At 46.9% G+C, this 106,501-nt stretch overlaps 2 protein-coding genes across 2 annotated transcripts; both read left to right on the forward strand.

Annotated features, from left to right (window-relative positions):
* The first annotated feature begins 424 nt into the window (after window positions 1-424).
* Window positions 425-39,936, forward strand: ARR3 (arrestin 3). Its single transcript, XM_054996431.1, has 14 exons — window positions 425-482; window positions 4,943-4,987; window positions 6,812-7,011; window positions 9,025-9,084; window positions 11,246-11,313; window positions 12,822-12,957; window positions 14,279-14,363; window positions 18,609-18,681; window positions 19,739-19,876; window positions 19,994-20,077; window positions 27,834-27,857; window positions 29,187-29,239; window positions 32,080-32,092; window positions 38,708-39,936. The coding sequence occupies exons 1-14, from the start codon at window positions 425-427 to the stop codon at window positions 38,808-38,810; spliced, it is 1,140 nt and encodes a 379-aa protein (XP_054852406.1). The 3' UTR covers window positions 38,811-39,936.
* An 11,533-nt stretch (window positions 39,937-51,469) lies between these two features.
* LOC129341308 (relaxin receptor 1-like) lies at window positions 51,470-106,216 on the forward strand. Its single transcript, XM_054996432.1, has 15 exons — window positions 51,470-51,524; window positions 68,582-68,728; window positions 69,972-70,061; window positions 71,268-71,379; window positions 71,854-71,925; window positions 75,972-76,043; window positions 79,741-79,815; window positions 80,171-80,242; window positions 88,157-88,228; window positions 88,598-88,669; window positions 96,998-97,069; window positions 98,111-98,340; window positions 99,885-100,286; window positions 101,330-101,545; window positions 106,026-106,216. Exons 1-15 carry the CDS (start codon window positions 51,470-51,472, stop codon window positions 106,214-106,216), a joined length of 1,950 nt encoding a protein of 649 aa, XP_054852407.1.
* The last annotated feature ends 285 nt before the right edge of the window (window positions 106,217-106,501 follow it).

Here is a 106,501-nt window from a genome sequence, read left to right on the forward strand (position 1 = left end):
GGACCTGTACCTGATTCGAATCCACTGCCGTGGTCTCGGTTTCTGCATACTTCTGGGGAGGTTCCTCAGGGACTTGTGTAGTCTCTAAGTATTCTGCATAGGCTGCCCCAGGCCAAGGTCTTATTTCTCCCATGCCCTGGGCCCCGGTACCTTGCTCTTCATGCGATCTCCCCGCCAGGATTCCTTTCGCTAATCCTGTGACCGCCGAAATTCCGGCATCTACTGCTATGGTTCGGCTTTGTAATTGTATCCACGTGTGCTCACTCGAATCTTGTTGTCCCGTCCACGGAACAACTTCTGCATAGTCCCAACTCATCACATCGCGGCGGGACGTTTCCCATGTTTGGGTACTCTCCGAACCTCTTCGATCCCACTCCAACTGGTCAGCCTCACGGTTCCAATAATACCAAGGTTGGCTACTGGAATGCTCTGCGATCACACCCAAGCTCCGTTGGCCTTCCATCGGGGGCTGCGTGAACACAGTACTCGCTCTCCTTTCCCTCGCGTCTCTAGGCCTCGATCCCCACTGCGTCGGTGTCGGTAAGGATATCAGTGGGTCAGCTGCTGCTGTGGGCCGAGTATCCGTCCTGCTAGGAGCGAGGGTATATATCGTAGTAACGGAAGACCCTGTTCCCCCTTGAACGGGTCCTTGAGGTTCAGTCCTTCTGAACCGGGGGAGGCATAGGAATCGAACAAAGGGTCCCTGTCGGGAACTGCTTTGGTATCCGGCTGCCCCGGCTTAGGCATTGGAACAGATGTGATTCGTAACAAAATGTCATAACTGTGGCTAAATAATAGTTGTATCCAGACTACCTTCTGCAATCAGACAAGAGTCCGTTGTTTTCAAAAGATTTACTGAAAAAGGCAACCATTATAGTCCACGGGCCCAGATGCAATATTTGGGCTGGTACACGTGTATTGTTACGAATGAGAGGCAAAGAATACAGTACAAAGTATCAAGACTCAGTAGGCCCAGCCTCCCCCCATAGTTCTCAAAACAATCCCTTTGAAGCTGAGAAAGTGAAAGTTTCCCAGGGCTGGAAATGCTGTAGTCAAAACATTCCTCTTCTGTGAGATAGCTGCTAGGAAACATCTTGGCACCTGTGAAGAAAGCACTCAGAACACTAAAAGAATAAAATGGAGTCTCTTGGGTTATAGCATATAGGAACCTGACAGTATAGCATACTGAACCTGACATTGTCTAGGGTTAGTTTGATTAGAAGACGCAAGTCTAGGTCAGCTACTTAATTGGGGAAATTCCAAGATTTGCAGTTCCTTATCTTGTCCTTGTGCCTGTTCCTCTCAGAAGGACACCTTCTGCCTCCTCTTGCCCACCTCCCTTTTTGCCAATGTTACCTTCGACGGCGCCATGAAGTCTCATCTTGGCAACCTTGGGGCTTTCAGATAGCTGAGATCCGTGGGCAGAAAGGAATGTTCCCCCACTTCTGCACTTTCTCCCTTTCGCAGCCTTGAGAGAGATAATACTAAAAGTGGCTGACCTAGTTTGCTACATTAATCAGTTTTTACAAAAAGCTCTCTTGTATTGATTCCTATTAGAATCCTATAGGGTAATATAACATTTGTGTGACATTTCTACAGGTGCATCTCTACAAGCAGTATATTGTTTAGTTCTCAATTCTTACAGAGTTTTAACATGTTTTAACGTACATTCTTCTTTGGTCTTCTTGTTTCAAGTGTCATATTCTTGCAGGTTGCATTACAAATACTACAATGGCTCCTGAGCATAGAAAAGATGCAAGGCATATAATACTGAAATGGTAGATATAATACTGGTATATATAATACTGAAAGGCACAGAAATGGTATATAAAATCCCTTTCTTCAAATCCATATTCCTCACTGGCAGCCAGAAATCTGTCCAGTCTCCCTCTTTTACCAGTAGAAAATGGGGGGAAACAGGGCTGTCTTCTGTCTACTTCCCTTCCTGTGCAGGAAAAAACTGCATCTAGCCCTCCCTCTCTGGGCTCTTCTACGCACAAAGCCAGAACGGGCTGGCAGCGGGAAGTACTTTTGTGGATTTAAACAGGGAGTCTTGGGGTGCTTCAAAGGCTCATGATTAGGCAGCATAGGATGAGAATTTGCCCCTCGTGGGAACAAACCTAGAAGAAACAGTGAAACATGGGATAACAGCAGGACTCAAAGATAATAATTTATTGTCATTATCATTTTCATAAATGAGAATAAAAAAAAAATCTCTGTGTTGCAGTGGTTGGCAGTGGAGCGCTATCCTGCTTGTGCACCATGCCGCCACTTTGCCAATAAGTTTGATTTAATTTAATTTAATTTTTACCTTCCCTTTCCACAAGCGGGCTCAGAACTGCTTACATTACTGCAACAAAGAGACTCCCTCAGGGGAAAATGCTCAAGAGTCAGTTTGGTGTAGTGGTTAAGAGCGTAGGACTCTAATCTGGAGAACCGGGTTTGATTCCCCACTCCTCCACTTGAAGCCAGTTGGGTGACCTTGGGCTAGTCATAGCTCTCTGGAGCTCTCTCAGTCCCACCCACTTCACAAAGTGTTTGTTGTTGTGGGGATAATAATAACATACTTTGTAAACTGCTCTGAGTGGATGTTAAGTCATCCTGAAGGGCGGTATATAAATCAAATGTTATATTATTATTAACAGATAAACAACAATTCTCCCACCCAAAAAACAAATGCCAATTATTCTCGATATACTTCCAAAATTCTATTTAACAATTAATTAAACTGCATATAATAACTACAAGTATAAATCATAAATAGTTCATACAATCAATAAATATCCAATAAATGTCAGGGTCTTGGCATCCCCTGCCATACTTCAGGGGCTTGACAACCCCCTGACCTGCTTGGTAAGAGCCTGGGCCAAGGACTGGACTCTGATGGACATTGTGCTCTGATGTTAGAGGCAGCTGTGGCTGTCTCCTCGGTCGCTGTCCTGTGAAAGCGTGCAGAGGAGGGGGCCCCTCTCCTGAGCTTATCTGCCTGTCTCCTGAGAAGAAGAACCCTGGTCATGGATACGTAACCTTGGAACTCCTGAACTTTCTTTTCTCTCATCCTTAGTTGCTTTTTTTTGCTCGTCCTTACCTATTCACTGCAGCTATTGGGGAATGGGAACCTAGGCTAGGAGCTGGGGGGATGAGAACTGGGCTGTACTTAGTGGGGCCTCATGAACAGCTTGTTCGAGAACAGCAGATCAGGCTGTTCGTTGTTTTTTTCTGTTCGTAATGCTGTTCGTGCCCATGTCTAGTCTGTGTACGTGTGGCCAACACTCACCTTGCGTGCTATAAGCAGGCCAAAATTCCTGAAAACAAAAAACACAATTGGATCAGACCTGAGCCAGCACCAGCCAGCCCAGAGCAAACTAGTTAAGAGCCCCTGAGGTTGGGCAGTTTATAAGTCGAAATAAATAAATAAATAAACCTCTCACAACCAAAACTTAAATGGAAATGTTCTCAGTGCACATCCTTAGTCTGTACTGCTGTTCAGTATATGCATTATCTTTCTCTCACTACATTTTCTACTTTTGTAATTTCATTTTCTAAATTTTTTAGGGCATTGTATGTCCTATACTTTGTTTGTTTGTGTGCTTTTTTCCTAATTTTGTAATCTAAAACTGCAGTACTACAGCCCAAGCTCTGCTCATGACTGGAGTTCGATCCTGGCGGAAGCCGGGTTCAGGTAGCTGGCTCAAGGTTGACTCAGCCTTCCATCCTTCTGAGGTTGGTAAAATGAATACCCAGTTTCCATCTACCCAGTGTAGATGACTGGGAAAGGCAATGGCAAACCACCCCGTAAAAAGTCTGCCAAGAAAACGTTGTGATGTGATTCCCCCCATGGGTCAGTAATGACTTGGTGCTTGCACAGGGGACTACCTTTACCTTTAATCCTATAACATTGTTTATTAGGTGATTTATGCTGTTTGATTGCATTGTTTTATATTTTTTAATGTGGAGTCTGAGCAAGCAAGCAAGAAAAAATAGTGATAGACCAAAAGACTGATGGGTATAATGCAACTGCATGTGTTTGTATATTTTCATCTTAGTTTAAGCACATCTAGGCAGCAATTCTAAGAAGGGCTACTCAGAATTAAGTCTCATTTTATTCAATGGGGCTTCCTCCCAGGATTGCAACCCCATTGAGCTTCATGGTTGAGTTGGGATTTGAACACAGATCTCAGTAGTACAAATACAATACACATTATACAGGTTCTGTGTTTTCTTTCTTTATCTGTAACTCACTCTATGCTGGGCTACTCCTGGACCTGATCCGGAAACTACAACTGGTCCAGAATGCGGCGGTGTGAGTCCTGACTGGTATATCCTACCAGTCACTTATCACACCTGTCCTGTGCCAGCTGCACTGGCTTCTGGTTGAATTCTGAATCAGTTTCAAGGTGTGGGTTCTTACCTTTAAAGCCCTGAGTGGGTTGGGACCTGCATATCTTCAGGACTGCCTCTCCCTGTATGTTCCCTGGAGACCGCTTCGCTCAGCAGATAAATGTTTACTGGTGGTTCCTGGCCCTAAGGAAGCCCGCCTCCCTTCAACCAGGGCCAGGGCCTTTTCAGTCCTGGCCCCAGCCTGGTGGAACACTCTGTCAATGGAGACCCGGGCCCAGCGGGACAATTTATCGTTCCGCTGGGCCTGTAAGACAGAGCTGTTCTGCCAGGCGTTCGGTGGTTGAAGGGGACGGTGCCATGTCAGCCTCCCACCTTTGGGGTGGGGTGGGGGTTCTCCCCACCATTGTACCTTAATGTATTTGGTTAATTTATTTTATTATTGTTTATTGTATGTTGATTTTAGAATTATTGTTTTCTTGTTTTTATTGATTTTAACTGTTGTTCACCGCCCAGAGCCCCTGAGGATGGACGGTTTATAAATCATCATCATCATCATCATCATCATCATCATCATACCTGATTCTCTTATGTTTATTTGCAGATGGGGTTGTCTTGATTGATCCAGAGTACCTGAAGGACAGAAAAGGTTGGAAAATCAAACACACATCTTCATTAAGAAGAAGATGTGATCAATTTTTAAAAGAATCCTAAAAATGGTTGGATACTTTGTACTTAACCCAAACAGAAAAATCAAACCTACCACTTTTTCTCCTTCAATCCTTCTCTCATGATAAAGTAGAATCATATTGCATTTATTTTGGAATATAATAACAATAATAGTAGTGCTTTTTGCAAAGGGTCAAAACCTTCATATAGATTAATATCACTAACGCTTATTTTAAAATTATGCAAGCTAAACCAGGATTGCATGCAATTGTGTTTAATAATTGTGTATTGTATGTGATTGTGTTTGAATCCAAGACTGCTACCTCATTTTTGATTTGATTAATTTGATTTATTAGACTTTTAACCCACCAACCCCACAATTGGGTTCAGGGCGGGTTACAAATATGAGTGTACACCTGAAAAATATTTGGATTTCCCACTTCGGGTTTACCGAAAACAATTCATAATAACCCAAATCCCAAAACGGCAAGCTGATTTGGGATTTGGATGTTTAGATCACTTCGTTATGCTCCATAAAGATTTGGGAGTACACCGAAGCTTTAAACTCCCCCACCCTGCTGCTACACGGCTTCCCCCCCCAATGGGTGAAGAAAGTAGCAAGGCATTTGAAAGTGACCCTTTTTGAGCCACTTGCAAGTGGCACAAGAAGGGTGGCTATACGTTTCAAACCTCATGCTGCTTGCTTCAGCTGATGAGTGGGGGGAGGCTCCCTCACCTATCAGCTGAAGCAAGCAGCACAGGGTTTGAAAGCACCCCTTTCCATGTCACTTGCAAGCGGCATGAAAAGGGGTGCTTTAAGTTTCATGCCGCTTGCCTCAGCTGATGCAAGGGGGCTCCCCACCCATCAGCTGAAGCAAGCGGTGCAGGGTTTGAAAGTGCCCCTTTCTATATTGCTTGCAAGTGGCTCGAAAAGGGGTGCTTTAAGTTTTGTGCCACTTGCTTCAGCTGATGTGAGGGGGGCTCCCCCTCCTACCAGTTGAAGCAAGAGGTGTGGCATTTGAAAGCACCCCTTTTCATGCCACTTTCAAACTTCCTGCCCCGCCACTTTCTTCCCACGATGGAAGGAGAACCATACTCCCTCTCCCATCCGAGGGAAAAAAACAGCGGGGTGGGACGTTTGAAAGCAAGCAACACTTTTCTGGCTGTTTGCAAATGCAAACCAGAAAAGTGCCGAGGGCTGCTCCCATTTGAACCAAAGCTTTCAAAAGCAATCCAAATAGCTTCAGAAAGCTTTGATTCAGTATTTCCTAATCGGGCCAGCAATGCTGGGCCCAATTTGGAAATCCCAAATTTTTCTGAATTGAGCCTGATTCAGGTGTTTATCCCCAATCAGAATCTCGAATTGCACCCCCCTAGTCACAACATCAAATCCATAATTCAATAAAAGATAAAAGCATAAAAACATAAAAACATACAATAAATGTGAGTAAAACAGTCAAGTACAATACAAAACAATTAAAACCAAATCATTCCAAGATGTGGCTGTTGTTGCTTCCGACTCTTACGGAGCTATTTTAAGCAGAGTTACACCTTTCTAAGTACACTGAAGTTAATGGGGTCTGCATAGGATGAGTTTTTAACCAGTAGGTGCACTGTTGTTATAACAGTATTAATTTGATGTCTGAATTAAGAAACTTTTAATTCTGAACTCACGGATTTTTTCTTTATTTTCTCTACTCCATCCCTCTCGATCCACCTGCTTTCCAATATTCCCTCCTTCATTCTCTCTGCCTTCATCCTCCTCTCTGTTCTGTTGAATTCTTTCGATTCTGTGGTGGCCCAGTGTATGTGACTCTCACTTGTGCATTTCGCTATGGCCGTGATGACCTGGATGTCATCGGGCTGACCTACAGAAAGGACATCTATGTCCTCAGCACACAGATTTACCCTCCTGTACCAGACCAGGCATCCAAGAGTCTCACTTCCTTGCAAGTAAAGCTACTGAAAAAGTTAGGAGAGCATGCCTACCCCTTCACTTTTGAGGTACAGTATACTCACTATATGAGAACACACCTTGCTCAACTGTCTGCAACTTGTTCATTTCTTTTTAGGCACAAACGTTTGGATTCTGTTTTTTAAACAATATCTCCCATGGGATTATCCTATAACCTAAGACCACAGAGCTAAGACAAAGCTGCAAATTGTGATTTAATCAACAGAACAGCAATTCCAAGACTGTGGCAACCTGGGGACTGCAGTTTTGATTTAATTTTTTCATGAACACCCAGTCCCTTCCTTTCCTCTCTCACTGGCACCCATCATGTGCTGGGCAGCCCCTTTCCAAATACGCCGCAACCTGCGTGCTGCATAGGAGCCTCTATCCTCTAGCGTCTTCAAAATAGTACGGAGAAAGCCATGTCAGCAAGTTTAAGCAGAATGTTTTTTGTTATCTGCACATGGCCTACAATGTCAAGCCTCAGAGGGCAGCTGATTCTTTAGGGTCAGAACTCAAATTAGGCTCAGTCTCACCCCTTGATTGGAAGGGACTTTGCAACAGATACAGCAAGAAATCTCCTGTCCAGAGGTCAGCTGAAGAGGGTTCAGAAGGAACCTTGAAAAATTTCTGTTTCTACAAGTGGCTGTGAAAAACCAGAACTTACAGTATTCAACTGAAAACTGTCATTAGCAATAATAATACTGGAATAAACAGTTATAAACAATTTTATAACTGAAGTAACAATAACGTCTGTATTAGGACTATACCTCCTTGGTGCCATTCAACCAAATAGAAGTCCTAGGGCTGAGCTATTACATGCTAGCAATCAATCATTTCATTTTCTGGGTACTTCTCTGAAGTGATGTTGAAGTTAGATCACTATAAATGGTAGAAGCTTTAGAGGGTCTTCCTTTTTTCCTAGAATACTAGAAAGGGCTCAGTTTCCACATCAACTGCATTGGCAGTAGAAAGACTTGCCCATTGTCCTTACAAAGCACTTGGGGACCATCTGGCCTGTATTCATGGTCCCGCTGGGGATCCTAATACCCCAGTTCAACAAACACTGAAATAATTGTCTACAATCAATAAAGGTTAGATGCCCTAAACTAACCCCCAAGTCTTTACTTTGTTAGGAACTATTTTAGTATTAGTTTCTGTGAAATTTCATTTTATTTGAGTGTAATCAATTAAAAGTCACCAGATCAACTTAATAAGGAATCTTTGATTAGTCTACAGGCCAAAACTTGACATGCACAAAACCACGCAAAATTCAACCACAATAGTCATTGACACAAAATTAATCTATTGCAGGTTCCTTCTCAGTTATATCAGTATCAAAAATTCTCAAGAATGAAGCTTGTAATACCAAAAGCTTAGTGTCCTGTTAGAGATTCCCTTGTGATATGATGCAGCAACTCTAGCTGCTGCTCAATATGGACATAAGATACCATGAAATTCTTTAAGGGCTGTTGACATAGAGGGCCACTGTGGCTAGGAGCAGTCTGAGCCAAGCCCTAGCAATGTCACAAGGGCTACCTAGTTTAGACCAGGTTGGAGGTGATGCATGCCATGACAATAAGTGAGCCTACCCCTGTTGTCATTTGCTGACTGAGAGTCAAATAGCCCATGTAGTGCTGCTAGCCCCACGGGGGATGTTTGGCTGTTTTAGCTCCTGCAGTCCAGTGCAGTTTCTTATTGCATGAATTTTCCCCTCATTGTGCAGATGCAATTTATTGATCTGGAGTGGAAACTGGGCTAATATATCAGTATGTTCCAAATGTATTCCAGAGAATTCTGATATTCTTTGGAAGTTTATCACGGGGGAGAGTTTCAATTAAAAGCTTAACAGTACTGTATGTGTGCTGGCATCTACAGTACCTGAAGGAATGTACCTGAAGTATCCTCAGCTGACACATTGATATTGAACATTGCATGAAGGTAGGAAGTTTGCATTACAGTCATTGGGGTACTTAATCATAAAACCAGTTAGAGCCTGACTGAAGTTAGAAGATAGTTGGTTGTAATAAATTCTACTAAACTTCTGTCATATGTGTTCTTAGATGGCGACCAATTTGCCCTGTTCTATCACCCTCCAGCCAGGGCCAGATGATACTGGGAAGGTAAATATGGTCTATTCTGTCTAGGTCTTGTTTCTGTTTAAATCAGGGGTCTCCAACAGTTTTGAACATGTGGGCACCTTTGGAATTCTGACATAGGCTGGTAGGTGCAACCATAAAATGGCTGCTGCAGGAAGTAGAGCCAACCACAAAATGGCTGCCTCAGGAGGCTGAGCCACACACACAAGGCCCAAGTGCAGGAGAGGAGAGTAAATTAAAAAATTTACTGGGAAAAAGGAGTGAGAGAGAATATAACAAGCACTCTGGTTAGGTTTGCCAGGTCCAGGTTGGAAAATTCTTGGTGATTTTGGGGTGGAGCCTGAAAAGGGTGGGGTTGGGGAGAGGAGGGGCCTCAGTAGGGTAGAATGCCACCCTCCAAAGCAGCCATTTTCTCCAAGGAACCTGATTTTTGTCATTTGGAGATCACTAGTAATTCTGGGAGATCTCCAACCACCACCTGGAGGCTGGCAACACGAACTCAGGTGGCAGCTGCCACTGAAACAATGTTATTTCAATTTGCATAGCTAGTAAGATCTTTAGTGGCAAGACTCCACCTGGCTCCACCCACTTTCCAAAAACACTTGATGGGCACCAGGAGAGTTGTCGGTGGGCATTGTGACACCCATGAGCATCACATTGGGGATGCTTGATTTAAATGATGTTAACAATGTGATCGTCGTGAGACACAGGGCCTTGAAAAACACATCCGGAAAGGCGGATGCATCCTTTGGTTTCTCTGCTCTTGGTACCCCTGCCTGCAGAGATAAGGAAGATGAGAAGAGGGGCCCAGGATTTTTCAGTGATAGACCACACCTTTGGAATACCCTCCCCTTTGGGCAATATACCAAAATATTTTATGCTGTTTTACATCATTTTATACTGTTTTTACCTATCTTCTAACCAAAGGCCTGTTTTAGGACTATAATTTTAGGATGTTGCATGTTACTTTATTCTGTTTTTATGCTTCTTGTTTGTTTATATAACTAACTTTCCTATTCATAATTCTTAATGTTGTTGCTTTTGAAATTTCATTTTGTTTTTACTTGGTGCGCCACCTCAAAATAGGTGGCATAGACATTTTCTAAATAAATAAACAGCAAAACACAAGGGAATCATGCAGGAAGGATGGGAGTGGTAGCTTCTCCTTTATAGTCCTAGCCATTTCTGGAACACCTGGGATCATGCCTGAAGAGAACTTCACTGCCTAGTCATGCCCTGTGAGGAACTTATGCCACCCTGGGCTATACCAGTTGTTTCTAAACTATGTGCCAGGGAACAGAACTGTTGCCATGACGCCAACAATACATGGACGTAGGTCGTTCAAGGCTCATGTGCGCCAGACTGTGACCCCTGCCTCCTCTTTGCTTGATTCACTGCTCTGGTGTTTCTTCTGTTACAATGAATAAATCGGCAGCATCTTTTCATCAGCTATGGAACAGCAGAATTCCCTCCTCTCAGAAGTGGGTGCCAGCACTTCTTTGTGCTCCCATCCAATCAGAAGGTGTGATGAGATCACAAATGCAGGTCATGGACACTTATTTATACCAATTAACTGTGATGGTTTTCTACTCAGCCTCCAGAGGAGTTCGCCGTGTTCATCTGTAGTAGCAAAATAGTAAAGAGTCCAGTAGAACCTTTAAGACTAACCAACTTTATTGTAGCAGAAGCTTTCGAGAACCACCGCTCTCTTCATCAGATGAGAGAGCTGATTAAGAGAGCTGTTGCTCTCGAAAGCTTATACTACAATAAAGTTGGTTAGTCTTAAAGGTACTACTGGACTCTTTACTATTTTAGTCTCCAAATTCTATAAAGTGTAATTTGGTGAAGATACTGAGAATTCTTAGAGATCTCTGAAACACACATCGGCGCTTGCAATTCTCAGGGCTGACAGAGGAGGATTGTCTCTTAAATCAGTAAAGGTCAGTAGTCAATACAAGTTTTACTCCTTGCTTTCTGGACTGCTTTTCATGGAACAGATGGTGCATTAGAGAGAGTTGACTTTGCTGGTTATCTGGTTATCCAGGTTAATCTCTTTAGCTAATCCTGTCCATCTCTTCCCCAAGATTTGAAGTTATGCAATTGTAAGTTCTTAGGACCAGTTGTTAAATGGGAAACAATTTGTCTCTAGACATTTGTAACCTTTGTTCTTATATGTTTTCCTCAGCCTTGTGGTGTGGACTTCCAGGTTAAAACATTTTGTGCTGAAAATTTGGAAGAGAAAATTCATAAGAGGTAAACCTCAGTTCCTCATTTGGTCGCCCATGTGTTTCTGAATCAACACCAAAGACTATCTATTAACATTAAAATAATTGTGTTAATGTGTTACCCAAAACAGACCCCAGCTCAGGGAATGTACATAGCAGTATCCACACACAGTTCCAGAGGATCTTTTAATACTATTGTATACACAGTTTGGGCTATAGCTTAATAGTCTTCTGTGGGGAGGATTTATTTATTTATTTATAGTCCACCTTTCTCATAGAGACTCAAGGCAGATTACATAGTGTGAGATTAGTACAATCAGTATCAAGGACATTTCCATAAACAATGGCATAGGGTAAAAAAATGCAAGTTTACAAATACACAGCATTAGCAAGGATCCCATACAGAGTTGGAGAAATGCTGAAACGGAACATAGAGGAAGAGAAAGATACTTAAACAGAAAGTAAGTTTGTTGTCCTACCCCGCCCAGATACACAATAGTGTGGTGTGGTGCTTAGAGTGCCAGACTAGAGTCTGGGAGACGTTGGGTTGAACGCCCCCACTCTCCCCTGTGGGCACTTGCCGGCTGACCTGGGGCCCGTCGCACGCACTAGGCCTTCCGCACAGAGCTGCTGTGAGGATGAAATGGCAGACAGGAGAATATAAGCTGCTTTGGGCCCCACCGAGGAGAAAGGAAGGGTATAAATGATGCAAATAAATAAATAATAAAAAAATAAATAGCAATACAAAAACTGTTCAATTATAAAATTTACTTGGGACAAACTAATAAATAATCTACTTTGCAAGGTCCTCGTTTGTAATTATCATTACTGCCCAGTTACAGTTTAATCCTCAAATGGCTCCCTCATAGCTGGACTATGTGGCTGAGATTGAAGGAATGGAAAGATGTGGGAAGAGAGACAGAAAGCTAGAAGCAATAAGTTATATAATACACTGCCTACTCTTGAAGAAAATATGGAAAAGTCACTAATTGGCTATAAAGGCGCATATAAGATAAGAAGTCAATGGTGTTTCGAACTACATTCATTTATTTTTATTTATTTTATTTCTTTGGATTTCTATTCTGCCCTCCCCATGAAGGGATTACAACAGTTTAGAAACATATTAAAATTAATTTATTAATTTATACAGTTAATACCATAAATAGATCTAAAAGAAAATTTAAAAGAGAAAATCACATAAAATATACACTAATTACAGTCAGGTGGTGGCAATCAATAGGCAGCAAGCTTGGCTTGACAAGATAAGGTGGTGGACAGCCCTAGCAGGGAGGGATTCAGGCTTTATATTCTTCTCCATTTTTTTCAGCTCTTCCAGTGCAAAAGCAGTTACAAAACTAATCTTCAGAATGCAACTGTCAACACTTTGGATTCATTAACTCATTGGGAAAAATATGTCTTTGTACCATTACTGATAATATTGTTTGAAGAGCCAAAGAATCTCTCATAGTATCAACCACTTTGGATCATCTTCATCTGCGCAAATAGGGCATGCTCAGCTGCTTCTTTTCTCTGTAGGAATTCAGTGCGGTTGGTGATAAGAAAGGTTCAGTTTGCACCCACAAACCCTGGCCCCGCACCGAAGTCTGAGACTACAAAGCAATTCATGTTGTCTGACAAGCCCCTGCACCTTGAGGCATCTCTGGACAAGGAGGTCTGTTGTGTGGCTAGCCATTTTTTTCTAGAGGCCACTGATGTGTCCAACTCATTGCTATGCTTCACCTCTTCCTTTGGCTGTACTGCAGATTGCGCGATTCTGCTTTAAATGTATGCTTCCGCTTTTCCTGCAAGCTATTGCTTTCCTCCTTCTGCTTAGGGACAATCTTTGGTTTTGATCGACAGAAGCTGCAAAACAAAGGGGCGCTGTGAGAGGGGGGCTGTGGGGAGCCCAAAGTCAGCTTGGGGGCCCTGAGCTGGAGGTCTCCATCAGCCAATACAGTAGAGTTTAGCTTCCCTGGATTGCCTCTGCTCGCCTCTGTCCTTTTGGCTGCTGCCAGTGCTCTGTAATTAAACAGAGAGAAAGAGGGAGGGATGCGGGGGGGCGGGGCTTAGCTCGACTTCCGCTGCCTGCCACCACCCTGCACCTGCGTAGCCTGCCAGCCTCTCCTGTCGGGCTGTGTGGGAGAAGAGCAGAGCTGTCAATTATCTCATGACCCAGAGAAGAATATGATGGAGAGGGCGGGGCTGGGAACCCGAACATGGTGATGCTGGAGGGCCAAAATGTTTCCTGGCAGCTGCTCAGAAAGAGCATCAGGGCCAAGGAAATACAGACCAGTGTCTTTAAAGTAGTGGCAGTTCCATAGTGTTGCCAGCTGGCCAAGAAAGAGGCTTGGCTTGCTCCTCTGCCTTTAACGGAAGCCTCATGTACAGAAATCAGCAAGGGGAACTTTTGACAAAACTGAGCAGACCTTTACTACTGGCTCATTCCTGCAGTTCAGGCTGCTGTGCAAGGCACAGTGGGAGCCAGTAAGAAAAATGTTGGCAACCTCTAGATCTAGTTTGGGATGACCGTAGGGGAGCATTTGGTGCTGGTAAATGGAAAGAGGATGGTATGCAGAATGGATTTTGGGGTGGGGTAGCTGTGAAGAAGCATATTTGCATGTTTATGTGCAAGTAAGCCCAACCCTCCTCATTAATATTGTGAGTAAACAAGGACACGATCAGGCTAGTTGGAGCAAGGCCTGAGAACAGGGAATGCCCTTGATTTTAAAAATTCAGAAACTTCACAGTCTCTAACTGGGAAGAAGAGGATTGGGGTGGGGGTCTTTGTGCTCTCCTCTGTTCCTTTCTGTTTAAAGAGGCAGCAGCAGAAAGGAAGGGGAAAGGGAAGAACAAGGATTACTGTTTGGGGTAACATGGACCCATGGTGACTCAGCAGCCCTGGCAAAACACTCTGACCTTGTGCAGAAATGGTACAACTGGACTATTTGGTTCCTATATTGTCATCTTTTGACAATAATCTCCTATTATTTCAGATTTATTACCATGGAGATCCAATTGGAGTTAATGTCAAAATTAACAATACCACCAACAAAGTTGTGAAGAAAATTAAAATAACAGGTGAGGGAACAAGAACAAAAACCCTGGCAATACCAATAACTAACCTTTATATGGTGGGTAAAAGTAATCCCTTTTGCTTGTTCTGTATTCCATATATCATTTCTTCTTGCTATTTCACCTTGTCCTTCAAGTCACCTTCCACTACATACTGTTCTCATGACTCACACCCAGGACCCATTTTGAGGGAGAACGCACAGGAACACAGTTCCGGCAGTTCCCCAAAAAGATCACATGTAGAGATGGGCATGAACCACATTACAAACATCAAAACCCCACGAAAATGGCAATTGCGCGATCGCGATCTGGCAGTTCGTGATTGGCCACGGCCAATGAATCAGCGGTTGGCAAAAGTCCGGTTCGGTGCGTTTGGCCGCGGTTCAGGAAGCCAGACACACAGGTGCCAGCAATCAATTACCCTGGCAACGGAGCCGGGGGAATGCCAGAACTCTGTCTGCACTCCTTCTGTCACCCTGGAAACCCGAATGGAAGCCCAGCTTACCTTGATCGGCAAGTCTTCCTTCCAACCACGGAGCTGCAAAGCGGTTAAAAGTTGGGAGAAGACACCCAGGGGAGGGAGGGGGAAGGGGGTGTCCTGTAGCCACGGGCACTCCAATCTTATCCCTGCAAACCCTGATAGGCAGCTCTGATGGCCAAACACAGACCTCCTGTGTTGCTCAATGGGACCCTTGCTTATAAATAGCCGTGGGCTCCCAGGCTGGGTTTCACTTTCAGCGAGCAGTGGAGTGGGACAGAGCTCTTGCTTGCCACTTGCTAGCCTTTGGGGAGAAAGACTAATTCCGCTTGGATTTGGAGGATAGGGATCTATCTCCTCTGGTTCCAGGGCTGCTGCCTGGATCTGGGGCCAAGCTCAGTGGGCACCTCGGCTGAGGGCTCACATTGATTATTGATCAATGCCTGATTGGGTCAGGTCTGTGGGAGTATTGGGCTAGGGCTCTAGTCCCTCCTTCCCTTTGGTGCCAGGGCTGCTGCCAGGCCCTGTTGCCAAGCTCGGTGGGCACGTTGGCTGAGGGCTCACATAAGTGCCTGATCTGTTCAGGTCTGTGGGAGTGGTGGGCTAGGGCTCTAGTCCCTCCCTCCGTCCAGTGCCAGGGCTGCTGCCAGGCCCTGGGGCCAAGCTCAGTGGGTACCTCGGCTGAGGGCTCACATTGATTATTATTAATCAGTGCCTGATCTGTTCAGGTCTGTGGGAGTGGTGGGCTAGGGCTCTAGTCCCTCCCTCCCTCCCTCTGGTTCCAGTTCTGCTGCCAGGCCCTGGGGTCGAGCTCAGTGGGCACCGCGGCGGAGGGCACACAGAATCATCTCCTTTCCTGTCCTCCTTAATTCTAGTTTGGTGGCACAATGAGTCTTCATCTTGTGTTGTCTGCCAAGGGTGGTTGTGGGGTGAAGTGCGATGGCAGTCCTCCTGGTTCAGTTGTGGAAAGCAATATTGGGTGTGGCTCGGGGGCCACAGAGAGTCCTCCTGCTCCCTCCAATTCACCTATGTGGGCTGTGGAGGCCCAAGAGGTCTTTGCGCAGGAGGGAGAGAAACTCTCTCAACATTTTGAGGAGGGGCGGGCGGGCGATGGATCCCTGGAGGAATGGTATGTGTGTTATGAAAGATCCCTCCTGTCCCCATCCCAAACTCTCAGTGGTGTCCCCTCCCGCAGTCCACCCCTCACCCCGTCGTCCGTGTCCAGCCCCGCAGCACAGCCTATAACCGTTCGTCCTCCTTCCCCTGGGACAGTTAGCGGTCAACGTTACAACGCCTCCATATGGAGGCACTTTTGGGCCCTTCCTGATGACCCCTGTGTGGTGCGGTGCCGTGCCTGTGATGTCCTGGTGCGCAGAGGCAAAAACCCAAAGCACCTGTTTTCAACGGCACCTGAAGAGGCACCACCCGAGCCTGTCTCCCTCCTCACCCAGGGAAACATCCATTGGGGGGAGAAAAGGGGCCACCAGCTCTTCTGAGCGGGGGTCAGTGGGAGGATCACTTTGCCCTGAGGGTGAAGCTGGTGACAGCAGAGCACTCTGGCAGGCCACGCTGGCGGAGGTTGTCCCCTCGGGGTCTGGGACAGCACCACTTACAACCTCGAGGCTGATGGCTCAGGAGGCAGCTGCCACCGCACTGTTCCTCAGTGGGACCCTCGGGTGAGGACCCGCGGTGGCTGGGGAATCAGGCCCCCCGTCCAAATGACATGTCCTCTCCCTCCCACGCCGGGAATACCAGTGTGCTCCTCTTTGGCCTGGCGGTTGCAGGGGGATCTTCCCACTTACCCCCCACATGACAGGTCCTCTTCCTCCCATCCTTTCCGGCAAGGCAGGAAGGTGGGTGATGCTGCTGATGGCAGCCTCCTTTGGGCTCTTGCGCAGCAGCTCAGGAACTGTTGCACATATAGTTCAGCCGCGCGGTGCCCCCATCCATCGCAAACACAGAGCCCTCTGAGCAGGGGGGAATGGGTCGCTCGACTGATGTCCTTCCCGCAAAGGCAGGAAGGTGGCCAATGTCAGCTGCTGCTGCTGCTGTCACGTTTCCGTCTCCCCCTCTCAGGAACCACTCTGACCCATCCAAGCAATGCCTCCTGTTCTGCCCATCCCCTACTTTCCTCAAAGGCAGGATGGCGGATCAGGTCAGCCCCTGCTTCACGAGGGACTATCCTGTTACTGCTCCCTCCTTGGGTACACAGCTCGGTTGTGCCAGTACCCGCCTTCTTACATAGCTGCGAATACCAGTGCACTCCTTTTTGGCCTGGCAGGCGGGCACATAGGGGGTGCCTCCAGCGAGTGGCCAGACCCCCCACCCCCTGAGGGGAGGCGGCTCGACGATGCCTCCCCGGGCCTGCGAGGCCCGGCGGCCGCCCCCAGTACACACCTTCCGGCCTGCACCGGGAATACCAGCATGCTCCTTTTTGGCCTGGCAGGCGGGCACATGGAGGGTGCCACCGGTGAGCTGCCCGAACCCCTGACCCCTGAGGGGAGGTGGCTTATTACCGTTGACACCCACCTTCTGTACACTGGGCCAACGTTAACCGGTGGCTCTAATTGTATCAAGTGGGAGTTTCCTGGGGCCTTGGATTGGAGAGGGTAAAACTCCAAGATCCCTTTTGCAATCTTGTCCAAACTTTGGTATGGCTGTAGGAGAGCCTGCAAAAGACTCCCCGGGAATATGGGCTGTGTAAGAGACATGGGGGCTATTCCACGCTCAACGAACCGCGAACCAGTTCAGCAATGGAAAATGTTTGTTGCTGTTCTCAATCTCACTGTTCCTCAGTGGGACCCTCGGGTGAGGACCCGCGGTGGCTGGGGGATCAGGCCCCCGGTCCGAATGACACATCCTCTCCCTCCCACGCCAGGAATACCTGCGCGCTCCTCTTCGGCCTGGCGGTTGCGGGGGGATCTTCCCACTTACCCCCCACATGACAGGTCCTCTCCCTCCCATCCTTTCTGGCAAGGCAGGAAGGTGGGTGATGCTGCTGATGGCAGCCTCCTTTGGGCTCTTGCGCAGCAGCTCAGGAACTGTTGCACATATAGTTCAGCCGCGTGGTGCCCCCATCCATTGCAAACGCAGAGTCCTCTGAGCAGGGGGGAATGGGCAGCTCGACTGATGTCCTTCCCACAAAGGCAGGAAGGTGGCCGATGTCAGCTGCTGCTGCTGCTGCTGCTGTCACGTTTCCGTCTGCCCCTCTCCTGGGTCTAAAACAGCCATGATAGGCGATGTCAGGAGGCGTGGCATATGCAAATGTGTTATGCCAATGACACATTTCCAGTGCTGGCAAGGGGTGTGGTTATGCTAATGAGTTATGCTAATGAGTTCCTCCAGCTCTTTTTCTACGAAATGACCTCTGCTCACACCTACCTTCATATTCTTGATAAGGTGTCTGGCTCATACAATTCTTGTTGTTTTCCATGCTGTTTGCATCTGAATTGGTGATAGTCTTCATCTAGTTCTGAATTAATTCTGAATTCCAAATCTACTGTCCGTCAGCATCTTCCAATGCTTGTAATTTGAAATAGGTTCTAGTACTTATTTGAGAAGGAACACTTCCTTCTGGTGCTGGAGAAAAATTAGAAGTTTGTCTCTGGTGGATGAGATGGGAAAAAAGCTGCCTTAAGAGGCAGAAGGAACACAGCAGGTCCCCATTCCTGAACAGCAGGGGGCGCTGTGGACCTAGAGACAGTCGCTGTTGCATAATATCCTCTGGACATCCTGAGTCATTGCTGTTCCCCCCCCCCCTTTTCTTTGTTTAGTTGAGCAAACAACAGATGTGGTTCTGTATTCTCTGGACAAATATACGAAGACGATATGTTTTGAGGAGATAACGTAAGTGGGAGATGTATGACCAGAGTTAGAAGGGAAGAAAGGAAATAATGAAAGAACTGAATATAGTGGGTGGGGGAGGTCTTTACAGGGACAAAGGAAGCCAATCTCGGGCTCTTTCATATTTGAGACTGTTAGAAGACCAAGGTAAACATTTTCCAAATGCAGCTATAGCTGGGTCCAAACAGGCATTTTTAAAATATCTTTTCAGTTTTGGTCCCTCACTGATTTGTATCCCAAGGTAGTTTCTTGTAGTACAGGACTTTTTTTTAAAATCCCTTTGCCTTGAGCCCCCAAATTTTGTTCCTGGGGGGGTGAGCACAGGAATATACAGGTAGGGGGAACTGGCTGAAAACACCTGAAGCTGAGAGTCGCTCTTCCAGAACAAATGTTCAGCTTTCTCAAACTTGCACACTTCTTTTAGAACTCAAAGTTCCCTTTTTACAAAATGTACTATTGCATATGTACAGAACAGCTCATACTCTTGTTCCATTTTGTAGAAGGAAATAAAGAGGGGACTGTGGTTTGAAATGCAAAGCAGCCATATGTCCTTATTTGATATTTTATGTTAGACATTTATTCCCTACCTTTCCCCTGAAAGGGTGGCTTGCAAAACACACGTATCTGACCACGTGCATAAAAACAATTCATCAATTGACAATTCATCAAATGATACCACATAACTACACAGCTCTAAACATCTGGCAGAAAAAATTCAAAACATTATCAAAAGATCCTAGAAAATTAAACAGATTTGCACCTCTTCTACAAATCAGCATTGAAAGATCTTTCAATTACTCTGGTAGAATTCGGAATTTTGAAGAGCTTCAGACCAGGTAGATTCTTAGATGAGTTCAGAAAGGTCATCATGGCCACTTAGGATTGCTCGTGTGAAGTCTACATGCAGGATTCATGCTATTTTCTTCACTGAAGCTATTTCCAAGTTGGAAATGATCATAGGTGATGAGTCTTTTAAAAAAATCCAAATATTTAAATCAGAATGTTTTGATGTCTACTATCCCACTAGCATCAGGATTTAGCAGGTTGTTTTCCTTTTAAGTGAGAATGTGGCTGCCAACTCTACTCTCTCCAAAAGCTACTCTGTGACCCCCTCATTAACCAACAACCGTAAAAAGCGTGGCCTCGCACTGGACGGCAAACTCAAGCACGAGGACACAAATCTGGCTTCCAGCACCATGTAAGAGAAATCACTTCCCTCTCTAGCATTGTCTAATTTCTATTCTCTATGTTATGTTCACTTTTCCTTCTCTTCAAATATGTCCACTTTTCCTTCTCTTTTCCTGCCCCCCTTTAGTTTAAGACCTGGAATGGACAAGGAAGTACTTGGGATTCTGGTGTCCTATAAAATCAGAGTCAACTTGATGGTATCTAGAGGAGGGTAAGTATCTTTATATATGTACTAGCTTGATACTTGTGTTTCGCTACAGTATTTAACTACTTTAAATCCAGTTATAATACTTATATTTTTACCTCATAACACAGTTCCGTATCTGACCCATCAGAGAGAGGGGGGTGCAAGCAGGCTAGAGCCTGCCAGCCACACAGGAAAGCCAGGCCCCACAGGGAAACTGGCAACCCTAGAGAACTTTGAGGGGAAGGCTGGGAGGTGCATTTGACTTCAGGACACATTCAATGACTCCCAATAGCAACTGCAGAATGTTTAGAATGTGGGAGGTGAGAACCAACCAGGCTGCATATGCAAATGTACTCTGTACAGCCCGGAAAACCCACAACAACCAAATGTACTCTGTGTTCCAACTGTCTCTGAGGGGGATGAGGTGTGGAATGTTGTGAGGCCCAACCAGGCCGCATATGCAAATGGCCTTGAAAGGTTGGCCCAATCAAGGAAGAGTGGCCAAGCTGGCAGTGGGCGGGGGCCAAGCAGGCAGCAGCCTGCTATCCACACGGGGAAGCTGTATCCCTTTGGGAAAACACATGTTATCCCTTTTTACCCCCCTAGGGGGTGAATTTTTTAAAATCCCTTCTTAGTTGTTGTTTACATCATGAAAGCAATATTCTCCCCAAATTTCATGTTTCTAGGTACAGGGTTTGGGCTGGGCTGGGCATTGATGAGTGAGTCAGGACACACACACACACACACACTATACATACAGAGAGAGAAAGAGTGTGTGTATGACATGACAGACAGGACAAGAAAGGACAATAATTTCCTGAGAGTAACATTCTGCCTTGCTTTATAAAAGAGTAGACAAATGATTCATTATCTTTCATCTAGGGGTGTTTTTGGTAAATTCTATTCATTAATACTGAACTAGAGGAAAAAAATGGTAATCCCTGATTACTGAATTGATTTTTTAGTTCACTTCAGTAATACAGAGCAAATTTGGTCAAACTTGGCCATTGTTTCCTATGGGAAACTCAATTTGGGGCATTCTGGTGGTCTGGGGGTGGTCATATTTTGACTAAACATCACCAATTTTTCAGGAAACCTATTACTAACTGTCTTATAAAGACCTCCCAAGTTTCATAAAGACTGGACCCCAGGGGCCAAATTTATAGGCCCCCCAAAGAAGGTGTCTCCAGCCACTCTCCATTATTCCTTAAGGGGAAAATTATTTGGGAGCTATCCAGAGGGCTGGGGGTGGCATGTTGGAAGAAAAATCAACCACATTTGCAGGAGACCTACTTCTGACTGTCCTCTGAAGGCTTCCCAAGTTTCAGGAAGATTGGACCATGGAGTCCAATTCTGTGGGCCCCTCAACAAGCTGCCATGGCCAGCTCCTCCATTTGTTCCTATTCAGGGGGGCCCTGGGGGAGGCATTTTCCCACTGAATCAAGCCAAAATTGGTGGGGGCATTTCTATAACTCCCCTCTAACAACCCCCCAAGTATCAGACCGATTGGACTTTGGGGGGCCATGTTATGGCCCTCCAAACCAGGTCCCCCTATCCTCGCCTATAAAAGGGCATAGCTTTAGGTTGCTGCTGCTAATCTCCTATTTTGTGCTTGCTGCTGCTGATCTCCATTATTTCCTATGGGGGGAAAATGAAGAGGCAGGCTTCCTTTGCCAGGGGTGGCATTTTGCATGCAAAATGCCCCCCAACCCTCAGGGGCCCTTCTCCCACCTTACCTCCCACCCCCCACCAAGGCTTAGCCTGCTCCCATTTGGGGGGGGGCATTTCATGGCCTCCCCAAGTAGGTGCTCTTTTCTCTACTACTTATAGCTGGGGGAGGCTTGTCTTGCCAGGAGTGGCATTTTGCATGCAAAATGCCCCCCAACACTCAGGGGTCCTTCTCCCACCTTTCCTCCCACCCCCACCAAGGCTCAGCCAGCTCCCACTTGGGGGGGCATTTCATGGCCTCCCCAAGTAGGTGCTCTCAGCCCCCAAAGTCCACCCCCTACAGCCCCACACATACCCAATACCCCCCCAGCTGCCACACAGACCCAAATTCCCACATTAGCCCCTCACAGACCCAAATCCACCCCCACCTGCCCCTCACCCATAACCCCAGGAACAGACTTGCCAGCCCTCTCCCTTTGTTCCCTATGCTGGGAACTTCTAAACTCTCTTTCACTGGGCAATTCTGCACAGCCCAGGGGTGCCACAATGGTGGGCACACTTCTGAGTGCCAGCTTGTCCCTGGGAAAGAGCACCTGAACCACAGACACCCTCCCTCAAATTCCCCCACCACCTACAGAGATGGCTGGCCAGCCAGCCCTATTGTTCCCTATGATGGGAACCAACTGCACAACAAAGAATAAAACACGAACAACACAAAATAAAGTTTTTAAAAAATTATTTTCTCCCTTTCAAAGTACAAGTAGGCAAAGCATTATGACACATTACACCAGCAGTCCCCCACACAGAAAAATTAACACAACTCACTTAACATCAGAGAATCACAAAAACACAATTCCTATCAAAAACACTTTATTTCTTGAACAGCTTTGGCCCCCCAAAGTCCAATCGGTCTGAAACTTGGGGGGTTGTTAGAGGGGAGTTAGAGGAAGGCCCCCACCAATTTTGGCTTGATTTGGTGGGAAAATGCCTCCCACTTTCCCATGGGCTTTTTCCCATTGAAAAGCAAGCAAAATGCTGTCCCGGATCGCCCCAAATCGCCCCAAATCGATTCGGGGCATGCCGATTTGGGTTCCCCAAATCACCCCAATCAGGGTGATTCGGGATTTTTTTGGGTTTCATTAACCCGAACTGCACACCCCTAGTAGCCAGCCTGGTGGTACCCCATGTGGCCCTGCCTAATGCAGGGCGTCCCACCACATCCTGAAGGTCATTAGGTGGTCACGAGTGCACAATAAGTGAGAGGTATACATGCTGTGACAGAGAGCTGGTCCAGATGTCTGACATAAAGTGCACAATTCTCCCAGCGGCGTGAGACAACTGTGTCCTTGACAACTGTGTAAAGTGAGTGCACTAGGGTCATGCTCAGTGTGGTGCAAGCAAGGGGTGTGTACCAAGGACAGACTACTTGGAGCAGCCCACAGATGTCGAAATCCTCAACTGTAGAAAAAAGCTGTCCCTCTATGGCGATCATCTCTGCAGTCGTCCAAGTGATGAGGCTCAATGCCGTCTGGATCCCGCCTCTTGGCAAACTAGTGCCACGCTCACCAAATATCTCAGGCAGAGATGCTTCGGGTCGCTTCTCTACAGGAAACCTGGAGTGGAGAGCACGAGAGAGAGTAATGGGACAGCCACCCTGCTTGCTTGCTGGTGGCTGTGCACTGCCAGTCTCTCTCTGTTCCTGATGAAGCTCCTGGTGGTGTTTCTTCATGTACTTCCTGAGGCTGGACGTCAAGAGATAAGCCACATCTTTCCCTTGACTAATCCATCAGTTCACTGGAAATGCTGCCAGGTGTTGAAGGAGAAGAGGTGCCTGTGCTTCCCGGCAGCTGCAGGCATCCAAGGTGGCGCCTCCTGTGAGGTGCTTGGGCAAGATACACTGTCTCTAGGATGGGCAGGAAAAGACTGCTGAAGGCAAAGGGGTTGAGACGTAGGGGTCACCACTTCCACAATTTCTACTTCTTCCTTCACCATTATCTCCTTCTGCCTTGCCCTGAAAGGCCTGTTGCTGGTCTCAGAGGAAACTGGGGAAGGCTCGCTGACGATGGGCCTCTTCTGCCAGGTCCTCCAACATCCTCTGGGTCTGTAGGGTGAGCACAAGGGATGGAAAACCCATGTCAACCCAAGCCCACTGCAAAAGACACCTGCTGCTCCTGATGCTTCTTGGTCTCAACAGCTGGAGATGGAGGATCCTCAGCAGCAGGCCCCTGTGCAGGGCCAGCTCCTGCCTCAGGCACCTGTGGAGGTGGCGATTCAGCAGCCACCTCAGCAAACAGGGCCTTGCAGACCCTTTTGCTGCCATCAGAAGCCAGGCAGGTGAATGGCAGCTGCGCTGGTGAGGGCCTCCTCTACACAGGTAGGGGGAGAACCACAGCCTTCCCCCTCGCCTCCACCACTCTGGTATTAGCCCTTACCTTTCTCCAGTGGTCCAGGGAGTGGGGCAGTCCTGGGAATGTAGCTCCTGCTTTCTGATGCAGGGTCAGCTGACTTTTTTGATCACGGAGTGGAGGGGCTCATTTCTGTGCTCCCCAGTCTTTCTGGCCCTGCCTGCAAGCAGGACAGCTCCAACTGTGCTCTGCAAAGAGTGGCAATCCCAGCAGCAGAGAAAGATGGCAACAAGTGGCTGAGCCACCAGGAGGCTAGCTCCAGGGAAGGACAGGAGGGCTGGTGTTTTTTACCCTCTGCCCCCCTTTCCTCAAGCCATGGGGCTAAGGCACAGAGCATTCCAGCTGATGGTCCTAGGCATGACCTAGGCCTAAGGCTGCTAGTTCCCCCCTGGTGAGGCAATGGTGGGATACGGAGCTGACTGTGCTAGATATCTCTGGTACCCCAGCACAGCGCAGACTCCCAACAAGGGCCATAACCACTCAGTTTAGTGCTCCCCCCACCGCCCGTTGAAATGCCTGGGGTGTGGCTGCGTCTGCGCAGCCCAGCATGGAGCAGGAAAGGGACAAGTGAGACTACATCCAACTCCACAGGCTCAACTGGAGCAGGCCGCAAGCCAGAACCTGATTGGACATCTTGAATCTAGTAAGGTTATATAGACAAAAAACAGGGGCAGAGAAGCCTGGAGTAGGGGATCCCTACTTCCTTCTAACTTTAACTTTCATTTTCCCTTCTTTTAGTTTTGGCAGGAAGGAACAGCCTTCAGCAGATGTGGCGGCCAAAGCAGGCCTTGCTGCCCCAAGAGGCACTGGGAGCGCTGCATGTGACTTGGAGCTGCCTCACTCTCCGGCCTCCACCTCTTCCCAGGTGTCCCTAAGGGCCGAAGGGGAGAAAGCCCAGGATTTAGACTTGACAGGCGAAGAAGCGAAAGCAAATTTAATAGCACGGCTTGGAAGAGAAATTAAGAGAGAATTTAGGAAAGTTTTGAGAGAGCATTCCGAGGGTACCACAGCCTGTGGATCCTCAGATAGCCAGGAAAGGCACCCTAAAAGGAGGGTAACCTCTAAAGGGGAAAAGAGGGCTGATGTATCACATTCTCCCTCGCGGTCTAAGAGGAGGAGGATGGAGGAGAGCAAGGCCCGCAGAAACCACAGCCCACTCTTAGACTCTCAGAGGTCAGACTCCTCCTCAGATAGAGAAGAAAGTGAATTGTCAGAGGAGGAGGAGGAGGAGGAAACTATCCCTACGATGCATACCAGGCTCTTCTCAGGAACTTTATAACAGATTGCTCCCTAAAGTATTAAGAGTTCTGGAGATAACACACAAACCCAAAGGGAAGGAGGAACTGGAACCGGATCCGTACCTCAGAGGGATCAAAGAGAGCTCTTCCCAAGTCGGGGATGGCACCCTCAGTTATTCCCCTTCCAGCAGCCTTTTATAACTTAATAAAGGCAGAATGGGAAGCTCCAGCCAAGCCAAAATCCACCTATGCAATCTTTAATAAATTCTACTCATTGGTGCCAGAGGCGGCTAGAAAGATAAAACTGCCTCTGGTTGATGACCCAGTGGCCAGCCTGGAGTCTACTTCAGTGTTTTTGGTGGATGCAGAAGGCCTACCCAAGGATCCCTGTGAGAGGAAGATCGAACGAGCCCTTCACGGGGACTTTGAAGTGTCCGCCACTCCACTCGGAACACCAGTGGCAGGTTCACTCTTCACAAGGGCGGCATTTTCTTGGGCCTTGGATTTGGCCATAGCAGATAGTACTATCCCTAAAGAGGTAAAGGATGAGGTCAAGAAAATTGCCCTGCTGATGGCGTTTCACAGCAGACACTTCACTAGGGACACTGCAACCGTCTTCAAGGGCTACGGCCTTCAATGTGGCAGCTAGGTGTAATACGTGGCTCAGGAACTGGGAGGTCAATCCCTTGGCACAAACCAAGGTGGCAATACATAAATCAAATATTATTATTACTATTGCTATTATTAAGATAGAGAGAAGAAAAAGGTCCATTCCATCAAGAAAGAAGGATGGCAAACCAAAGAGGAGGTCCCAGCTGTTGGCAGGCCACAGTGATCGCTTGCCTCCAATGCTTCACCAGCTTGCCCGCCACACTGGGATGGAGAGGGGTGTCCATGAGAATATGGTGGAAATATGGTGTCCTGAAGGGCCTGAGAATCACCCTGTGAGGTCGGTGGGGCTGAGAGAGCTCCGAGAAGCTGTGACTGACCCAAAGTCACCCAGCTGGCTTCAAGCGGAGGACTGGGGAAACAAACTTGGTTCTCTGGCTCTCCAGATTACAGTCCAACCATTCTTAACCACTACACCAAACTCGCGTGCCCATGAAGCTGGCTTCCATGACTGGCCCATCCCTCGGGCTGACCCCCTTGCAGTTTCTTTAGTTCCCAGCCCTGTTGAAGGTGACTAGTAGAGTGGCAAGTATTAGTGAGTCTGGGCAGTTGGGTGAGGGCCCCGATTCTGATAAGCCTAAAGCCTCTCAGCATCTGGAACCAGAGGCTCTGGGAGGGGCCTTTCCACAGCAGAGAAGGGTCTTGCTGTGCTTAGTCTGTTGACCATGGCAAGGTCAGCTGCCCCAGCCTCATTTCCATTCTTTGTCAAGGCCAGCCAGGAGGAGACGGGGGTGGTGGTGGGTCCACATCTGTGATGGTGACTATCAAGGGGCATGGGAATGGGTTTGGCAAGGAAGGGCAGTGTGGCTATGTGGGGTGCTTGGCATGTGGTAGCTGGACCCTTGAACAGCTCCTATTTTGCTTCATGTTCTTTCCCCCCTCAGAGGCAATCTCTGTGACATTTCCAGTCATCCTTGAGCACCTGCATCTTCTGAGCCCGGAGGGGGTGGGCTGTCCTGGAGGGCCTGGGAATCTTCCGTTCCCCTGCACATATTGTGGCAAAGGGGCCCTCGCAACCAGCAGGCTCCATTTCTTCTGAGGTGGGGCAGGGAGGGACATTCACATCGGTGGTCTGGGGTCATCATGGCTCCTGCCACTGACCAGGTGGTGGTTGTGGCACTACTGCCCTAGCTCAGGAAGGCATGATCTCCTGTTGACTGTGGGGGGCAAGGAGGGGTGCCCAGGCCCCAAGCAGCGGGGCCTGCATCCCACACAGTGACTCCTGCTGACACTCCTGTTGTTCTATCTAGGTGGCAGCCATACTGATAGGGTCTGATAGCCATACTGATAGGCACCAGGGCGTTTACGAGCTTGCTAACAAGCTGCTGGCCACTGTGGGTAGGATAGAGTGGATCAAAGGTGGGCATCCCTTCTCAGCTCTCCTGATATCTGCATGGGAGCATCTCACTCCCTTAGACTTGCCATCAAAGTGAGATGACATCTCTTGCCCACAACAGTATAGTTGCTGGGGTCTCCAGTGGGGTCTCTGAAACCCCAGCCCTGTTGCTGGTAATGCTGGACCCTCGGTGGCAACTGGTGGTTCTCCTTAGGATAACAGCTGGCAGCGCTGCCATTTCACCAACAGTCCACGGTTGTTGCTGCCACTGGCTAAAGGATTGGGTTGCCCATGCTGGATTGTTTCCACACTAGTTGTTGAGTCTGCAGTTGCCAGACAACATTCCTGTCCATGAAGTATGAGTGCCCTTACATCAGAGGATCCTTTATGGTCAAGATGGACTGTTTCTGTTCTTTTGCTGTCTACTGTTTTCCAATTTGAGTGTTTTTGCTTTTATTCACTAGCATCCTGGGAGATCTCACTTCAAGGTAATGAATGATTGGTTGAGGCCTGCTGTATTTTATATGGAGAGCTGCAGAGCCTCACACATGAAATATATGTATTATATATTTATGGAAATATTCATTTATTAAAAATATTTGCTAACTTACTGTACTCTGCATAGAAATTTTTCAGCAGTTTTTCAATAAGCACTATAACAATCAATAAAAAACAATATAAAAGTTGAAACTGTTAACCCAATAGGGGACCCTCGTATGTACAAAAAAGGACTGATTCTGGAAAGAAAAGCTTCAATGCAGTGAAGTGGGGAGTAACATTACAAGTTTCCCCCAAAATAACTGGGTTGCACGCAAAGATTATATACTATTTAAGGCTATGTTGGAGGGTTACAGAAGAGGTAATAATTTTATGGTAATGGTTATGCACTCCTACACATTTCATTTCAATATAGGAGTTATACATAAACTACAAAGTCTTATTTTGTGTGTTTAATGCATCAACAGCAAACTCCTGCTTCATTGCTTTGAAGAAAAACAGGTTTCCCTTCACCTTATCCTCTGTACGAAATCACTATGCTTTATACTACAAAGTCTTGTTTGATCTTTATTTAGAGTCTCGCTTGACCTTTAGACAGTTCATGAAGAAAAACCAGCTTTTAGGTTGCTCAGTATATTCCTTCTACCCAGAAGCCTTTGCAGCTTCTATAGATCCAAACTCATATCCATCAGAACTACAAACCAGTACCAATACTGAGCAAAACAGCAGTTTAAAAGGCAAATACAGGCAATCATCCAAACAACAAAATTCAGATTAAACAATTTGAATATGCTTGAGCAAACTAAAACTCTCTAATTAGTGCCAGCAGGCATTCAAGTTAAGGATTAAGTTCTGGAGAGGGCCTCCCACAACCACCACGTGAGATTTCAATTGCCGGAGGTCGTTCTCTCTCTCTCTCTCTCTCTCTCTCTCTCTCTCTCTCTCTCTCTCTCTCTCTCTCTCTCTCTCTCTCTCTCTCTGTGTTAATATCTGGTTTCCATGCATGTGGAAGGGATCACAGAGGAGACCCATTTCTAATATCACTGTATGTTCTGATTGCATCTTCCCATATGAAAACGCTGCTAGGTTACTTTTACTTTTGGGTTACATTTCCCAAGTCCTAGATGCTGGTGGTGGGTCTCCGCCGGAAGTTATGTATTCCTAATACTACAGTCCTATCCACACTTCCTTGGGAGTTAATCTCCCTGAATTAACAGAATTTACTTTGAACAAATAGGCGATAGGATCATACAGTGACTTAAAGCTCCCCGTGTACCAATATATGCGTAGATGACGTCTGTTCACCTTCTTTTTTCCAGTGACATCAGCGTGGATCTGCCACTCGTTCTAATGCACCCCAAACCCACAGACAGTGAGTCAAGATGAGTTTTGCTGATTGAGTGAACATTATTTTATATTTATTTATTTACAAAGTTTATATACTGCCCGTCTCTTCCCATCAGGGCCACCAAAGCAGCTAAAATGTTCTTGCCACTGTATGGAAACGCCTGCCCTTGTCCTTGCCACTGACTGTACTAATCTCACACTATGTAATCCGCCTTGAGTCTCAGTGAGAAAGGCGGAATATAAATGACATAAATAAATATAAATAAATAAATAAAACTCTGTGAGGGTGAAGAAGGAGCTTTCTGTTTCCGGCCAGCGCCATTTTCACTACTAGAAATGGTGACCGGGGGGGGGGGGGGCTTGGAGCCCTTTTCTTTGGGTTCACGTTGCTTTCCCGGAACCAGCAAAAGGGGCCCAGAGCCCCCCTGCGACCACTTCCGCTGGCAAAAAAATGATGCAGGAGGGAAACCAGAAGCTCCTTCTCCCCACTCGCCATGACTTTTAGCCTTTCCTTTAGACATTCCTCATTTCTTTTTGAAAAGCTTCTTAGCTCTTTTCTTGTATTCTTTTTCAGTCTTATTTTAGTACTCTGTGATATCCCCCCCCCACAAAAAAGTGGGAAACTGTTTCTACCTTCCCACCAGCATGTCTGATTATCTGTTTTTAAGCAAGGCCTAATACATTTCAAGCACTCCAAAAATAGTTATATGTGACTGACCAGTATCTGCTTCTGTCGTTTTTCTTCTGCCGCTTTTTGATACTTGGATTACTGGATTTACAGATACAAGGTAAAAAAAAAAACATCCACAGACACTCTTTTCTAACCTATCATTTGCAAGCTGTTCAATAAACCAGTGGTGGGTTTGGAAAAAAATTATGATAATATGTATTTATGTAGCCCTTACCTGGTTATCCCTGGTGAGCCTGATCTTATCTGATCTCATCAGATCTCAGCAGGGTCAGCCTTGGTTAGTAATTGGATGGGAGAGCTCCAAGGAAGACCAGGGTTGGAGAGGCAGGCAATGGCAAACCACCTCTGTTAGTCTCTTGCTGTGGAAACCCTGCCAGGAGTCGCTATAAGTCAGCTGTGACTTAATGACACTCTCTACTGCTACTACTACTACTATGTAAAGATATTTTCCTCCAGAGTTAAACAGTGGTGGTAAGGAAATGGAATCTGAAGCATTCTGAACCGCCTTGTAGAAATTGGGTCCATTCTCTAATTTGATTCCTATAACATTCTTGAGTATATAAGTAGTTTCAGAAGGAAATTTAAAACATACGAGCTATGGTAACCTCATGGTTAACATTATCGTCTGCATTATCATTTATCAGTCCTCATTTTTCATTTTTGAAATCTGTCCCACAAACAATACAATCCTATGCAAAATTACTCCACTCTAAGCCCCTATGCAGAGTTAGGATAGCACCAAAAATCATTGGACAGCCTGACATTTTGGACTAGAGTTTCAAATCCTTGCTGAATGTTGAGTTTATGTGAATGTTGTTTTATGAGTGATTTTGACGTGTGATCCCCCTGAGGGCCACATGTTGTGCAGGACAGGATTTTTACCCTTGCCTTGCACTCCACTGGCAGAGAAAGAGACTCCTTTGCTTTCTCTTTGTGAAGTCTGCTGTGTTGTATGACTGGACATAAACTTCAGTTGAGCAAGTGCTTGACAAAATATTAAATATGTTTTTTATCCCAAAATTTGCTTTGAGTTCCAGAGCTCAACCTTATACATATGAAGCAATAACAAAAGGAAAGTCTTTGATCATGTCCAGAGTGCTTTCCCCTTCTCTTTCACTTATGAAATTAGGAGGCAGGACTTTTTTACTTCCGGCAGTTTTTAGCTTGCTCCTCCCACTGCCTTTCTAATTAAGTCATTCTCTGTGTTGCTATCAATAAGCCAACCCAGCTCCATCCCAGAATTTTTCCCAGTACAAGTTAGGTCTTTAAAAACCTGCAAGTCCAACCCTTGCAATGTATAATTAAATAAAAGCTTGCTCTGCCCATGTTTAGAATTCCTCTCTGCGCTAGACATGGGCACAAAAGGGGGGGGGAACGAACATGCTGTTTGTTGTTCGTTGCCATCAACGAACACGAACAAATGAACAGTAACGAACATGACCCATTAACGAACATGTTCGTTGTTCGTTGTTCGTGGGGGCCAGAATGGCCCCCTTTGGACTTAGAGAGCCCATATTTACAGGGAGTGTTCAGCAGGCTCTCCTCCAACCATCACCCAAGTTTAGTCAAGATTGCAATACGGATCTTGGAATTATACATTCCCAAATCTGACACCCCCAGGAAACTCCTATTCGATACAATTGGAGCCACCAGTTGACTTTGGTCCCATGTACAAGCAATGGTCTCAAAGGTGGGCTGCCTCCCCTCTAGGGGGCGGGGGGTTGGCAGCAGCCCTGGAACCAGAGGGAGGGGGTAGAGCCCTAGCCCAGCACTCTCAGAAACCTGACCAGATCAGGCACCGATAATAATCAGTGTGAGCCCTCAGCTGCGGTGCCCACTGAGCTTGGCCCCAGAGCCAGGCAACAGCCCTGGAACCAGAGGGAGTGGGTAGAGCCCTTGCCCAGCATTCCAAGATCAGATCAGGCACTGATAATAATCAGTGTGAGCCCTCAGTCAAGGTGCCTACTGAGCTTGGCCCCAGGACCCAGCAGCAGCCCTGGACCCAGAGGAGATAGATCCCTATCTCACCACACACAAAAAAAAATCAAGCTCCAATGCACTCTCCCTGTCTCTCTCCCAAAATGCTAGCAACAGCTCTCTCCCACTCCACTGCCTGCTGAAACTGAAAGCTAGAGTTTGCAGCATGCTTCCTTTTATAACAAGAGGTCCCATAGAGCAAAGCAGGAGGTCTGTGGTTGGCAGTCAGAACTACCTAACAGGGTTCGCAGGGATGAGATTGGAGTTCCCATGGCTACAGAACACCCCCTCCCTCCCCCTTGATCTCTGCTCCCCATGTAACCAATTTTGAGCTCCACACTTGGAAGGAAGACCTGCCTATCAAGCTGATTTGGGCTTTGATTGGGGTTTCCAGGGCAGCAGAAGGAGTGCAGACAGAGTTCAGGCAGTCCCTGCCTCATGAACGGCTTGTTCGTGAACAACTGATCGGGCTGTTCGTGGGTTTTTTTGTTCGTATTGCTGTTCATGCCCACCTCTAGTCTGTACCACTATGTCCCTATACTCCTGTGATTAGGGAGCATGACTTTTAGAAAAATGTTCCTTTTAAGAGGGGGAAAAACCCTTCTTTTTAACTCCATATATGAGCTGGTACTTCTTATGATTTATAAAATACTCCTCCCCCCTCAGAGGCAAAGGCCGTGTTTAATTGGCAAGTAAAGTCCGTTTCAACCAAATGTTTGTGCTTGAGCAGTCTTTTAATATGAAATACTCACAGGACTAGGAGTAGGATCTCAGATGATAGATTCATTTTTCTCGCTCATTGTATTCTGCAAACCATAGGACTTGAAACACAGATATGAAAATTATGATTGTAATATATATGAATGAGGCATAACAACCAAATAAATTGCCCATATTTTACATCAAAGAGTTTCTATTAGGTCTCTCCTGTGAAACTAGGCTCTTGTCCAGGTACAGGGGTCCAAGGGGGCTACCTCCCGCCTGCTGTTTCAAGTGCTGCTTACAGCCACTCAAACCCCTCGCAGGCCTCCTGGAAGAATGGCCCTTACCCCTCCTGTTGAGACTCACCAGTCTCTGGGTTCTTTTCCAACCTGGGGGACTCTGCACACACTGGGTCAGACACTCACAGACACAAGGCTTACATAAAGGGTGTTTATTACTTCAGAAGAATGTGTGCAAGTAGCAGGAAACACTCTACTCAGGCACAAGCAAAGGTCATTTAAAACAAATAAAGTTTGTCTATATTAACTATAGCTGACTAACATTTCTGAGGAAAACTTGAGGCTTACAGTCATTAACAAACTCCTTAAACTATACCAGGCAGGTCTGGTCGTCAGGCCTGGTACAGAGCAAAAAAATATCTCCCTCATCTGCTGGAAAAGTAGTCTCTCTCCCTCTCTGGGCTGAGAGGAGCCAACCTTTTCCTCTCAGATTCCTACCCAATCAGAGGTGCGTGCAATCCGCGTTGCTAGGCGGGAACTGGGATAAGACTCCCTTGTTTCTCAAGGCCCCCCCTCTCGGCAACAGGTTGCAGGTGCAGTTAATTAGCTGAGCCGGACATTCTGCTCCCAGGATGCTAAGCTAGAACTGGGCCTGTGGAAACTTAGAAGCCTGAACCAATACAGGCAATGGACTTAAAGGGGCTCTGCTAGACAGCTCTCAATTTTAAACCTCTTCCAGGGCCAGAAGTTATCGTATAGTAACGTCATGGTTATGAAGTGTGATCTTCACTAGACTTTTGCTTAACTAAAGATGGTTTCTTAATGGACAGAGAAGGCTAGCAAATGTTACTTCAACGGCTTTTCATGGCAAGTGGCTGCCCACAGATATTAACACGTCTGCTGCTTGGATGGGGCTATAAAGCAGGTTTGTAGGTGTAAAGCAGTCAGCAAAGGATAAAGAAGCACAGGTCTCCATTTTGCAGTTTGCTTTTAAAATAACAATGGAGAAATTTTATATTTTTTTTCTGCTGTGTATGTTTGAGGCCTACAAGCTCAATGCAGTATAGGGCCGATTCCAGACGACTAACCGGAAGGCACTTCATGCCACCATGTTCCGGATTGCGATGGAGAAAACGCGAAATATCACGTTTTCTCGCATGAGTTTGGTTAGTTGTCTGGAATCGGCCCAGGTGTCACATTTGTTGATTTATTGTGCATGTTGAAGATTTGAAACATGATTATATAACATACTCTTTTTTTTTCTGTGCCTCACCCTGTTTCTCGGCTTCTGCTTTTTTTCCTTACAAGGAGGTAATTATTTGTTTTTGTATTCCCTCCTCAAACTCTGTGGATTTGAAATTGCTATGGACTTCTCCTCAGGAGCAGTGGGGCAATTTTTATTAAATTTATTTCCCCCTTGCCTCAAGAGCTTGACCCTCAAAGTGAATTTCCAGGGTGCTCGGTGGGATTTTGAGAGTCTAAACAGTCCTACTGAGGCCTTAGGAGCAGAGGCATGACATTTCCAGAAATTTCGGAGCAATGGGGGGAATTTTTGAGAGTGTGAAAAGTGAAATATATCCAATATTTGTTTTCTTTTTCAATAATTTTATCTCTACACTTCCTTTTTAAATATCCAGATTTTTCTACAGAGGATAACTTCCTCACCCCCTCTCCTGCTGCAGGCCTCAAACAGATAATAAATGCTGCTCCCAGGAGAGCTCCTAGGTACAACAGAAGGGGTAATCTGCAACAGGAGGAGGGAATCAGTGAAAATCCCCCCTTCCGGTGGATCCACGACTGTGAATTGGTAGCAACAGGGGTATACTTTCCCATTTCATTGTAACAGCTAAACTACAGTTATTGTGTAAGGTTATATCACAGACACAATATCAAGGTATTGTCTGAAAGACTGGCATTTCAGATTGAGGAAGATTGGCTATTTGTAGTGATACTTTTGCAAGTTTCTTTGCTGCCAAATCCTCCCAAATCAGATCTGGACTCCAGTTTTGGGATGGGTCAGATAGTAGACCTGTCTAGAGCACCGTGTAGTACTTTTATGGACAGCTTCGACCTGGTGTCCTGGAGTGATATGACATGTTCCTGGGTGCTATGAAAGCAGCCCACATAGCTCCTCGAGCCTTGATAATCCTTGCTGGTGATGATTCTCTTTCTGAGGGAGGTCCCCAGAGCAATGAAAGAGACTGTTCACCTGTAATAAAGAGGTCATCTCTAGATAAGAGAGAGACAGGCACTTACATGGTTTTGAATCTGAGGGAAGTGATTGAAGAGTAGTTAAAAGCAAGGCAAGGAGCCAGGTAAGCCCCACCCAGGTAAGTCTGGGGTTTAATGATAATTCATTAAACCACATTGACACTTAACAGTAAGGCTTCAGGACAGGCATGGGACCGATATGGTCTGTCTTGTTATTTATGGTCTGTCTGATATTTATACACTTGGCTGTTGTGGGGGATGGTCTCCCTCAGTCATGCTTCCTTCCAAACACTGCTCGACGTATTGTCTGTCTTTGACATGGCCAGCCATTTCATTATGTTGCCTGGAAGCTGATGTTCATATAGATCCAAAGCCTTTGAACACCTGAAATCTTCTGTGTCTGGCTGGGTGCAAAGAATTATGCATGGAATTTCTGCATCTCCTTCTTGCACTGCCACTATACATAAAATTATGGAGAATTAATAAATATTAACAAATAACAAGACTCTGAACACATTCTTGTTTCATCGCTTCATTAGATTCGTGAAAGAGACTTTCAAGCAGAAATATAGCGCAACAAATAACATGCCAGGAAGCAGCTACCAAAAACACTTAAAATTATACAATTATTTGGAGTCTTTTTATTTGTTATGGCATGTTAATTTCCCACACTTGCTGCATTTTTTCTCTTTATACTGGTAATATGAACGTTTGTTTTTTGTGATCCTGTTTTGCTTTGTTCTATACTGCTTGCATTGAGGACCTTCTCCTGTTTTTTGTTATTTTCACCTCTCTCTAGCGCCAGTGCCTTTCTGTTATGCTTAAGTGATGGAGTGTGTGTTTGTGTGTGCTGAAGCTAGATACCACCTCTGCCAGTGTGGGTTCTATGGGGCTAAATCAGGAACAGTTAAAAACTTTTTAAAGGCATCAACATACTGAACAGTTTTAACAATGCCCTGACCTGAATAGACCAGACAAGTCCTATCTCATCAGATCCTGGAAGATAAGTAGGGTCGGCCTTGGTTAGTAGTTATATGGGAGATCTCCAAAGAAGACCAGGACTGCAGAGGTAGGCAATGGCAAACCACCTCTTTTAGTCTCTTGCCTCGAAAACCCAGTAGGTGGGGTCGCCATAACTCAGCTATAATTTGATGGCACTTTCCACCACCACATATAGCTAAATACGTAATTAGAACAGTAAACAGAAACTTGCCATAGATAGTATCTACAAATTCAAGTAGCTGATTTTTGCTTGCAATATTCGTGTGAGCCAAATGAACTTCAGTCTATCAAGTGCTAGATTCTTTCAATGCACTCTTCTTGTAAAGAGAAACAGACTGGATATCACAGAAACCAGACTACAAGTCTTCAGTTTTTAAAAAAGAGTTCTGCAATAACAACATGATAATAATATTTATGGACAGCGTAGACCTGAGGGCTGCCAAGGTGGAGGTGGTCAGCTATCAGTGCAACACCAGTGACATCAGTTTGTTCCCTAAAGGGGTTTGGCACAGGCTGGGGACTGGACAAAAGACCTGGCAGACCCCTCCAAGCACTGCTGACCCTGGGATACTGCATCCCTCGACTTGGGCTAGGTTTCCAGCTGCTATGTCTCTATTGATGCCTTCATGAAACATTATGTGTTTGGGCGTTTGTGCACATGGACCCATGTGCGCACGTGCACCAGCTGGGAATTCTGTGCATGGGGGCCTGGAAGCAGCTCTGAATCCCCAGCTCCTCTAGGGATGTCACCAGCTGCAGCACCTTGCATCGCCCAGGCCACTCCAGCACCCTGTCAGCCTCCCCATTCTCTGTGGCCCCACCCTACCTCTGTCTGAGGATGTGGAGTCCACCTGCTGGAGGCCTTGTCCACAGCCACTTGCCCCTGAGAGTCCCCAATACCCAAATTCTGGAGGAGGACTCACCTAATCTCCATGGTCCAAATCAAAGGCAGGAGTGTACAAAGATGCTCCATGATACGATGAAGGATCCTGGAGGGAAAACAGAGAACAACACGTGATTTGATTTGATTTATTTGATTTCCAGCCTGCCCTCCCTGCAAGCAGGCTCAGGGAGGGTTGTCATCATTTGTTGGGTCCTGCCCACGCCATGCAGGCCCACAGCCACGTTCCATTCCCGTAGCCACCTCCCCCCCCACCCCCCTCCACGCCCACAGCTGCAGTTCTGGTGGTGGCCTCACTACTGCTCACCTCCATCTCCTCCTGGCTCATCGCTGAGGCCGGGGGGGGGCAGGGGGGGCAGACTGGCTGAGGGCCTGAAGGAACTATCAGCAAGGGCAGTTGAAGGGCCCAAAATGACACCAGTGGCCTCATCCTCCAAGTTTATAATAATATTATAATAACATTTTATTTATATACCACCCTTCGGGACAACTTAATGCCTACTCAGAGCGGTTTACAAAGTATGTTATTTTTATCCCAACAACAACAATCACCCTGTGAGGTGGGTGGGGCTGAGAGAGCTCCAGAGAGCTGTGACTAGCCCAAAGTCACCCAGCTGGCTTCAAGTGGAGGAGTGGGGAATCAAACCCGGCCCTCCAGATTAGAGTCCCGCGCTCTTAAACACTACACCAAACCGGCTACACCAAACTGGCCCAGTTTGGGGCTGGGCCTGTGATTCCCACGGCGGCAGCCATCCCAGCCCCCTCTTCTGTCTTGGCAATTGATGGCACAGCAGCAGTGACCCCACTGAGTGGCCTGTCTGCAGGCAGGATTGAGCGAAGCAAACCTTGGTACCTCCGAATGGATTCACCATGGGAAAGAGTGGCATCATTTTGCAGAATCCCCCCATTGTCCATTCATGCAGGACACCTTGAGCCATGAGGGCATGCACGTGCCTTCAGGGTGGCCCAAGAAACCATTCCACTGCTTCAGGGCAGATGTTTCTGTCCATGTTGCATGGTTCAGGGCAGAGAGCCAATGTGCTGCCATGGACCAAAGGAGCATCACAGTGGTGTTGAACATCATGCATCCAAACACCATGGGGGCTGTGGACTGCACCCACATTGTGCTGATTGCCCCCCGAGAGGACCACAGGTCTATTGGAATTTTCACTGCTTCCACAGCCTAAAAATGCAGGACAGCCGTGACCACCAGGCATCTTTCAGACCGCATTGCCAAGTTAATTGTCAAGTAGCAATGTCTGGCCCCGACCTCCTGCTGGCTGCTGGGTTAGTTTGTCTGCCTGGAGTGGGGTGGGGGAGATAGGAGGGGACCTCTGACTCCTGTCCTCCTCCCCACAACAGGAGACCGGAGCGACACCTGACTCCTGTACCTGCCCACAACATATGCCAGAATGAGCCAGTGGACTGTGCTGCCTACAATGAGGCACACCTTTGGACCTGCATGGTCATCAAGTAGACATTCAGTCATCTGAATGTCCCACATATGTCCCCACCTGTTCTTCAGGTGTACATTTTCATACTTCAGGATTTAGGTGCAAAAAACTCCTACACATGGAAGATTAGCATGCCAAGAGTTAGAAGCATTTTCCTGCCATTTTCTATAGGCAGGGAAATTATTTGTATGGTGTATTCACTAATGTGAGCCCCTACCTTGTCATGCCGGACCTTGTGTTTTGGGAATATTTTGTAGGGGTCTGTGGACACTAATTTTTCCATTTGATGTCTCACCTTTTTAAAAATTATTTCCAGTGAGGAGGACATTGTTATTGAAGAATTTGCTCGCCAGAAGATCAAGGGAGAGACAGATGATGATGAAGAGAAGGAAGAAGAGGACAAAGAAGAAGAAGGCTAATTTGCAGTCGTCCTAGGCAATAACCTTTCAACAGTCTGCTATACTCAAAATTATGTGGGCAAAGATCTCTGAGGACATTGCCTTGTGAATTTCCACTCCATTTTTTAAAACAGCTGCAAAGCTTCATCATTTCTAGTAATGAAGACACAAAGTTATATATGTGGTAGAGCAGTTTCTATGTTTATATTTTCTCAAGCATTTATGACCTTCCATTTTTAGTTATTGATTGGCAGTGTGATTGGTTGTTTTTACCTAGCAAGAAAAGGATGCTCTGCAACATCTCCTCATTCCTGGCCTCTACAACCGGCTTCTTTATTTACTTAACATAGCATATTATAACTTTTTACTTTGCTGTTCCTCCAAGAATGATATAAGCATTTGCCTCCCTCATTTTATCCTCACAACAAACCCATGAGATACATTATTCTAAAAGAGAGAGTAATTGGTGGAAGGAGGTACAAATTTGAGTGGAGATCTGAATCTAGGAAACTAACTTCTGGGCACACAACCCTGGTCTGTTCAAAAATCAGACATCCAGGCTGTATCTCAGCCCCAGCTCAGAATTCACCTCGGAATTCAGCTTTCTAGGCCAACTGCCTCCTTAGCCTGAGCTGCTCCTCACACACTGTAATAGCAGTGGCCTACTTGACAGGGCTGCCCTTTGGAAAGAGCCGTTTGTTACTATTTTCAACTAGCTGAAAGCTAATATTACACATGACAAAATTTTGCCGAGCTTTGTTTAAAATACATTTATATTTTGATCTACCAGTCAAGTTGAACTTCAGGCCCAGTCTGAGCATGCTTACCTTAGGCAACAAAATGTTGCTTCAGCAAGACCTGAGTTATATAATATCCCAGAATTGTATGTTGGCATCGGAACAGAGATCCATCCTGCCCTTGATTCTGGCTCTAGCCAACCAGATACTCTAAAGAACCCACCAGAGGAGATGTTAACCGTCTGTTGTTTGTCCCACTTTATTTCTGCCAAGTTATAGCCTCTGAGAGGGGGGGCTCAACATAAATGCCAAGGATCTTCACCACAGGCACCAAGACATTTTATTAAGGTTGCAAATGAGTCCAATGAAGGGGACAGTTCATGATACATTAAATTGTTACAAGAAAAGTCAACCCAGACATGTTCATAAATAAAATTATGCAGTAGTCAGAAATGTTTCTGTCTAATATGTGCAAATCCTCTGAGGAGGATGGTTTTCCCACTTTTCATTTTGTCTTTACAAAAATTCTGATTAGACTGCCTGTGTGTTACACCAATTAGGAACAGTGGCCACTGTTGTTACCCAAATATATACATTTGCAGGGGCTGTAATGTGCAAAGTGTCCTTTACACATGTAAAACCTAACTCAAATAACCTGGAAAATTAAATTTTGGATCATCTGCCTATGTATACCAGGACCCCAATTTTGGGCAGGAGTCCAAAAGAATGAGGGAGAAAATAGCTCTTAAATAAGGAAGATCTTTCAAAAAGTATGTGCGAAAAGGATCTTAGCAGAACATACACTGAACATGAGTCAGCAGTTTGGTAGCGAAAAAGGCAAATGCGGTTTTGGGCTGTATCAACAGAAGCATGGTGTCCCGATCACATGAAGTGATGGTATTGCTCTACTCCACTCTGGTTAGTCCTCACCTAGAGTATTGTGTTCCATTTTGGGCACCACAATTTAAGAAGGACAAGCTGGAACGTGTCCAGAGGAGGGCAACGAAGATGGTGTGGGGTCTGGAGACCAAGTCCTATGAAGGTTGAAGGAGCCTGGAGAGGAGGCAACTGAGAGATGATATGAAAACCATCTTCAAGTACCTGAAGAGCTGTCATATAGAGGATGGCACAGAGTTGTTTTCCACTGCCCCAGAACGTCAAACCAGAACCATCGTCTTGAAATTAAATCGAAAGAGCTTTTGGCTAAACATTAGGAAGAACTTCCTGACAGTTAGAGCGGTCCCTCAGTGGAACAGGCTTCCTCGGGAGGTGGTGGGCTCTCCTTCTTTGGAGGTTTTTAAGCAGAGGCTAGATGGCCACCTGACAGCAATGCTGACTCTTCTGAGCAGAACCACAAGTGACAAAAGGCACAGATTGGACACTTGCCAGCTTCCCTCAAGTTTTGATGGGAAATGTAGGCAGCTTGGCGGAATGTTGGACAAGTGACAGTTGAAAAGTCCATTGGACAGCAGTCGGAGAGCAAAGCTGCAAGACCAGGACGCCTACATTTCCCATCAAAACTTGAAGGAAGCAGACAAGTGTCCAATCTGTGCCTTTTGTCACTTGTGGTTCTGCTTTCTTCTGTGCACCCAGGCAGATCATGAGCTAGAGGGCAGGAAGGGTCATGTCAGTGCTTCATTCTTGGGGCCCGTCTTACATGCTGATCAGCACTTTGGGATCAGGATTCAGGAAGCAATTTTCCCCAGGCCAGTTTGGCTAGAGATCCTAGAGGTTATGCGCTTTGTTTCTTTTTTTTATAACTTTTTATTTCTAATTTTTTATACAGCAATAATATATCAATAACATACAATTATATAACTATATAATTTATAATTATATAAACTATATAATTATATAATAATTTATAAACTATATAATTATATAATAATTATATAAACTATATAATTTAAGAAAGGAAGCCATATTTCCATTAAGAGCGAATGGTAAGTAGGGTTCTCAGCAGAAGCTATTTGGTCTGTTATTGTGTCTGAAATTAAAAGATCCCAAACCTTTGATATCCATTGTCTATTGGTGTGTATACAGACACTTTTCCAGTTATGAGCTATAGTCATCTTTGCTGCTGTTAGCATTATTGAGACAAGATCTATCCTACAGGTGGGTACCTTAGTTCTGTGCCATAAGTTCAGTGGAATCATTTCAGGTTTGAGACATATTGTGTGGCCTATAATTTTTTCAATGGTGCTAATAACCAAGTCTCAATATATTTGAATCTTTGGGCATGTCCACCAGCAGTGTAAAAATGTGCCGGTTTGCCCACATAGTTTCCAACCTCTGGGATTTTTATTAAAGCTCTTCAATGAAAGAGCTTTAATGGAGTTAGGAACCATCTTGTATAGATCTTGAAGGTTTGAAGTTTAACGTTTATAGATTTAGAAGTAAATGATTTGGGTGACCAGATTTGCTTCCATTGTTTGTCTTTTATAGTGCTGTCACAGTCTTTTCACCACACATTTTGCAAGACTGTTGTAGTTGCCCATAGTTTTTGATTTAGGAATTTGTTCAGTAAGGATATCAGGCCTTTTACATTGTGCAATTCAGTTTTCATAAGGCTTTCAAATGATGTCAAAGGTCTGTCACCTCTAAGCATGAGCAATGTGGCAACTCTGTGATTTGTCGTTTGCAACATGAACAATTTGACTTTAAAGAAAGGGTTCTTGAGTTGATCTCCTTTGAACTCTAAAAAGGAGAACTGATAGCTGAAATGCTAATAAGCAACTTGAAGCATCATAACACTCCTTTGGATAACTGTAGATGTCAAGGGTGTGATAAGGGCTCTAACATGTCAGGGAAATTAAAAAGTGTTTGGGCATGCATTATGACCCGAAATGAACGTTGTGTACTCTCCTTATGGTTCCCATTCACTCAAACTTGTAGGGGTTAATGCTGCGGCAGCCTGTACTGAAACATTAACATTTTTTAGTTGTGTTCAATGTTTTTGTGTTTTTCAATGATAGCCCTCCCTCAGGGCCGGATTGAGTGGGGGCAGGGTGGGACAGTCTGCCCCCGGCGCTGCCGGGGAGGGGGCACCGGGAGCAGCTGCCAGCTGCCGGAGCACGCAGGTGGCAGCATGGACAGCCTTGCAGCCCCCCGCGCTGCCTTTCACCTGCCCCGCGGGACAGGGGGCAGCCGGCTTTCCACGTGCCCCCTGTCCTGCAGGGCAGACAAACGGCAGCGCAGCCGCCCATGCCATTCACTTGCCCCGCAGGAGAGGGGGCAGCCGGCCACCCCCTGTCCTGCGGGGCAGGCGCATGGTGCAGGCAGCCTTGCAGCCCCCCCGTGCTGCCTTTTGCCTGCCCTGCAGGACAGGGGGCACGTGGAAAGCCGGCCTCCCCGTCTCACAGGGCAGGCGAAGGGCAGCGCGGGGGGCTGCAAAGCCGCCCGTGCTATTCGCCTGCAGAGAAGCGAATGGCGCGGGTGGCTTCCCAGCCCCGCACGCTGCCTCCGGTGCCCTGCGTGATGATGTCACCAAAATGATGTCATCACGCCGCACCATGAATGCGCACGCGCGCGCGTGCTCTGCGCGCACACACGAGGCCAGACTAGGGTTGCCCCGGGTGCCGGCAACCCTAGATCTGGACCTGCCCTCCCTTCCCCAGTCTCCTCCACCTCTAAATCTCCATGAATGTCCCAACCTGCTTGTGTTGTGGGGTGGAGATAAAACAGTGGGGGGGGCAGCCTGCTCGTTGGAGGCAGGGTGAGGTAAAAATAAAATCAGTGTTTTTTTCCTTGGAAAATGGAGGGAGTGGTACTTGCACTTTTTGCTGCCTTTGGGCCCAAAGCCAACTTGCCACTTTTCAATTGCCCAGCTCTGGGTTTTCAGGGTGAATGAAGTGAACACACACCTCGCGCCTGCATCCTCTGTCAGTCTATGTTGGGGAGGACGGGAACAACACCGTTCCAGAGTTAACCCAGGTAGAAAACTAGCAGGACACTTCATCCAGTCGGCATGGCACACTATATAAAATGGCACCCCAACTTGGTATCTCCCCACCACCACCCAAAAACACCAGCCCGGCCTGCTTATTCTTTGGACCTTGGCACAATTCTGTGCAGAAAATTATTAAAATCAGCACCAAAAATGTTATTCTCTTGCCACTGGAACAGCAAGAGAGATGTTAGGAAAGGTAAAGGTAGTCCCCCTGTGCAAGCACCGAGTCATTACTGACCCATGTAGTAATGGCAAACCACCCCGTAAAAAGTCTGCCAAGAAAACGTTGTGATGCGACGTCCCGCCATGGGTCAGTAATGACTCGGTGCTTGCACAGGGGGACTACCTTTACCTTTACTGTGTTAACTAACCTTTTTTCTTTGCAAGGATGGGAGGGAACAGAAGGGCCAGCAACGAAGGGCAGCTTCTGCAGCTCTGTCCTGAGGCTTCTCTGAGCCAGTGAGTGACAGAGTAGGCTGCATATGTACTGCAGAGAGAAGAAAATTACCTCTCTCACTTTCTGAAGCTGTCCTTGGGAGAGGGCTCCATCTTAGAATAAACAAGAACAACTGTGTTTGGTTGCCATTGCAGGCCCGAGAGCTCGTACAGCGTTGGTGGTGATTCAGCTGCTCTGCAACTGAATGATGTGCTGGTTCTGTGAGTGACGCTGGTTCTGTTGGGCTTGCAGCCGTGTCCCTTGTTTCACATTGGTTCTGCTGGTTTGATGTTTGTTCTCTTGGGCTGTTCTGCTGGGATTCTCTGGTTTTACATTGGTTCTGCTGGGTTTTTGTGGTTCAGTTTGCATTGGGACTGGGCCTTTGGGCAGTGCTGCCTTGCCTCTGTATATGTTTGCCTGAAAGCCAGCTTGGAAATTTCCCCTCATAGGGAACAATGAAAATTGTGTGTGGGGGGTGGGTGGGGGGCTTGTTCAGGAGCCCCTAAAATCTTGAAACTTGGGGGGGGTCCATTAGTAGACAATCAGGACTAGGTTCCCTGCAGCTTTGGTAGAATTTGCTTCAAAGAATGCTCCTCAGGCCCCCAGATAGTTTACTTCATAGGGAATAATGGTTAAATATATTTGGGATTCCCAAATAAAACCAAAAAGAGTCCAGTAGCACCTTTACTGTAACATAATTCTATTTTGCTACTACAGACTAACACAGCTAACTCCTCTGGATCTAGAACCAAATAAAACTGGATCCAGATATCATATTGGAATATTTGGACCCAAATAATCTGGAATGCTGAATATTTATGGTATTCTGGATACCCAGATCTGAATAATACCAATTTGGGGTGTGTGTGGGGGGGGCACAAACTGCTAATTAGCACAAACTGCTAATTCTTGCACAACTGCCAAAGAAGAGAGGGGTGGAACAAACATTTTCATGAGATAAAATCTACAATATCTGTTGAACCAAAGAAATGAAGAACATTTGTTTTACATTCCATTCAGTTGTAAAATCTGTGACACTAAAGTATGTGGAACTGGAAGAAGCTTCTACGTGTCTACTTCATAAGTATCCCACAGATCTTGCTGAGAATTTTCTTTGTGAAATGTTGCATTTGGAAAAAATCTTCAAGTGTACTTTTGGAAAAGAATATGAACTATCCTCACATTATTAAATGGGATGTACAAGATACTTTATAAAGTGGGATTTATAAGAAACAACTGCAACTAATTTTCAGCGTAGTAAAGATCTTGCCTGCTGAGTGTAAACTTGCAAGAGAAATTAACTTGGGGGGGTGGGATAATTCGTGATTTTGCAATGAAAAGGACAGCAAAATAAGGCTTTAAAGTGAACTGACCTAATCTTTTCAGCCATATTGGTCCATAAGAATTTTTTTAAAAAAATGAGATATTGACCAAGGATAAGGACTACAAAATAGTTAGCAAAATTGAAGGCCTCTCGAGCCTACAATTATTAAAGCAAAGGCAGGCAGTTTTCAGAAATGTAGAATACGTAACAGTAATTTCAGAATTAAGACCAACTTTTTTCATGTCTCATAAAATTGAACTAGATGACCCTAGAGTTCCCTTCCAACCTTATTATTCTATGATTCTATTATTGTACTGTATGGGGTTAGGGACTGTGGTGTCAATGTGGAAGGAGGGGCCCATATCCCAAGTTTGTACAGGGCCCCCAAAATTGGTCCCTGCCAAATCAGGCTAAGAAAGAAATCCTGTTCTAGGAGTGGGGGAGACGGTGTCCTTTTCAACCTGAAAATAAAAGATTGGCGTCTGGTTGGCCGTGTCTAACTGGAAGAAGCCCTGACCACTTCTGAAGTCAGTTAATGTAACATTGCTCGGGACGGGACCATGACAAAAGCTGGAAAGATCCCTACAAGCATGCTATGTCCAGATAGGTATCTGAAGCTCTGACTTTCAAAAGCTCCTGCCCTGAAAATCTTGTTGGCCTCTGGTTGTGCCACTGGATGCAAATCCTGCTGTTCTATTGCAGACCAACACGGCTGCCCACCTAAAAGAAAAAAGGCACTGCCACAAATAAACAGCAAAATAGGACAACAGCAGTAGCTAAAACAGATTAACTACTGGGACATTAAAGACATCAATTAACATCCTGTTTCAAATAAAGTCATTTTCAGATTTTTACTGAATTCCTGTAAAGGACAAACAAAGCCACTTTCTTGGGAAAGGGCTTTGCATGACTGTGGCACGACAACTAAAAATGGCCAACCAAAACAGACCAGTGAGAATACATGTGCTCCCACGTCTGGATTCCACAGGCAGAGCAGGGGTCCTTCCCAATTCCCTTCTGTCCCCAGCAGGAGGGATGTACCTCAGGGAGCTTGCAGCTTTTCTGTTCCTCTGGTGGCAGGTGATGGTAGTAACCAACTGCCAAACATGTCTTCACCATGCCTGCCATCCCCCTGCTGGCTTCCTGCTATTAGTCAGCTGGCTGGTAGAGGGAAAATGGTAGGAAAAGGGGGGGGGGAGGTCAACAACATTCCAGTATGCTGACATCCCTCCTGGACCCCCAAGAAGTGAAGTCAGCATGTCACTTGGGGATGACAGGAGTGCTCTGGTATTTGGACAAAGCTCTACGGTTTAACCATAGAGTTTTGCCCAAATATCAGTGCCCCCCCCAGCAATGCACTGATGTCACTTCCAGGCATACAGGGGTGATGTCAACACACCACTGGTGACATGAGGACATCTCTGGTAAGGCCACCCACAACCCTGTAAGTCCCCAGCAACCATGGTCCGTACCAGGAAACGGCCTTGCCCACTTTCCTGAAACATAGGGTGTGTGCCACTTTAGGGGACGGTGCAGTTGGCATGTCAAAGAGCCACATATGGCTCCAGAGCTTAATCTCAGGCAGAGAGGTGTTCCAGAGAGATGCAAGTGAACCTTGAGTACTATCCAGCAGGGGGCTCTTTTGTGAAATCAGAGGGGGAGAAAGTAACTGAGCAATCCTCTCTTCTTCTCATGTCATACACAAATGTGATTGTCTGGAGAGAGGCAGTTGACTGTGCACCGTAATAAAAAGGGAACCAACAAGAAGTGCTAAAAGGTTTTTCTTCCTATTCTGAAGCGGAGATTTTTGCTTTCTTTTCCATCTTGAACCATCCCTTTTATCCTCTTGTGAGAGAAGTCAGGAACAGATGTCAACCTCTGGAGCAATATACAAATAATAATAGCCCCACCATGACACGGACTCCCCAGAAGGTCTTGTAACATCCTCTTGGAATTGTTCGGGAAGCAACGCAGCACCTGTTCTGTGCAGAGCTGGCAGAGGAATGAGTCTTGGCATCCCTTCTCTTCAGAGCCACAGCAGCCTCTGTCAGCCGGGAGCCTGGCTTGTTGGAAATGTGCTCATCATCTCAACTTTATTCTTTCAAAGGTTCCAGGGGCTTGAAGCTCTATCCGGTAGTTCTGCTTTCTCTCGCCCAGGGACTTGCAGGTATGTGGTTGCTTTAATTTAGCTTTTTGTTTCCCTTCACACGACTGACACTCAAGCAAGGCAGAAAAGTCAGTGACTCACCAAGCTGGTGCAGTGCCAGAATTTTATAGACATCATAGGAAATGGGTGGAAGGGATTCTGCTGGGGACCTCTGAATGGTGGGACCTGCATGCCTAGTTCCTTCCATAGTGCCCTGGAGCCTGCACCTTCCGTTCTGTGCACTTACATTTGATGCAGGTTTTGCCTTACTGGAAGAATCCAAGAGGAAGGGGGGGGGCAGCCCAACTGCTCAGAGTTTGCGCTGCAGGTGTGCCTGAAGCCTCACAGTGCCTAAAGCTTTTCCTCCTCTGTCCCTCTCCTTTTCTTTCGCTGACTTGGAGGACACAGAGGAAGAATCTCAGGGAGTGATGCTGTCACCCAGATTTCTAGAGGCCTATGATACCAGCAGCCAGTTCACATGGTGATGGGGTGAGGAAGACCATCATGACGTCCGGATTTGTTTTGCTTTTATAGGTAGAACAGACTTTTCTGTTGCCCATAATCCATTAAAATCAATGGCAAACTAAAAGACTCTTGGAACTGGTTCACACAATACATTTTGCTCTCTATATGGGCAACCATGTGCCCCATCGAGTGCCTGGGGAGCATAATGGGGTCATGGCTCAGTGGCAGAGAATGTAGGCGGTCCAGGGTCAATCTCCGGCATTTGAATTTTTAAAAATATCTTTTTTGGGGGGAGAAATTTTATTTAAAAGAAAAAGATATAATAATAGAAAATGCATAAAAATAAACTTATACAAACACTACATTTGAGATTAAATTGAGACTTATACAAGCCCTGCATTTAAAATTAAATTAAACTAATATAAAATACATTCAGAATTTGTCATAACCAAATTATGTAATAGCTCTCCTTCCCTCTCCTTGGTTACTTATACAAACTATAATATCAACTTTTTTTGGTTAGTCATTTCCCTGTGTTTTATCTTCTTATCTAAGTTTTAAAAATATCTGACAGTGCAAGACCTCAGCCTAAGACCACATGACAGATCCCCCCCGTTCCCCCCCCCCGTTTCCCTGGCCCAATCTCCCAACAGCAACCGGCCTCAGGGGCACTGGGGCATTTTCAGTCTTTTTTTAAAAATCAGCACTTAAACATCCTTATATCAATATAATGTAATAAGTGTAAGTGTAACAGGTTCCCTGAATTCTCAGCTTTCATTTTTTTCAAAGCAAGTATCAAGACCCTTCCATCTCTGCAGTAGAAGAGGCTAGAGACTTACCTTTAAAAAAAGAAACACAACGACCAATTTAAAACAAAAGGCCCCCAGGGGGTTAGGAAAGGAAGTGGCCACCACAGGGACAGGATCAGAGAAAGTAGACAGGGAAATCCAAACTTTTCTATCCATAGAGCAGCCATCCATGTTTTATGGTGATCTTCCCCAAAGCTTTGCAGCAGAGCAGGTTTGCAAAAGATCAGACAAAAGCTGGGGAGCAGAAGAGTAGAGAGCTGGCTAGAAACCCTGAAACCCTTTCCCACTGCCCCAAGCAGCTTCTCCAAAGTGTTTTTTGTAAGAAAATCAAAATGATGACAGACAGAACTATTCCATGCTTTCATACTACCGCTTTTTTGCGGTTCCCAGATATTCTCCAAAAGTGCCCATATAGTTATTGGGCTTCCCTGTTTTGTCCTCTCCCTCTATGCGCTCAGGCCTGCCCTGCTGCTCATCTAGCGCACAAAGCAAATTTCCAGCCATCTCCAAGACAGGCTGAAAGGCAGTGAAGAAGGAACTATATTGGACAGATACATGGACATAATCTCATTACACTCATTGAGGAAATAAAACCACCTCAGCCTCTCCCTTGCCTAGCCCCAGACCACGAATCAGGAGGACCTCTCAAGGACCGATTACAGTGCGTTCAGATGCTATGGATGGTGCTGGACAAACTTCCTACTAACAAAGAGGTGGGCTCCCATCTATGTTCCCTCTAAGCTGTGCAGTGTGTGAGCCAGAAATCTACTTCATGAGTTGAAACAATAACTTGCGATAAAGTTGTGAGTGTGCCTTCTTTTTAAAAAAATATATTTCAGTCTACAAACATACAACAAACTAATCTGTATTGTTTCTTGCATAGAAACATCAGTGATTCATACATGGTTTCTAAATATCAAACAGGATGAGGCAAGAACAAGGTGACCCAAATCCAGAATATTCAGGTGTTGCCAGAAATGGACAGGCACTTTGGCATTCCTAGGCAAAACCCTCAGGTTGCCACTCTCAAGGTGTGTCCTGGGGTTGTCCTAGAATTACAAATGATGTCCAGATTACAGCCTGCTTCAAGCGGAGGAATCGGGAATCAAACCCGGTTCTCCAGATTAGAGTCCAGCTGCTCTTAACCACTACACCAAACTGGCTCTTAAGGTGGGCATTAATGCCTTTATTTTTCCAGTCCAAATCACACCCCTTTGACTGCTGGTTAGGGCAGCAGCTCTCAAACTTTAGCAAGTTCGCACAGCTTCATTTTGATTAAAACATTTTCACAGACTACCCTCAAAGCCTCCCCCTCATCAGCACACACATGCCAGACAGACCCTTCTCAAAGTGTGTGTGGCCAACCACATCCATCCACTGGAGACTTCTAACTCTTTGCATCCTCAAAACAATGCAGTCCAATATCTGCTACATTTTAAAGCAAGTTTAAAAATAATGTTTTCATTGTCTGTACATGGTCTCAGGTGAATCGCTGATTCTATAGGGCTGCAACTTAAAAGACCCTGACAAAAGTTCTAATCAATCTCACCCTTGACTGTATGGGTTAGTCATTTATTTATAGAAGCCATCTCTGAACAAGGGTGGAAAGAGACCTGGAAAAACTTTCAGAGCTACTCATAAAAACAGGAAATAACCAGCTTTGCAAAACCTGAACTTCTGGCATACAGCTGAAAACATCACTGGCTACAACTGTCTATGGATGCACAGTGAGAAAGGCATAAGAACATCCCACTGAATTGCATCGGAGGCCCACCTAGTCCAGCATACTGTTTCAGTCAACCAGTTGCCCTGGAGGGCCAAAAAGGGGGGGCGAGTCTCTCCCCACTGTTGCTTCCCAGCACTGGTATTCAGAGGTTTGCTGCCTCTGGATATGGAGGCTCCATTCAGTGACCATGGCTAGCAGCTATTGATGGATCTCACCTCCATTAATCTGTCTGTAAGACCCTCTATATGGTGAAAGATTTTGCATTAGAAAATAGAGTGAGGATCAGTTGAATATCATACCACAAAGTTCTATGACTACATTAGGAGGACTGTGTTACCTCCTTAGTGCCACTCAAGAGTTCATCAGGCAGAGTTGGACTGGGGTTATTGGTAGGAAAAGAGTTGGATAATGCATTTGAAAATTCTGGGGGTTCTGAATCCAACTATATGCTATTATTCTTTTTCCAGCTGGGGTGTTTCCAGGTACCAGCCCCCAAATTTGCAGGAATTTCCCAACCTTACGTGGAATTGGCAACCCTAGCAGAATGCAGCGCGCGAGTCAACTGAGCCTGGGAAGCACCATGTGCTGGTCACCAGCCCACCATTGCCTCCTCTTCCGGCACTGTGATGGAGAGGCCGGGCGGATGCCCAGCCGCCACTACTGCTACCTCCTCTGGCTTTCAGCGCCAGGGTGGAGGGACTGCATGGCGGAGAGACTGCACGGATGCCCACATGCTGCTGCCACGTTCAGCTCCCAGTGCTTGGACGCAGTGGCTGCTTGGTGGGCCCGGCAGAGAGGCCACGCAGATGCCCAGCCACCGTCACCTCCTCTGGCTTCCAGCGCTGGGGTGGAGGAACCACACAGCAGAGAGGCTGCATGGATGCCTGCACGCCACTGCCGCCTCCAGCTCCCGGAGTTGGGCTGCAGTGGCAGCTCAGCAGCACAGGTGCCCTCCCACCACCGCTGCCTTCTCTGGCTTTTGGCGCAGGGAAGGAGGAGCTGCTCAATGGAGAGGCCATGCAGGTGCCCCCCAACACTGCCTCCTTCTCTGCCTCTCAGTGCCAGGACTGAGAGGCTGCTTAGCGGGCATGGCGGAGAGGGAATCCCTCCACGCCAGGGCCAGAGCTGCACCAGGCCTTTTGGGTGGGCCTGCTGTGTGCTGGGCTTCTTATTTTGTGTGCAGACTTGTGAAAATTCATTCGCGAGTGCGCATGAGAGCATGTTAGGGGGAACACTGGCTCCCATTAGCATTTTCAGCAAAAAAATCTCCTCAATGCAATTTGGAGAGGTTGAAATATTCTACCTAAAACCCCATCTGGATGAAATAAGTAGAGCCAAACTAGTTGAGGCCCCAGAGGTTCAATCTGTAGCTGCCAACACCACTTTAGAGGAGAATTTTAAAATTGCTGTGAGGACCTGCCTACGGCGCAGTGGCACCATGCCATGAAAACCTCACCAGGGGTCAGCTATGACTTGAGGGCACTCTCCACTCCAAATCCAGAAGCACAGTGAGGCCCAATGCCAAGTTTGGTGTGGCGGTCAAGAGCGCGGGACTCTAATCTGGAGAGCCGGGTTTGATTCCCCACTCCTCCCCTTGAAGCCAGCTGGGTGACCTTGGGTCAGTCACAGCATCTAGGAGCTCTCTCAGCCCCACCCACCTCACAGGGTGTTTGTTATTTTGGAGATAATAACATACTTTGTAAACCGCTCTGAATGGGTGTTAAGTCATCCTGAAGGGTGGTATATAAATTGAATGTTGTTGTTGTTGTTGTTGTTGTTATGCAGTCTTGTCCCCACCCTCATCCAACATGTCCATGTGCCAAAAGAGACAGGGTGGGGGCCTGTTTCAGCACTTGAAAAGGTGTGGGTGGGAACAAGATCATGTGGTGCCATCACACTCATGGACTTTTTAAAAAGTTATTGCTTGAGTAAGTGCTTTGGAACTTGGCATTGTGCCTCCCTGTGCTTCTGGATTGGGAAGGGAGAGTGCCCTCAAGTCATAGCTGACCCCTGGCGACCCCTGGTGAGGTTTTCATAGCAAGAAACTAACAGAGGTGGTTTGCTATTGCCTTCCTCTGCAATCCTGGCCTTCCTTGGACGTCTCCCATCCAATTACCAACCAAGGCTGACCCTGCTTAGCTTTTTGAGATCTGATGAGATCGGGTTCACCTGGTCAGGGTGCTTCTGGACTGACCAGTCAGATTATCGACTGCTTGGATGTTTGGGAGCCCAGCATGAGGAGCTGGATCACTACTTGGTATCTACTTGGATAGCTAGCTGCTGTTGGCCTTTTCTCTATCTTGCCAAATCTGATGGTTGTTGTGGATTTTCCGGGCTGTATAGCCGTGGTCTTGGCATTGTAGTTCCTGACGTTTCGCCAGCAGCTGTGGCTGGCATCTTCAGAGGTGTAGCACCAAAAGACAGAGATCTCTCAGTGTCACTGTTGTTCTCCAGCCGTGAAAGCCTTTGACAATATATCGCCAAATCTGGTTTAGGAAGTTACTGGCAATTTGTGGGCCGAGCCTGGGGAGACTGGAAAAGAGAGGAGGGAGTCCAGCAGTAGAGATGGGCACAAACTGTAAAAAAAGAAAAAAGAAAAAAAGAAAATGAACCATGTGGTTCGTGGTTTGTCACATTTAACAAACCCAGAATGATGAATTTTGCTGAACTTGCCCTGATTCACAAACCAGTTCGTGGTTCGTCGGAGCCCATAATTTCTCCCATCACACTCAGAGAGGCCAAATTCCCAGGGAGTCTTCAGCAGGCTCTCCTCTAGCCACTCGTCAAGTTTGGTGAAGATTGCAGTACGGATCTCTGAGATACAGACCTCCAAAGCTGGCACCCCCCGGAAAATCCCATGCAATAGAATTGGAGCCATCAATGCCAATTGACTTATGGCTTCATTTGAAGTGAGGGACCCCCAGACATGGGTTATGTTGGTGGTCAACTGCCTCCCTTCCACCCCCAGTGGTGGAGCCACCCACAAGTGCCCGCCCGCACGCCCCAACGGGTGGCCACCACATCTGAACAGTGGGTTTGTCGGTGGGCACCCCCTCCTCGCAGGCCAGGTGAGGCGGCCAGCCATCTCCCTTCTCGGGGGTGGGGGGTGGACCGCAGTCACAGTTCCACCCCATGTGTCCACCCACAAGTCTGGACCCATGGGTTTTGTCAGTGGGCACCCCCTCCTCGCAGGCCCGGAGGGGGCAATCCTCCATGGGGTTCTTGTGAGGAAATGAAGAGAATGATGTAAGATGTTTTTAGACCCCACTGCAATTCTGCCAGCGCAGAACTATACCCATCCCCGTTCCAGGGAAGAACAGCACCCATCTCCCGGACATGGGGGCATCGACAGATGCCTTTCCCTTTTTGGGCAGAGGGAAGTGTTAGTTCTGCTTATGGGATAGGGGCACCTCCCCCACCCTAGGACAGCAGAGTAATGCAACAGAATCATGCCTGCCAGTTGTGGAACCGATGGAAGCCCTCCACACCTTTCCGAGAAGGACAGCTTCACAAAATAAGGTCCCCACATGGAGACCAACAGGGACCTACATAACTCGCCTTCCAGATGTGGCGGGCAGGACAGGTCAACAAAATAAGGCCTCCGCAGGGAGAACACAGAGCAACACAGCTGAACTATGCCCTTCCACCCCTGCCAGAGACCAACAGGGACCTACAAAACCCACCATCCAGGGAAGGGAAGGACAGACGGATGGATCGACGGACATCTCCCCCATAACCCATGGGCCAGACGTGGCGAGCAGCAGGAGTGAGTGGAGGACCGTGTCCCACGCTAGGGGATTGTGGACCACATTTCATGCAGCTGCTGAAACACCCCGGGAGGAGTGGCCACCGACAAAATCCATGGTCTGGCCATGGCAGACTTTTCTGTGGCCAGAGCAAGAGCAGCTGCTGAAAAACCCCATGGGGAGTGAATGCCGACAAAACCCATGGTCCAGCCATAGAGGGCAGGCGGCACTGACTCAACCCCTTCCCCCAGGTGGTGAGAGTGAGTGATGGACCCGGGGCCACGCTAGACAGGTTCACAAAATAAGGGCCCCACAAGGAGACCAAAAGGGACCTACAGAACCCACCTTCCGGACATGGCGGCACTGATGGAGCCCTTGCCTTGGGTCGAGGAGGGGAAGAGACGGTTCCCTTTTCCTCTGCATGGAGACTGCAAGGCAGCAAAGCTGAACTATGCTCACACCCCCTGCCAGGGAGGGACCAAAAGGGACCAGAACCCACCCATCAGAAAGGGGGGGATCCTAAATGTTGCTTGCAGCTGCAGAACCTATGGGCTGGCCGTGGTGGGGGAGGGCCATTCTAAGGCCCATGGATAGGGGGCCCTCCCACCATCCTGGACAACTTCATGTGCAAACTGTCCCTCATGCTGAGGAGCGGCTGTCACCAATATAACCCATGGGCCCAATGCCTACTGCTAGACTTTTTGGGCAAGCTTGATGTGTTCCTTACAGCACTCCTTTTTATTTTGTTTCTTAATTCTTCTTTTTTTGAGCACCAAGGGAGTGGGACCGTGGAAGGATGCAGCCACAGACATCACCCACCCCCCGGCCATGGTGGCAAGGACAGAACCCCTTCCCCCCCTGGCACAGACGAGACAGCAGGTCCCATTAGGGAGTGGGACCGTGGAAGGATGCGGCCACAGACATCACCCACCCGCCAGCCGTGGCAGCAACGATGGAACCCCTAGGTCAGGGGGTGAGGGACACAACAAGCACCATGGTAGGGGACCCTCCCATGGTCCTGCACAGCTACATGTGTAACGCTGTCCCTCGTGCTGAGCAGCGGTGGACACAGACATCACTCAGCCGCCGGCCATGGTGGAGAGGCTGTGCTAAGTCCCACCGCCCTTCATGGTGTGCATCCCTTCATGAGCAGGTGCAGCTTATTGGCAGCAGGCAAACAGGGCCCTCAAGGGATGCCTCTTTCAGGGCTGCCAGGGGGTTGACAACACAACACACACAGTAATGTTCCTGCCCCCCTCCCCCAGAAGACATGGCTTCTGACATCACCCACCTGCCAGCCGTGGCGCCACTGACGGAACCCCTTCCCCCCATTGGGCAGTGAGAGACCAAGTCTCATGGATAGGGGCAAGTTGTACCCAGAAGGGACAGAGATATCGATCCCCGTTGCATGAGAGCCCTATCTCGCCACACACAGAGACCTGACCTGAGCAGGCAGGACAGGTGCACAACATAAAGAGAGATGATAAGCAAATCAAAAAGAAAGAACAACGTGAGCCCTCAGCCAAGGTGCCCACTTAGCTTGGCCCCAGAGCCAGACGATGGACGTGAGACAGGGAGGGGGGAGGACCCTACCCTGCCACACACAGAGAACTGACCTGAGCAGGCAGGACAGGTGCACAAAATAGATAATAATTAAACCCAGAAGGGATAAGGAGAAAGAAAATCCCAGGGAAAAAAAGTAGGCCTCAGTCAAGCTAGGCCCCAGCCCTGAGCCAGGCAGTGACTGTCTTTTCTACCAGCAGCAGCCAAGCTCCCTTCCACTCTCCCTCTCTCTCCCTCGAATGCCAACAACCGTCCTCTCTCTCCCACTGTCTGCTGAAACTGAAAGCACGAGTCAGGGAGCTGTGTCTTATATAACATAAGAGTCAGATAGAGCAGAACAGGAGCTCTGGTTGGTAGTCAGACCTGCCTAACAGGGTTTGGAGGGATAAGATTGGTGTTCCCATGGCTACAGAAGGCCCATCTCCCCCCTGCTCTTGGCTCCCATGTAACAGAATGGGAGCGCCACGTTTGGAAGGGAGACTTGCCTATCAAGGTTAGGTGGGCTAAGATTGGGGTTTCCACAGCAACAAAAGGTCTGCAGACATTCCGGGCCTACGTTGCCTAGGCAATCAATTGAGAAGCGCCAGCCTGTCTGGCTTCACGAACTGCTCACGAACCTGATGAACCAGGCCAAAAAGTCGTAGGGTGTGTGGAAAACGCAGCCCCATGAACCGTGTTTTCACAAACCATAAACTGGCCTGTTTCTTGCGTTTTTTGGGTTTGTATTGTGATTCGTGCCCGCACGTCTACTCAGCAGGGATACGATCCCATAGAGTCTGCTCTCTAAAGATGTCATTTTCTCCAGGGGAAATACAGAGATCAGTTGAAATTCCAGAACTTCAGGGTGTGTGGGAATTTGGGATTTTTATACTGTAACATGGGCATTCTAGTAGGAACTACTGCTGTTACAAGCCTGATAATATCACAACTACATGAATGTTGCCCTCAGGAAAGCCATCTCTGATTTCACCATCCTTCCAGGATTCATTACTCTGTCCGAGCTGGTACAAGGTGCTCATCACAACATCAAACAGTCTGTTCGTTGCTGTTTGTGTGGGTCATCCCCTGAAGCAAAACCCCAATGTTGCTGCTCCTTTCGGTACAGAAATGGGCAATAGGAGGAAGGTTTCGCACGGCCTCCTCTGCCGCGAGTTCCGATCAGATTGAACAGCTGATCTGCCTCACACATGCAGACGTGCTTTCCGGTGTGTGGCTGCCAAGATGTCTTTGGGGACTGAGCGGGCAAATGGGCAGGGTGTCTCTTGATCCAGGGAGGGGGCTGCAGAGGAGCCCTGCAGCAGTGCCCAGCAGGCTCCTGGTTCTCCCTAAGAAAAGCAAAAGGGGAATAAGTTATGGAAAACAAATTATGCAGACTTCCTTAACTTGCACCATTCACATTGGGTGGGAAGCGCGTCTTTTGCGGGTATAGAAACATATGCCTTTTTAGCCCGTGAAATCTTACTCCCTCGGGATCACAAGCAACAGAGAATCAGAACCACTCTATTTTCAGAAAATATCCAACAATGATGATTTGTGATGAAGCCTCCTCCCATTAACGTTCCAGTGTTTAGTTTACAAATATTGATAAAGATTTCCATGTTTTCATCCCAATTGCCCTTGTCCCCATCTGCTATTCTCTGGGATGTTGTAACATAATCTCAAACAATAAGCCATTTTTAGATGAAACAGCCAGAAAGACACCCAGCCTCTGACACTTTGGCATGCTCCTTTGACATGCTTTATGACCCAGCCCTTCAACAGTGTCTAAGCAAACTCCACTATCTTAGGAGTTAAGTTGGTTTTCCAGCAGGTTTTGTAGAAATTTAGGGCCCTTGCTGGTCTCCAGGAATAAATATTCTAGATGCATGCGTTCATCACTAAGTCTGGGGGAGCTGTGGATAGGCTTACAGGAACAGACTGGTGTCTAGCCAAGAGTTTGCTCTAACCAAGATCCAAATGAGGATTTCATCAGTGCTTCTGCAGTGCCCGCAAGGCCTCTACCCACCCCAAGGGAGAGGGAGTGCCTCCAGCTTTATTGGCGCACTCAACTTCACCATCACATGTGGCCCTCTTAAGCACCTCTTGCAGGAGGTGTGGCTCAGAGGGGTGGTGGCAGAGTTTTTTTTAAAAAAATGACTGTCGGGCCAACAGGAAAACCCAGAATTGATGCCACACCACTTTAGGAATTGCCCAAACTCTATGGTTCTACCATAGAGCTTCTAGCAATTCCTAGGGTGATGTGACATCACTTCATGGTTTCACCCCAGAGTGATGCTGCACTGCCCCTGATGACTGTCTCCCTATGCCCCCCTCCCCCGGTTGCCCACTGGTTGTAACTCTACAAGAACATCTTGGCAGCATTCGGCCCCTCAGCCTGCCCTCACCTTCCTAGCACACAGTGTGGGGAGCTCCCTGTTGGGGATACGCCGCTCAGCAAGCCGGGACACTCAGAGGGACACCGTATTTCTCTTAGGGGCACTAGAACTAGATTCTTATCTTCTTACTGAGTAGGAGGCCTCCCCATGTCTAAGGCGGAAGTTTCCTTCTGGCTCCTCTTCTTGCGTCTTTTGTGTGGTCTCTCTTTCTTCGTGGTCCTGCAAGGGGCAAGGTATCGTTGTGAGTCTCTCCTGTGAGACCATGCCAAGGACACGCCAGGATACACATCCACACACATCAAGCTGGATTACTAAGCCACTTGGAACAGGGAAAGGATTCTTTAGATTAGCTACATTAGACTATCTCCTTTCTTCTACAAAACAGATGTGAATCTACCTCAATAAAAATAAGATTTTTCTTTTTGCAATATACATGCCTCAGGCTGTGAGAGACCCCACCTTTTCCTGACCAAGCAATACCAACTAATATTAGGGGAAATATTAGGGGGCAAGCTGCTGCCACAGATTGCCAAGGGAGGGAGGGAGGCAAGGGAAGAATAGGAAAACCAAGACTAGTGCGTGTGTGTGGGGGGGGGCAATGCCCTCTGAAGGGATTTTGGGAACTACTGCTCTGATTTTGGAACAGTGACAACTCCCCCACACCACATCACTGTGCCATCTGGTCAGCCAGGAATGCCGCCATGTTGGGCTGCCTGTTGTAGGGCTTGATGGGAGTTCTCCCTCATGACCCATCCCAGCACTTGCTTGACCTGTGCCCTCCCCTGGGCTGTTTTGCAACTACCTCCTACTCCGAAAGGGAGGCAGGGAGAAGCAGCCTGCTTTTCCCCAGATGGGATCCAGAAGAGGCATCCAGCTTGGAGGGGGTGGGTGAGGCAGGGCAGGCAAAGTAGCCCCCGGAGTGAAGAGGGGGAAGGAAAAAACAACACAAATGAGCAGAAGTTAGCTGCCTACCTTGCAGCATAGGGGAGAGCTGGCAAACCAGCCCTCCTCAACACATGGACGATAAAACCTTACCCACGCCTCGGATTGCGGGTTCCCTTGCCCTCTCGATGGGAGAGGGGACTTGGCACTCACCTTTATTGCCCTCTTTGCATGCGTGCACTTTGCCCAGGGCCGATCTGAGCCCCAAATAGGCCCGATTCAGCCTGTTTGAGGTCCAAATTGGCCCCTTGTGACACACTGGAGTGCTCTGGTGTGGCATGGCGATGTCACTCCTGGGCGCGCTCTGCATGCCTCTTCCCCTGCCTTTCTCCCCTGCTGGCCAGGTAAGTGGTGGGGGGTGGAGGGTGGGAGCAGGGTAGAGTTGCCAGCTCCAAGTTGGGAAATTCCTGTAGATCTGGGGAGTGAAACCTGGAGAAACCTGGAGAAAGTGGGGTTTGGGGAGAGAAAGGAACTTGGCATGGCAAAATTCCATAGAGTCTACCCCCAAAAGTAGCCATTTTCTCCAGGTGAACTGATCTCTGTGGCCTGGAGACTGGTTGTAATTCCAGGAGATCTCCAGCCACTACCTGGAGGCTGGCAACCCTAGAGCAGGGGTCCCCTGCCCCACCAGGGGAACGGCAACCCTACCCACCCGTTCAACCACTCTGTTGCTTGAGGAGAGGGAGCTTCATCTTCTCTCATGGGGGGAAGCATGGAAATGCTAGCAGCAGCTACAGTTTGCCTTCCATAAGCCCACAGCCAAGCCCTAGAATTTAATTTTTTTGGCTCCTTTATTTTCTCACTTCCTTTTCATTTTAACACCTGATTTCCCCCTGCAACTTTGTCCCTTTGCAATAGGGTTTCCAGATGGGCTCTGGGGAAATACCAGACCACTCATCTCAAGAACGCTCTTTGTATGCTCTCCCAAGCCATGATGACCTCACTTCCGGATGTGATATCATTGTGTCAAGCTGCACAGGCCCCCATCCCAAGTTTCTCAGTGGCAGGGCTGCATAATGGGGCCAGGAGGTGGGGAGCTGGCCTGGCCAGTCCAGCCCTCCAGGGAGCGCCCTTCAACAGGGGACATAGAGGCAGGGGCACTGTAGTCAGTGGGACGGCTTCCTGCACACCCCGCTGCTCCCTGCCACTCCCTCCCCTTCCTTGCCTTTCCCCTCCCTTCCTACTGTTCTCCTCCTTCAACTCCAGCCAGGTGTCCATTATTTTCAGGACATTTCCCTCAGATAGCCCAAGGAAATACCAGACGGTCCAGGTGAAAACCAGACCCCTGGCAACCCTACTTTGGAACTGCCTGTTTATTGGAACACTTAATTAGAAAATACCAGACATTTATATGTCTGGTCTTTTCTCAAATTATGTCCCTTTACAAAAAGCACAAATACTGGACTATCTGGTTCAAAACCAGACATCCGGCAACCCTACCTAAGAGAAAGGAGCCATTTCTGAGCTGCTTTGACATGGCCTTATTTATCATCACTGACAAGTATCTTAGAGGTTCATCTGTTTCCCTTGCTTAATGTCACAATCATGCATCTCCTACTTTCCCCATGATGTCCAAATCTGAGAGTGTGTTACAAACAGGCCATCAGCAGGGCTGGATTACTTTGCATTCGCTCAGGTGCCATAATGAAATTCCTGCCAAGTTGTTTGTATTGGTCACAGATAGTGCATATTTTCTGGTGCAATTCCTTGTAAAACAAGGGTTGCCGACTTCAGGTTGTGGGAAAATCCTGGAGATTTTAGGAACGGAGCCTGGGAAGAGCAGGGTTTGGAGAGGGACCTCAGCTGTGTATAATGCCATATTTTCATCAGGAAAACTGATTTCTGTTGCCTGGAGAACAGCTGTAATTCCAGGAGATCTCCAGGCCCCACCTGGATGTTGGCAACCACAAGTAAAACAAAACTTGCCTTTTGGGAAAACCGTGGCTAGTATTAAAAATTGCTGCTACTGAACTATGGTTCTCAAAGTGTCAGCCACTGACTCAATTCTGTAGAAGCCGAGCATTTTAGAGATGTTTGTGTACACCCTGACGGGTGGCCATGCGTGCAGATCCACACAGCATAAGTGTACCGATGTATTGCTTTGGGTTCCAACCCCCACAAGTGCCTATTTGGAGAGCAAATGTGTTTGAATTGAAGTTATTAGACATTAAATGCAACCAGATCCATAGTGAAACTAAACATGGTTGCCGAGTCTGGCATTGCTGCTGGATCTTTGTTTTGTAAAGCAGAGGAATACAGTGCGAAGCTGTCAGAGAATAAGGAGGCTTGACAGTATGGAAAAGCAAGAGAGTGTTTGGCCATGGCTGTTGCTGAAGTGCACACAGATGGTCCATCAGAGACTCTGTATTCATCTGTTGAATATTGAGGATTCTGGTGGCATTTCCAGAGGCACTTCTTGTAGAATACTACAGACTCTGGTCATGGAAATAGTTTTCTATACGGCATGGAATTTCTCTGCTTTTGTAGCTTTATAGCTCATGGAAAAGAACACCAACTTGGGCAGGGAATGTGTTTGGGCACGTATTTGCGGACTAATGAGTCAAACTGCTGGAGCACAGAAATTGCTAAATGATAGCAAGCCCAGCCTGATCTAGATTTTACTGCACTTCCTGCATCCCTCCTACATTTCATTTCAAATTGTTAAAGAAGTGACGCAGAGGTTTTGAAAACTGTGTTACAGAGAAATACTCCAGGCATTCACGTGTTAGGCTGCTTCCATGTGGAGGTTTCGCTCCAATTTGGGTAACAAACTGCAGCACTTTTTAAAAGCATCCACAGGGTGTTGTAGTATAATCATTAGGGGTATGCAAAACAAAACAAACAAGCTGGAAATGCACTTGGAAATCGCTGTTTAGTTTTGTTAAAGCAGCTTCCAGAATGGTGAACCAAATCTGGGACATCCTGTTATGATGGCACATTCCTAATAAAATTTTGTTTCTTTCTTTTTGGTTCATACCTCACAGCAGTAGGAGGCAGACACTGGACCCTCATGGTGGCCTCTTGATTTCCTTAATAGCATTCACCAATCAAATCCCAAGGGGAGAGAGCCCTTATGTTATTAATTAACTCTTTGGGCGGGAAGGGGGAATGTGCACAATGCTCATGAGTACATCTTTCTGTAGTTGTTGTTACTTGGGTAGTGGCATTGTCTCCCTCCCAAATAAGGGGAGATGGCTTGCAGCGTATCAGCTTTGGAAACATTTGGAAGGGGGAGACTTCATTCATAGGCTGCCATCCTTAAAACATTCTTAAAGCACCATTAAACAACATGGGACTTTCTTCTGAGTAGATTATGTGGGTGTTGTGTGTGTCACCTAACTGAGGAAAAACTCAAGTGGGTCAATTATTTAGAGGGCGATCCGTGTTCTGTGTGATTTTGGTGCTGTTAAGTGCAAAAACTGCTGCCTCAAAGAGCCTGGAAGCCCTAATTGCAAAGGGGCTGAAACTCATGGTAATGAAAAAAAGCAAAAGGATTAGATCCAGGCCAACGCCCCAGCCAGAAAAAAACAGTAATGGTGCACAGGTAGTTTGGAACTTCCTGTCATAGGACGTGGTTTAGGAAGGGAAAGAAGAATGCTGCAAATAAATGACTGTATACGTAGATGGTGTCATCAGGAGCAGCTTGGTTTTTTGGACCATGGCTTACGCTTCCAAGATGAAGCTCTTCTATTGAGAGATGGTTTGCACCTCACGAGGGTAGGAAAAAATGGGTTTGGTAAGAGCCTTGCAAACCTGATAAGGAGGGCTTTAAATTAAATCATGGGGGGGGGGGGGAGAGACAAAAATTCAAAGTCTATAACTGGAGAAGGGAGCACTGAAGACCTGCAGGGAGTGGAACATATGCTAGGAAACATTAACTCACAGATAAGCACAGAAACAAAACCCTCAGGGCATATAACTCATGGCTTCCGATGTCTCTCCACTAATGCACAGAGTATGGGAAACAAGCAGGAGGAACTTGAAGTCCTAATAGAGGAAGGGGACTGTGCCATAATAGGCATTACTGAAACTTAGTTGAACAATTGGAATACTAGGATTGAGGGATGCAACTTGTTCAAAAGAGAAAGACAAGTAAGAAAGGGGAGTAGCATTATATGTAAAGGAAGTACATGTATCTTGTGAGGAAATACCTGTATCTGAGCATGGAAATTCAGTTGAGTCTCTGGGTAAAAATAAAAGGAATAAGAAATAATAGTGATACTTTGGTAGGGGTCTGACATAGACCACCAAGCCAAGCAGAGGGCTTGGATGAGAAACTCCTAGAACAAATTACAAAGTTCACAAAGAGATGGGACACAGTGGTCATGGGAGATTTCAATTACCCGAATATTTGTTGGAAGTCTAACTCTGCTAAAAATGAAAGGTCAAAAAAATTCCTGACTTGTCTTGCTGACAACTTCATTTTTCAGAAAGTAGAGAGGGAACCAAGGGGGTTTGCTATTTTGGACTTAATTCTCACCAACAGGGAAGAACTGGTTGACGAGGTGAAAGCAGTGGGCACCCTGGGTAGCAGTGAGTGACCATGTGATTTTGGAATTTACAGTCTTGGGGAAGGGAAAAGCTATACATAGCCAGACATATAGGTTGGACTTCAGGAAAGGAAATTTTAACAAACTGAAAGCTATACTGGGTAGAATCCCATTAAGGAGAAGGGAGTTCAAGAGGGGTGGGAGTTTCTTAAAAGTGAAATATTGAAAGCAGAATCACAAATGGTATCTATGAGAAGGAAAAATGGGACGAGCTTAAAGAAGCCAAGGTGGCTCCATAAACAGCTTTCTAATGAACTGAGAAATAAAAAAGACTCATTTAGGAAATGGAAGGAGGGCCTTATAACCAAGGATGAATACAAACAAATAACCAATGCGTATAAAGAGAGTGTTAGAAAAGCTTAAGCTAAGTATGAGCTTAGGCTAGCAAGAGAGTATAAAAACAACAAAAAGGTTTATTTGCTTATGTTCAAAGAAAGAAAAAAGAGCAAGGACATGGTAGGCCCATTGCAGGGATTGTAACAGGTGATGAAGAGAGGGCAGAAATGCTCAATTCCTGCTTTTCCTCAGTCTTCTCCTGTGAGGGAAATGGTGCTCAACATGGCAATAACAGAACACCTGATGGGGGAAGGGAGATACAGCCTAGGATTAGCACAGAGGTAGTATGTAACCATCTAGTTTCTTTAAATGGAACTAAGTCCTCAGGGCCAGATGAATTGCTCCCAAGGGTACTAAAAGAACTCGCAGATGTAATTTCTGAGACTCTGTCCATTATTTTTGAGAATTCTTGGATATCAGGTGAAGTGCCAGAAGATTGGAGGCGGGCAAATGTTGTGTCCATCTTCAAGAAGGGGAAAAAGGAGGATCCAGGTAACTACTGACCCGTCAGCTTGACATCTATACCTGGAAAAGTCTTAGAACAAATCATCAAACAGTCAGTCCTTGAGCATTTAGAAAGGAAGACTGTGATTACTAAGAGCCAGCACGGGTTTCTCAAGAACAAGTCATGTCAGACTAACCTTTTTTTTTTTTTTTGAGGAAGTTATTACCTTGCTGGATCCTTGTCAACAAAGTTGGTAAAATGTGATTTGGATCCTATTATTATTAGGTGGATCTGTAACTGGTTGACAGATTGTACCCAAAGAGTGCTAGTTAATGGTTCCTCATCCTCTTGGAGAAGAGTAACACGTGGATGTCCTCAGGGATCAGTCCTGGGACCTGTTCTCTTCAACATTTTTATAAACGATTTGGATGAAGGAATAGAGGGAATGCTTACTGAATTTGCGGATGCTACTAAATTGGGAGGGGTAGCAAATATGGTAGAAGACAGAGTAAGGATACAGGATGATCTTGACAGGCTGGAAAACTGGGCTAAAACAAATAAAATGAATATCAACAAAGATAAATGCAAAGTTCTGTATTTAGGTAGGAAATATCAAATGCATAATTATAGGATGGGGAACACTTGTCTTGGCAGTAGGGATATAGGGGATTTAGTAGACCATACACTGAAAATGAGTCCGCAGTGTGATGTGGTAGCTAAAAAGGCAAATGCGATTTTGGGCTGTATGAACAGAATCATAGTGTCCAGATCATACGGTTGCCAGCCTCCAGGTAGTAGCTGGAGATCTCTTGGAATTACAACTGGTCTCCAGGCCACAGAGATCAGTTCACCTGGAGAAAATGGCTACTTTGGGCAGTGGACTCTATTGAATTATACCATGCCAAGGTCCTTTCCCTCCCCAACCCCATGTTCTCCAGGTTTCTCCTGGTTTCACTCTCCAGATCTTCAGGAATTTCCCTACTTGGGAGCTGGCAACCCTACCAGATCATGCAAAGTGATGGTATTACTCTACTCTGCTCTGTTTAGACCTCTCCTACAGTATTGTGTTCAGTTTTGGGCACCACAATTTAAGAAGGATATAGACAAGCTGGAACGTGTCCAGAGGAGGGCAACGAAGATGGTGAGGGGTATGGAGACCAAGTCCTATGAGGGTAGGTTGAAGGAGCTTGGTATGTTTAGCTTGGAGAGGAGATGACCGAGAGGTGATACGATAACCATCTTCAAGTACTTGAAAGGCTGCAATATAGAGGATGGTGCGGAGTGATTTTCCACTGCCTCAGAAGGTCGGACCAGAACCAATGTCTTGAAATTAAATTTAAAAAACTTTCGGCTAAACATTAGGAAGAAATTCCTCCTGACAGTGAGAGCAGCCCCTCAGTGGAACAGGCTTTTTTGGGAGGTGGTGGGGTCTCCTTTGTGTTGGAACATGTGTGTGTTGCAAGGTCTGAGATTCAGTCATTATGGGGTTAATGTGTTTACCTACCATGCTATTGTTTAGATTGACCTGGAAAGGGAACCTGGCTCAAAGCCAATAATCTGCAAGCCCGGGAAACTTGAGAGTGTTTGTAAACTGTTATTGGTCAACAGGTCAGGTGACTTTCTTTCAGGGTCAAGAAGAAGGAGGAAGAAGAAGATTCTCCATTCTGTTATCCCAGCTCTTTGTTGTAAACAGTAGTGAGAAAATGTAGCTCCAGGCTTTGTTGTTTTGTAGCAATCCTGTGACACTTTTCCTTTTAGAAGTAAATGTTTTTAAAAGCTAAACTTGTGTGCTGACTCTCTATTGATCCAAGATCCATTGCACCTCTGAAGTAAAGCTTATTTTTAACCTTTTCCCCCCAACACTTTGTTGGAGGTTTTTAAGCAGAGGCTAGATGGCCATCTGATAGCAATGTTGATTCTGTGAACCTGGGTAGATCATGATGGGCAGGGCAGAAGGGGTTGCATCAGTGCTTAGTTTTTGTGTCCCTTCTTACATTACATTACACGGTAATGCCGATCGCCACCTTGGGGTCAGGTAGCAATTTTCCACAGGCTAGTTTGGCTAGGGATCCTGTAGGTGTTTTGCCATCTTCTGGACATGGAGCAGGGGTCACTGGGGCAGTTGTGAAGTTCCTGCATTGTGCAAGGGTTGGACTAGATGACCCTAGAGGTACCTTCTAACCCTATGATTCTATGATTCTAACTCCCAGATCCGAAACTGAAATGGAATTTTTTTCAGTGTACATCTCTACCAATTATGCTGGACAGAGAGAGAAAGAGAGAGAGAGAGAGAGAGAGAGAGAGAGAGAGAGAGAGAGAGAGAGAGAGAGAGAGACTATGTTAGCTAGATGGCTGGAGAGAGAAGACACTCTTGGGAGACACAACGAAATGTACCTCTGGAGGAGGGAGCTACCTGCACTCCTTTCTGTTTAGTTCTTAGGGTTGCCAGCCTCCAGGTGGTAGCTGGAGATCTCGTGGAATTACAACTGACCTCCAGGTGACAGAGTTCAGTTCCCCTGGAAAAAATGGCTGTCTTGGAAGGTGGAGTCTATGGCACTATAGCCAGCTGAAGTCCCTCTGCTTCCCAAACCCAGCCCTCTCCAGGATCCACCCTCAAATCTCCAGGAATTTCTCAACCAGGAGCTGGCAACCTATTAGCTCTCGATGTGCTTCCTCCTTCTGGAGCTTATTTGCTTCTTTCTCATACATCAAGCATTAGGGTTGCCAGCCTCTACGTAGTAGCTGGAGACCTCCCAGAATTACAACTGGTCTCCAGGCCACAGAAATCAGTTCACCTGGAGAAAATGGCTACTTTGGGCAGTGGACTCTATTGAATTATGCAAGGTCCTTTCCCTCCCCAAACCCCACTTTCTCCAGGTTCTTCCAGGTTTCACACCCCTCCCCCCCAGATCTCCAGGAATTTCCCAACATGGAGCAGGTAAACCATCATACATTAACCACAATTTCCCAGTTCCTCTGAATTCCCAACTTTCCTTTTTCTAAAAAAGTAACTTTCTGGCCTCTTTCGTTGATACATGGGGTGCTGTTTTGAGCCTGGGCCCAGTGAAGCCTAGTGGCTCTGGGGAAGCCTGCACTAAAGTGACTGCTGAGCCTACATTTCCCAGGTTCCCTTTGCCCCCTGTGATTGGGTAAGAGGGGAGTCCCAGGGAAAACTGCACCAATAGAGAAGTAGGAAGAGGGTGCCTGAGAGAAGGGATCAAAGGCCTCACCACAGTGGGAGGGTGTTCGCGCCTAGGGAGCAGAGCTGAGGAGAGGCTTCCGCTCTCACCCCTCATCCAGAAGGGTTCAGAGTGGAAGCCAGTAGCCAGTTAAGAACAGTCTAGATAGACGTGTTAGGGTGTTATAGTTTTGTTTGTTCACCAACCTTTACTATTCTCTTTACAAAATTTTGAACACCAGTTGCTAATAAACCTTTTAAATAAAGTTTTTAATTATTCTGCCTGGGTCCTCACACCTCATTCGGTCACATAATAAATCAATCCTACGGGGAAAAGTAAACAGAAGGGGTCGATTGGGTGCTCTGGGCCCTTCTGAGGAAACTGGTACCAGAGTGGTGGCAGCCTACAGAGAGCTTCCCTGGGCCTCAGCCAGCTGCGATAGGTGCACTTTCTCCTTACATCTCCACAATGAAAAAGTCTAGAGATGTACTTTTTAAAATGAAACCCAGGGATTCAGAGGTAGCAGATTGTAGCAATATATTATTATAATGTTATGCTGACAGATCTAGCAATTACTAATTTCTTCAAAATGCCAAAGTAGCCTTCTGATGGTGAGTGAAATGGCAGCCACATGGGGCTAAGACGAGGAAACAGTGGGGAAAACTGCCGTGTGGATGCAACATATGCTGATCTGCTGCTTTCCCACAAATCCTTTTTTTTTTAGCCCAAATGGACCTGAGCGGTTCTGAGTAGGTGCAGCCCCACTCGGCCTTCTTTCTCTGCTCAAGAATGGCTCTAAGCAGGAGTCTTGGGTTTGGGGATCTTTGGGGTTTAATACATTTTCAGCAGGTATCATCAGCACAGCACTGGTATACTGTGTATGCTTCATACAGACTCGTTGAGTAACAGAGTGGCCCCTGCAACTACGGACAATGGGAGGGCACTGCTGAGCATCTGGACACTTGGGCGTGGGGAGGTGTGGTGCTGGTGGGAAGGCTGGATATGTCTGGATACGGGCCAAAGGCCTTGATGACCTCATTTTTGTCTTCTTTCCTGCTTGACAGGGTCCCTTCTGATGGATACCAGGCCGGATGGCGGCCAATGTCCTTTGGGGAGATTCCCTTGTGGCAACGTATCTGTCTGCTTGCCCCAGCTTCTCCAGTGCAATGGGGCAAAAGACTGCAAGAATGGGGCTGATGAAGAGAACTGTGGTAATGAGATTCCATCAGCTTTCCTTCCTGCAGGGCTCCCTTGGGGCCATCATCTTCTTGGGAGCCACATAGCTGGGCAACAAAAGCAGTGGTCTGATTCAGCTTTCCTACGTGAGCTGAGCGTCCACACCCCTTCCTCACTGGCAGCATCTGGGTAAAGGTGGGAGTCAGCCACTCCTGAGGTGATGGTTCAATTTAACCTATTAAGCCCTTAGTGGACTGGGACCAGCATATCTGCAGGACCGCCTCTCACCATATATACCCCGGAGGGTGCTCCAGTCCGCCAATAAAAACCTGCGGGCGGTCCCCCCAGGGAGGCTTGCTTGGCCTCGACCAGAGCCAGGGCCTTCTCGGTCCTGGCACCAGACTGGTGGAACTCTCTGTCTGCTGAAACCCGGGCCCAACAAGATGTATTATCTTTTTGTAAGACAGAGATGTTCTGCCAGATATATGGTTGAGGCTGGGCTGTGGGTGAGCTTTCCTACCAGTCTCCTGTTGGGTGGAAATGTGACCTCCCCCCACTTTGGTTTTTCCAGTGGTTGGACCACTGCTGTTCTTCACCTTCCACCCCATGGAAATGTTTCATTGGGGCTGGGTAATATGTGCCACCATCTGGAGTTGTTTTATGACTGATTGTATGCTTATTATGGTTTTAATGTAAAATTTTAATTTAATACTGATGTTATCCACTCTGAGCCTGTTCACGGGGAAAGTGAACTATAAGTCAAATAAATCAAATCAGCTGTTCTGCTGACATGCCCCAGATTTAAAGATCATCAGCTGGAATTCCTCCCCAGACAGATTATATTGACAATGGAAGGGCTATGAGCTATTGCCGAAACCTTCCGAAGACTCTTTGTGATTCACGCTTCATTCTGGAAAACACACACATACACACAAAGAATGCAAACCAGGCAGCATCCAGCACTCTTCTGTTTCTGAATCCCAGTGGCTTGCTTGATCTGTTAAGAGGAAGCCAGAGTCAGCTATGGCTCAAGTTGTGGACTATCTTGGAGTTGAGGACAGCTGAAGTCCAAGTACTTAATACCATTTAATGGTGTAAAGACTTCGGAGAATAGTGGAGGGACAGAATTATGGGAGGAGGGTATCGGGGGTTGCTCCTAGGTGGTCCAGAGTGTACTAGAAGAGCTAAGTGGCCCAGAAAGAGAGAGAGAGAGGACAAGGCCCCGCCCAGATTTGGGACATGTTGGAACGGTAAACTTTGTTTCTGACATCTTTATAGTGGATGACATTGGATGGCCGATGCTCTTAGGTGAAATGCTCAAGAGCAACAAAAAGAGAAGCAGAAATGAAAAGAAGACAGCCAACTGCAGTGAGTACTGCTTTGCACAGGTGTGCTTTGCTTTCTGAAGCTGACATCAGCTTTGTGCGACTTCCCTTTAGTGGCTGCGCTTGGTGCATCGTGGGCCAGCACACAGGTAGAGGCAAATGTTACACCAGCCCACATGCTTTTGAAAGCCTCCCAGTGAGCAAATGAAGGCATTATTATGCACAGTATTCAAGGTCTTGTCCCATCCGCTTCCATGGATCACAGCCTTCTGTGTATAGGCACAAGAAAAATGTAAACACTGTTGATGTTGAGTATAAGGAGATAAGGTGGAATATCAATATTTAAATAAATAAAAATTAAATAGATTATAAAGTTTTTGATGCAGTCATTTAACATTTCCAGTGCATGTTTCAAAGCACATTAATGCTCAAGAACCCCACGTGGATGAGTTCAGTGATTCCTATGAGCCCTGGGGCTGCCAGGTCCCCCACTGGGGGCAGGGGATCCCCTGCCCCCACCCTCCACCTCCCGCCACCACTCACCTGGCTGTTGGGGAGAAAGGTGAGGGAACGGGCCTCCCGGGGCAGCACGACCATGTCACTCCTTGGAGTGATGTCATTCTGCCACTGCAGGAATCGTAGAGTCACAGAGCTGGAAGGGGCCGTACAGACCCTCTAGTCCAGCCCCCTGCCCAGTGCAGGATCACCCTAAAGCACCTCTGACAAGGGTTCATCCAGGAGCGTTCCTGTGCTTCGCAGCGTGCTGATTTGGGCCCCAAATGGGTTGAATTGGGCCTGTCTGGGGCCCAAATTGGCCCGCTGCAAAGCACGGGAGTTCTCGTGGACCCGGCACAATTGCGTCACTTTCCAGAAGTGATGTCATTGCATCGCCTTGGAAGTGTGCGTCCTTGGCACTTGCGCAAAGCCAAAGGTCAGCGTGAGAGAGGGTTGGGGGACCCGGCAACGCTATGCCCGTAAGGCAGCTTAGTCTGAGTGCCCTGCACTGGGAATTTGGGGGGGGGGGGGACTAATGCTGAGCCAGGGACTCTCGAGCCTGTGGCCTCAGCAAGATCTGAGCCTGACTCACAGTCGCTTCAGACGAGTTGCCAACCGTTCTGGCTCCAGGCTGCCTTTCCTGGGGCTACAGGCCGCTTGCATGCCTCCAAAGCGATTACAAGGTCCTCTCCTCCTCCTGTTCGCAATCACATCCAGCTTTGCATCACGTTCGCCTGTCTTTGTGTGCTTGTAGTTTACAGCCAGTTGCCAAGACCTTCTCCACTGACTGCAGTTCTCTTTGTTCTCAGCGCTAGTTCAGCACCCAGCAGAATGCAGCTGCCTGGGGACAGCAGTACACTGTACAGGTCGGGGCCTGCGCGCCATTCCTCGGATTTTATCCAACTTAACCGAGCTGTGAGTAATGCAGGCCACCCTGGGGCTCCATGGCCCAACCGGGATGTTTTGCAGCCCCCTGCCACAGATTCCCCTGAATGCTCAAGAAGATGCTGGCTGCTTAAGTCACCCATCCGCAGGGAGGTTGTGTTAATGATTGAGGGAAATAGAATTTCTTCAACCAAATCTGAGGCAGGGAATAATTTTCAGACCTTTCTCCCTGTCAATTTCCCCCCAGTTCTGACTCTCCGTTGAGGATGGCTGAATGTTTAGGAAAGATTCTGAGTGTTCAAAATCCATGCAGCCACACATTTCTTTTTGAGGGACACACATAAAAATGTGACGTAAATGTGACAAACAGGTACACAGAATTGACTGCAACACCCTATTGAGGGTTCTCACTGAGGAAACCTCAAGGCCGCTGAGGCCCACCTGGTCTTTCCTAGGAGTCTGAAGAAGAACCAGATCACCTCCCTGCTGGACCAGCAGTTCACAACTTACGCCAGGCTGGAGAAGCTGTGAGTATGCAAAAGAGCTTCTCTCAATTTACAGACTAGGAATCGAATTCTGCATCCAAGAAGCCTCCTTTCAACGCTCTTTTTTAAAAAGCATTTAAACCTCTGCTGGATACAACATGGCACAGTGTTGAGAATGCATAATGAAATCCCAGGAGGGAGGGTCTGCAGGGGACCCGGCAGCAAAGGGTGGGGCTTCATAACCATTTCTTGAGGTTTTACAGGTATTTTTTGTGGCCAAGAGAACGGAATAATGCTCACACTGTGAATGTGGCTTTCCTTTGCCCAGAACTCCAGTTCAGCAGAACAAGGAGAGCCCTGGACAGAACTTCCCCCACTCGTAAATTGCAGCGTTCACGCCGACGTTCTGCTCTCTGCTGGCCTCGGGGGGGGGGTCCAAAGGGTGGGCAACAGGATCAGAGGCAGGAGAGCTGGTGTGGCAGGGCTCTTGAATGGACCCAAGTAGGGTTCCCAGGTGCCTGTCAGTGGTGGGCAAACTTCCAGGGGTTTGCCCCCTTGCCCATTGATTTGCAAGCGATTGGCAGGAGGTGGCAAGCTCCCTGGAGGTTGCCCGCCACCAGCAGGCACCCCAAAAACATGTGCAGCAGGCACACTCCTAGGAGGAGGTGGCTACAGGAGTGCTCCTGCGCTTTGTTTGGGGCTGATTTTGGCCCCAAATGGACTGAATCGGTCCCACACAGAGCACGGGAGTGCTCCCATGGCTGGTGTGATGACATCACTTCCAGAAGTGAGGTCACAGGTGCCAGAGAACATGCTCAAAGGAAGAGTGAGGTCACAGGTGCCAGAGCACGTGCTCAAAGAGTGAGGTCACAGGTGCCAGAGAACATGCTCAAAGGAAGAGTGAGGTCACAGGTGCCAGAGCATGTGCTCAAAGGAAGAGCACGCAACCGGCACGAGATAAATGCCAAGTCCCCTCCCCCCTCCCTGCCAGGAGGGTATAGGGTCCTGGGAACCCTACACCCATGGGTTCTGGGGCGGAGGGGGGGTGTCTATTTGGAAAGGCATGCTCTTAACAGAGGAGCGAGGCAGCCAAGCTGGCTTGGGTGACTTGCAGAGGATGCAGAATTACACCCTTTTTGAGGCCAACTAGTTTAGAAGGTGTAATTTCACTTAGGATTACACTCCAGATCGCCTCTGCCCTTTCTGATGGGGAAGTCTGGCGTGGTGGTCCTCTGCCCTTCCCTTCTTCTGGGCGGCCAGGGGCCTGCGCCAAGCAGAGTGGGGGCGCTTCAGGGCAACAAGGATCTGCTTCATCCACGAACTGGGCAGACGCAATGCTAAACAAAGGTGGCTGCACTGGTGAGATACAGCTAAACAGCCCATGGGTTTAGGACAGTGTCTCTCTGCTTAAGGCCGCAACAGAAATCTAGCCGGGTCCTGTGAACTCGGTTCATGCTCCAGCTCTGTTGGGTGGTCTTCAGGCCCAGGGAGGGACCAAGCTAAGAATGAAGGTGCCTGCTCCGGCACATGCAGGAAGCAGCAGTCCTTCAAGTACACATGAGGGCCCCGTGCAAGTAACGGCAGGCCTTGGAGATTTGTGCCACCAGTTCACTGAATTCCCAGCAGGAGATCTGACTTATTTCTGAGGGTCCAGCAGGAGTAATCTTGTGAGTATCTCTTGAAAAAAATCCTCTTTCCGTACAGCTTCTTACAAGACAACAAAATCCAGTCGATTTCACACACTGCTTTTGCTGAACTCTCCAAGCTTCACTGGCTGTGAGTAAAACTTTTTCATCTTGGCTCAGGGAGAGTGACGGTCACACTGATCCTGGCCCCTGCAAAAAGTATGCTGAGCATCGGCCACGTGCCTCCAACCTCCCCTGATTAATTAACAACAATAATAAAAAAAATTACTATGTCATTGTGTTTATTATGTAAACACAAACATGTTAAAATAGGCTGGAATCAATCACTCTTACTTGGAAGTAAACAAAAATGTAAGTAGCAGTATTAGCCCGGAGCAGAATGTTTTTTAAAAAGCCACACAATCTAAAATATGCCAACACATTTTGCAAGCGTTTGAGTTCTCCAGAACTCTTCATCAGGCTGGATGTTAAAAACACAAAGGAGGAGAGGCACAGGTGTCTTCTACACAGGTTACCTGCATCAAATTCAATGCACTGGGAAAGCTATTTTTTCTGCTTCCCTATATCATCATGGTGCATTCATGGGTCTTCAGTCTTTCTCAAACCTGCTTTGCTTTGGATGTTTTGGGAAGGATCTCATTACAGCCTGGAAGGTGCCAGAGAGATAAAAGATTCTTGGGTCCTCTTGTCTGCTTGATTGATTTCAGGGGCCACCGGATGTGTTTGTGGCGGCTTCCACCTGGAACTCTTGCTCTGCCGTGTCTCCCCAACAGCTTCCCCGAGAACCTGTCGTGTCGTTGTTCTCCTTCTAGGAGCCTACATTGTTATGCTCTTTCCTAAAAGATGATAGCAAACTGAGTTTGTGGAAGGTGTGGATTTCCAGAACTACATTAAGTACTAAGTACACCCTTTCCACTGCCAGGGTGGGTCCCTTTTGACCGATTTTAAGAATTATTGGCATGGACTACATCAGTGTTAAAACACTATAGCAATACACACACTTCTGTTTTTTGTTTTTGTTTTTAAAGCTAGCAAAAAGCCTGCTGGAGACGGGAGAGGGAGGAAGGGGAACACTGGGGAAGCGCAGTGGTTCTGTGCCACTGCAAATGCTTTTGCAGCACAGCAGACATTAGCACAAACCAGGAAATCACACAAACACCCCATGCAGAAGCCACAAAAGAATTCTGGAGAACTTAAACATTTGCATCATGTCCTGTATCTGACAAAAAAAGCCGTGGTTCTCCAAAGCTTATGCTACAATAAAGTTGGTTAGTCTTAAAGATGCTACTGGTCTCTTTACTATTTTGTATTATTTGGTTGGTCTTTATAAAAGGTATCACATGGATTTTGTTTCTGGATTTGCTTGTAAGAAAGTTCTGCTGAAATGAATGGGATAATTTGAGCCAATGTAGGGTAGTGAAGAGAGTGTTGGACTAGGACCCCCCCCCACTATGTCATGGCAACTTACCATGCCAGGTGACCTTGGGCCAGTCACGCCTGCCCAGCCCTACCTACTTCACAGGGGTGCTGTGCAGGATGAAATGGAGGAGAGGGGAATGATGTAAGCTGCTTTGGGTGTATAAATGAAGGAAGCAGGAAATTCTGAGTACACCTGATTAGGCATGGAGGGAAGACAAAGGAAGGGCCCACAGGGAGGGAGAAGTGAAATTGCCTCAAATAAGGCATGCAAAATGTTCTCATAAAATGACGCGCTAAAGAGAAGCCCCATCAGAGTCCTCCCTGCAGGACCTGCTAGGAAGAAAAGTGAAACTGTAAAACGAATGTCAAAAACACCCCTTTGGACCACCACCTCCCTTCCTAATCATTTCAGATATCTAAATTCGAACAGCATCACTCGTCTGAACCCTCATATCTTCCAGAACTTGCATCTGCTTGAGTGGCTGTAAGTACATTTTATGATTTGGGGTAGAATAGGCTAACTTCTAGCTATCTATAAGGTACAAAGGAACAGATATTTGTAAACCAAGAGCATTCTGGGCCACACAGAGGTTTATACTGATGTTAGAAAAATATCTGAAGCAAAGAGTTTCATCGGGGAAAGGGGGAAAGAATGCCTGCAAAATAGAGAGAGTGATCAGCTCCAAAAGAGGAGAGGCAGCCTTCCGAATACCAGGGTGCCGTGCGGGGACCAAGTCTTTGCAGAGCAGATCCCCCACCTGAAGTGTACTCCATAGCAAAGGAGGAAAGCAAACACTCCCCTGGGCTCCTGCCCCCAAATCTTTGTGTGGAGGGTGCCTGAGTCGCGGGAGGTGGGGAAGGGAGGCTGGAAAGCAGCAGGGGCAGCTTTCTTTTCTCCTTCAGGGACGTGTGAACCGGGGAGTTGTTCCATCTCGGCAAGCCCAGGTAGAGCCTTATGGCTTTTCCTTGCAGCCCTTGAAACGTTCTCTGCCTAAGACAGCCCCCTCCCATCTTGCTTTCCAGAATCCTCGCCAACAACAACATCACACAGATCTCCCCGTCTGTTTTTGTGGGGTTGAAATCACTGCTTTTTCTGTAAGTACTGAACAGATTCATAGGGACCTTCCAAATCCCGGGGGGGGGGGCTCCCTCTGTCCTCCTCCTCCATTGCAGCTCACATTTTGCAATGCAGGAGGCATCCTTCTTATGGCTGGATTGCAGACCAAATCTGCAAAGGGCTGCATTGTCCCAGGAGTGGAAGGTTTCACAAAGGCTGAAGCCATACTCTTCCTGCCCAGGGCCACACCATGAATGGCTGGTTCTTATGATATGGGAACTTCATAGTTGCCACTCCTCTAGAAATGCATCCCATGTACTGCTTTGCTCACCATGTTAGACTGTAGAGGACACAGAGAACCATAGAATAGAACAGTAGCATCGGAAGGTACCTCTAGGGTCATCTAGTCCAACCCCCTGCACAATGCAGGAAATTCACAACTCCTCCCCCTCAACTACCCCAGTGACCCCTGGGGCAGGGAAGGAGGAAAGGTAGGAAGACAAGAGGAAGACAAAAGTAGATAAGAATGGCAGAAGGAGGCAGGAAAAGGACGAGAGGCTATGGGAAGCAGGGAAGGGGGAAAGGACATGGTGGGGGAGGGAAAATGAAATGTGCCCTCTGGTCCTTGCAGGTCATCCAATTGTCAATATATCTAATTCTCAATGTGGCCAGATCTGTGGATATTTAAATACAGAGGCTGGAGCCATGAACAGATAAGACAGATCTTTCTACAAATCTAAAAAATGCCCCATGTTTGCAGAAAAATTTGAAATCCAAAAAAGGGGTGGGTTATGACCTCCCAAAATAATAGAAGCTGCACCAGAACTGTTGCTAGGCAACTGCTGCAGTATTGCCAGCCTTTAAGCCTTGTTTCCTGTCGGTACAAGGCAGGCGAAAGGGGAAGGGCCCTTTCCAGAGCTGTTCTGACATTTGAGGGAGGGTTCACCAAGACCAGCTCTGGCACCCACCACTGGCAGCTCCATACAAGGCAATCCGCATGACTCACTGAGGCCCAACTGCTCGCTTCTGTTCAGCAGCAGCCACCCCTCAAAAGCCAGCATTGTGTAGAGCGTAGAGTTTTAGACTAGGGTCTGAGAGACCCAGGTTCAAATCACCAGTCTGACATGGAAGCTCACTGGGTGATCTTCAGCCAGTCACACACCCTCAACCTAACCCACCTCACAGGGTACAATGGAGGAGAAGAGAATGTTATGAGCAGCTTTGAAGTAAATAAATAATAAATATTGCTCAAGATGGGGGGCAAATAAAAGGTAGATTGGCTGCGGGGGGTGGGAAGGAGAGAAGGAAACAGGGGAAAGTGAGGATATGGGGGCTGCCAAGAGGAGGGAAAGAGGAAATAGTGTGGGGAAGGGCATACATGGAAAAGTGAGATGCCCCCATAAGTCCTTGCAGGTTTCCAGCATGTAACAGGACCTGGACCAATCAGCACCATGCAACGAGTCCAGTGTTTTCCCAGGTAGAGGCTGTCATAGGGAGGGAAGGAGAGAAAGCTGAAAGGAGGTGGATGTATGTTGGCTAGTGGGTGAGAAGGAGGTCGGAGTGCCATGTCCCCCAGGGGACAAACTGGGAGGGGGGGGCAGGGCTGCAGGAACCTACCCCTTTTGCATGCACTTTGTGCATGCACATTCCCACACCCACCTGTCACGCTGGAAGATGATATCACAGAAACTATGGGTCACACCAGGGGCAATTCGTTAAAATTGCTCCCCACCGTGACCTGTAGCTTCTGTCGTACAAAAAAATGAGATCATTTCTGGTGTGATGAGGATGTCTGTGTATGTTTTGCGTGCTTGTCTGTCCCCTCCCAGGTGCCTCCCTCTCTGTTGTGCTCAGAGACTACTTTGTGCCACCAAGAGGCTTAGGCGGGGCAACTGGTAGGCAAGGCACGCAGTAGGTCCATAGCACAGCCTGGGTCAGTATGCACAGGGGCTGTCCGAGAGCAAGTCAGGCAGTGCAAGCTGGCACATGGGCAAGGCAGGTCAAGAGCAGGTGTGACAGTCCAGGTCAGTCCGCAGCAAGGCAGTTGCAAAGCAGGTCAGGCAGGTGCAAGTCCAAGGCCCAGGCTGGAGTCAAGTGTTCCGTTTGTGACGCAGGTTGGGATCAAGAGTTTTCTAGATGCAGGGAAGCAGGTTGCAGGGAGTTGCGAACAGCGTTGCCCTGCTTGGCATGTCCCTTTTATTCCCTGGATCCGTTAACAGGATGAGGCACAGGTGTTGCCTCTGATTCCAGCACCTCAGCCTCGGAGACGAGCACAGCCTGGCGCTGTCTGCGTAGGGGGGCACTCCTCCGTCCCTCCTAGGCTGTCACCTCCTCTCGGTGTCTCTGTCACTTGGTTAACTTGGGGGGATGCCTGCAAGGCAGGCTCCTCTTGTGGCAGTTCCCCCCCCCCAGCCCTGGAGGAGCCCCCTCCAGCAGTCTCTGTTTGCGACTCCTGCTGTCCTGACTGACGCCCTGCTGAGGGCTCCTCTAGTGTAACAGCCAGCCCCTCTAGTTCCTCGTTCTTCAAGGAGGATGTGATGGTTGGTGGTAAAGGGAGAAAGTGCGGCAGGCTGACATCCAACAGGCTGACTCACGAGCACGACAACTTCTCCCAGCCAGGTGAGCGGAGGTGGGGGGCAGGGGATGATAACCCTAGAAGGAAGAAAGGGAGCCGGGAAAGAGGGGCTGCAGCAGTGGGGTTCGGGGAAGGAAATAGCGGGGGAGGGGAATGTGCACTTCCAGGAGTCCTTGCAGGTATCCCACCATGCAATGGCGGCTGTCCTTATGTCCAGCAGTGCGCAACTGAGCCTGACTCACCTGGAGCTGGTGCCCCACAGGTTTTCCTCAATGGAAGGCTGCCTGGGGGGCGGGGGGGAGGAGGAGGGAAATGTGGAAGAGGAAGTTGAGGGTAGGTTGGCTAGTGTGGGAAAAGAAGGAATCAGGAAACAGAGAGAGGCTATGGGGGCGGCTAGGGGGAAGGGAATAGGAAAGCGAGGGAGAATGAGATGCCCCCTGCAAGGCTTTGTGGGTCACCTGCTTACAGAGCCCAATTTTTGATACATCGAAGGCTGAACTGAAACAAAAGGATACCAGGCATGTCTAGAATACGTTGGGATCTGGGTTTTGTACATGTCATGATTACTGCAGCAAAATGCCCATTTAAAGGCTGTGATTCACCCGCCTTTTAAGAAACAAAGGTGCATATTTTGAATATGGACCTTTGTTTGTTCCTCCCTGGCCCCAAAGGTCTTCTGCAGCTTCCCTGCTCTCCCTTCTTCTCTCTTGTTCCGCTATTCGGTCCGCTGGGGGTGGAAGTGGGGATAGTTCGGTGGCGTCAGTTTAAGAGATTGGTGTTTCCAGCAGGATTAACATTTCATTGTTATCGACAGAGTAAGTAGTAGTTCTTCCTTTGGGCTTGCCTTGGTTTTGCTGTGTTTTACTCAAGGGTTTTTCCTTTTATTTTTGCTTTGCATTTTATTATATTTCTCTCTCTCTTGGTTTCCATTTTTGCTTAAGTTCTTTCAGAAAAGCAGGTACTGACAGGCTTACTGGGGGCTGACCACAGCCATGCATGTTCCTGTTAGTGGGGTGAATTGTCCTTTGTAGCTGCTGCCCCCCACACTGCAGAAACAAACCTTAACAGATGCCTGATGATTCCCGGAGTGCCTGTGAGAAGTTTGCTCTGCTGTCGTCATGTGATGCATCCACACTCCCTCTTTTGCGCTTCCATTCTAGGGACTTGCACAACAATGCCCTGAGCGCATTGCCCAAGACGTCCATTTGTGCAGAGATGCCAAAGCTAAATTGGCTGTAAGTCCTGGCAGTTTGGAAAGCCTTCATTAACTGGGTTAGGGAACTGATTGCGGGCCATGCAGGGGGGCTATGCCCAGTACGGCACGTTCTTCTCAGCCTCTAGTGAGATCCCATGAGCCGCACACGGGCTAGATTGGCCCGCCTGATACAGATCTCAGGAGCCTGATTCCATCATTGGCTCAGACACAGGAAGCCAACTGCTGTGCCCGCCCTCCATGTGGAGATGGCAGCACTGGCCTGTTTCAAGGCTTCTGTATGTTTAGGGGTGGAGGGCAGATGTCCACTTCAAAGCATAAGGCTTTCTGTGCATTTGACTATGTTTCTGTCTATTGGTGCATCCTCTGCCGTGAAGGGATCTCGAGGGAAACCTACTCCATATCGTGCAACGTTCTGACTTCCACGGATGCAACCAGATCACAGTTCTGTGAGTACAGTTTTCTCCTTGCCTGATGGTCTCTTCTGAGTGATGACATTTTACCTGCGTCTCTCTCCCCTCCCCGTATTGGGAAAAATTTCCATGAGTTCTGATGGCCGGAGTATCAGTTGATCAGATACATAACAGGATTCATTATCACCTTCTTTTGATTAATATTCTTGACTTAATGTGAAATCAGTATTACAAAGACAAAATATTACAGAGATCAATACAGCTGTGACTGGTCATTTTGCTCAGTAATGTCACAAAATGTGTTTCTCGCAGTTCACTGATATTTCCCCCCTCTCCATATGTGCTTGTATAGCTACTGACTCGATTCACTTTGTGCATCTGATGGAGCAGGCTCTAGTTCATGGAAGCTTCTGCTTTGAGGTGCCACAAGACTCCTTTTGGTTGGAGCACTAGCATATCTCTCACACACAAACATCGTTTTCCCCGGGGAAAGTTTAGCATAGAGCACAAGAGGTTTTATGCAGGCTTAAGCACAAAAGTGTTCTCCAAGGATTAGTGGGCCAGAGAAGCAGTGCATTATTGTTCTACCTTTGAAATATAAAAACCTACAAGAATCTGGTCTCCAGTGCTGCTCAAAACACCTGGACCCCTTTTAAGGCAGAAAGTAAAGACAAAATATAATCAGGATGGACTGGCCACTTAATTTAAAGGGAAAGAACCTGGAGGGTCTGCAATGAATAGTAAGGAGCAATGGGAGCCAAGCTCTGGTATCTCTACCAGCAAGCAGTAATATGGATTACCTGTAAAGGGGTAGAAAGCCTTCTGGAGAGAGAGAGAGAGAGAGAGAGAGAGAGAGAGAGAGGCCTTCAAAGTCAGCGTTGACTTATGGCGACCCCTAGTGGGGGTTGGCCATTGCCTGCCTCGGCCTTCGTCTTTGTTGGAGGTCTCCCATCCAGGGCCGGTGCCAGAGGTTCTGGCGCCCGAGGCGGCACACGCGTGCTCTGCGCGCGCGCGCCCACCACGGACTGCGTGATGACATCATCACAGATGTCATCACGTGCTGCAGGGAGGCTGGGCAGCTCGCGGAGCCCCAAGCAGAGAAGCTTCAAGCTGCTGCTGGGGCAGTGCGCGGAGGCTGCTCCGTGAGCCACCCCAGCAACAGCTCACGGCTTCTGCGCCCGGCTGGGGCAGAGGAGCGTGCAGCGGAGCTGGCGTGGCTGGCAGCAGCAGCAGCAGCTGCAGCCAGCCAGCCAGCCCCGTGCCGCCGCTGCCACATGCCCCAGCCGAGCACAGAAGCTGCGAGCCACGGCTGGGGCAGCACGCGGACACTGCTCCGTGCACCACCCCAGCAACAGCTCACGGCTTCTGCGACCGGCTGGGGTGGAGGAGCACGCAGCAGAGCTGGCGTGGCTGGCTGCTGGCTGCTGCTGCAGCTGCTGCTGCAGCCAGCCAGCCACCTCCGTGCCGCCACTGTCACGCACCCCAGCTGGGCGCACAAGCAGCGAGCCGCTGCTGGGACGGCGCCCGGAGGCTGTGACCGGCTGGGGTGTGTGGTGGCGGCAGCGGCGGCAGCAGCACGGAGCTGGCTGGCTGGCTGCAGCAGTAGCTGCATCCCAGTCATGCCAGCTTCACTGCGCACGCCTCCGCCCCCAACACCCCCTCTGGCGCCCCTCCAAAGCTCGCACGCCTGAGGCCACCGCCTACCTGGCCTCCATGGGCGCGCCGGCCCTGCTCCCATCCAATTACTAACCAAGGCTGAAGAGTGTTTCCCTCTCCTCAAATGTCCATGTCCCCTGCAGACTGTGTGCTTCTGGGAGGCTCTTTTTTCTGTGGCTGGGCTCCATTAGGATGCAAATGCGTATTGGCGCCGGATATCAAAAAGTACAACTATGATATTCCCTCATCCTTAAACAACAGAAATGGCACCAGAGGTGTTTTTAAAATTCCAAAAATAACGAACTAGTTTGTTTATTTTCGAGGGGAAAGGTCAGGTGATATCAGGTGTTGAACATTTCTGAGGAAATTCAACACAAACACACACACATATCTGAGATAAAATCAGAACATATAAAGACTTCAATTCTTATGCTCTTCACTGTTATTTCAGGCTTCTGTTTTGAGGCTTTGGTTCCCTCGTTTTCCCCCAAGCCCTGTAGTATACTTTCTTTTAGTATTCTCTTTCTCTTCTGGAGTTAGGAATGCTGGTATTCACTTTTTAGTGCCCCATTCCCCTTATCTGCACACGCCCATGTTTTACTTCAGTCATTAACTGAATGTGAAGGTCTCCTCAGGCCTTATCTGTATCACTCTTGACCAGGGATCTCTTCTCTCTGCAGAGCCACCTCACTGTTCGACTGGGTAGGGGAAATCTCATCTCCTTAGAAGATCGATCTCCTTTTCCTAGGCCCGTCCGGGAGTCTGCACCTACTTCCCAAACCTCCTTGCCAACTTTCCCCAGTTCTCCTGTGGGTGTTTAAACTGCTCTCTGTTAGGACTCCATCTCCGAACCCTTCACACTCGATCTCTCTCTGCTGGGACTGAAAACTGACCCTCCTCTTTCCAGCTCATTCCACTCAGATCCCTTGGAGTAGCCTGCACTCAGCTCTCTGATCCTGTGAAGAATGAACCCTTAACAGTGCCGCTGCAGCTGTGTATACGGCACTTCCAGGCTTTTTAAAACATGCCATCCGTCACAACAGCATACATGCCCAGTCTGCAAAGCAAATTTCTCAAAGAGAGAATACTAGGCAAAAATTGCATTTCACCTGCTGGTAATGCTGGGCCACCCATCATCTCTCCTGTAGTGCTGCCCTCAGAGGAGGCAACAGGGAGGCAGTGCCCGTCATTTGTGCTGCTGATCAGATCTGGCTTGCAGCTCTGCTTGGGTTTGCTCCTGGCCATTTTAACTCCCCAGTCCACTAACTCTGTGTATGGAAGTCTGGTGTAACATGAAATTGCTTTTGCTCCAAGAGCAATCTGCTGTAGTCAAGTCTGCATATGCGTTCTGCACGCTGGTCTTTTTCATAAAGCTCCAAAACATCCTTTCCACCCTGCCCCCTTTTGTATTGAGCATTCAGATTGCAGTTTTGTAGGACTTGAAACATTGTCCACTCTTTGGGGATTTTAGTTGCCCCTAAGAAAAGGTATGGCACTCCTAGGACTTGAGGTGTTCCCCTACAGCTGGTTGGGCTCAGCCCTGAATGTCCTCTTCATGAATGCTCACATTTGTCCAACAGTTTCTTGTTGCCTCTTTTAGGGCCAAACTACAAGTGACGAATGACACTTGAACGGCAAGTGTATTCCTCCCTGTTCACTTGCCCTCCACTTGCTCTCCACTCGATCCACTTGCCGTTCAAGAGTCATTCGTCACTTGTAGCTTGGCCCTCAGTCAATCTGTTTTGAATCCCCCTTCCTAGCAGCTGAAAAAGCCAAGGATTTCCTCTGGAGAATGTCCTAAGTTGTAGTTTTCCTAAACATGATGGATATAAGCAGACGGCAGAAAACGTTAGCCCTTTTGAGACCTCATGAAGGGATTCAATAAACTTGCACAGCGCGTGTATATTACTCCTCTACACAGGCTACAAATTGTCCATGGAACAGGCCTGGAATGTGTCCTTCCTCTCTCAAGAGTCGGTGGGGAATCATTGCTCAATGCCATGGGAATGTAGCGCTGGCTTGGCTCCCGGAGACATCCCTTCTGCTGCAATCTTTCCCCTTTCTCTCTTTGTGTGTACAGGAAGACCCTCCACCCAAGTGGTCGGTACAAGGTGATATAAATAACAAGATCTGAAAAGCTCTGATGCTAGAAGGGGCTAGGAGAAAGGCCATTCCTTTACTAGAAGGTTGATAACCCCCATCCTATGCATTCTTCAGTTTCTCAGCCTTCTGACACGGGCACATTTGCCATAAAATTGGGTGCATGCTTCACTTTTACACCCATGTGAAGACTGACCCTTGGAGGATTCATTCCATGTATTTCCATGTGCATTCAAGCAGAAATATGGCAACTCTTTGGGTTCACAGGGAAATCAGTGTGTGCGTGCATGATGTCGCTGTTTGGGAACTACCAGTAAAGGGAGTGATTCTAGGCATGGGAAACTCCTTGGAGATTGCTACCATCTCCCCAGAATGAGTGCTTCTGGGGAGTCCTCAGTTGTTGGAAGCTCTTCTCTCTGTGGCTGCACTCAAGCTGGATACAGATGTGCACTGGAAGCTGATAACAAAAGCACAGCTTGCATGCCTGTTCTTCAGAGCAAAACTCTCAAAGAAAGGCAAGACTTGCACATAGGTGGCTGGTAATGTATTGTGTCCAGGTAGAATACCCCCTCCACTTCCCTCCTCTGACAATTTGCTTTCCAGAGGAACAAATTTTCATTTGAGGCATCTTTACCATCCTGTTTATGAGGGTTACCACTCAACATGTGTAAGCAGTCAGCCCCGCCTCCACCATCTTTAATAGCCATTTTGACATGGCTGCTTGTGATATTAAATGGTACCAGGCCTCTGGATTTAAAATGGCAGCTTGTATTGCAGCCAGAGGAACTCCAGCTAACAGTTGCTGAGTCCCTCCCCGGAGACCCAGGCATGACTAGAATGCCGCACAGGAATGCGGAGAGATTCATGGTGATTAGTTTTGCAGTCTCCCCAGACTCTAAGGAATCCAGTGCAACAAAGGTCTCGCAGAGTCATCCCCACTTAACACATTCCTTTCCCTCCTTCTGTGATGAGATCTCCTGTCCTTGATTGAGGAGCTAATCAGATGACATTCATAAGTATTTACAGTTCATTCATGGGCAGGTATATTCCCCAACCAAATTCATCAACTTCGCTTTGGTGGACTTCGTTAACAAACTGCCTCTTTGTGCAGTGCTAGAACAAACTCTGCATTCTCTTTCCGGCAGCTACCAATCAAGGTAATCAAACCTTTTGTTGGTCCCAGGAACTGGCCGTTGGAGTCTTTGTTCTAACAACTAGGTGGGCTCGCCCAGCTCAGGGCATGTTTTGCCTATAAAGGTAGTGCCCCGGCCCCATTCAAATTGAACATGCTTACTGGATCCAAAGCACTGTTCCCTTGAGGTTTGCCCTCAGCCTCTTGCTCTCCTGGCCGAGAATGCTGGCGTTTGAAGCTCTCCCTCCGTGGACTTCCCTGCTCTCCGGATAGGTAATTATCGCCTTGCAACCCCTCAAATCTATTCCATCTTCACCACTGTTTTTCCTAGGCCTCTTGTGTGTTTGCTTACAATCTTGTGTGTGTGCATTTGCCCCTCGAATAAAACAATTATCCTTTAATTAAGAACACCGGTTTCGTGTGTGTATCATTGGGAAAGGACTTTGTAAATTATTGGTGAACAAGATCATGTGGTTACCGGCCTCTGGCATAGCTGTCTTCCTTGCTTGCGAATTCTCCCACTCTATTTACTCGCATGGAGACCAATTCAGGTAACACATGGAGGCTGTCCCTAGTTTTTTTTAGAGATTGAAGCCGGGTGTGAGAGACTCATAATGGGGACACCCATTTCACAGTTGCTGTGTTTGAAAGAGAGATCTAAGAGAAGCCAAAAACAGGAGTGTGTCTCAGGGGCCTTAGACACTTGGGCACGTCAGACTAACCCCAAGAGTGCTCCGGAGAAGAAGGGGTGAGTGTAGGATGCTGTTGTCCTGCCTTCCCTTTGCAAAGAAATAACTACTTTCCTCCTCACCGGGAGAAAGCATTTGTCATCATTCTGTCTGGTTTGCTTGGAGATGTGAGTCCAAAGTCCTTTATTTCAACATCAAAGAACCATAAATAAGCACTAAAAGGGAGGTGTAAACATATCCTGCCCTGGACGTTGCACACACAACAATTTTATGAGGGAGACAAAACAGACCAGGCCCATCACAGGGAATGGAGGCGAGGGCCAAGACTCCTTGTCCATGTCTGTCTCTCTCTCTCTCTCCATGGCTTGAGAAAAGGATGGGAGTAGGCAGGCTATGAAAGAGTGAGCGAGAGAAGGGAGAGGTCCTCCTAATTCTTTATCACGCCTATTTGCCCATGCTTCTGATTTTACCTGAGTAACAGTGCAATCCTAAGCTATTACTCCAGCGCAGCTTCAGTGCCCTTAGACTGGCACTACTATTCTGCTCCCTGGTTTGTATTTTCAAATAGTTTGATACATCTCAGGAGGTGGGAAGGGAATTGGGGGTATTAGAGATGTAGCTGTGTGGAGGTGTATAAAATGAACGCAAAGTGCTCTGTAGTGCTCACACAACATGCAATGTGGGTGTTTCTTTTTAGCACTTGAGGAACACAGGAATCCTGCTCGTATAATACCACAACACACATCCTGTCACAGGCAGGCAGCAAAAAACAATTTAGCTGTATTTTTAAAATGTTAATCTTTATACATTATGTTTATATAAAGAGTTAAAATTGTCAATATCTTATTGAACCACACCCAGTTGGTTTGGCAGCTAGGCTGGTACAGGGAGGACATTTGGGTGTGGAGGGGGGCTGGCATTGCACAACCCTGTTAGGGTATTGTTCAGTGCTGCCCACCCCCACTCCCCCCCACTGCTCCTGCTATTCTGTTGAACAAGGCCAGGGTCCCGGGCAGCGAGGGTGGGAGGTTGCCCACCACATATGTTTCATCTGTTGTTTAAGCTTTTTTTGCATATTTTTCTTAAAGGAACAGATGTATTTATAAAATTCTGTTAAAGGGACCACAAACAAAGACAATATGTCAGAATGCGTAATAGGACTGTTCTGCAGGTAATGAATACTTTCTCCATTTTAAGAGATATGTGTTTAGATTATATTTTTCTAAAGAGAAGATTTGATTTTTACTTCTATTTTTGCTCCTCAACCCTCTTGGTTCCATTTTTTGGAGCGAAGGCCAGTGGCAGCCCCCCCCCCCCACTAAGTATCTGGTGGCAAAAACAGATCTCTTGGGGAGCCGGTTGGCTGCTGGTGCTTTGGTGCCTGGCTTCTGCTGTTAGACTGGGATGGGCTTAGCCCTCTCTTAGGCAATGCATTTTGAATATTGCCTCAGGGGCGTGTTGATGGAGAAGCTATACGCAAGAAACGATGCCGTGTGCAGCACTGGTTTTTGTTTACATTCATTTCCTTCCCTTTCCAGAGTTCTGAGTAGGAACAGGATCGAATGGATCCAGGAAGGAACTTTTTCTGAACTAAAAAGTCTGGTGGAACTGTAAGTATCTCCAGGGAGCCTTTCCTGACAAAGTCAGGGCCGTCCTAAGACATTCTGGTGCCTGTGGCAAAATTCAAGTGTTCATTACCTGTATAAACCTGTCCAAGAGGCAGACGTCTCTCTCTCACACACTATTGCCTTTACTTACTTACTTACTTACTTACTACCCTGCCTTTTTCCTCAATGGGGACCCAAAGTGGCTCACATCTTTTTCTTCTCTTTTATCCTCACAACAACACTGTGAAGTAGGTTAAGCTGAGTGTGTGTGACTGACCCAAGGTCAACTAGCAAGTTTCCATAGCAGGACAAGGATTTGAACCTGGGTCTTCCAGATCTTAGTTCAATACTCCAACCACAACACTACACCTGGTTTAATGACACCTCAAGCTTGCCCAATGAGTCTGCCCCCTTCCACCCTGTCATATGTCAATCGTTCCACACCCAATTGAGACTGTTGTCTTATGGAGTGGCCCAGGATGACTTGATCAAGTCCTGACTTGGATAGAGCTGAACAATAAGCATTTCCCCCCTGAACATTGCTGGCTGTCTATAGCAAGGAATCTCCAGGGCTGGTTGGTGTATGTGAAGATGAGAATTAGTGTATCATCACAACTATAGATCCCTGTGACTGGAATCAGAGCTAAAACTGCCAGGTCCATCGGGGAGGTTCTTGGGAAGGATCAAAACCATTCCCAGGAGGACTTGAGCGCGCCAACAGCCAGGGTTAGCAGCAGACTGTCTCAGCCGTGTTTCTTTTCTCCAGTGATTTGTCCTCCAACCAGCTGAAGGAGCTTCTGCCATCATCTCTGAAGGGCCTGCAAGAATTACAGCAGTTGTACGTACCACCACTTGCTCCACTTCTAGCCGAATGTGCCTTGTTTCAAAATAACTAGATCCAAAGCAAATTGGGGGAAATACTGAGGCTACTTCTGATCCAAAATTGCTATAATAAAGTCGAGTGGCTATTCTAATAATTCAGATATTTCATCCAGTTTTGCATGATGTGGATTACCTAACATTATTACCTTAGATTAATGATTAATGAAAAAATAAAGATCCCCCAGATGTTCCAAAACAAAATTGGAAAGGGTTCAATATTCCCGTTTTGTTTACTATTGAAATTTGTGTATTATTTTGTTTCATATGTGAATTTTAGATCCCTCCCCCCACACACCCCAAACATCTGTGCCGTCTTTTCTTGCAGGAACATTTCAAATAACCCTCTGCACCTGGTCTTTCCGGATGAATTTGACTACGTGCCCCGGCTACGCTCGCTGTGAGTATCGTGGACTTCGATTCAGAATTGTATTCTGCTGATGCTGACAACGGAAGGGAAAGAGTCTGATGATTTTTTTTAAATTTTTTTTATTGGAATTAGAAATATTTTGTCATTTATAACAATCAAATTACTTTAATATTCCAGTTCTAACCCCCTCCCTTCCCCCCCCATTTGTTGACTTCCAACAGTTTTCCAACCCTTTGTCTATTCTTCCCCTACTCATTTCAACTTATTTTGTCAATTAAACATATACTTTCACACTCTTCTAAGCTAGTCTATTATAACACAGTACTAAGTCAATTTCCCTTCACTTATCAATTTACTAATACATTCCTGGCATGTTATTCAATAGTAATAATACTGGTAATATTCTCAATATCCTGTACTCAAACTTATTCATTCTAATGTCATCAATATGGGACAAACAATTTATCCCTCCCTATACCTAACTTGAGTACTCATAAGTGATGAATACATTTATAAGTCAACCAATTTAACTTATACTCTATATGTTACTCTTTACTTCCTCTTATATCTCTTATATCTCTTATCTTTATAACATAAAGTCAATCACTTTGACTCATATTCTACACATTTCTAAATATACCTATAAACACAATATACATTCGACATAAGTCAATCAATTTGACCCATGTTCTGCACATTTCTAAATATCGCTATAACCAAAAATACCTTCAGCATAAGTCAATCAATTTAACCTATATTCTATATGCTACTTCTCATTCCCCCCCTTGTATTCATGAATTTTAATTCTGTTAATTCTCAATTACAGCCCTATCTGCCAGCAACATAATTATTAATTAATTTCTATTCTTATATATCACATAATAACTATTACTCAATACTGTATAGAATAATCAAATAGAATAATTGCTTAGTAATTCTTCTTTAACTCTCCTCCCCCCGGTATAGTCACTTCTCTCTTCTTTTGTTTTTCTTCAATAATTTTCAAACTGCCACAGTTCTCCTCCCACCTCCCATTTTTTCACCAAATATTGTTTCAGCTTCTCCCAATCTGTGTTAAACTGTCCTGGATCAAGGTCTCTTAGTTTTCTTGTCAGTTTATCCATCTCCGCCATGTACAGCAATTTGTGAATCCAGTCCTCGATAGTTGGCACTTCTTGTACTTTCCACTTTTGCGCATACAGAAGTCTAGCCGCTGCTGTCATGTAAAAAAGCAATGTCCTATGTTGTGCTGGAATATCTTCCATTCCCAAGTTCAGTAGCAGGAGTTCTGGGTTCTTATTAACTTGAAACTGTAAAATCTCACTTATTACTCTTATTATTTCCCCCCAGTACTGCCTGACTACCTCACAAGTCCACCACATATGGTACAAAGATCCTTCATGCTTTTTACATTTCCAGCATTTATTAGACGTGTTCACATTCCCTAGCGCAATTTTCTTTGGTGTCAGGTACCAACGATAGATCATTTTATAGACATTCTCTTTAATGTTAGTGCATGTCGTAATCTTCAAAGTATTTTTCCACAAATATTCCCACGCCTCCATTGTTATTTCTTTATTAAAATTTATAGCCCACTTCACCATTTGCACCTTAACTACCTCTTCTTCAGTATACCATTTTAACAACACTTTATAGACCTTTGAAATTTCCTTTTTGTCTTCTTGTAAAATTACTTCCTCCAAGTCCGAGTTCTCCATTCTTATCCCTCCCTTGGCACAATCCGATTTATAAAGGTCTCTGAGCTGTCTATATTGAAACCAGTCATAGTTTGGAGACAACTCTTCTTGCGTCTTTATTCTTAATTTAGAAAATTCTATTCGTGTTATCTCCTTATACGTTAAACACTGTTGTTCATTATCAACAGTTCTCGGATCTATCGCTTCATAAGGAACCACCCAGGATGGAATTCCTTCTTGTAGGTGATCTCTGTACTTTTTCCATATTGTGAAGAGGCTTCTCCGAATGTAATGGTGTACAAACATAGAGTCCGCTTTTACTTTATCATACCATAAGTATGCATGCCATCCAAATATTTTTTTATATCCCTCTAAGGCCAGCAATTTGCGATTTTTAAGCATCATCCAGTCCTTCAGCCAAACCAAGAAGATTGCCTCATAGTAAAGTCTTAGGTTGGGCAGTTGCATTCCGCCTCTCTCTTTCGCGTCCTGTAACACTTTCATTTTCACTCGAGGCTTTTTGCCTGCCCAAACAAAGTCCGATATCTTTCTCTGCCATTTCTCAAACTGCTTGGAGTCCCGAATAACTGGTATTGTCTGTAACAAAAACATCACTCTTGGCAGCACATTCATCTTGACTGCTGCAATTCTTCCCAACCATGACAAATTCAATCTATTCCATTTAATCAAGTCTCGCTCTATTTGAGTCCACAATTTCTCATAATTGTTCTTGAATAGATCTATATTCTTTGCAGTCAGTTCAATTCCCAAATATTTCACCTTATTTGTTACTTCACAGTCTGTTATTTCCATAAGTTGCTGTTGTTTTTGTTTAGTCATATTTTTACACAGTATCTTTGACTTCTTTTTGTTTACAAAAAAACCTGCCAAGTCTCCAAATTCTGTGATTTTTTCTATTACCCTTGGCATGTTTTCAATTGGATCTTCCACAATTAACATTATATCGTCTGCAAATGCTCTGACCTTATAGGAAAAGTCTTTTATCTTTATTCCACGGATTGCATTATCTTCTCGGATCTGTATCATCAAAATTTCCAAAACCATTATAAACAACAGTGGAGACAACGGGCAACCTTGTCTTGTACCTTTGCCTATAGTCAATTTCTTAGTCACCTCGTCATTCACCACAATTGCTGCACTCTGGTCTCTGTAGATTTCTTTTACTGCTCTGATAAATCTTTCTCCCAACTGTAGCTGTTCCATAGTGGCGAACATAAAATCCCAGTTCAAATTGTCAAATGCTTTTTCAGCGTCCACAAAGAAGAACCCAACCTCCTTATCACAACGCCTATCATAATATTCAATAGCATTTATAACTGTCCTTAAATTGTCTCTGATTTGTCTATTCGGTAAAAAACCAGCTTGTTCTTCCCCAATAACTTCGGATAGCCATCCCTTTACTCTTTCCGCTAAGATCTTTGCAAAGATCTTATAGTCATTGTTAAGTAAGGAAATAGGTCTGTAATTTTTGACGTTAGTCAAGTCCTGTCCTTCTTTAGGGATCAATGATATATTAGCTTCACTCCAAGTATCTGGAATTCTTTGGTCTCTCATAACACCATTGATCACTTCTTTTAGGAATGACACCAGTTCATTGACCATTACCTTATAAAATTTAGCTGTGAGTCCATCAGGCCCTGGCGCCTTACCCAGATTTGTTGACTGTATTGCCTTCCTTATCTCTTCCTCTGTCACTTCACTATTCAATTTATTTCTCCAATCTTCCGAGATCACTGGGAGCCTCATTTTCCCCAGATATGTCGCTATTGAATCTTTATTCACCTCTTTTTTATTATACAATTTAGCGTAAAATTTGTAGAAGGCTCTACTAATGGCAGTCTGTTCCAGATATACTTTATTATCCTCACATATTTTATTTATTGTCTTCTTCTCCTTTCTCTTCTTCAATTGCCATGCCAAATATTTCCCAGGTTTATTTGCTCCTTCAAACGACTTTTGATTCATTCTCTTCAGATTCCATTCCAGTTCTTTATTATTCATTGCTGTCAACTGTTCTTGTAAAATTTTAATGTCTTGGTAAACTTTCTTCTTCCCTGGTCTTTTCTTTAGTAGTATTTCTTTGGCTTTTATTTTCTCTGTAATCTCCTGTCTCTTCTCCTCTTGTTTTTTCCTGGCTCTTCCGTTTAAGTCCATTAGTATGCCTCTAATTACTGCCTTATAGGTATCCCATACCTTGTTGGTTGGTACTTCTCGATTCATGTTGTATTGTATGAAGAACTTAGTTTCCCTTCTCAACATCTCCAAGTTTTCTCCCTCTTGCAACAAGTCCTCATTTATTCTCCATCCTTTCCTCTTAGTTCTTTTCCCAAACTTCCACATAATTGGATTGTGATCTGAGCCTACCATAGGCATTATTTCCACCTCTTTAGTCCATAACACTAAGTCCTTTGAGGCCCAGATCATGTCGATTTGTGATAAAGTAGAGTGTCTTGCGGAGAAAAATGTGAATTGTCTGCCCTTGGGATTCTGTATTCTCCATACATCTTCCAAAGTTTCCTGCTGCATTAATGCAAAAAAAGTTTTTGGTAGTAGTCCTCTTTTCTTTTGTGCAGTTGCTGATTTCTTGTCCTGCTCCAAATTTGTAACTCCATTGAAGTCTCCTGCAAGAATTATCTGGTCGTAAGAAAGTTCATCTAATTGCTTCCTCAAATCCTCAAAGAAGCTTTCTTTTGCTCCATTAGGTGCATAGATTCCAATCACCAGCACTTTCTTTAAATTCCATGTACATTCCACCGCTAAAAATCTGGCTTCTGGGTCCTTAAACACTAACTTTGGCTGCAGCTCCTCTCTAATATACAAGACCACTACCCTTTTTTTCTTTTTTGTGGCCGCTGCAAAATGAGTGCCCAATTTGCTCAGTTTTAGATATTTTACATCCTGTTTTCTAATATGAGTCTCTTGTAAACAAACAATATCACATTTCTGTTTTAATAGCCAGTGAAAAGTACTTTTTCTCTTATTGGGTGAATTAAGTCCATTTACATTCCAAGATATAACCTTACATTCCATATTCATAGCCTTGTTGCTGGTAAGTCCTTTTCATTGTCCCTCATAAACTTTTCCATTTCAGATTCAAATCTGATGCGCTTTTTCACTCCTCCAAACTCAAATGCCAGTCCTTCCGGTAATTCCCATCTATACCTTATTTTCATGTCCTTCAAAATTTGGACTAAGGCTTTATATTTTTTCCGATCAAGCAACACCGATCTAGGTAACTCCTTCATAATAATCACTGTCTTGCCATCAACCTCCAATGGGTCTTGGAATTGCTTGCTCACAATCATTTCTTTCATATTTCTGGTTGTAAATTGCACAATCACGTCTCTTGGTAACTTCCTCTGGGTCGCAAGTCTTGAGTTTATACGATACACCACATCTAGGATAGCCACGATTTCTTCTTCTTCCTTCCCCAGGTATCCAGCTAACACTTCAGCAACTTGCTCTTGAGCTGTCTTTCCCTCCATCTCCGGCAAACCGCGAAACCTTAGCTGCTTTTCCATATACTTGCTCTCCGCAATAGCCATTCTGCCCCTCATCGTCCTCATATCTGTCTGTTGCGTGTCTGAGAGATTCTCCATCGCCTTCTTCACCACGTTAACTTTTTGCTGTGTTGCTTCCATTCCCTTTTTCATTTCTGCCAATTCACTTTTAACTGTCTCTTTAACTTCTTTGATCTCTTTCACCAGCTCCTGCTGGACCTTTAACATTTCCGAAAATCTTTTGTCTAAATTTTCCATAGCCGTCTGCCACTCTTTTTTCGACATCGTGGGGCTTGACTTGCCTCGCTCCCACGAATCTGCTCGTTTCCTTAACTCCGTGGCGCTTGGCTAAGTGTCCCTTTAATTTAATTTAATTCAAATGTCCCGGTTTCAAAAGGGAAAAAAAAGCACTTACAAAATCCAAAATGCCGGGCGTCTTTTCTCTATGGTTTTTCTATATTTTTGTAATCCAATATGGCATACTTCCTCTTCTGCTGAAGCCCGTGCCCTTCCCTCTTCAAAGATGGCGATTGCCCTCTTCCTGTCTGCCTTAGGGCCGTCTCTCTCCAGCAGCTCTATCACAATTACGTACTTCCTGTTTCCCGTCTCCTCACAGCAGCTCTCGCGATGGTAGAAGCTTTCTCACAGTCTATTATCTCCTCACAACCACAGGTATGAACAACAATCCTCCAATTTCTCTAATTACTTCTTTTAGCTTAGTCCTTTTACTAATCTGTTTCTTGCCGAGTCTTCCTCTACTTTTAATCAAACTGTTGCAGTTTAAAAGTCCCCTTTAATGCTTCTTTACTTTAAGTAATTCGTCCCGTTTCAAGAGATAGTGATCTTTACCTTTTCAAACGTCTTTCTGGGTTGTAATCACTGCTTCAAACTCAGGTTCTCTTTCACCTTCTTTCCTCCTGTTGATGCTTGGGCATGTAGATCTTATGCCTGCCGTCACTGGCCCCAGAACTGCCGCAGAGATGTAGGCCGACCTGTCTTAGGGTGGGACCTCAAGGGACGGGGGAGAGTCCGTTGCGCAGGACCCCCCCTCGCCCGAGATCAACGCGCCCTGAGGTACTTGAGCGTTCAAAGCCTGTTCTCCGCCTGAGAACAGGGGGCCGCGGGCTTGTTTGCCCCCGCCGGTCACTAAAAACAGCAGCCCGGTCAGCTCTGCTCCCAGAGCTGTGTTAGACCTCCATGGATCCCAAACAGGAAGTCAGTCTAATGATTTTTGTTAGTTTAATTGTTTATAGTCCTCCTTTCTCTTTGAGATTCAAGGCAGATTACATCGTGTCAGTCCACACGATGTACATCCGATAGATAATGCAACGGTGTTTGAATTGCAGAAATTTGAAAACAAGCTGAAATCTGAATATAGATCTGAAACAAATAGTGGAAGAGAACACAAGCAATTTGACATTGCATATAAAATAATGAGTTAACTACCCAGTAAGGACATACTTACAGCAGCAGACAGTACTCAGTAGTATAGTCTACAGTCTGTGTCCCTTTATCAAAGCATCTCTATGAACCATTTCTTATAGCACAGCTCTATTTCCTGTGTAAAAATCTTTCCCGAATAATTCCGTTTTGCATAGTTTGCAGAAAGCCAGAAGGGTGTGAGCTTACCTGATACCTTCTGGCATGTTGTTCCATTAGGTGGGGGCTACCACAGGGAACACACGTGCACAGACAGCTGTTGATTTTGCCTATTGGCAGGGTGGCATCTGCAGAAGACCCTGTTCAGATGAGAGAAGCTGCCATGGCAGAGCATAAGGAGAGAGGTGGTCCTGCCGATACGAAGGGCCCCGGAGGACTTGGTAGCCAAAACCTTAAATTGAACCCAGTAACGGATGGGTAGCCAATGGGGTGACTGCAGAATGGGGGTAATATGCCTGCCCTGCCTAGCTCCTGATAAAAATGGAGCTGCACCAGCTGGACTCTCAACTGGAGTTGACTTTGAGGGGAGACCCATGTGGAATGCATGGCAGTAGCCTAGACTCCATGTTGCTGTGGCATGGATCCAGGTGGCCAGATCAGCCATGTCAAGGTATGGGGCCATCTTCTGGGCTAGACTGAGTTGGCAGAAGGCCTTTTTTGCAGCTGCATTAACTGGCTTTTCCAACAATAATGTTGGATCCTGAATAATCCCTAGGCTCTTAACCAAGTCAGTAACGGTTAGTTGAACCTTATTGAAAGTGAGGAGCATAATATTGCCACTTTTCCAGCCAGAATCACTTCTATTAGTCTGGATGCAATGTCAATTCATTTGCTTTCAGCCATTTGATCACAACTGTCAGGCAGTAACGTAAGACCTGTGTTGTATCACCAGGGCATTTGAACAGACAGATTTAGAGCTGGGTGTCATCTGCATGTTGATGACATCCAGTTCTGTAGCTATGAATAGTTTGTCCTAAAGGCTTTTCAATGACATGGGAAATACCCTGCAAAATAATTCCCACACTTAAGACAGCTGGTCTCCAACAGCAACCCTTTGAGTCCCTTCCATGAGGAACAATTTAAACCAGTCCAAGGCACAACCTCTGATACCTACTTCTGCCTCCAAACACATCAACAGGATTGTCTAATCTGTTATATCAAGGTTTGCAGGTAGATCCAGGGGGAGCAATAAGGAGGTGTGGCTTTTGTCTCCATTTAAATGGAGGTCATCAACTGGAGCCACCAGAGCCATCTTCACCCCATTGCCTACCCTGAACCCAGGCTGAAAGGCCCAGAGCACCAGAGTTATCCGAGAAGACCTGGAGCTGCTGGTCTACTGCTGCTCTCTCGATCACTTCACCTAGGAAGGGTAGATTAGAGATTGGGTGATAATTGGCCACGTCATTTTTGTCTAGGGATAATTTTTTTAAGTACTGGGCAGATAACTACCTCTTTGAGTGGTCAGGGGAAGGTGCCATGATTTAATGACTGATTTATTAGGAACTTGGTTTAGAGCTTGTTTTTATGTCACTGAATATGGTTCTTATGATTATTTGATGTTATTGTTTTATCGATGTATTTTTATATGTATGTTGTAATCTGCCCTGAGCATGATGGCGGACTATAAATTTAATAAATAATAATTATTTATAATTATAATTGACATCAAGGCTCATTTATGTTGCTCTTTGGCTTTACAGGAGCATTGAAGGTCTGGAGATACCCAACATCCACAGCCGTATGTTTGAGAAACTTACAGATCTGTCTCACATGTAAGTAGTTGAGGAAGAGTGGCCCAGAGTGTGAATCATGGAGGCCCAAAGGCTGGCATCTGGCCCAGCCCAGCAGCACAGAAGGGAGGCCTGCCAAGCAGCACAGAAGGGAATGCATGTAGGCATCTAAGCGAGCCAAGGCCACTGGTCAATTTGCCTGGGAGCAGAATGAGCAAGACTCGTGTTTTCGGACTGCACCCATTTAGCATCCCAAACACACACTGCCCATTACAGAGTAACATAAGCAAAAGACAGGTTCCTGCCCGGAGTACAATCCCAATTTTGACAGAAAAAACAGTAAAAATATTGAGGTTCTCCAAGAAATAATTTAGACTAATCACAAACATGGCCATTGCCTGGTATGAAAAAGTAATTTGAATTCTTCTTGTACTTACAATATGTTAAATGAACACACAGCTAAGTTTTCACTCATTACAGGTGTTAACTATTTTAGGAAAACCTTGCACTGTAGTGTCCACACAGTACAGCTATTAACTACCTTAGCATCACTACTGGATGGTCTCTGTATTTGTCCTGACCATGAATTTTACCTAATTAGATTTCACGTTGTATTTCCTGCGCCTGCTTGGTTTTATGCCCCCCACATACAACGTCTGCCCAATAAGAATTCACCTGTTGCATCTGAACAAGTGGGCTCTAGTCCATGAATGCTTATGCCGGAGTAGAATTGTGTTAGCCCCCGAGCCACAAGAGTCCCATTTAAATGAATATATATGTTGCCTGTTTTCCATGGGACGTGGCTTTGTTGTGAACCAGCGCTGTAATGATGCCCCTCCTGATATAAGCGATGTATTTCAGAGGTGGACTGTGAGTTATAGCAGGGGGGGGGTGTGCTCTGCAGTCTGCCCCATCTCTAAAGCTTCCTCCAGCCCTGGAACCTGCTGCAGGCAGTGGCCAAAGAGGAATCAGGGAGGAAGACCAAAGCCTGAGGGGAGGGGGCCCAGAGAGGATCCTGGCAAGCTCAGGGCCTGCTCCGCTTCGTGGGCAAGACCTTCAAGGCTCCTCTCTTGCCTCCGGCAGCTACTTGAAGAAGTTCCACTACTGCAGCTTTGCTCCACATGTGCGCCGCTGCAAGCCCCACACTGATGGGATCTCCTCCTTGGAGCACCTCCTGGCCAGCCTCGTCCTGCGCATCTCTGTCTGGCTCATCGCCTGCCTCACCTGCTTCGGGAACATCTTTGTCATCTGCCTGAGATCCTTCGTGGTTCCGGAGAGCAGCAAGCACGCAATGGCTGTCAAGTCTCTCTGCTGTAAGCCGTGGGGGGGGGGGGGCGTGAGCCACTGGGCCAGGGCAGAGGCAGGCAGGCTCTGCTCCCGAGTAGTCCCATGACAGGGTGGATGGTATCTGCAGCCAAGAGCAGCATGGCTCGAGACAGGGTGAGCAATCAAAGGCACCCCTCCGAGCTGGACGGAGGTTCGGCCTGACACAGCACGGGGAATGGGCCAGTCCTATGCTGCAGTTCTCATGGGGCCAGGACTTTGCCCTGGAGAAATTCCTGGAGATTTGTGGGAACAGGAGGGATCATGTCAGCGAGGTCTGAAGCCATATGGTCCACCCTCCAAAGCAGCTGTTTTCTCCAGGGGGGGTGGATCTGTGCTGTCTGTAATTCTGGGAGATCTGCAGGCCACACACGGAGATGGGAAACCTTAGGGGTGATGCTTACGTGGCTAGAGGAATTAAGAGGGACCCCCAATAGTGGTGGGGGGCAGAACTTGCTGTGCTTGAACCTGGCTGGTTTGGGGCCTGTTGTGCTGCTGTTCCAACGATGAACTTATTTGGAGCTACTCTGGAGTGTCTCATCCAAAGGTTTTGGCCCCCAGCCCCTCCCTGAGCAGCTGCAGCCATTCCTGGCCGCTGTCTCGTTCCTTCCATCAGAAATCCCTACCAGCCAGTCTTTTGGTACAGAACAAGGAAAGCCCAGAGGGGAGGAAGCATGCCCCGTTTCTCCTGTCTTTTCCGCTCTGGGGCCCATTATGTTTCCTAACCTTGCCATTCTTTTCAGAGCTCCCCCAAGGCCTGGAAGTCAGAGGCCTTCTTTAGAGAACAGTTGCACTGGAGCATCAGGATTGCCTGGCACAGCTCATGTGGACTGCTGCTCTCCAGAGCCAGCTCACACCTGGAGCAGCCCCTCCCCGTATGAGCCCCCTCCCCCCCGTGCGCTCTTTTCACCACGTGCCCTGGGGGGTCTTGGTGCAGGTCTTCATTCCCAGGCTCGCTGCCACTTCTCAGTGCATTTCATTGCTCTCTCAGGCGATGGGTGCTTTCAGCTCATTCTGCTAATGCTTCTGTTGGGGGTGGCAAACCACTGGCCCTTGCTCAGGTGGACATGGCAGATGGTCAGAACATCAGGAGGGTGGTGGCCACAGCCAGTTGGAGCCGACGGCAAATGAGGCTGAGAACTGCAAAGCCAAAGCAGGAGAAGGGAAATGGTTCTGAGAACAGCACCATGGAAACCTGTGCCCAAATTCACTGAAATTGGGAGGAGGAGCTTTCCGAGGCTTGGACAAACAGGGCAAGGGGAGCCCACAGGGTCATATGCAAGGTGGGCTGCAGCAGCTATTTTCCATTCTAGCACAGGCCTGCCAAACTCCGTGGGAGTATCCGAAGAGGGCTCAGCACAAACAGGGTTTAGAAGAAGAGTATATCGTATTTTTGTGTTTTTCCTCATGCTACTTAACTCTTGATTTAACACATTGCTGCCTGAGTTTTTGTGAGCTGAACCTGGATTTTTAAAAAAACTGCCTAGACATCTTCCTAGGAGGAGCTCATGTTCTTCTTTCTGTTTCTGCCCAGTTGCTGATTGTCTTACAGGCGTCTATCTCTTCCTCCTCGGCATTTTTGACCTCACGTTCTCAGGAGAGTACAATCAGCATGCCCGAGCCTGGGTGGCCAGCCTGCCCTGTCAGCTGGCGGGAGGCCTGGCCATGCTCTCCTCTGAAGTCTCCGTCCTGCTGCTCACTTACATGACCCTGGAGAAATACCTGTGCATCGTGTTCCCATTCAGCCACTACGGGGCAGGAAGGAGGCGGACCCTTTCCAACCTGGCTGCCATCTGGCTTCTGGGCTTTTCTCTGGCGCTGGTGCCTTTCCTCGCTTTTAAGAATTACTACGGCACGAACGGCGTGTGCTTCCCACTCCATTCTGACGGGACAGAGAGCTGGGCTGCTCGAGGCTATTCTGCAGGGATATTCCTGGGTAAGGGCTCGTGGAGATGCTCCGCTTCTGTTCTTGTGGGAATCACAATCCTAAAAACACTTCCCTGGGAGCAAGCACGGTTGAATAACATGGAACTTACATCTGAGTAGACTTGTTTCAGGTTGCTTCCTAAGTTGTTTAAGGAAAGGATGAAGAGCCATAGGGCAGGGAGCTCGCACAGAGGTGCCGATTTGTTTGTGTGCGTGTGCTGTGGGAGCCAAGCCAACGCGTGGCATAAAAGCCCCAACAGACAACCTGCAGAATAAAGGGAGGGTTGTGCCGGGGAACAGGCTGAAGCAGGTGAGCAGTCTGGCCTGACCAGGGCCACTTCAGCCTGCTTGTGCACAGCAGTGGCACGTTGCCCACTGGTTGGCTGTTACGGCTTTGCCAGCACAGCTTTGGTGGTTCTTTCAATGGCAAACAGGCACATAAAAGAGAATTGGCTGACCTCCACCACCACCACCACCACATTCGATTTATATACCGCCCTTCAGGACGACTTAACACCCACTCAGAGCGGTTCACAAAGTATGTCATTATTATCCCCACAAGAAAACACCCTGTGAGGCGGGAGGGGCTGAGAGAGCTCTGAGAGAGCTGTGACTGGCCCAAGGCCACCCAGCTGGCTTCAAGCGGAGGAGGGGGGAATCACACCCGGTTCTCTTAACCACTACACCAAACTGGCTCAATGGTATGACTCGGTCATATCTCACACATTCTCTGGCTGTAATACTTCCAGCCCTCTGAGGCAAGTCAGTAGCAATGGCTGCATATTGCAGAGAGAGGGAGGCTTGCCTGTCGCCTCCTCGTGAACCGAACCGAGGACTCCCAAGCCACTATCCGCATCTCGAGCGTTCCCTTGTGCTGGCTCTCTGACTCGCAGCAGTTTGTGTGTCAAAGCATGTTTCTTCCTTCGTTATCCTATGTTGTTTAAGCAAGATTTGGAATCAGCCCCCATTTTCTCAAAAGTTTGGTTCTGCTCTAAAAAGCATCCACTCTGAAGGCAATTCATATTTCTGTTTCTCTCCACCTTGGACTGGCAGGTTTGAACCTCATTGCCTTTATCTGTGTAGTCTGTGCTTACACACACATGTTCTACTCTGTCCACACAAGTGCAGCCAGGACAGCGGAGTGCAATGTTTTCTCCATGGACGTGACCATCGCCAAGAGGTTCTTCTTCATTGTTTTCACCAATGCCCTCTGCTGGATCCCCATCTTCATCCTAAAGCTTCTTTCCTTGCTGAATGTGGACATTCCAGGTAGCTGCCTTGACTTACCTACTGCACCTACAAACACTGCTTCCAGGAAGTGCTACGTCACTGTCATGCTGCCGTGTCCAGCCCACTAAAACAGCCCTCCACTAAAAACAACTGTCCCTTTTCCAGCACTGGTTCCAGGTTTGGAGGGGTGGTACACTTGGCAGGCAGTGCCCAGCGGCCCACTTCATGCTTCCTCATGTGTCCAGGCACCAGCAGCAATCTGGGACTCCAATGCGCCTGCAGCACTCTCCCAGCCTTCCCAACCTCCTGAGGGGTTTTTCCTCCCACTTTCGGTACACCAGTGCCACCACCTGGCCTTTGTAGGAATTACCCACGGAGAAGACCAGGGCTCCCAACTCTTCCCTGCATTGCCATTCTAAGGCCCTGTCTCCCCTACCCGGCATCTAATTACCACTGGGTCAGGTCACTGCACTTATGTACAACTGAGCAATTAGCAACTGACTGTCCCCCCTCCTTCTCCTGGTGCCTATTTTAAATAGCATGTTTGAATGGTGGAGGCGTATGTGGTACAGAGAACAACTATCAACATTAAAAATTATAAAGCATTTATTAAGAAGAAAAACGTCCACACTCTCTCATCACAGCAACAGATCGCTGTACACGCCCTGGCAGCTCTTATTCTAAGGCAGGGTCTTTAACTCAGAAATTCCAGTGTTCTAAAAGCATCAGTCTTGATTCAGGCAGGCAGCTCTCCACATGTTAATGGTGGCCTTCAGCAGGAGCCCAAGCACATGAGCGCTCCTTCTTCTTAGATGGGATCAGCCAGGGAGACCTTCCCCTCCATGCCAAGGGGTTTTATTGTCAAGTTTGCCCACCCGCTGTAGGTCAAAAAAAGCCTTTCCTGGAATCTCCAGGAAGAGACCTTCTAGTATCCCGAGACTTCCCGATTTCTCCTCCCTGCTAGGAGTCCGCTTTTAGCTGGGTGATGGAGACCGTTTGGCTCCCCCCACCCTTCTCTGCTAAGAAAGAGAGGAAAATCTTTTAAAACAAAACAGGAAGATTTTATACCGTCCAAATCGCCAAATCCAAATAAATTCCTCCATTGAGGCTGAAGCCTTCTGCTAATGTTGCCTCCTGGCCCTGTTGTCTAAAGGTTGACTGCCTCTGAATGTGGAGTTTTCCGTTAGCCACCAGGGCTAGGGGCCGCTGATGGCCCTACCCTCCATGAATCTGTCTAATCCCCTTTTGAAGCTGTCCATGCCAGTGGCCATCGCCACATCATCTGGTAGTAAATTCCACATGTTGGTCACTCATTAAATAAAGTAATAAAGTAATAATTTCCTTTTGTCTGTCCTGAATCTACCGTCCCTCAACTTTGTTGGATGTCCTCGAGTTCTAGTCTTTTGGAAAAGAGAGAATAAGTTCTCTCTGTCCACTCTCTTTACCCCATGCATAAAAATATCTGATTCCCAATCTGACCAAATCTGAGGATACTTAAATCTGGAGATTAGAACCATAAATGGACAAGATAGGTCTTTCTACAAACCTGAAAATAACCCAGATTTGAAGAAAAATCTGCAATCTAAAAAAAAGTACATTGGAGGATATAAAGAGCACCTGTAGCTTTAACCAGATGTCCTTGGTGGATGTTGCTAGGCAACCATAACAATTCAGACAGTATTCTAGACTTAGTTTCTCTCATGAAGGGCAGGGGGGAGGGGGAGGGCCCTTTCCAGGGCTGTTTTGGCATTTGAGGGAGGACTCGTTGGGGCCAGGCCTGGCTACAGTCCTGTCTGCTCACAATTTCAACAGCAGCCATCACACAAAAGCCAGTGCGGTGCATTGGTTAGAGTTCCAGCCTAGGATCTGAGAGTCCCAGGTTCAAATCCCCAGTCTAACGTGGAAGCTCACTGGATGATCTTCAGCCAGTCACACGCTCTCACCCTACCCTACCTCACAAGCTTGTTGTGAGGATGAAATGGAGGAGAGCGGTGTGTAAGCCGCTTTGGGTCCCCACTGTGGAGAAAGGCGGGGTATAAATGAAGTAAAAAAATAATAAATATAGCTGAAGATTGGGGAGGGGCAGATTGATAGGTGGATGGGTGGGTGGAGGAGAGAAGGCAGTAAGGAAAGGGGAGGACATGGGGCTGCCAGGAAGGGAAGGGGATACAGGGGAAAGTGAGGGGCCTTGCGGGGTCCCCACTGTGCAACAGGACGAGGCTCAGCCAGACGACTTGGCCAGTGTTTCCCCATGGACAGGCTGCCAGGGGGAGGGAAGGGGAGAGAGCTGAAGAAGGGGCAGGAAAAAGTAGTCTTGTTAGGGGTGGGTGGGAGAGGAGGCAGGAAAGGGGGAAAGGCTATAGGGGCATGCAGGGAACAAAGAGAGGAAACAGTGAGGGAAGGAAAAACCGGATGCCTCCCACAATTGCTCGAGGTCCCCCACCTCAATTACAATTTCACAAACCTCTACCATGTCCCCCCCCCCTTAACCATGTTTTCCAAACTGAAAAGCCCCCCTCTTCAGCCTTTCCTCATAGAAAAGGTGCTCCAGCCCCCTCATCGTCTTAGCTGCCCTCTTCTGGACTTTCTCCAGTTCTGCAATGTTCTTTTTGAGATAACAGTGACCAGAACTGCACAGAGTATTCCAAATGAAGCTTCCCCATAAATCTCTACAGGGACATTAAAACATTTCTGTTTATATTATCGGATATTTTATTTTCAATCCCTTTCTCAATAATCACTATGACTCCAAGGTCTATTGTGGAAGGCTTTCACAGACGGAGAACGTTAGTTGTTATAGATTTTCCGGGCTGTATGGCCGTGGTCTTGGCATTGTAGTTCCTGACGTTTCGCCAGCAGCTGTGGCTGGCATCTTCGGAGGTGTAGCACCGAAAGGCAGAAATCACATTGACACTGAGAGATCTCTGTCTTTCGGTGTTACACCTCTGAAGATGCCAGTCACAGCTGCTGGCAAAGCATCAGGAACTACAATGCCAAGACCACGGCCATACAGCCTGGAAAATCTACAACTAACTCCAAGGTCTCTTTCCTTCTGTCTCAACAAGTTCATATGCTATTAGCTTATATGTGAACCTGGGATTTTTTGTTCCAGTGTGCATCACCTTACACTTACTTACCCTGGCCTTCATTTGCCGCATGGTTGCCTTTACCCAGTTAGTTGCCCAGTTACCCAAATTAGCCTTGGGACTGCCCTATCAGAGAAGGGAGGAGGAGAGGGATGGCGGACACATGGGTTCCAACATTGCAATGTTACGCCATGTGCTGAAATTAAAAAAAAAAATAGCAATGTCAGCTCCAGCCCCCACAACACAGCTCAACTCGTCTGGAATAAAAAGACACAAATTACCTCAAGGTTGTGCAGTGCAGAACGCCAGGACCCCAAGCCATTCAGCACCGTTTGACGTAAATACTCGAGCACCAGCTTAAAGTGTGCCATGCAGAGCGGGCCCTTGTCAAAGCCATTTGAAATTCCAAGTATATAGTGTCTGCTGAATCACTGCGAAGTTTGTGTTTCTTTACTTTCTAGAAGAACTCCAAAAGTTTGGTGAGGCAGGACTGGGGTAAAGCTGCACAATTCTCCATAGATTTTTGAGCTGGAACTCAAGAGACTCTTTTTTCAAATATCTAAATCTCAAATTCAAACTTTTTCATTTTAAAAACAATTTTATTCTGTTTCGGTGTATTTTGTATATATGAGAAACAAAGGTGTGTGGGGGAGGGGGGTTGTCAAATTTGGAACAGATTTCTGGTAATGCATTTAATTTTAGAAGATCCAAAAAATCATTGTGATGGAAAATATAATTGTCCCCAAGGACATATTTTTCTCATATGTGAAATTGTTAAAAGGGCCCCAAATAAAAAACAACGGAAATAGACATAATGAAAGTTATTCAGTTAATCTGTTGATATTATGTGATAAGTCCTGGAATACTGATATATTTGCATGCATTAGTATCAAATTGATTCGTAACTGCCAAAATCTAGAATATTCAGACAGAATCATCAAAAAGAAATTTTTGTTTCAGGTGGGTAGCCATGTTGGTCTGTAGTACAACAGCAAGATTTCGGTCCAGTAGCACGTTGAAGACCAACTAGATTTACAAAGGGAGCTTCGACTCTCAAAGCTCATACACTGGAAATCTAGTTGGTCTTTAAGGTGCTACTGAAACCAAATCTTGCTCAGCGAGAAGAGACGGACCCATGGAAAGATTGGAAACATTTCATTTAGTAAAGCTGGAATTTCATGAACTTATCACTGAATTTGCAAACAGTATAGGAGATGCAGAATTTAGATGTCTTGATAAAGGCAGAACATGAGCTGCATGGAAGTGCTGTAATACTCCTGAGATTTTGTTAGAATTTTGTATGTATGCTTTATTATGTATATGCGGCTTATAAATATTACAAATAACTGCTGAAGTTTGAATATGTTCAGACTAGGCTGTAAGAGGTTTCTATGTTTAATGTTAGTTCCTAACAGTCTTCTCTTCTGGAACAGGCACAGTAACATCTTGGGTGGTCATCTTTATCCTGCCTATCAACAGTGCTTTGAACCCCATACTCTATACCATCACCACAAGCTTCTTCCAGGAGAAGTTCAAGCAGTATCTGCAGAAGAACAGGTCACCCCTTCAGGAGACCCAAGGAACAGGCTCCATCGCGGTATCCTCACGCACCACCCGTGTCTGACTCTAGCCTTGGGGTGTCTGGCAGGTCTGGGCAGGCAAGTGGCCAATAGGCTGTGCCTTCTCTCCACTTTGGAGGACTACCTGTTGTCTGGATGATGACCCTGTTCTGCCCCAGCTTCATCCAAGAGTCCCCCAAAGCTACAATAGTTGGCTTGCAGCCAAGTACAGAAGCTCAAGAAGGGTTGGCAATATGTTATGTGGAGTACAAATGCACGCGAGATCTAGTTAGAAAACATCTGCTAGGGTGGGTGTGACAACCTCTTTTGTTCCAAGAGGAACCACATTT

Source organism: Eublepharis macularius, chromosome 13 (genome assembly GCF_028583425.1).
Source record: "Eublepharis macularius isolate TG4126 chromosome 13, MPM_Emac_v1.0, whole genome shotgun sequence".
NCBI classification, from domain to species: Eukaryota; Metazoa; Chordata; class Lepidosauria; order Squamata; family Eublepharidae; genus Eublepharis; species Eublepharis macularius.

Excerpts from the sequence above, each read along its gene's own strand:
- ARR3 (XM_054996431.1), top strand. The coding sequence starts at position 425 with ATGCTCTGCGATCACACCCAAGCTCCGTTGGCCTTCCATCGGGGGCTG. Across the intron at positions 7,012-9,024 it reads CCTACCCCTTCACTTTTGAG|ATGGCGACCAATTTGCCCTG; the intron begins GTACAGTATACT and ends ATGTGTTCTTAG. Across the intron at positions 18,682-19,738 it reads ATATGTTTTGAGGAGATAAC|TGAGAATGTGGCTGCCAACT; the intron begins GTAAGTGGGAGA and ends TTTCCTTTTAAG.
- LOC129341308 (XM_054996432.1), top strand. The coding sequence starts at position 51,470 with ATGGCGGAGAGGGAATCCCTCCACGCCAGGGCCAGAGCTGCACCAGGC. Across the intron at positions 51,525-68,581 it reads AGCTGCACCAGGCCTTTTGG|GGTCCCTTCTGATGGATACC; the intron begins GTGGGCCTGCTG and ends CCTGCTTGACAG. Across the intron at positions 71,926-75,971 it reads TACGCCAGGCTGGAGAAGCT|AATCCTCGCCAACAACAACA; the intron begins GTGAGTATGCAA and ends CTTGCTTTCCAG.